Source organism: Hemiscyllium ocellatum, unplaced genomic scaffold, assembly GCF_020745735.1.
Source record: "Hemiscyllium ocellatum isolate sHemOce1 unplaced genomic scaffold, sHemOce1.pat.X.cur. R, whole genome shotgun sequence".
NCBI lineage: Eukaryota > Metazoa > Chordata > Chondrichthyes > Orectolobiformes > Hemiscylliidae > Hemiscyllium > Hemiscyllium ocellatum.
Window position 1 is genome coordinate 726,349 of NW_026867602.1, and position 140,665 is coordinate 867,013.

General features: G+C 54.9%; 7 protein-coding genes across 13 annotated transcripts in view; 4 read left to right on the top strand and 3 right to left on the bottom strand.

Moving 5' to 3' along the window:
- The window catches only part of LOC132809032 (class II histocompatibility antigen, B-L beta chain-like), a 13,368-nt gene extending 12,263 nt beyond the window's left edge, over positions 1–1,105 (bottom strand). The window contains exon 1 of the mRNA XM_060822408.1: positions 1,081–1,105. Coding sequence (XP_060678391.1) covers positions 1,081–1,105 — 25 coding nt within the window. The remainder of the gene's footprint in view (positions 1–1,080) is intronic.
- Positions 1,106–1,157: 52 nt separating this feature from the next.
- On the top strand, positions 1,158–5,420 carry LOC132809069 (RLA class II histocompatibility antigen, DP alpha-1 chain-like). The gene is made up of 3 exons (XM_060822464.1): positions 1,158–1,409; positions 2,815–3,096; positions 5,172–5,420. The coding sequence occupies exons 1-3, from the start codon at positions 1,178–1,180 to the stop codon at positions 5,342–5,344; spliced, it is 687 nt and encodes a 228-aa protein (XP_060678447.1). The 5' UTR covers positions 1,158–1,177; the 3' UTR covers positions 5,345–5,420.
- Positions 5,421–9,038: 3,618 nt separating this feature from the next.
- Positions 9,039–25,801, bottom strand: LOC132809064 (class II histocompatibility antigen, B-L beta chain-like). 3 transcript variants are annotated; one of them, XM_060822455.1, is made up of 8 exons: positions 25,602–25,801; positions 23,685–23,960; positions 18,812–19,099; positions 17,954–18,064; positions 17,384–17,413; positions 16,229–16,309; positions 15,781–15,810; positions 9,039–9,491 (listed from the first exon to the last, which is right to left on the bottom strand). In XM_060822455.1, the coding sequence occupies exons 1-7, from the start codon at positions 25,690–25,692 to the stop codon at positions 15,782–15,784; spliced, it is 906 nt and encodes a 301-aa protein (XP_060678438.1). In that variant the 5' UTR covers positions 25,693–25,801; the 3' UTR covers positions 9,039–9,491; position 15,781. The 3 variants fall into 3 exon arrangements, with proteins under 3 accessions (XP_060678438.1, XP_060678437.1, XP_060678439.1); XM_060822454.1 differs by having other exon boundaries at positions 16,229–16,357; XM_060822456.1 differs by lacking the exons at positions 9,039–9,491; positions 15,781–15,810; positions 16,229–16,309 and adding an exon at positions 16,329–16,357 and having other exon boundaries at positions 17,334–17,413.
- Positions 25,802–28,863: 3,062 nt separating this feature from the next.
- LOC132809066 (H-2 class II histocompatibility antigen, E-U alpha chain-like) lies at positions 28,864–39,998 on the top strand. Its single transcript, XM_060822460.1, has 5 exons — positions 28,864–29,011; positions 31,620–31,877; positions 35,161–35,439; positions 37,999–38,120; positions 39,147–39,998. The coding sequence occupies exons 1-5, from the start codon at positions 28,930–28,932 to the stop codon at positions 39,240–39,242; spliced, it is 837 nt and encodes a 278-aa protein (XP_060678443.1). The 5' UTR covers positions 28,864–28,929; the 3' UTR covers positions 39,243–39,998.
- A 2,878-nt stretch (positions 39,999–42,876) lies between these two features.
- LOC132809070 (uncharacterized) lies at positions 42,877–99,404 on the top strand. 2 transcript variants are annotated; one of them, XM_060822466.1, is made up of 7 exons: positions 42,877–42,923; positions 44,255–44,432; positions 69,570–69,695; positions 92,624–92,660; positions 93,412–93,479; positions 95,427–95,473; positions 99,082–99,404. In XM_060822466.1, the coding sequence occupies exons 2-7, from the start codon at positions 44,399–44,401 to the stop codon at positions 99,394–99,396; spliced, it is 627 nt and encodes a 208-aa protein (XP_060678449.1). In that variant the 5' UTR covers positions 42,877–42,923; positions 44,255–44,398; the 3' UTR covers positions 99,397–99,404. The 2 variants fall into 2 exon arrangements, with proteins under 2 accessions (XP_060678449.1, XP_060678448.1); XM_060822465.1 differs by lacking the exon at positions 42,877–42,923 and having other exon boundaries at positions 44,187–44,432.
- A 7,033-nt stretch (positions 99,405–106,437) lies between these two features.
- On the bottom strand, positions 106,438–113,873 carry tsr2 (TSR2 ribosome maturation factor). Its single transcript, XM_060822472.1, has 5 exons — positions 113,758–113,873; positions 111,392–111,482; positions 109,619–109,710; positions 108,375–108,569; positions 106,438–108,086 (listed from the first exon to the last, which is right to left on the bottom strand). The coding sequence occupies exons 1-5, from the start codon at positions 113,866–113,868 to the stop codon at positions 107,967–107,969; spliced, it is 609 nt and encodes a 202-aa protein (XP_060678455.1). The 5' UTR covers positions 113,869–113,873; the 3' UTR covers positions 106,438–107,966.
- A 19,725-nt stretch (positions 113,874–133,598) lies between these two features.
- The window catches only part of LOC132809054 (serine/threonine-protein kinase WNK3-like), an 81,862-nt gene continuing 74,795 nt past the window's right edge, over positions 133,599–140,665 (top strand). Inside the window, exon 1 of one of the 4 annotated variants that reach the window (XM_060822438.1) lies at positions 133,599–135,173. The gene's annotated coding sequence lies outside the window, so the exon portion shown is untranslated. Of the gene's footprint in view, positions 135,174–135,387; positions 135,456–136,396; positions 136,475–136,741; positions 136,821–140,665 lie in introns of those variants that run through there. The other 3 variants (XM_060822440.1, XM_060822441.1, XM_060822439.1) reach the window with 3 other exon arrangements.

The following is a 140,665-nucleotide window of genomic DNA, read 5'->3' on the forward strand; positions in this document are numbered from 1 at the left end:
CAGGCTGGGGCTGTTTTCCCTGGAGCGTCGGAGGCTGAGGGGTGACCTTATAGAGGTTTATAAAATTATGAGGGGGGCATGGATAGGGTAAATAGGCAAGGTCTTTTCCCCTGGGGTGGGGGAGTCCAGAACTAGAGGGAATAGGTTTAGGGTGAGAGGGGAAAGATATAAAAGAGACCTAAGGGGTAACTTTTTCCCCCAGAGGGTGGTACGTGTTTGGAATGAGCTGCCAGAGGAAGTGGTGGAGGCTGGTACAATTGCAACATTTAAGAGGCATTTAGATGGGTATATGAATAGGAAGGGTTTGGAGGGAGATGGGCCGGGTGCTGGCAGCTGGGACTAGATTGGGTTGGGATATCTGGGTCAGCATGGACGGGTTGGGCCGAAGGGTCTGTTTCCGTGCTGTACATCTCTATGACTGAAATGATATACTTGACAAACCTAGACTCCCCACCAGGGGGCAGTGCTGCTCCCCCCTTCACTGATACAGACTCCCCACCAGGGGGCAGTGCTGCTCCCCCCCCCCCCCCGCACTGACACAGACTCCCCACCAGGGGGCAGTGCTCCCCCCTCACTGACACAGACTCCCCACCAGGGGGCAGTGCTGCTCCCCCCCTCACTGACACAGACTCACCATCAGGGGGCAGTGCTGCTCCCCCCCTCACTGACACAGACTCCCCACCAGGGGGCAGTGCTGAGGCTGTTCCCTCCTGTCTCACACCGGGGGGTTGGGGTCACAATGCAACACCCCTGGGTGGGGGTTGGGGGCACATGAGGGCGTTCTTTACCCCCTCCTACCCCCCCCAGGTTGTGTGGGTTAATCTAGACCAATGGGGGTATCAGAATTGGGGGGAGTGGTCGTCTCCCATTGAGGACGTGGATGGGGGGTCTTCTTTTGGAAGCTGAGGGTCTGTATAGGATTCCTCCCTCCCCACATAGATCGAGGATCAAGAGGAGGTTGGGGGGGGGTGTGGGAGTGGAATTTGGAGGTATGGTGGGAGGGGCCGAGGTGAAGAACGGGGCCCGATCAGCGTGGGGCCGAATGCCTCCTGGTGCTCTCCCCCACCCCACCACTCGCACATGCATTCTTGCGTGGCCGGATCATGACGGGAATGAAAGTGAAGTCTCCGACGCTGGGTCCCTCTCAGACAGGTGGAGGCTGTGGCTGGGTTGCTACATGATGGATGGCGCCGGGGCGCAGGAGACGGCCTGCGAGGTCCAGGCCGAGGGGAGGCCCCTCATCTACTACGACAGCGTCCCCCCGGGCGTCCACCTCCTGGTGCCCGGCTTCGAGGCCTACCGCGCGATCCTGACCGAACTGGCGCAGGAACGGGACAGGGCGACCGCCTCGCTCAGGAGGGCGTTGGCGATGGGGGCGGCCGTGACCAACCATTCCAGCGGCCCGATCGGTGAGTGTTGGCTGTGTGTGTGTGAGAGGGCGGAGCGAGCCCTGGAAACCGCACCTCGTGACTCCCCCACCCCGTTCCCTTCCCTGTCAGTGGTGGGCTTGGGGTGGGTGTCCCTTTAAGAGTCAGCTGTCGGAGTTTAAGATGGAGGCTCTTGTTTGGTGGGAGACTGAGGAGGGATCGTCTCGATGTGTATAAGAGACGTGGTCATGGTGAACACACTCCATCTTGTTCCCAAGGGGGTAAAGACCTTGTCTATTTACCCTATCCATGTCCCCCCCTCATGATTTTATGCCCCTCTAGTTCTGGACCCCCCCACCCCAGGGGACATGGATAGGGTAAATAGACAAGGTCTTTTCCCCCTGGGGTGGGGGAGCCCAGAACTAGAGGGGGGTAGGTTTAAGGTGAGAGGGGGGGAAAGGGACCTGAGGGGTAATGTTTCCCCCCAGAGGGTGGTGCGTGTGTGGAACGAGCTGCCAGAGGAAGTGGTGGGGGCTGGTACAATGACAACATTTAAAAGGATGGGGGGGACATGGATAGGAAGGGTTTAGGGGGGAGATGGGCCAAGTGCTGGATTAGGTGAGGATATCTGGGTCAGCACAGAGGGGATGGGCCGAAAGGTCTGTTTCCGTGCTGGACTCCTCTAAGGGCCACGTTATCGGTGATGAGGGAGGGGGGAGGAGGAGATGATGTTGGAGCTGTACTGGGGGGGGGGGCTTTCGTGAGGTCTCAGTGGGAGAGCGATGTGCCTCCGTACCGCGGGAAGGCGGGGGCGTGTTGGAGGTGAGGGCCCGAGGAAGGTTCCGGGACGGAGCCAGTAAGAGAGGCTGGAAAAACGCGGATAGCTTTCCGTGGAGCGGGGGAGGGGGCGAGGGGTGTGTCAGAAAATGGGGGGGGGGGTTGCAGTGGGGGGGAGAGAAGCAAGCATGGACTGGGGTGGGGTAGAAAGACCTGTCCCCCTTTGAGGTCGAAACGATAGATTGAGGGGGGCATTTGAGGCGAAAGAGAGAGATCGTGTGGTGGGATTCCGGAATATTCTGCCTGCTGAGAAGGGCACCCTCACAGCTTTTAAGGAGTATTTGGACCAGCCCTTGACGTGTCGTAAAGGCTTCGGGCCTAGTGTGGGAGAGTGGGTTCCTGTGTGGACTTTCACTCGTCGCTGGCCAGAAAGGGTCAACGGTTGCCACGGGAACGTCGCAAACGCTGATTTGACCGACCGAATTTATTGGCACGGACCGGTATGAGCCCCCTTCCCCTCCCTCCTGACCAGGCCTGAGGCCTCTGTGGATCGTTTGGCCCTGGGGAAAGGAGAGTGGAGGTTAGAGGTCGCCGTTCTGGGATTCGAACCGTCGCTCAGGGGACCGTCCCCGTCTCCTCTCACTTTCTCTCTCTCTCTCTCTCTCGGCAGAGGTGGGGGAGGTTTTCCTGTACCCGCAGAGCAGGGTGGAGTGGGACGTGCCGAACGTTCTGGTCTGCCTGGTGACCGGCCTGTTCCCTCCCTCCGTCAGCGTCAGCCTGCATCTGGACGGCGCCCTCCTCGGCTCCCACCTCAACTCCTCAAAGGCCTTCTTCGGCGAAGACTGGCGGTTCTGGGCCCTCTGGTACGCCCGCATCCTGCCGCGCCCCGGGCACCTCTACTCGTGTGCCGTGAGGCACCACCTGAGCCGAGAGGACTTGGTGGTCTACTGGGGTAAGAGCAAGCCCAAATCCTAGGCCGCGGTCCCCTGTTGCCCCTCAAGGAGGCTGTAGCGAGCTGCCCTCTTCGCCCACGGAGCCATATCGCACAGACCGGGCCCAACCAGTCCGTGCCGAACATAATCCCAAACCAAACTAGTCCCACTTACCTACTCCTGGCCTATTCATGGACTTATCCAAAGACCTTATGAATGTCCTATTGTACCCACATCCTCTGGAAGCTCATTCCGCACACGGACCACGTACAAAAGTTGCCCCTCACCGGTTTTTAAATAATTCTTTCCCCCTCTCACCCTAAACCTGCGGCCTTCTAGTTCTGGATTCCCATACCTCAGGGGGAAAAGCCCCTCACCCTAACCTCATGATTTTCTAAACCTCTATTAGGTCACCCCCTCACTCCAGGGAAAACCAGCCCTTGACGCGTCGTAAAGGCTTCGGGCCTAGTGTGGGAGAGTGGGTTCCTGTGTGGACTTTCTCCAGTCGTCGGCCGGATAGGGTCAACGGTTGCCAAGGGAACGTCGCAAACGCTGATTTAACCGACCGAATTTATTGGCACGAATCGCTTTGAGCCCCCTTCCCCTCCCTCCAGACCGGGCCTGAGGCCTCTGCGGATCGTTTGGCCCTTGGTCCAGCCTCTCCTCGGAACACAAACCCCTCCATTCCCGGCAGCATCCTGGTAAATCTGTTCTGAACCCTCCCCGGCGTCAATAATATCCCTGGGCGACAGGAACTGGACGCAGTAGCCCAAACGAGGCCTCACCAACGTCCTGTACAACCCCAACATGGCGTCCTGACGGCTTCACTCAAAGCTCTGAGCGATGGAGGCGAGCGTGCTGAACTCCTTACCCGCCCTGTCTCCCTGTGACACACACCTCAATGTCCCCAAATCCCCTGGGTCTCTCTGTTCCCATTTTTTTTGTCGTCGAAGTCCTGCCCTGGTCTATTTTTCCAAAAGGCATTGAGTGTTCTTGTCTTCAGTGCGTGTGGAATGAACTTCCCTGAGGGAATAGGAGAGGGATAGGGGCTAGGAGCAGGCAAGTGGGGCTAGCTCAGTCTGGAGACGTGGTCAGGGCGGACTAGATGGGCCGAAGGGTTTGTTTCCGTGCCGCATGACCCTACGACTCTTTCTGGACAGTATCCAGGCTCAGGCTGACAAGGGGCAGCCAGACAGGGGCCAGGCAATACCTATCGCCAACGAGGGAGAGTCTAACCATCGCCCTCATGGTGTTCAATGGCGTTACCATCACTGAGTCCCCCTCCCCCCCCACTATCAATATCCTGGGGGTTACCGTCTCCAACAAGAGAGAGTCCAACCATCGCTCCCCTTGACGTTCAATGGTGTCACCGTCATTAATCCCTCTCCCCCCAATATCAACATCCTGGGGGTTACTGTTGAGCAGAAACTGAACCATCCCCAGCCCCATATCAATCCAGCGGCTACAGGAGCAGGTCAGAGGCTGGGAGTCCTGCAGCGAGTAACTCCCCTCCTGACTCTCCCCCCAAAGCCCTGTCCCACCATCGGGTCAGAGGCTGGGAATCCTGCAGCGAGTAACTCCCCTCCTGACTCTCCCCCCAAAGCCCTGTCCCACCATCGGGTCAGAGGCTGGGAATCCTGCAGCGAGTAACTCCCCTCCTGACTCTCCCCCCAAAGCCCTGTCCCACCATCGGGTCAGAGGCTGGGAATCCTGCAGCGAGTAACTCCCCTCCTGACTCTCCCCCAAAGCCCTGTCCCACCATCGGGTCAGAGGCTGGGAATCCTGCAGCGAGTAACTCCCCTCCTGACTCTCCCCCAAAGCCCTGTCCCACCATCGACAAGGCACGAGGCAGGAGGGTGAGGGAATACTCCCCACTTGCCCTGGACGGGGGCAGCTCCAACAACACTCGAGAAGCTCAACACAGTCCAGGGACAGAGCAACCCCCACCCCCTCCCACTTGGTGTGATGCTGCGTTAATGCTTTAGGACCGTTGTCCCTTTAAGAAGCCAAAGTGCTGACCATAATTGGCTTTTCGCAAAGGTCCTTCCAAATTCCCACTGGGACAAATAATCCTCTGTGTTTTTAATTCCAATAGAACCAGAAACCACGAATGTCTGGGAAGGATCTGTCCAGGATTCAGCTCAACTGGCGGTGTTAGCCTGTGGGCTATTGGTCGGGATCCTGGGAGTGATAGCTGGGATCATCCTGTGCGTCTGGACGCCGGCTGGGGTTAGCTGGAGGGGGTTAACCTGCAGCTCTGCCTGGTGACAGCGCTCAGATTCTGTCTGAAGAGACTTCGCCAGAGGGTATGCCTCCCAGCCTGCCCTGCCCCCCCCCCCCCCCCCACCCCCCCCCTCACCCCCACTCCCCCTCCCCCCCTCACCCCCACTCCCCCTCGCTCCCCCTCCCCTACCCTGCAGCCCCCTCTCCCAGGGTCATGAACGCTAGGTCTGATGGAGTGTCACTCTCTGTCCTCAGTTAGGGTTGTGGATATGGACAGGGTTAGAGTAGGGGTCAGGGTTAGGGTCAGGGTCAGGGTTAGGGTCAAGGGTCAGAGTCAGGGTTAGGTTCAGGGTTAGCGTTCGGGTCAGGGTGAGGATGAAGGTTAGCGTTACGGTCATGGTCAGGGTTAGGGTTAGGGTTAAAGTCAGGGTCAGGGTTAGGGTTAGGGTCAGGGTCAGGGTTAGGGTTAAAGTCGGGGTCAGGGTTAGGGTCAGGGTCAGGGCCAGGGTTAGGGGTTAAAGTCGGGGTTAGGGTTAGGGGTCAGGGTCAGGGTTAAAGTAGGGGTTAGGGTCAGGGTTAGGATTAGGGGTTAGGGTCAGGGTCAGGGTCAGGGTTAGGGTTAAAGTAGGGGTTAGGGTTAGGATTAGGATTAGGGGTTAGGGTTAGGGTCGGGGTTAGGGTCAGGGTTAGGGTCAGAATTAAAGTAGGGGTCAGGGTTAGGATTAGGGTCAGGGTGAGGTTAAGGTTTAGGGTTAGTGTGATGTTTAGGTTCAGGGTTAGGGTTGGGTTAGGGATAGGGTTCAGGTAGAGGTTAGGGTTTGGGTTAGGGTTAGGGTTTGGGTTAGGGTTAGAGTTTGGGTAGAGGTCAGGTTCTGGGTTAGGGTTAGGGTTAGGGTTAGGGTTAAGGATAAGGTTAGAGTTAGGGTTAGGGTCAGGTTCTGGGTTAGGGTTAGAATCAGGGTCAGCGTTTGGATTAGGGTTTGGGTAAAAGTCAGGGTTAGGGTTTGGATTAAGGTTAGGTTCAGGGTTCGGATGAGGGTTAGGTTTCAGGTCACGGACAGGGTGAGGGTGAGGGTTAGGATCAGAATGTGGAATATACTGGGATTTGTCTGAACCTCAGACAGGACGGAGGATCTGCCCAAGACCCTGAATGGTTAATCCTGCCCTGTCTCCCCTCACCCAGCCAGCCCCATCCTAACTGTATCCCATCAGTCACCATCCAATCTCTGGGCTGGTCTCCCCTAACACACACCAGTGTGTGAGATGGATGAGGCCGGGCGTTGACTCTGAGCCGAGCTGAACGATGAAGCAGAGACATTTTGTGATGGTGGAGGTTACTGTGGGCACTTTAAATAAAAATACCTTGTTGCACACTTTGGAACGGGAGTGAGGTTTGTCTTACTCGGAGAATCTGAGATTTAGCAAACACCTGAACCCAAAACTCGGGGAACTATAGACCAGTGAGCCAGTCAGCAGGGGTGGGACAGGATTCACATTTACAGATTATCCAAATGGGACGGACGGGGAGTATTTAGTTTGAATAACAGATCTGATCTTAAACGAAGGGAGCTATAATGAATATAATAACGTAAATACCATGTTTACAGAGTTCATTTTTCATTCAATTGGTTAAAAAGTAGACAAACACCAGATATTGCTTCCAAGTTCATGATATTTTACAAATTAAATCACTTTCTGGCTAGAGTTTGACTGAGGTCTGTGAAGCGTTTCGCTCACATCTTACTCGGTTTTATCCAAGTCCTAGAACAACACCAGCCACCTTTCTGTTCGCGTCATACCCCCGTCCAGACTAACCTGGTGCTGACCCTCTCGCCTCAGCGACCGTCAAGCCCTGAGAGAGAGAGAGAGAGAGAGAGAGAGAGAGAGAGAGAGGGGGGGGGGGGGAAATCAGCCAGGGTTCCTGCTCCTGATCACTGCCCAGTGCTCCCTGGGTTAGAGAGAGAGAGAGAGGGAGAGAGGGAGAGAGGAGGCGCAAAATACAGGGTAGACATGAGAGAGAGAGAAGATGGTCTCGCTGAGTTCAGTTTCCGTCCCCTCATCAATTCTGTCTGAGTTTGGAGGGGAGGAACGTTTTCCTCCTGTCAAAAAGTGACATGAAATTGTCTTGTCGGCTGCAAGAGATTTCGGCTCGGAAAAAGACCCGATTTGCGATGGGATAACAGGAGATTAAAGCAAGGGACACTGAAATGCAAGCACATTTTCTGACTGGACTCTCCTGAGAATGAGCTGAGGCAAACCGTTGTTGGGTTTGCACATCAGAACAAAGTCGCTGTTGAGAGGGAATCTTGCTCGTATGTTGTTCTTGTGTGTTCATAGTCACAGTGTTTTGTACTCAGTGTCAGAGAGCTCTTTATATAAAAAGGATAAGACTTCACTCTAACGTCACGTCTCGAGTACATATTTGAAGGTAGTTATTTATTAAACAGCACTTGCATCTATATTCCTGTTCACGATTACAGAACGAAGCATGGAGAATAGAATTTTCCTGTTTCCGTTGAAATGCATGCACTTTGCGATCTCCTTTTCGGATAATCCGAAATCTGGATAATTGATGTTCGGATAACTGAGGTTGTTCGTATTTAGAAAGGCAAGGACTGATTCGGGAGAGTCAACATGGCTTTGTGCGTGGGAAATCATGTCTCACAAACTTGATTGAGTTTTTTGAGGAAGTAACAAAGAGGATTGATGAGGACAGAACGGTAGATGTGATCTATATAGACTTCAGTAAGGTGTTTGACAAGGTTCCCCATGGGAGACTGGTGAGCAAGGTTAGATCTCATGGAATACAGGGAGAACTAGCCATTTGGATACAGAACTGGCTCAAAGGTAGAAGACAGAGGGTGGTGGTGAAGGGTTGATTTTCAGACTGGAGGCCTGTGACCAGTGGAGTGCCACAAGGATCGGTGCTGGGTCCTCTACTTTTTGTCATTTATATAAATGATTTGGATGTGAGCATAAGAGGTACAGTTAGTAAGTCTGCAGATGACACCAAAATTGTCGGTGTAGTGGACAGCGAAGAGGGTTACCTCAGATTACAACAGGATCTGGACCAGATGGGCCAATGGGCTGAGAAGGGGCAGATGGAGTTTAATTCAGATAAATGCGAGGTGCTGCATTTTGGGAAAGCAAATCCTAGCAGGACTTATCCACTTAATGGTAAGGTCCTGGGGAGTGTGGCTGAACAAAGAGACCTTGGAGTGCAGGTTCATAGCTCTTTGATGGGACATGGATAGGGTAAATAGACAAGGTCTTTTCCCCCTGGGGTGGGGGAGTCCAGAACTAGAGGTTTATAAAATCATGAGGGGGACATGGATAGGGTAAATAGACAAGGTCTTTACCCCCCTGGGGTGGGGGGAGTCCAGAACTAGAGGGGAACAGGTTTAAGGTGAGAGGGGGGGAAAGGGACCTGAGGGGCAACTTTTCCCCCTAGAGGGTAGTGCGTGTGTGGAACGAGCTGCCAGAGGGGGGCTGGTACAATGACAACATTTAAAAGGATGGGGGGGGGAAATGGATAGGAAGGGTTTAGAGGGAGATGGGCCAAGGGCTGGGGAACGGGGACTGGATTAATTTCGGATCTCTGGGTCAGCACGGACGGGTTGGGCCAAAGGGTCTGTTTCCCTGCTGTACGTCTGAGATCCTGATGGGGTCTGGGGGGAGATGTTGGCAGAGATTCGAAATGGAAGGAGGGGTGGGTGCAGGGGGGGGGGGGGGGGGGGGGGGTCACTGATTACAAGAGAAATCGATTCTCTCAAATTCATGAAATGAGGGTTGGGGGTGGGGTCCCACACTTTGAGTGTTTGTGGGGGAGAAGGGGTGAGCCGGGATGGGTCGGTCTTCGAGCCTCTAGAACCTTCTCTGTGCTGAGTATCAGCCACCCCATCCCCCTCACCCCCCCGCCCCCACCCCTTCACAGGAGGGAAGGGTTTTCTGGGTCAGGAGGGAGATGAAGAGGGTGCTTCCCATTGGTGGAAGGATGGAGAATCGAGGGGGCGGGAGATTGGGGTGCGGGGACTCAGACTGTTATTCGAGGGGCGAAGGTGGGGTTGGGTGGGGTGCGTGGAGGGTGGGGCTGCGTGAGCTAGTACAGAGACACCGGGCAGAGCGGCCTCCATCGTTGTGACAATGATCACCTTCCAGCCAAAGCCACCTGCGCTCTCCCTCCAGCCGGGTCCTGAGGGCAAGACAGGTAAAAGGGGGGGTCAAAGGGGATGGGATTGTCCAGGAGGGGGCCAGCTCAATGTGCCCCCTTTCCCCCCCACCCCAACGTTTCCCAGCTCATCCCTCAGTGAGGGGCAGTGGGGCCAATAGAGACGGCAGTGAGGATAGAGAGGGTCAGGGGGGTATATAGAGAGGGACGGTGGGGTATATAGAGAGGGACGGTGGGGTATATAGAGAGGGACGGTGGGGTATATAGAGAGGGAGGGTGGGGTATATAGAGAGGGACGGTGGGGTATATAGAGAGGGAGGGTGGGGTATGTAGAGAGGGAGAGTGGGGTATATAGAGAGGGAGGGTGGGGTATATAGAGAGGGACAGCGGGGTATATAGAGAGGGAGGGTGGGGTATATAGAGAGGGACGGTGGGGTATATAGAGAGGGACGGTGGGGTATATAGAGAGGGAGGGTGGGGTATATAGAGAGGGAGGGTGGGGTATATAGAGAGGGACAGTGGGGTATATAGAGAGGGACGGTGGGGTATATAGAGAGGGACAGTGGGGTATATAGAGAGAGACGGTGGGGTATATAGTGAGGGACGGTGGGGTATATAGAGAGGGACAGTGGGGTATATAGACAGGGACGGTGGGGTATATAGAGAGGGACGGTGGGGTATATAGAGAGGGACAGTGGGGTATATAGAGAGGGACAGTGGGGTATATAGTGAGGGACGGTGGGGTATATAGACAAGGACGGTGGGGTATATAGAGAGGGACAGTGGGGTATATAGAGAGGGACAGCGGGGTATATAGAGAGGGACAGCGGGGTATATAGAGAGAGACGGTGGGGTATATAGAGAGGGACGGTGGGGTATATAGAGAGGGACGGTGGGGTATATAGAGAGGGACAGTGGGGTATATAGAGAGGGACGGTGGGGTATATAGAGAGGGACAGTGGGGTATATAGTGAGGGACGGTGGGGTATATAGACAAGGACGGTGGGGTATATAGAGAGGGACAGTGGGGTATATAGAGAGGGTCGGTGGGTTATATAGAGAGGGACGGTGGGGTATATAGAGAGGGACAGTGGGGTATATAGAGAGAGACGGTGGGGTATATAGAGAGGGACGGTGGGGTATATAGAGAGGGACAGTGGGGTATATAGAGAGGGACGGTGGGGTATATAGAGAGGGACAGTGGGGTATATAGAGAGGGACAGCGGGGTATATAGAGAGGGACAGCGGGGTATATAGAGAGAGACGGTGGGGTATATAGAGAGGGACGGTGGGGTATATAGAGAGGGACAGTGGGGTATATAGAGAGGGACGGTGGGGTATATAGAGAGGGACGGTGGGGTATATAGAGAGGGACAGCGGGGTATATAGAGAGGGACAGCGGGGTATATAGAGAGAGACGGTGGGGTATATAGAGAGGGACGGTGGGGTATATAGAGAGGGACAGTGGGGTATATAGAGAGGGACGGTGGGGTATATAGAGAGGGACAGTGGGGTATATAGAGAGGGACGGTGGGGTATATAGAGAGGGACAGTGGGGTATATAGAGAGGGACAGTGGGGTATATAGTGAGGGACGGTGGGGTATATAGACAAGGACGGTGGGGTATATAGAGAGGGACAGTGGGGTATATAGAGAGGGTCGGTGGGTTATATAGAGAGGGACGGTGGGGTATATAGAGAGGGACAGTGGGGTATATAGACAGGGACGGTGGGGTATATAGAGAGGGACGGTGGGGTATATAGAGAGGGACGGTGGGGTATATAGAGAGGGACTGTGGGGTATATAGAGAGGGACGGTGGGGTATATAGAGAGGGACAGTGGGGTATATAGAGAGGGACAGTGGGGTAAATAGAGAGGGACGGTGGGGTATATAGAGAGGGACAGTGGGGTATATAGAGAGGGACGGTGGGGTATATAGTGAGGGACGGTGGGGTATATAGACAAGGACGGTGGGGTATATAGAGAGGGACAGTGGGGTATATAGAGAGGGTCGGTGGGTTATATAGAGAGGGACGGTGGGGTATATAGAGAGGGACAGTGGGGTATATAGAGAGAGACGGTGGGGTATATAGAGAGGGACGGTGGGGTATATAGAGAGGGACAGTGGGGTATATAGAGAGGGACAGTGGGGTATATAGAGAGGGAGGGTTTGGTATATAGAGAGGGACGGTGGGGTATATAGAGAGGGACGGTGGGGTATATAGTGAGGGACAGTGGGATATATAGAGAGGGACAGTGGGGTATATAGAGAGGGACAGCGGGGTATATAGAGAGGGACAGCGGGGTATATAGAGAGAGACGGCGAGGTATATAGAGAGGGAGGGTGGGGTATATAGAGAGGGACGGTGGGGTATATAGAGAGGGACGGTGGGGTATATAGAGAGGGACGGTGGGGTATATAGAGAGGGACAGTGGGGTATATAGAGAGGGACGGTGGGGTATATAGAGAGGGACAGTGGGGTATATAGAGAGGGACAGTGGGGTATATATAGAGGGACAGTGGGGTATATAGAGAGGGACGGTGGGGTATATAGAGAGGGACGGTGGGGTATATAGAGAGGGACGGTGGGGTATATAGTGAGGGACGGTGGGGTATATAGACAAGGACGGTGGGGTATATAGAGAGGGACAGTGGGGTATATAGAGAGGGTCGGTGGGTTATATAGAGAGGGACGGTGGGGTATATAGAGAGGGACAGTGGGGTATATAGAGAGAGACGGTGGGGTATATAGAGAGGGACGGTGGGGTATATAGAGAGGGACAGTGGGGTATATAGAGAGGGACGGTGGGGTATATAGAGAGGGACAGTGGGGTATATAGAGAGGGACAGTGGGGTATATATAGAGGGACAGTGGGGTATATAGAGAGGGACGGTGGGGTATATAGAGAGGGACGGTGGGGTATATAGAGAGGGACGGTGGGGTATATAGTGAGGGACGGTGGGGTATATAGACAAGGACGGTGGGGTATATAGAGAGGGACAGTGGGGTATATAGAGAGGGTCGGTGGGTTATATAGAGAGGGACGGTGGGGTATATAGAGAGGGACGGTGGGGTATATAGAGAGGGACAGTGGGGTATATAGACAGGGACGGTGGGGTATATAGAGAGGGACGGTGGGGTATATAGAGAGGGACGGTGGGGTATATAGAGAGGGACTGTGGGGTATATAGAGAGGGACGGTGGGGTATATAGAGAGGGACAGTGGAGTATATAGAGAGGGACAGTGGGGTATATAGAGAGGGACGGTGGGGTATATAGAGAGGGACAGTGGGGTATATAGAGAGGGACGGTGGGGTATATAGTGAGGGACGGTGGGGTATATAGACAAGGACGGTGGGGTATATAGAGAGGGACAGTGGGGTATATAGAGAGGGTCGGTGGGTTATATAGAGAGGGACGGTGGGGTATATAGAGAGGGACAGTGGGGTATATAGAGAGAGACGGTGGGGTATATAGAGAGGGACGGTGGGGTATATAGAGAGGGACAGTGGGGTATATAGAGAGGGACGGTGGGGTATATAGAGAGGGACAGTGGGGTATATAGAGAGGGACGGTGGGGTATATAGAGAGGGACGGTGGGGTATATAGAGAGGGACGGTGGGGTATATAGTGAGGGACAGTGGGATATATAGAGAGGGACAGTGGGGTATATAGAGAGGGACAGCGGGGTATATAGAGAGGGACAGCGGGGTATATAGAGAGAGACGGCGGGGTATATAGAGAGGGAGGGTGGGGTATATAGAGAGGGACGGTGGGGTATATAGAGAGGGACAGTGGGGTATATAGAGAGGGACGGTGGGGTATATAGAGAGGGACAGTGGGGTATATAGAGAGGGACGGTGGGGTATATAGAGAGGGACAGTGGGGTATATAGAGAGGGACGGTGGGGTATATAGAGAGGGACAGTGGGGTATATAGAGAGGGACGGTGGGGTATATAGTGAGGGACAGTGAGGTATATAGAGAGGGACAGTGGGGTATATAGAGAGGGACAGTGGGGTATATAGAGAGGGACGGTGGGGTATATAGAGAGGGACAGTCGGGTATATAGAGAGGGACAGTGGGGTCTATAGAGAGGGACGGTGGGGTATATAGAGAGGGACAGTGGGGTATATAGACAGGGACAGTGGGATATATAGAGAGGGACAGTGGGGTATATAGAGAGGGACAGTGGGGTATATAGAGAGGGACGGTGGGGTATATAGAGAGGGACAGTGGGGTATATAGACAGGGACAGTGGGGTATATAGAGAGGGACGGTGGGGTATATAGAGAGGGACGGTGGGGTATATAGAGAGGGACAGCGGGGTATATAGAGAGGGACGGTGGGGTATATAGAGAGGGACGGTGGGGTATATAGAGAGGGACGGTGGGGTATATAGAGAGGGACGGTGGGATATATAGAGAGGGACGGTGGGGTATATAGAGAGGGACGGTGGGGTATATAGAGAGGGAGGGTGGGGTATATAGAGAGGGACGGTGGGGTATATAGAGAGGGAGGGTGGGGTATATAGAGAGGGAGGGTGGGGTATATAGAGAGGGAGGGTGGGGTATATAGACAGGGACGGTGGGGTATATAGAGAGGGAGGGTGGGGTATATAGAGAGGGACGGTGGGGTATATAGAGAGTGACGGTGGGGTATATAGAGAGGGACGGTGGGGTATATAGACAGGGACGGTGGGGTATATAGAGAGGGACGGTGGGGTATATAGACAGGGACAGTGGGGTATATAGACAGGGACAGTGGGGTATGTAGACAGGGACAGTGGGGTATATAGACAGGGACGGTGGGGTATATAGAGAGGGACGGTGGGGTATATAGAGAGGGACGGTGGGGTATATAGACAGGGACAGTGGGGTATATAGAGAGGGACAGTGGGGTATATAGAGAGGGACAGTGGGGTATATAGAGGGGGACGGTGGGGTATATAGAGGGGGACGGTGGGGTATATAGAGGGGGACAGTGGGGTATATAGAGAGGGACAGTGGGGTATATAGAGGGGGACAGTGGGGTATATAGACAGGGACGGTGGGGTATATAGACAGGGACAGTGGGGTATGTAGAGAGGGACGGTGGGGTATATAGAGAGGGACAGTGGGGTATATAGAGAGGGACAGTGGGGTATGTAGAGAGGGACGGTGGGGTATATAGAGAGGGACGGTGGGGTATATAGAGAGGGACAGTGGGGTATATAGAGAGGGACAGTGGGGTATATAGACAGGACAGTGGGGCATATAGACAGGGACAGTGGGGTATATAGACAGGGATGGTGGGGTATATAGAGGGATGGTGAGGTATATAGAGGGACAGTGGGGCATATAGAGGGGGTGATGGGGTACATAGAGAGGGACAGTGGGGTATATAGAGGGCAGTGTGGTATATGGAGGGTGACAGTGGGGTATATAAAGGGACCGTGGGGTATATAGACAGGGATGGTGGGGTATATAGAGATGGATGGTGAGGTATATAGAGGGACAGTGGGGCATATAGAGGGGGTGATGGGGTATATAGAGAGGGACAGTGTGGTATGTAGAGGGTGACAGTGGGGTATATAGAGGGACAGTGGGTATATAGTCAGGGTAGTGGGGTACATAGACAGGGCTGTGGCGTATGTAGAGGGGGCAGTGGGGTATATAGGGGGACAGTGGGTATATAGTCAGGGTAGTGGGGTACATAGACAGGGCTGTGGCGTATGTAGAGGGGGCAGTGGGGTATATAGACAGGGCAGTGGGATATATAGACAGGGCAATGGGGTATATAGATAGGGCAGTGCGGTATATAGAGAGCAGTGGGGTATATAGAGGGCAATGGGGTATATAGAGTGACGGTGGGGTATATAGAGAGCAGTGGGGTATATAGAGAGGGCAGTGGGTTACATAGAGGGCAATGGGGTATATAGAGTGATGGTGGGGTATATAGAGAGGGCAGTGTGTTATATAGACAGGGCAATGGGGTATATAGACAGGGCAGTGGGGCATATAGACAAGGCAATGGGATATATGGAGAGGGCAGTGGGGTATATAGAGGGCAGTGGGGCATATAGACAGGGCGGTGGGGTATATAGAGGGTAGGCCAAGGTGGGTCAGGGAGGGGTATTTGCCCCAGGCCTTGATTGGGCCGAAGAGCCTCATTCTCCTTCTAGCCCTGAAACCAGGCGCTTCCAGACCAGATGGAGCCTGGTCTGTGTGGGTATGGTGGATATCCTGAACACACGCGGGCCGAAGGGCTCCTCACTCCCATGCCACGGGAGGAGGGCAGATCCAGCCTTGGGTGGGTGGAGGAGGAGCTCACCTCACGCTGGGTGCTGGGTCAATCCATCTCCTGGAAAGACAGGGAAACGATGACTGTCAGGGTGTGCACGGGGTCCATTCTGCCCCTCTAGAACCTGATGCCCCTGTGTAACCGAAGCATTAACTCCCTCCTCTCTGCCTTCGCTTCCCCTCACAGTGGACCCTTCACACTTCCTGGCTCTCCATCCTTGTCCATAAGCTGTTATCTGTCATTCATCACTTACACAGTCATCCCGACTAAGGACAGACCTCCCGACATTTGTATCCAACTCCCTCCCGGATAAATCCCCCCCCGACAAGTTGCCATGCGCTTGCCCGCACCCCACCTGCCCTCCGCAACGCCGACCCTCCCCTGCTTTGTCTGTTCGAACTCACAAATAGCCAGCGGCCACGAGCGCTCGCACAGCCCGTGGGCGTGCCGCGAGCTGGCCCACGCGCATGGTCTTCACCTGACGTCGCGCTGGCGTTGGATCGCACGCTGGTCTCGGGCTGGTTTGATCGGCCCTGCCGTCGATTTTTCAGGAAAAGCACTGCGGGGAATCGGGAAACGTCAGGAATGTGTGTGGCGATCTCGCTTTCTGTGCGAGGAAAAACATTCTGGTGAACTGGGTGGCTGAGGACCCCCCCCCGGGACTCGCAAACTGGCCCAGATTAATGATGGAATGTATCACTAATCCTCACAAACACGGTGCAACTGAATTATTTTATAAAATAGGCCAGCCCTTTTTGAATTATATAAATGCAGATATTTCGCCATCCCAACAAGGGCCTAACAGACAACCAGGAACGTGAATTCGACTGGGAAAACACTACCATCATAGGACAAGCCAGACAGAGAACAGCCAGGGAATTCCTAGAGGCATGGCACTCGTCCACAAACTCCATCAACAGACACATAGACCTGGACCCCACATACAAACCACTGCAGCTGAAACTGACACCCGGAAACGACAAGAACATCCATCAACAGACACATCGACCTGGACCCCACATACCAACCACTACAGCTGAAACTGACACCCGGAAACGGCAAGAACAAACCACTATAAATACCGGAAGAAACATCAAAGCAGCGCTTCACAGGAGGCTCCAACAGCACTGATGATGTTCCCTAGCCAGGGGACGAAACGTTTGCAGCAAAAACTTCCAGCTCGGCGAGCAGAACCACGACAAGGGCTTTTATTTAGTGAGGATTACAGAGCTGGCTGCTCCGGGGCCCCTTGGGAGAGGAATCCCGCGCGAATATGGGTTTTATTATATTTGATGTTAACACATTCTGAGCATGTAGGAGACTTAGGGACACACTCTGGTTAGTTAGAGGTTAGATTAGTAGAAAGTTGAGTTTAGTTTTTTTTTGGTTCTCGTTTTTTTTTCCTTTACTCTTCTCTTGGTTAAATTTTGACTATTGTATCTACGATTTAATTGTACGTCAATGTTTGTATTTGAGAGTTCTGTTCATTTTTTGTAAATTTGCAAACGTTATATTTCCAATAAAAATATCTATATATATAAAAAAAGAGAGTACGCGGCAAATTTGTGCCCAAGTTTGCTCACCCCACACGCGGGTGCGACTGATTAGCGGGCGCTCTTGCGTTGAAAGTTACCTGTGGGTTCAAAGATCCCAGCGTGGCGACCTGTGAAAGGGAGATAAACGAGGAGTCTAAAACGCAGCAGCAAGCAATTCGTGGGTTCGAACAGACACAGCAGGGGGACGGGGCGGGAGCCGCGGGGCAGGAGTTTGAAGGAGGGGACGGGCAGGCGTTTTAATCAGCAATAGGTCAACGGGAAAAGCAAAGTGTAGAGAGAGAGAGAGAGGCCGAGATGGGGGTGGGTCCCGTGATTGGACCCAACGATGGCACGCGCTCGAGGGGCCGAATCGCCTGCTCCTGAGCTCGTCTCGAGGTTTCGAGCACGGGGCTCAGGAGTGCTCCGTGACCCTTCCCTGAAGCCAAACACCATCCCCTTCCCACCCCAACCCCCACCCCACCCAGGGAGGGGGGAGGGAACGCTAGACGTGACCGTCTCTGGCCATGATGTTTCGACCAATGGAGAGTGAGGGGCAAGGACGTCAATTCAGATCCAGACATGCGTGAGGGGGGGGCAAGCTCTCATCCCCACCCTCCAGCCACCACCCCCCCCTCCCTCTCCCCCGCTACCCCCACCCCAATCATTACCTTGAGACTTCAGGTGAAGGTAGACAGCGACCATGACGAAGATGGCTCCCACAATTCCAAACAATATTCCCAAAATGGCAGCCGGCGACAGAGAGAAATGGTGACCGCCGACTGGGGGAGGGGCAAAGGGGGGGGGCAAGCAGAGGGGCAAATAACACAGCAAGAGGTCAACAGGGAATCCACCAGCCCCCCGACACCCACCCACCCACCCCCCCACCAAACCCTCCCAGCGACAGCACGGGGCTAGATACAGAGTAAAGCTCCCTCTACACTGTCCCCCATCAAACACTCCCAGGGACAAGGGGTTAGATACAGAGTAAAGCTTCCTCTACACTGTCCCCCCATCAAACACTCCCAGGGACAGGGACAGCACGGGGTTAGATACAGAGTAAAGCTCCCTCTACACTGTTCCCCCATCAAACACTCCCAGGGACAGGGGGTTAGGTACAGAGTAAAGCTCCCTCTACACTGTCCCCCATCAAACACTCCCAGGGACAGCACGGGATTAGATACAGAGTAAAGCTCCCTCTACACTGATCCCCCATCAAACACTCCCAGGGACAGCACGGGATTAGATACAGGGTAAAGCTCCCTCTACACTGTCCCCCTTCAAACACTCCCAGGGACAGGGACAGCACGGGATTAGATACAGAGTAAAGCTCCCTCTACATTGTCCCCATCAAACACTCCCAGGGACAGGGGATTAGATACAGAGTAAAGCTCCCTCTACATTGTCCCCATCAAACCCTCCCAGGGACAGGGGGTTAGCTACAGAGTAAAGCTCCCTCTACACTGTTCCTAGCAGGGAAGCCTGACTGTCGGACACAGGGCCAGGGGTTGTGGTGTTAGCGGACATACCCCAGTCCAGGCGATACCCCTCTGGGTAGGGGTAGGAGGCGTGCTGAACCAGGCAGGTGTAGGTAGCGGGAGGCTCAGGCTCCACGGTGATGTAGGCCGCAGTCTGGAAGGTCCCTTGGCTGTTGGGGAGGATGGGAAGGTGCAGCACCACGGGGCCCATGTCCTCTCCGTCCCTCAGCCAGCTCACATTCACCGCTCGGGGGGAGAAGCCCGTCACTGAGCATCGCAGCTGCTGGGCCAGGCCATTCCATGACTGACCCTCCGACTGGATTCGTACCGAGGGAGGCACTGAGGAAAGGCAGGGGTTAGTCCCACTCTGACCGCACTCCCATTCAGCTCCCCCTACCCACCCTGCCAGCCTGTTACACAGCAACACGAGGCCATTCAGCCCTTCCTCTACCTGTTACACAGCAACACGAGGCCATTCAGCCCTTCCTCTACCTGTTACACAGGAATACGAGGCCATTCAGCCCCTCCTCCTCCAGCCTGTTACACAGGAATACGAGGCCATTCAGCCCTTCCTCTACCTGTTACACAGGAACAGGAGGCCATTCAGCCCCTCCTCTACCTGTTACACAGGAACAGGAGGCCATTCAGCCCCTCCTCATCCAGCCTGTTACACAGGGACAGGAGGCCATTCAGCCCCTCCCCCTCCAGCCTGTTACACAGGAACACGAGGCCATTCAGCCCCTCCTCCTCCGGCCTGTTACACAGGGACAGGAGGCCATTCAGCCCCTCCCCCTCCAGCCTGTTACACAGGAACAGGAGGCCATTCAGCCCCTCCTCCTCCAGCCTGTTACACAGGAACAGGAGGCCATTCAGCCCCTCCTCCTCCAGCCTGTTACACAGGAACAGGAGGCCACTCAGCCCCTCCTCCTCCAGCCTGTTACACAGGAACACGAGGCCATTCAGCCCCTCCCCCTCCAGCCTGTTACACAGGAACACGAGGCCATTCAGCCCCTCCTCCAGCCTGTTACACAGGAACACGAGGCCATTCAGCCCCTCCTCTACCTGTTACACAGGAACAGGAGGCCACTCAGCCCGTCCCTTGCCCAATCCCTGTGAGACACGATGTACAGCGAGTTCCATTTTGCAAAAATGCAGCAACCCTTGGCTTTATTTTCAAAGCACCACCCACCCAGCCCCCCCCACCCCTCCCATTTCTAGTGCCCAGTCACTAACCCAGAGACGTGAACACAAATACAAAATGTTCTTTTTATAAGCGATGAAAATAACAATCCGAAAATAGGACCATGAGACAACGTCGAAAACAGGAACTATGCTTGCCCTGTGAAAACAGGAACAATGACACATGGTTCGGGCTGGGACGGACGAGCCCCCAGCAACGCGAAGGTGTTTACCACAACAGGATCGCGACCAGGTGGGCCGATGTGTGGCAGATGGAGTTTAATTCGGATAAACGCGAGGGGCTGCATTTTGGGAAAGCAAACCTTAGCAGGACTTAATGGTCAGGTCCTGGGGGAGTGTTGCTGAACAGAGAGACCTTGGAGTGCAGGTTCATAGCTCCTTGAAAGTGGAGTCGCAGGTAGATAGGATAGTGAAGGCAGCGTTTGGGATGCTTTCCTTTACTGGTCAGAGTATTGAGTACAGGAGTTGGGAAGTCATGTTGCGGCTGTACAGGACATTGGTTAGGCCACTGTTGGAATATTGTGTGCAATTCTGGTCTCCTTCCTATCGGAAAGATGTTGTGAAACTTGAAAGGGTTCAGAAAAGATTTATGAAGATGTTGCCAGGGTTGGAGGGTCTGAGCTACAGGGAGAGGCTGAACAGGCTGGGGCTGTTTTCCCTGGAGCGTCGGAGGCTGAGGGGTGACCTTATAGAGGTTTACAAAATTATGACGGGGACATGGATAGGGTAAATAGACAAGGTCTTTTCCCCCTGGGGTGGGGTAGCCCAGAACTAGAGGCTTATAAAATCACGAGGGGGACATGGATAGGGTAAATAGACAAGGTCTTTTCCCCCTGGGGTGGGGGAGCCCAGAACGAGAGGTTTATAAAATCATGAGGGGGGACATGGATAGGGTAAATAGACAAGGTATTTTCCCCCTGGGGTGGGGGAGCCCAGAACTAGAGGGGGATAGGTTTAAGGTGAGAGGTGGGAAAGGGACCTGAGGGGTAACTATTTCCCCCAGAGGGTGGTGCGTGTGTGGAACGAGTTGCCAGAGGAAGTGGTGGGGGCTGGTACAATGACACCATTTAAATGGACCGGGGGGGGGGTCATGGATAGGAAGGGTTTAGGGGGAGATGGGGCCAAGGGCTGGGGAACGGGGACTGGATTAGTTTAGGATCTCTGGGTCAGCACGGACGAGTTGGGCCGAAGGGTCTGTTTCCGAGCTGACTCCGAGAAAGGCAGGGGATTACAAACTGGTCAGTTTAATCTCGAGAGAGAATCATTCGGGGATCGAAGTAGGAAGTACATAGGGAGACCGGGGGGGGGGGGGGGGGGGGGGGGTGCGGAGGGGGGTGGATTCAGAAGGGACAGGATCGATTTCAGAAAAGGTTGATCTACCTTGCGGTGACGACACAGAGAGGGAGAGGATTGACGAGGGTAGCACAGTGGATGCTGTGTGTATGGACATACTGAAGTTACAGTGCCACACAACAAGAGCAGCTACAGATTGGTGGCTAAATGTGTCATTCTCAATGTGGAAATATATTTAGCTGAAGGGTGGGGACACAAGACCCACGTTCAGTCGATAGTTTCCAGGCTGGGGGCTGGAGCAGGTCCCCAGAGGCTGGCTAGAGGAACCTCGGTATTCCCTGAGATGAATCAAGGACCTGGGTGTGGGCAGGTACAGGTTCAGAGTCAGCAGATGGTGTTCACACATGGTAGAGCAGCTCCGACCCTCCCACAGCACCCGCTCCCTCAGCACTGACCCTCCACAGCCCCCGCTCCCTCAGCGCTGACCCTCCCACAGCCCCCGCTCCCTCAGCGCTGACCCTCCCACAGCACCCACTCCCTCAGCGCTGACCCTCCCACAGCCCCCGCTCCCTCAGCACTGACCCTCCCACAGCACCCGCTCCCTCAGCACTGACCCTCCCACAGCGCCCGCTCCCTCAGCACTGACCCTCCCACAGCACCCGCTCCCTCAGCACTGACCCTCCCACAGCGCCCACTCCCTCAGCACTGACCCTCCCACAGCACCCACTCCCTCAGCGCTGACCCTCCCACAGCGCCCGCTCCCTCAACACTGACCCTCCCACAGCGCCCACTCCCTCAGCACTGACCCTCCCACAGCACCCGCTCCCTCAGCACTGACCCTCCCACAGCCCCCGCTCCCTCAGCACTGACCCTCCCACAACAATCAATCCAGACTGCCTTCAACTGTCAGTCCTGCTACCCCAAACACCCGCTCCCCCCCACCCCACCCCACCCCACCCCCCCAGGACCCCCACCCCTACCCTTGCTGCTCCCGGTGTTAACCTGTAACCAAAAAACCGTGAGATGGATTTTGGGGATCCTGCAGTATGGAAACAAGCCCTTTGACCCAACCATCCACACCAGCCCTGTGTACTGTAACCCACCCAGACCCATTCTCCCTGCTCTTTATTTAGCACGGTCAATCCCCCCTAACCTGCACATCCCTGGGCACTACGGGGACAATTTAGCTCGGCCAATCCACCCTAACCTGCACATCCCTGGGCACTACGGGACAATTTAGCACGGCCAATCCACCCTAACCTGCACATCCCTGGGCACTACGGGGACAATTTAGCACGGCCAATCCCATCCTAACCTGCACATCCCTGGGCACTACGGGACAATTTAGCACGGCCAATCCACCCTAACCTGTACATCCCTGGGCACTACGGGGACAATTTAGCACGGCCAATCCCACCCTAACCTGCACATCCCTGGGCACTACGGGACAATTTAGCACGGCCAATCCCACCCTAACCTGTACATCCCTGGGCACTACGGGGACAATTTAGCACGGTCAATCCCCCCCTAACCTGCACATCCCTGGGCACTACGGGGACAATTTAGCACGGCCAATCCCACCCTAACCTGCACATCCCTGGGCACTACGGGGACAATTTAGCACGGCCAATCCCACCCTAACCTGCACATCCCTGGGCACTACGGGGACAATTTAGCACGGCCAATCCCACCCTAACCTGCACATCCCTGGGCACTACGGGGACAATTTAGCACGGCCAATCCCACCCTAACCTGTACATCCCTGGGCACTACGGGGGACAATTTAGCACGGCCGATCCCACCCTAACCTGCACATCCCTGGGCACTACGGGGACAATTTAGCACGGCCGATCCCACCCTAACCTGCACATCCCTGGGCACTACGGGGACAATTTAGCACGGCCGATCCCACCCTAACCTGCACATCCCTGGGCACTACGGGGACAATTTAGCACGGCCGATCCCACCCTAACCTGCACATCCCTGGGCACTACGGGGACAATTTAGCACGGCCAATCCCACCCTAACCTGCACATCCCTGAGCACTACGGGGACAATTTAGCACGGCCAATCCACCCTAACCTGCACATCCCTGGGCACTACGGGGACAATTTAGCACGGCCAATCCCACCCTAACCTGCACATCCTGGGCACTACGGGGACAATTTAGCACGGCCAATCCCACCCTAACCTGCACATCCCTGGGCACTACGGGGACAATTTAGCACGGCCAATCCCACCCTAACCTGCACATCCCTGGGCACTACGGGGACAATTTAGCACGGCCAATCCCACCCTAACCTGCACATGTGTTGGCCTGTGAGGGAACCCACACAGACACGGGGGGAATGTGCAGACCCCCACACAGACAGACAGCGAGCCACTGAGTCACCGTGCTACAGGAGTCAGGGATTGAGAGTGAACTCCCTACCTGTCTGATCCAGGATTGGCTTTGCAGCTTCCAGGAGCTGCTGGGTTAAAGTGATGCCCTGCTGTATCGCAGAATCCACTTTGTCCAGGATGCCCGGGTCCTTGTTCAGGGCATCCACCTCGGCTTTCAGTGCTGTGCCCTCCACAGTGAAGTGGTGCGTCTGGGTGTTGTAGCGGGTAAGTGTCCTCCTGTTGTAGGCCAGCGCCCAGCTACATCCGGTCGTGTCTCCTGCAGCGACCGCCGCGCGATCGCACTCCAGTAGTTGTTGTACCACGTCTGGAGAGCCAGAGCAGAGTGACACCGAGGGGGATGGTGAGGGCGGCTGTGGAGCTGGGCGCCAATGCAGTGCAGACCTGGCAGATTCGTGGTGTGTGGACGGCACCGGCAGTGACCCTTCAGCCCGTCGCGGCTGGGCTAGCCACCAATCAGATCCATCCAGAACCGTCACTGACCCAGAACCTCAGCTCTCTCTCTCTCTCGCTCTCTGTCCCACTCTGTCTCTCTCCCTCCCTGTCTCCCCTCTCTCTCTCTCTCCCTCTGTCCCACTCTCTCTCTCCCCCTCCCTCTCTCCAGCTCCCTCCCCCCCCCCCTCTCTCTCTAACAGACTGAGTTTCCTCAGTAATTTCGGGGGTGGTTTCAGATTCCGGAAGGCTGCCTTTTGATGTTTCCCAGGATGTTGTCTGGACTGGAACACCTCGGAAGGGTTTATAGGATTTAACAGGGGGATCCCGAGGAGAGGGAGTGTGTTAGTATTTAGACAGGGTAGGTCCCCAGATATGTCAGTATTGACACACACACACACACACTCTCACATACACACACACACACTCTCTCTCTCACACACACAGAGACACACACGCTCTCTCTCACACACACAGACACACTCTCTCTCATACACACACACAGACACCGACACATAGACGCACACTCTCTCTCACACACACAGATACACACACTCTCTCACACACAGAGACACACACTCTCTCACACACACAGAGACACACACTCTCTCACATATACACAGACGTACTCTCTCTCACACACACACTCTCTCTCTCATACACACACACAGACACACACACTCTCTCTCACACACACTCACACATACACATCTCACACACACACTCACTCTCACACACACACACAGACACATTCTGTCACACACACTCACTCTCACACACACACTCACTCTCATACACACACTCACTCTCATACACACACACAGACACATTCTGTCACACACTCTCTCACACACACACTCTCACATACACGCAGACACTCTTTCTGACACACAGATACATTCTCTCTCACACACACACTCACACACACAAATACATTCTATCTCACACAGACACTCTCTCACACAGACACACCCTCTCTCACACACACACACATACACACACACTCTCACACAGACACACCCTCTCTCACACACACACACATACACACACACTCTCACACAGACACACCCTCTCTCTCACACACACTCACACACACTCTCACACAGACACACCCTCTCTCTCACACACACACTCACACACAGACACACTCTCTCTCACACACACACACTCACACACAGACACACTCTCTCTCACATTCTCTCTCACACAGAGACACACTCTCTCTCTCACACACAGACACACTCACACAGACACACTCACACACACACACAGACACACTCACACACACACACACTCTCTCTCACACAGATACATTCTCTGTCTCACACACACTCACATGCACACAGACACACTCTTTCACACACATTCTCTCTCTCACACAAAGTCTCTCTCTCTCCCCCCTCCACCCCCACACACCCCCCCACCCCCCACACACACCCTCCCACCCCTTCCCCCCCCCCCCCCCCCCCCCCACACACACCCTCCCACACCCCCTCCCACACCCCAGGAACCTTACCCAATGCTGGAACGACCCTGAGAAAGCCGCAGACGTACAGCGCAGCGGGGAGCAGCACCGCTCTGTCAGCGGAGTTACGCCGACACACCATGGCCCGCGTCCGTCCGCCAAACCTCGCTGCGGAGTGAGCCCTGGACTCGGAGTCCCTTCCCGGGAAGTGTGGCAGGATAACGGCGGTGTGTGGTTCAGGGCTGTGTGACAGTGAGGATATCCAGCCAGCTGCCTGGGCCTGGTTGAGGGGGTGGGAGGTTGGAGGGGGGTGTGTGTGTGTGTCAGTGTGTGTGTGTGCGCGCGTGGCTGGGTTGAAGCCAGGACGCGGTCGGTGTGTGGTTACGCTTGTTTGAGGCTGGCATGACCGCACACAGAGTCTGTCTGACCTCATTCCAGGCGCGTCCGGCCCATGCCAAGCGCTTCCAAGGAATAAGGAACCTCGGACAGCATTCCTGGAATCGACCCTGGGGGGGGGGGAGGGGGTGCCAGGAGAAAGGGGGTTGGGATGAGGTGGGGGGGGGGGAGGTAGGCCACTCAGCCCTGCTTTCCCTTACTATCCCACACCCTCCTTTCCTCCCCCCACACATAACACTGCTCCCTCTCCCTCCAGCTCCTCATCTCCCCTTCCCCAAAATCCGTCGATTCCAATGTCGTCTCGATAGCCCCCCTCCCCCCTGCAGCTGGGGGGAGGGGAAGTAGGGGCAATGCGGATATTTTCTGAGGAGGAAGAGGCCACTCGGCCCCTCTTGGGCCTGCAGCCTCATTCTCTTGTCTCCTCTCTCTCCATTCCCACTCCTTCCTGAGCCACGTCCAATGCCTCAGCTCCCCCCACCCCATTGCCTTCTGTGGTAGAGGGTCTACCCACACCCTCTCTGAGTGAAGACGTCCCACACCATCTCAGTCCCACCGTGAGGGGGTTCCACACTCACCCCTTCCCCAGCCATCGGGGGTCACTGAGCAGCAGCATGCTGGGAGAGTAAAGCCATTATATCCGTACACCCAGTGGACGGGGAGCTGCACTCGGTCTCTCCCCCTGTCCCATATACCCAGGGTATTCCTCTGTGTGTCTGTGTCTCTGTGTGTGTGTGTCCCCTTGTGTGTCCTTGTGTGTGTGTGTGTGTGTGTGCGTGTGTGTCTGTGTGTGTGTGTGTGAGAGAGAGAGCGTGTGTGTGTGTGAGCGTGTGTGTCTGTGTGTCTGTGTGAGTGTGTGAGCGTGTGTGTGTGTGTCTGCGTGAGTGTGTGAGCGTGTGTGTGTGTGAGCGTGTGTGTGTCTGTGCCTGTGTGTCTGCGTGAGTGTGTGAGCGTGTGTGTCTGTGTCTGCGAGTGTGTGTGTGTGTCTGTGTGTCTGCATGAGTGTGAGCGTGTGTGTGTGTGTGTGTGTGTGTCTGTGTCTGCGAGTGTGTGTCTGTGTGTGGGTGTGAGTGTGTGTCTGTGTGTGAGTGTGTGTGAGTATCTGTGTGAGTGTGTGTCTGTGTGTGAGAGTGTGTGTGTATCTGTGTGTGTGTGTGTGTGTGAGAGGGTGTGAGTGTGCGTCTGTGATTGAGTGTGTGAGTGTGTGTGTGAGTGTGTGAGTGTGTGAGTGTGTGTGTGTGTGTGTGAATGTGTGTGAGTGTGTGTGAGTGTGTGTGTGAGTGTGTGTGTGTCTGTGATTGAGTGTGTGGGTGTGTGTGTGTGTGTGAGTGTGAGTCTCTGTGTGAATGTGTGTGAGTGTGAGTGTGTGCGTGTGTCAGGGGCTGGGGTTTATAAAGGGTCGAGACCCTCAATGCTTTAAGTGACACTTTGATGAGAGATCGCCTCTCTCTGAGAGAGAATTCACTAAATGAAATCAGAAACAGGAATCACTACAGCATCTCGGCAGGTCATAGAGCAATACAGCACGGAAACAGACCCTTCGGCCCAACCAGTCCGTGCTGACCCAGAGATCCGAAATTAATCCAGTCCCCATCCCCCAGCACTTGGCCTATCTCCCTCTAAACCCTTCCTCTCCATGTCCCTCCCCCCATCCTTTTAAATGTTGTCATTGTACCAGCCCCCACCACTTCCTCTGGCAGCTCGTTCCATACACGTACCACCCTCTGGGGGGAAACGTTGCCCCTTAGGTCTCTTTTATATCTTTCCCCTCTCACCCTAAACCTATGCCCCTCTAGTTCTGGGCTCCCCGACCCCAGGGAAAAGACTTTGCCTATTTATCCTATCCATGTCCCTCATAATTTTATAAACCTCTATAAGGTCACCCCTCAGCCTCCGACGCTCCAGGGAAAACAGCCCCAGCCTGTTCAGCCTCTCCCTGTAGCTCAGACCCTCCAACCCTGGCAACATCCTTGTAAATCTTTTCTGAACCCTTTCAAGTTTCACAACATCTTTCCGATAGGAAGGAGACCAGAATTGCACACAATATTCCAACAGTGGCCTAACCAATGTCCTGTACAGCTGCAACATGACCTCCCAACTCCTGTACTCAATACTCTGACCAATAAAGGAAAGCATACCAAACGCTGCCTTCACTATCCTATCTACCTGCGACTCCACTTTCAAGGAGCTATGAACCTGCACTCCAAGGTCTCTTTGTTCAGCAACACTCCCCAGGACCTTACCATTAAGTGTATAAGTCCTGCTAAGATTTGCTTTCCCAAAATGCAGCACCTCGCATTTATCTGAACTAAACTCCATCTGCCACTTCTCAGCCCATTGGCCCATCTGGTCCAGATCCTGTTGTAATCTGAGGGAACCCTCTTCGCTGTCCACTCCACCGACAATTTTGGGGTCATCTGCAAACTTATTAACTGTACCTCTTATGCTCACATCCAAATCATTTATACAAATGACGAAAACCCCAACAGGTCGACGAGGTGGAGCAAGCAAAGTTGGGTACGGTAAGATTGCTGACCGGGAAAGGTTGACCCAGTGTGTGTGAGGGGAGAGGTGGACGTGTCCCGTTCCAGTTCGGGCACCAGACAGACTGAGAGGTCGAATGTCAGACCCAGAGCGCTGTTCCAAGAGGAAACACAGAAAGACAAAAACTACAAAGCCGTGGGGGGAATTCCTGTCACCTGCAGCGGGGGGGGGGGGGGGGGGGGGGGTAAGATGTTGTCAAACATTGCAGGCAAAAACCACCTCGATTTCGCAGCGGGAGATTGTCTGCTCCGTGATAGCTTCGGACGCACCGGGCAATAACATGTCAGCGCAAGAGTCCTGTCCGTTCCAGGAACAGAAACCAAACGAGGGCAGCTTGTGAAAGCAGAACGCTGCGTTCAGCTCACACTCGGCGGCCCGTGCGCATTTCCGATCACAGCTGGCGTGGGACGGGAACCGACTCCCAGGGGAGAGGGGAAGCTACATGGAGAGTCGAGGGAGGAGGAGATGGGGAGCCCTCTGCGCGATGCTGCTGGCCTGTCTCTGGCTGACCGCAGGGGAGCGGGGTAAGTCTGTGTCCGTTGCCAGGCCAGGCAGCAGCGCTGTGGGAGGCGAGAGAGGGTGGATCACACGGGGCTGTGGTGAATGTGAGCATCGGTCACAAACTACAACACTCATGGACACCCTCAGTTCGTAACAATTCAACCATTCCTCTTAGCTCACTGCCCACCCTCCCAGGGACAGGGACAGGGGGGTTAGATACAGGGTAAAGCTCCCTCTACACTGTCCCCCCATCACACACTCCCAGGACAGGGACAGCACGGGGTTAGATACAGGGTAAAGCTCCCTCTACACTGTCCCCCCATCAAACACTCCCAGGGACAGGGACAGCACAGGGTTAGATACAGAGTAAAGCTCCCTCTACACTGTCCCCCATCAAACACTCCCAGGGACAGGGACAGCACAGGGTTAGATACAGAGTAAAGCTCCCTCTACACTGTCCCCCTATCAAACACTCCCAGGACAGGGACAGCACGGGGTTAGATACAGAGTAAAGCTCCCTCTACACTGTCCCCCCATCAAACACTCCCAGGGACAGGGACAGCACAGGGTTAAATGCAGAGTAAAGCTCCTTCTACACTGTCCCCCCATCAAACACTCCCAGGGACAGGGGGTTAGATAAAGAGTAAAGCTCCCTCTACACTGTCCCCCCATCAAACACTCCCAGGGACAGGGGGTTAGATACAGGGTAAAGCACCCTCTACACTGCCCACCCCCATCAAACACTCCCAGGGACAGGGACAGCACAGGGTTAGATACAGAGTAAAGCTCCCTCTACACTGTCCCCCATCAAACACTCCCAGGACAGGAACAGCACGGGGTTAGATACAGGGTAAAGCTCCCTCTACACTGTCCCCCCATCAAACACTCTCAGGGACAGGGACAACACAGGGTTAGATACAGAGTAAAGCTCTCTCTACACTGTCCCCCCATCAAACACTCCCAGGGACAGGGACAGCACGGGGTTAGATACAGAGTAAAGCTCCCTCTACACTGTCCCCCCATCACACACTCTCAGGGACAGGGACAGGGGGGTTAGATACAGGGTAAAGCTCCCTCTACACTGTCCCCCCATCAAACACTCCCAGGGACAGGGACAGCACGGGGTTAGATACAGGGTAAAGCTCCCTCTACACTGTCCCCCCATCAAACACTCCAAGGGACTGGGACAGCACGGGGTTAGATACAGAGTAAAGCTCTCTATACACTGTCCCCCCCATCAAACACTCCCAGGGAGAGGGACAGCACAGGGTTAGATACAGAGTAAAGCTCCCTCTACACTGTCCCCCCATCAAACACTCCCAGGACAGGGACAGCACGGGGTTAAATGCAGAGTAAAGCTCCTTCTACACTGTCCCCCCATCAAACACTCCCAGGGACAGGGGGTTAGATAAAGAGTAAAGCTCCCTCTACACTTGCCCCCCATCAAACACTCCCAGGGACAGGGACAGCACGGGGTTAGATACAGAGTAAAGCTCCCTCTACACTGTCCCCCATTAAACACTCCCAGGACAGGGACAGCACGGGGTTAGATACAGAGCAAAGCTCCCTCTACACTGTCCCCCATCAAACACTCCCGGAGACAGGGACAGCACTGGGTTAGATACAGAGTAAAGCTCCCTCTACACTGTCCCCCCATCAAACACTCCCAGGACAGGGACAGCACGGGGTTAGATACAGAGTAAAGCTCCCTCTACACTGTCCCCCATCAAACACTCCCAGAGACAGGGACAGCACGGGGTTAGATACAGAGTAAAGCTCCCTCTACACTGTCCCCCCATCAAACACTCCCAGGGACAGAGACAGCACGGGGTTAGATACAGAGTAAAGCTCCCTCTACACTGTCCCCCCATCAAACACTCCCAGGGACAGGAACAGCACATACCTGGGCACTACGTGGACAATTTCCCACGGCCAATCCCACCCAAACCTGTACATCCCTGTGCACTACGGGGACAATTTAGCACGGCCAATCCACCCTAACCTGCACATCCCTGGGCACTACGGGGACAATTTAGCACGGCCGATCCCACCCTAACCTGCACATCCCTGGGCACTACGGGGACAATTTAGCACGGCCAATCCACCCTAACCTGCACATCCCTGGGCACTATGGGGACAATTTAGCACAGCCAACCTACACAATGTTGGACTGTGGGAGGAGACCGGAGCTCCTGGAGGAAACACACACACACACACACACACACACACACACACGCACACCCCCCATCCCAATGGCAACCGCCTGGATCAGTGCCTCTGTGGTCAGAGTCCTGGAGTTCTCTCCCCATACCAAGGGGGCACTGTCCCCCTACAGCACCTGGAGTGAGGGGGAGTGGAAGGGTCGGGAAGTATACCACAGCGGGACGTGCCCACCTTCTCGGAAGCTGGGGGGGTGGAAGTCGGGGTAATTAGGGACGGCTGATGATAACCAAGCTCCCAGTGACCCCAATTCCCCATCCCCCGAATGGTAAACATGGCGACTGGGAGCATAGAGGCTGCTGTGGGATAGGGACACCTCCCCTTTGCTGATTAGGCCCTGCATTATCAGTTCTGTTCTATGTCTGCTTGGCTACGGGGCCCAGTGGAACCTCATTCTAGGGTATCTTGCAGTTGCAGGCGAGGGCAGAGTGCGGATAATGTTCACCACGGTCTCAGCCAACAAGAAAACTACAGTCATCATTGGCACAGAGGACCAGATCCTTGCTTATAACAACGACACCAGCCTGTTGCCTCTGTTCCCCACTAACGCCTCAGAGAAGACATGGCCCGTCTCAGCAGAGGTCAGGCAAGCCTATGACGAGTTCAACATCAACGTCAACAGCGTCATTCTCGACCTGATGGCCGTCCGTCTCCCAGGCACACGCATCGGTAATACAACCAGAGAGACCCGGCTGGGGGAGGGAGAGGGAGAGGTGGAGGGAGGGAGAGGGAGGGGGAGGGGAGGGGGAGAGGGGGATGGAGGGGAGAGGGAGGGAGAGGGAGAGAGGGATGGAGGGGAGAGGGAGGGAGGGAGACGGAGAGGGGGATGGAAGTAGGCAGAGGGGGGAAGGAGAGAGGGAGGGAGGCAGGGAGGGAGGGAGAGAAAGAGAAAGGGGGAGGGGTGGGGAAGGAGGGAGGGAGGGAGGCAGTGGGTGGGGGAGAGAGAGTGAGTGAGAGAGGAGGGAGACAGAGAGAGATAGACACAAAGAGTGAGAGAAAGAGAGGGATAGACAGAGAGAGAGAGAAGTTGCTGATGCCTGAAATGATCAGGACCACCACAAGAATGCCCCGACTTTATTGGGAACACGGACTGAGATAGCAGGGGGGGAGGGGCTGAAGGGTCTGGAGCCTCGGTGACTGGGATTGGAGCAATGAGGGTGAAGTGTGGGAGGGGAGGTCCCTGTGGAGAAGCCCCTCTGTCACTTCCTGCTGAGAGGAGGGGGGGTGGGCAAAGGGACTGGACTCACCTTCAACACAGACCAGTCACTACCACCCCCCCACACTCACCCCCCCCACACTCACACACACACTCTCACACTCACTCACACTCAAACACAATCTCACACACACACTCTCACACTCACTCACACTCAAACACAATCTCACACACACACACTCACACACACTCTCACACTCAAACACAATCACACTCACTCACACATCAATACACACACTCACACATCGATACACGCACACTCACACTCTCACTCTCACACTCACTCACACACATCGATACACTCACACTCACACTCACTGACGCATCGATATATACACTCTCACACACACACGCTCACACACACTCTCACACTCAAACACAATCACACTCACTCACACATCAATACACACACTCACACATCGATACACGCACACTCACACTCTCACACTCACTCACACACATCGATACACTCACACTCACACTCACTGACGCATCGATATATACACTCTCACACACACACGCTCACACACACACACACACACTCACACCGATACACACACTCACACATCGATACACGCACACTCACACTCTCACACTCACTGACGCATCGATATATACACTCTCACACACACGCTCACACACACACACACGCTCACACACACAATCACACTCTTTCACTCACACTCAAACACACTCACACTCACTCACGCATCATTACATACACACACACACTCTCACACATCGATACACACACTCACACATCGATACACGCACACTCACACTCACACAGATACACACACACTCATGCACACTCACTGATAAACTCACACTCACACTCACACACCCATCAATACACTCTCACTCACCCACACTCTCACACACTCATCAATACACTCACACTCACACACAGATACACACACACTCACACTCACTCACACACACAGATACACACACACTCACACACGCACTCTCACACACACATACTCACACACTCACACACACGCGCTCTCACATGCTCTCACACACACACTCACACACACAGATAAACTCACACTCACACTCTCACACACTTATCAATACACTCACACACAGATACACACACACTCACACACAGATACACACACACAGATACACACTCACTCACACACACACATTCACTCTCACTCTCACACACACATTCACTCTCACTCTCACACACAGATACACACACTCACTCATCACACTCTCACTCACACACACACACTCACACACACACACTCACACACTCACTCATCGATACATACACACACACACTCACACACACACACTCACACTCATCAATACACTCTCACACACTCTTTACTCACTCACACACAGATACACATACACACACTCACACTCTCACTCACACACTGTCACACATCGATACATACACACACACACTCACACTCTCTCACTCACACTCTCTCTCATACACACTCACACACACTCACTCTCTCACACTCACTCTCACACACACACACCCACACACTCAGTCACACATCGATACACACAGTCACACATCGATACACACACACACTCACACACACACACTCATACACACTCACTCTCTCACACTCACACACACTCACACTCACACCCACACACACACCCACAGTCACACATCGATCCACAGTCACACATCGATACACACACTCACTCACACACACTCACTCACACAGATACACTCACACGCACACTCACTCTCTCACTCACACTCACGCACTCTCACACTCACTCTCACTCATCGATACATACACACTCTCTCTTACACTCAGTCACACACCCACACACACACACACTCAGTCACACATCGATACACACACACTCACTCACACAGATACACTCACAGGCACACTCACTCACCCACACACACCCTCACACACTCAGTCACACATCGATACACACACACACACAGTCACACATCGATACACACACACACTCACTCACACACACTCACTCACACAGATACTCTCACACACACTCACTCACTCTCACACTCACTCATACACTCACACACACACACATCACTCTCACACACTCACACACACCCACACACACTCAAACACACTCAGTCACACATCGATACACACACACTCACACATCGATACACTCACACTCTCACACACAGATACACTCTCACATATACTCACTCACATACACATACACTCACACGCACAGATACACTCACACGCACACTCACTCTCACTCACACACACTCACTCTCACTCTGACACACACTCTGACACACATTCTCACACACACACACACACTCACACAGATACACACACTCACTCTCACTCTGACACACACTCTGACACACATTCTCACACACACACACACTCACACAGATACACACACTCACACACACACACATTCACACCGATACACACACACACACACTCACACTCACTGGCGGGTTTTACACTCCGAGGATGGGAATCGCGGGGGGGGGGGGGGCGCGGGGAGTCGCTCGATCCTCTCCGAGTCTCCCCGCGACAAAGCCTCGAGACAATCGCGGCTCGATTTCCCAATGGAAAGCTGCCTGCCATTCCCAGTCCGGGCCTACACGTGACTCCTCACCTATGCCTTTGACCCACCCTCCCGTAAGGGCCAGAGCTTCCCTTTTGGGGATTGGGCGATAGCTACGGGCCTGACGCCAGCGATGCAGAGGGTGACGGGAGCGCAGGCTGACATTCCCAATCCTGCTCTTCCTAGATATCCCGACGGTGCGACTGTACCCAGAGGAATCTGGCGTCTCCGGTCGCAGGGTCATCCTGAACTGCCTGGTGTCTGACCTGTTCCCACCAGCGGCAGAGATTTCCTTCCGGAAGAACGGCCAGCCCCTGGAGATGATGGATAAACCCGCACTGTTCACCTTTGACAGCAGCTGGGGATACACTGTCCTGTACCATATCGAGACAGAGCCCACTGTCACAGACAGATACTCGTGTGTTGTACAACTTGGGAACAAACAGCAGATCCAGGAATACTGGGGTACGGTACACATTAACACTGGGGTACGGTACACATTAACACTGGGGTACGGTACACATTAACACTGGGGGTACGGTACACATTAACACTGGGGTACGGTACACATTAACACTGGGGGTACGGTACACATTAACACTGGGGTACGGTACACATTAACACTGGGGTACGGTACACATTAACACTGGGGGTACGGTACACATTAACACTGGGGGGTACGGTACACATTAACACTGGGGGTACGGTACACATTAACACTGGGGTACGGTACACATTAACACTGGGGGTACAGTACACATTAACACTGGGGGTACAGTACACATGAACACTGGGGTACGGTACACACTAACACTGGGGGTACAGTACACATTAACACTGGGGGTACGATACACATTAACACTGGGGTACGGTACACATTAACACTGGGGGTACAGTACACATTAACACTGGGGGTACGGTACACACGAACACTGGGGTACGGTACACATTAACACTGGGGGTACAGTACACATTAACACTGGGGGTACGATACACATTAACACTGGGGTACAGTACACATTAATACTGGGGGTACAGTACACATTAACACTGGGGTACGGTACACATTAACACTGGGGGTACGGTACACATTAACACTGGGGGTACGGTACACATTAACACTGGGGGTACAGAACACATTAACACTGGGGGTACGGTACACATTAACACTGGGGTACAGTACACATTAACACTGGGGGTACGGTACACATTAACACTGGGGGTACGGTACACATTAACACTGGGGTACGATACACATGAACACTGGGGGTACAGTCCACATTAACACTGGGGTACGATACACATTAACACTGGGGGTACAGTACACATTAACACTGGGGGTACAGTACACATTAACACTGGGGTACGATACACATTAACACTGGGGTACAGTACACATTAACACTGGGGGTACGGTACACATTAACACTGGGGGGTACGGTACACATTAACACTGGGGTACGATAAACATTAACACTGGGGGTACAGTACACATTAACACTGGGTGTACGGTACACATTAACACTGGGGTACAGTACACATTAACACTGGGTGTACAGTACACATTAACACTGGGGGTACGGTACACATTAACACTGGGGGTACAGTACACATTAACACTGGGGTACGGTACACATTAACACTGGGGTACGGTACACATTAACACTGGGGTACAGACACATTAACACTGGGGTACAGTACACATTAACACTGGGGGTACAGTACACATTAACACTGGGGTACTGTACACATTAACACTGGGGGTACAGTACACATTAACACTGGGGTACAGTACACATTAACACTGGGGTACTGTACACATTAACACTGGGGGTACAGTACACATTAACACTGGGGTACAGACACATTAACACTGGGGTACAGACACATTAACACTGGGGTACGGTACACATTAACACTGGGGGTACAGTACACATTAACACTGGGGTACTGTACACATTAACACTGGGGGTACGGTACACATTAACACAGGGGTACGGTACACATTAACACTGGGTGTACAGTACACATTAACACTGGGGTACAGTACACATTAACACTGGGATACGGTACACATTAACACTGGGGGTACGGTACACATTAACACTGGGGTACGGTACACATTAACACTGGGTGTACAGTACACATTAACACTGGGGTACAGTACACATTAACACTGGGATACGGTACACATTAACACTGGGGGTACGGTACACATTAACACAGGGTTACGCCCATGAACACACTGAAAAGCATAACAGACAGACCATATACTCCTACATCCTCACACAGACCATATCCACGCACACATAAACACACACACACACTCACTCACACCACACGCACATATACACACACATACATATAGAAACACACATACACAAACACACATACACACACACAACCACACACACACTCACTCACACGACACACACACCCACAGACACGCACACTGACACACACACATACACACACACATACATACACACACATTCACACACATATACACACACACACTGACAGACACACACACACACTGACAGACACATACACATAGACGCACACACATACACACACAAATACACACACACACTGACAGACACACACACACACACACTGACAGACACTCACACACCCCACGTACACACACCCCACACTCTCACACCCCACACAGACACACACACACACTCACTCTCTCTCTCTCTCATACACACACTTGCACAAATATATATGCACACATACATAGACACAGAGACACATGTACACACAGACACACTTGCACACCCCCACACACAGACACACACTGACATACTCAACTCACTCTCACACACAGACACACACACACACACTCACACATGCGTTCTCTCACATTGACTCACACTCTCACACACTCTCTCACACTCTCTCACACTCACAAACTCACACTCACAAACTCACACTCACAAACTCACACTCACAAACTCACACTCACAAACTCACACTCACAAACTCACACGGAAGTCACCTCCTTGTTTCGATTGGCAGCGCTGGATGAGAGGACCAGCCTGGATTGGGTACAGGTTACCATCTGCGCCCTGGGCTTCACCATTGGACTCCTGGGATTGAGCACCGGCCTCGGGCTGATCGTCTACAAGAGGGTGATCCAGGTAACGCAGAGCCAGGGCTCGCAATCTCGAACCCATCTCCTCAGTGACCCCAGCGTGACCCACCATCAACACTGTCCACCCATCAAATACCCCCAGGGACAGGGACGGGGGGTTAGATACAGAGTAAAGCTCCCTCTACACTGTCCCCCCATCAAACACTCCCAGGGTCAGGGACGGGGGGTTAGATACAGAGTAAAGCTCCCTCTACACTGTCCCCCCAACAAACACTCCCAGGGACAGGGACAGCACGGGGTTAGATACAGAGTAAAGCTTCCTCTACACTGTCCCCCCATCAAACACTCCCAGGGACAGGGACAGCACGGGGTTAGATACAGAGTAAAGCTCCCTCTACACTGTCACCCCATCAAACACTCCCAGGGACAGCATGGGGTTAGATACAGAGTAAAGCTCCCTCTACACTGTTCCCCCCATCAAACACTCCCAGGGACAGCACGGGGTTAGGTAGAGTAAAGCTCCCTCTACACTGTCCCCATCAAACACTCCCAGGGACAGCACGGGGTTAGGTACAGAGTAAAGCTCCCTCTACACGGTCCCCCCATCAAACACTCCCAGGGACAGGGACAGCACGGGGTTAGATACAGAGTAAAGCTCCCTCTACACTGTCCCCCCATCAAACACTCCCAGGGACAGGGACAGCACGGGGTTAGATACAGAGTAAAGCTCCCTCTACACTGTCCCCCCATCAAACACTCCCAGGGACAGGGACAGCACGGGGTTAGATACAGAGTAAAGCTCCCTCTACACTGTCACCCCATCAAACACTCCCAGGGTCAGGGACAGCACGGGGTTAGATACAGAGTAAAGCTCCCTCTACACTGTCACCCCATCAAACACTCCCAGGGTCAGGGACAGCACGGGGTTAGATACAGAGTAAAGTTGATGGTAGGTGGTGTTAATGGGCTGGGCTGGGGTGGGGGGGGGGAGAGGGGAGGTGGGTTCCCGGGCTGGACTCTCTGTCTGTAGATGGAGCGTTAACCCTGCGATGCCTGGCCCTTTGTTCTGAAGGTGGTATTGACGGATCGGAGGACAGTCAGTGGGGATGAGCCCCCAGCAACAGGGACAGCGCTGGACAGGAACGGGGAGAGGACGGAGCAGAGCTGACCAGGCTGGACTCACCTCAGCCCCACTGGGAACGGAGATCACTCTCTGTCTGTGTCTCTCTCACACTCACTCACACACACACACACACACTCACGCAGACACACTCACACACTCTCACACTCACACTGACACTCACACACACTCACTCACACACTCGCAGACACACACTCACACACTCTCTCACACTGACACTCTCTCACACTGACACTCTCTCACACTGACACTCACACAGACACACTCACACAGACACACTCACACAGACACACTCACACACTCACACTGACACTCACACACTCACGCAGACACACTCACACAGACACACACACACTCACGCAGACACACACACACTCACGCAGACACACACACTCACGCAGACACACACACACTCACACTGACACACACACACTCACACTGACACTAACACATACACACACACACTCACGCAGACACACACACACTCACACTGACACTAACACATACACACACACACTCACGCAGACACACTCACACAGACACACTCCACACAGACACTCCACACAGACACTCCACACAGACACTCCACACAGACACTCCACACAGACACTCACGCAGACACACTCACACATACACTCACACACACACACAGACTCTCACTCTGTAAGAGCTAACTTGTGAGAGTACCTCAGAGCTATAAGCCATTCCCTCTCTTCCGTCTCTCCCCCACCTCTCCCCCTCTCCCCCTCTCCCACCCCCCTCCCAGCCATTATGCCCGCGGTTCCCTTGTCAATAAAGACCAACCGTTTGGTCGGAACGAGGTTTCTGGAGTCTCGTTGATTTCAGCTCTCACAATCCTGTCAGTATTTTCCACTCCATGTCGATAGCAGCTCACCCCCAGCTTCTCCAGGGGGTGGGGGGACCGGGGAGAAGGGCTATAAACTCTCCTCCCACTTAGAAATTGGGAACAGGATCGAGAGAGGGTTGATACCTGACACAGAGACAAGATCTGGGCTCCAAAAAGCCCTCAGTTATTGTGTCACAGCCTGATATAAAGCTTTCCTTTATTGGTCAGAGTATTGAGTACAGGAGTTGGGAGGTCATGTTGTGGCTGTACAGGACATTGGTTAGGCCACTGTTGGAATATTGCGTGCAATTCTGGTCTCCTTCCTATCGGAAAGATGTTGTGAAACTTGAAAGGGTTCAGAAAAGATTTACAAGGATGTTGGAGGGTTTGAGCTACAGGGAGAGGCTGAACAGGCTGGGGCTGTTTTCCCTGGAGCGTCGGAGGCTGAGGGGTGACCTTATAGAGGTTTATAAAATCATGAGGGGCATGGATAGGATAAATAGGCAAAGTCTTTTCCCCCTGGGGTGGGGGAGCCCAGAACTAGAGGGGCATAGGTTTAGGGTGAGAGGGGAAAGACATAAAAGAGACCTAAGGGGCAACTTTTTCCCCCAGAGGGTGGTACGTGTATGGAATGAGCTGCCAGAGGAAGTGGTGGAGGCTGGTACAATGACAACATTTAAGAGGCATTTGGATGGGTATATGAATAGGAAGGGTTTGGAGGGACATGGGCCGGGTGCTGGCAGCTGGGACTAGATTGGGTTGGGATATCTGAACGGGTTGGACCGAAGGGTCTGTTTCCGTGCCGTACCCCTCTGTGACTCTGACCCATAACCCCAAGTTCGTGCCCCTTCATTCGCGCCAACAATCACGAAGCCGCGTCGTTTCGTAACTTGGGCCTGATGCCGGGAGTTGGGTTTCTCTTTTGTTTGGCCAGTCTCTCTGGAAACCAAACTCAGAATGTGGTTTCCAACCACACGACTCAAAGGATCGCAGACTGCCCAGTGACAAAGCTAACCGCAACCACAGCGTGTGTGGCCATGGGGTCACGGGGAGACTCCAGACCAGGTAAACAGCGCCAGGTAAAAGAAGGCTCCTGGTTATACTCACTGTGTTTCAATTCCACCCCCCTCCCAGGAGGGGGTGGGGGATGGGATTCGAACCCACAGTCCCCACACAGCCACCGGATCGTCCCCTCCCCGCACATTCGCCACGCCCGGTTTTCGAAGGCGTGCAGGAGGATTTGGAAAGTCCAGGTGGAGGATAGGCCTCACCGTCGGTTCCTCAGCTCCAGGAGGGACACAGAGGCTTCGCCCTGCAGCACGGTGGAAAAGGCGCTCCTGTCTCTCCTAATGCAAGGTGGTTACAACAAAAGCTTGCATTCCTGTGGAACCCTTCATGTTGTCAGCGACACATTGGCTGCGCTGAGGCTTTAGCTGCTCTGTAGGCCCGGGATCAGGACTCCTAGTGATGTCCGTGAGGCCTTAACTGTGCTGTAGGCCTGGGATCGGGACTCCGAGTGATGTCCGTGAGGCTTTAGCTGCTCTGTAGGCCCAGTATCGGGACTTCTAGTGATGTCTGTGAGGCTTTAGCTGCTCTGTAGGCCCGGGATCGGGACTCCGAGTGATGTCCGTGAGGCTTTAGCTGTGCAGTAGGCCCGATATTGGGACTCCTAGTGATGTCCGTGAGGCTTTAGCTGCTCTGTAGGCCCGGGATCGGGACTCCTAGTGATGTCCATGACGCTTTAGCTGTGCTGTAGGCCCAGTATCCGGACTCCTAGCGATGTCTGTGAGGTTTTAGCTGTGCTGTAGGCCCGGGATCGGGACTCCTAGTGATGTCCGTGAGGCTTTAGTTGTGCTGTAGGCCCAGTATTGGGACTCCTAGTGATGTCCGTGAGGCTTTAGCTGTGCTGTAGGCCCAGTATTGGGACTCCTAGTGATGTCCGTGAGGTTTTAGCTGTGCTGTAGGCCCGGTATCCGTACTCCTAGCGATGTCCGTGAGGTTTTAGCTGTGCTGTAGGCCCGGTATCCGTACTCCTAGTGATGTCCGTGAGGCTTTAGCTGCTCTGTAGGCCCGATATCGGGACTCCTAGTGATGTCCGTGAGGCTTTAGCTGCTCTGTAGGCCCGGGATCGGGACTCCTAGTGATGTCCATGAGGCTTTAGCTGCGCTGTAGGCCCGGGATCGGGACTCCTAGCGATGTCCATGAGGCTTTAGCTGTGCAGTAGGCCCAGTATCCGGACTCCTAGCGATGCCTGTGAGACGTTCCCTGAATGGTAGGCCCGGGAGCCTATGTTTGAACGGGACGGATTTAGAGGAGATAGGGTCTGGCTGGCTGGCTGGCTCTTTGGGGGTCCGGTACGGACACGATGGGCCAAAGGGCCTTCTTGGCAACCGTGAAATTCTATCCCTGTCCCGTCCCAGAGAACACCAGGATGGTCAATGACCACGCTGCGCGCTGCGACATGACACTTCGGAAGGAATATGGCCGTCAACGCCAGGCCATCCCTCGAACGGGCAACGGGGTTGGTGGGGTGAGGTGGTGATGGTCAGGTGTGTGTGTGTGTGTGGATGTGGGGGGCAGGAGGAGGGGGAGGGGTTTGCTTGTGACTGGTCCTGAACGAGGGCATGGCTGCTTTGGAACTCTGTAACTAGGCCACAGAACATGGCTGTGGTTTCCTGTCACCTCATCTGCTTCAGATACAGCAGCACCTCGCCACTCTCAGGGTCACACCTCAAACACGTCTCTCTCTCTGTGGCTCTCAGCCCTTCCCCAACACCAACAGGCCCCGTTCACCAACAGCACGCTTTCCCCCCTTCCCAACTGTGTGCACTCCCTGGTCAGATCCAACAGCTGCGGAAATGGTAGGGGCCTTTACAATCTCCCCCTCCCCTCTCCACCCTCCACCAACCCACCCTGCCCCCACCAGCCAGAACCTCTCCCCCAGCCCCCACATCTCTTGCGGTTGACGTGTGATTTTCAAAATGTTGACAGTTCGAGAAAGAGAGAGAGAGAGAGAGAGAGAGAGAGGGGGGGTGGGGTGGGGGAGAGGGGCGTTGCTGGCACGTGGACAAGAAAGAGATTCAAGAGAGGCAGAGACAGAGAGACAGAGAGAGAGAGAGAGAGACAGAGAGAGAGAGACAGAGACAGAGAGAGAAACAGAAAGAGAGAGACAGAGAAAGAGAGACAGACAGTAGAGAGAGAGAGAGAGACAAAGACAGAGAGAGACAGAAACAGAGAGAGAGAGAGAGAGAGAGACAGAGAGAGACAGAGACAGAGAGAGACAGAGAGAGAGAGACAGAGAGACAGAGAGAAAGCGAGAGACAGAGAGAGCGAGAAACAGAGAGAGCGAGAAACAGAGAGAGGAGAGAGAGACAGACAGACAGAGAGAGACACAGAGAGAGAGAGAGAGACAGAGAGAGAGGGGGGGATTTGGAAGGGATTCCGAGAGAGAGAGAGCGAGAGATAGATTTAGCGATCAAATAAATGAGGAAATGAGAGAAAGTGAGACTGAGAGCGCTCAAAGACAGACAGAGTGATAGAAATGTAGATAGAGTCAGAGAGAAGGATTTGGAAAGGATTCACAGAGAGAGGGAGACAGACAGAGACTGATAGATTTGGAGATCAAACAAACAACATAACAGCAGAGGGAGTACAGAGACGGGCAGAGTGAGAGAGGGGAGAGAGAGATCTCGGAAGGGAATTGAATAGACAGAGAGAGAGAGAGGTAAACTCAGCAAACAGTGTCATGACAGAGGAAGAGAGAGCGAGCGAATTTAAGAAGATATAAAGATACAAGAGAGTGAAAGAACACAGACGGAGGAAGGTGTATTGAGAGGAGGGAAAGGAGAGGAGCAGAGACCGGAGGAGGGAGGCAGAGAGAGAGAGGACAGTGGGCACCTTCAGGAAGGGAGCAGGGAGTGACAGGTGTAAAAGGGGGTTTGGAAAGTTACAGGGAAATCCAGGGCTAGAGGAAGGAAGGGGGGTAGTGGACGGAGACGGAGATAGAGAGAGAGGGGCTGAGTGGGTGGTAGAGAGCTGCAACTCTGGACTGGTTGGCGAGATCTCCAGGAGTTGAAAACAGCCGACAATCTACAGAGGGGTGGGGAAAACGGGGTGGGGTGTGTTCTCAATGGAGGGACTCCACCTGAAGTGCTGATCAGGAAATCGCTCCCATCCGATCCCTCCATCTCAGCACTGAGGGCGGGTCCTCATTGGAAAGCCAACAGGAAACGTGTCTCCTTCCCCAGCCTGTCCCCATCTCCCACCGCGTCGACTGACCGGGGAGGGACAGAGACAGAGACTGAGACGCAGCGTGGGACAAGGGGACAATCTGCAAATGAATCCGAACCCAAACACCGGGGATTGTAAAGGTACGTGGTGGAGAATGTGTCAATTCCGGGGCAGGGAGAGAGTCTGGAAGAGGGAACCCGGGCTCTTCCCAGGGAGTGGGGGGAGGGGGAGTGGGGGGAGAGAGGGAGTGGGTTTGGAAGGTGCTGTCGGAGGAGTTTTGGTGAGTCTCTGCAGTCTGTCCCTCTGTGTCGGTGTTGGAGCTCAGCCGAGCATTCCTAATGAGACCAGCTACCTCAGGGGTGGGAGGGAGGGAATATTGGAGCTCAGCCGAGCATTCCTAATGATCCCAGCTCCCTCAGGGCGGGAGGGAGGGAGTGTTGATGATGGCGGTTAACGTGTCGATCAAGGTGGGAAGATTTGCTTTGTCCTGGAGCTGCTCAAGTGTTGTTAGAGCTGAGCCCATCCAATCACGTGGCCAGATTTCCCTCCCCCTCCTGACTTGGGCCTTGTTGATGGTGGGACAGGGCTTTGGGGGAGAGTCAGGAGGGGAGTTACTCGCTGCAGGATTCCCAGCCTCTGACCCGATGGTGGGACAGGGCTTTGGTGGGAGAGTCAGGAGGGGAGTTACTCGCTGCAGGATTCCCAGCCTCTGACCCGATGGTGGGACAGGGCTTTGGTGGGAGAGTCAGGAGGGGGGTTACTCGCTGCAGGATTCCCAGCCTCTGACCCGATGGTGGGATAGGGCTTTGGGGGAGAGTCAGGAGGGGAGTTACTCGCTGCAGGATTCCCAGCCTCTGACCCGATGGTGGGACAGGGCTTTGGTGGGAGAGTCAGGAGGGGAGTTACTCGCTGCAGGATTCCCAGCCTCTGACCCGATGGTGGGACAGGGCTTTGGTGGGAGAGTCAGGAGGGGAGTTACTCGCTGCAGGATTCCCAGCCTCTGACCCGATAGTGGGACAGGGCTTTGTGGGGAGAGTCAGGAGGGGAGTTACTCGCTGCAGGATACCCAGCCTCTGACCTGCTCTTGTCAGTGTAACTTGTTGGTCTGTTTGAGTTTCTGATCAGTGTGGACTATGGCCCCCACTTGCACCTCGGTGATGATAGTATTGCTGAATTGCCTGGGGAGGTGGCATGTTGGAGGGGGTTATTGCCTGGTACCGTGATGGCAAAAATGCCACCGGTAACCAGCAGGGTGGCAGATTCATCAGGAACTCTCATTATCAAATACATCTGAAAGAGACAAGGGGTGAGGAGAGGAACACGCTGAGCAACTGTGAATTCTACCAGGAAGGCAGGATCGTTCATAATTAGAGCGAGATAGAAAGTGACATTAAACATGGGTACCTTGTATCCAACAGGATGGAAACGCAGGAAACCCAAATTCAGGAAGGGAACAGCAATTTATACAGCATCAGGGCTGAGATGTAAGGGACCCAAATTCAGGAAGGGAACAACAATTTATACAGCATCACGACTGAGATGCAAGGAACCCAAATTCAGGAAGGGAACAACAATTTATACAGTATCAGGACTGAGATGTAAGGGACCCAAATTCAGGAAGGGAACAACAATTTATACAGCATCAGGACTGAGATGTAAGGGACCCAAATTCAGGAAGGGAACAACAATTTATACAGCATCAGGACTGAGATGTAAGGAACCCAAATTCAGGAAGGGAACAACAATTTATACAGCATCAGGACTGAGGTGGAAGGGACCCAAATTCAGGAAGGGAACAACAATTTATACAGCGTCTAGACTGAGGTGTAAGGGACCCAAATTCAGGAAGGGAACAACAATTTATACAGCATCAGGACTGAGATGTAAGGAACCCAAATTCAGGAAGGGAACAACAATTTATACAGCATCAGGACTGAGATGTAAGGGACCCAAATTCAGGAAGGGAACAACAATTTATACAGCATCAGGGCTGAGATGTAAGAACCCAAATTCAGGAAGGGAACAACAATTTATACAGCATCAGGACTGAGATGTAAGGGACCCAAATTCAGGAAGGGAACAATAATTTATACAGCATCAGGGCTGAGATGTAAGGAACCCAAATTCAGGAAGGGAACAACAATTTATACAGCATCAGGACTGAGATGTAAGGAACCCAAATTCAGGAAGGGAACAACAATTTATACAGCATCAGGGCTGAGATGTAAGGAACCCAAATTCAGGAAGGGAACAACAACTTATACAGCATCTGGACTGAGGTGTAAGGGACCCAAATTCAGGAAGGGATCAGCAATTTATACAGCATCAGCACTGAGATGTAAGAAACCCAAAGTCATAATGGCAACTGCAATTTATACAGCATCAGGACTGAGATGTAAGGAACTCAAATTCAGGAAGGGAACAACAATATATACAGCATCAGGTCTGAGGTGTAAGGAACCCAAATACAGGAAGGGAACAGCAATTTATACAGCATCAGGACTGAGATGTAAGGAACCCAAATTCAGGAAGGGAACAACAATTTATACAGCATCAGGACCAAGGTGTAAGGGACCCAAATTCAGGAAGGGAACAACAATTTATACAGCATCAGGACTGAGATGTAAGAACCCCAAATTCAGGAAGGGAACAACAATTTATACAGCATCAGGACTGAGATGTAAGGAACCCAAATTCAGGAAGGGAACAACAATTTATACAGCATCAGGACTGAGATGTAAGTAACCCAAATTCAGGAAGGGAACAACAATATATACAGCATCAGGACTGAGGTGTAAGTAACCCAAATTCAGGAAGGGAACAACAATTTATACAGCATCAGGACTGAGATGTAAGTAACCCAAATTCAGGAAGGGAACAACAATATATACAGCATCAGGACTGAGATGTAAGGAACCCAAATTCAGGAAGGGAACAACAATTTATGCAGCATCAGGACTGAGGTGTAAGGAACCCAAATACAGGAAGGGAACAGCAATTTATACAGTATCAGGACTGAGATCTAAAGGACCCAAATTCAGGAAGGGAACAACAATTTATACAGCATCAGGACTGAGATGTAAGTAACCCAAATTCAGGAAGGGAACAACAATTTATACAGCATCAGGACTGAGATCTAAAGGACCCAAATTCAGGAAGGGAACAACAATTTATACAGCATCAGGACTGAGATCTAAAGGACCCAAATTCAGGAAGGGAACAACAATTTATACAGCATCAGGACTGAGATGTAAGGGACCCAAATTCAGGAAGGGAACAACAATTTATACAGCATCAGGACTGAGATGTAAGGAACCCAAATTCAGGAAGGGAACAACAATTTATACAGCATCAGGACTGAGATGTAAGGGACCCAAATTCAGGAAGGGAACAACAATTTATACAGCATCTGGACTGAGGTGTAAGGGACCCAAATTCAGGAAGGTAACAACAATTTATACAGCATCAGGACTGAGATGTAAGGGACCCAAATTCAGGAAGGTAACAACAATTTATACAGCATCAGGGCTGAGATGTAAGGAAACCAAATTCAGGAAGGGAACAACAATTTATACAGCATCAGGACTGAGGTGTAAGAACCACAAATTCAGGAAGGGAACAACAATTTATACAGCATCACGACTGAGATGTAAGGGGCCCAAAGTCATAAAGGGAACCACAATTTATACAGCATCAGGACTGAGATGTCAGTAACCCAAATTCAGGAAGGGAACAACAATTTATACAGCGTCTACACAGAGGTGTAAGGAACCCAAATTCAGGAAGGGAACAACAATTTATACAGCGTCAGGGCTGAGATGTAAGGGACCCAAATTCAGGAAGGGAACAACAATTTATACAGCGTCAGGGCTGAGATGTAAGGAACCCAAATTCAGGAAGGGAACAACAATTTATACAGCATCAGGACTGAGATGTAAGGGACCCAAATTCAGGAAGGGAACAACAATTTATACAGCATCAGGACTGAGATATAAGTAACCCAAATTGAGGAAGGGAACAACAATTTATACAGCATCAGGACTGAGGTGTAAGGAACCCAAATACAGGAAGGGAACAGCAATTCATACAGTATCAGGACTGAGATGTAAGGGACCCAAGGTCAGGAAGGGAACAACAATTTATACAGCATCAGGACTGAGATGTGAGGAACCCAAATTCAGGAAGGGAACAACAATTTATACAGCATCAGGACTAAGGTGTTAGGGACCCAAATTCAGGAAGGGAACAACAATTTATACAGCATCAGGACTGAGGTGTAAGGAACCCAAATTCAGGAAGGGAACAACAATTTATACAGCATCAGGACTGAGATATCAGTAACCCAAATTCAGGAAGGGAACAAAAATGTATACAGCATCAGGGCTGAGATGTAAGGAAACCAAATTCAGGAAGGGAACAACAATTTATACAGCATCAGGACTGAGATGTAAGAATCCCAAATTCAGGAAGGGAACAACAATTTATACAGCATCAGAGCTGAGATGTAAGGGACCCAAATTCAGGAAGGGAACAACAATTTATACAGCATCAGGACTGAGATGTAAGGAACCCAAATTCAGGAAGGGAACAGCAATTTATACAGCATCAGGACTGAGGTGTAAGGGACCCAAATTCAGGAAGGGAACAACAATTTATACAGCATCAGGACTGAGATGTGAGGAACCCAAATTCAGGAAGGGAACAACAATTTATACAGCATCAGGACTAAGGTGTTAGTGACCCAAATTCAGGAAGGGAACAACAATTTATACAGCATCAGGGCTGAGATGTAAGGAACCCAAATTCAGGAAGGGAACAACAATTTATACAGCATCAGGGCTGAGATGTAAGGAAAACAAATTCAGGAAGTGAACAACAATTTATACAGCATCTGGACTGAGATGTAAGGAATCCAAATTCAGGAAGGGAACAACAATTTTTACTGCATCAGGGCTGAGATGTAAGGAACCCAAAATCAGGAACGGAACAGCAATTTATACAGCATCAACACTGAGATGTAAGGGACTCAAATTCAGGAAGGGAACAACAATTTATACAGCATCAGGACTGAGATGTAAGGGACCCAAATTCAGGAAGGGAACAATAATTTATACAGCATCAGGACTGAGTTGTAAGAAACCCAAAGTCATAAAGGGAACTGCAATTTATACAGCATCAGGAGTCAGATGTAAGGAACCCAAATTCAGGAAGGTAACAACAATTTATACAGCATCAGGACTGAGATGTAAGGAACCCAAATTCAGGAAGGGAACAACAATTTATACAGCATCAGGGCTGAGATGTAAGGAACCCAAATTCAGGAAGGGAACAACAATTTATACAGCATCAGGACTGAGATGTAAGGGACCCAAATTCAGGAAGGGAACAACAATATATACAGCATCAGGGCTGAGATGTAAGGAACCCAAATTCAGGAAGGGAACAACAATTTATACAGCATCAGGACTGAGGTGTAAGGAAACCAAATTCAGGAAGGGAACAACAATTTATACAGCATCAGGGCTGAGGTGTAAGGGACCCAAATTCAGGAAGGGAACAACAATTTATACAGCATCAGGACTGAGGTGTAAGGAACCCAAATTCAGGAAGGGAACAACAATTTATACAGCATCAGGACTGAGATATAAGGAACCCAAATTCAGGAAGGGAACAACAATTTATACAGTATCAGGGCAGAGATATAAGTAACCCAAATTCAGGAAGGGAACAACAATTTATACAGCATCAGGACTGAGATGTAAGGAACCCAAATTCAGGAAGGGAACAGCAATTTATACAGCATCAGGACTGAGATGTAAGGAACCCAAATTCAGGAAGGGAACAACAATATATACAGCATCAGGGCTGAGATGTAAGGAACCCAAATTCAGGAAGGGAACAACAATTTATACAGCATCAGGGCTGAGATGTAAGGAACCCAAATTCAGGAAGGGAACCACAATTTATACAGCATCAGGACTGAGATGTAAGGAACCCAAATTCAGGAAGGGAACAACAATTTACACAGCATCAGGACTGAGATGTAAGGAACCCAAATTCAGGAAGGGAACAACAATTTATACAGCATCAGACTGAGGTGGAAGGACCCCAAATTCAGGAAGGGAACAACAATTTATACAGCATCAGGGCTGAGGTGTAAGGGACCCAAATTCAGGAAGGGAACAACAATTTATACAGCATCAGGATTGAGATATAAGGAACCCAAATTCAGGAAGGGCACAACCATTTATACAGCATCAGGGCTGTGATGTAAGGAACCCAAATTCAGGAAGGGAACCACAATTTATACAGCATCAGGACTGAGATGGAAGGAACCCAAATTCAGGAAGGGAACAACAATTTATACAGCATCAGGACTGAAATGTGAGGAACCCAAATTCAGGAAGGGAACAACAATTTATACAGCATCAGGACTGAGATGTAAGGGACCCAAATTCAGGAAGGGAACAACAATTTATACAGCATCAGGACTGAGATGTAAGGAACCCAAATTCAGGAAGGGAACAACAATTTATACAGAATCAGGACTGAGATGTAAGGAACCCAAATTCAGGAAGGGAACAACAATTTATGCAGCGTCTAGACTGAGGTGTAAGGAACCCAAATTCAGGAAGGGAACAACAATTTATACAGCGTCTAGACTGAGGTGTAAGGAACCCAAATTCAGGAAGGGAACAGCAATTTATACAGCATCAGGACTGAGATGTAAGGGACCCAAATTCAGGAAGGGAACAGGAATTTATACAGCATCAGGACTGAGATGTTAGGAACTCAAATTCAGGAAGGGAAGAGGAATTTATACAGGATCAGGACTGAGATGTAAGGGACCCAAATTCAGGAAGGGAACAACAATTTATACAGCATCAGGACTGAGGTGTAAGAACCCAAATTCAGGAAGGGAACAACAATTTATACAGCATCACGACTGAGATGTAAGGGACCCAAATTGAGGAAGGGAACAACAATTTATACAGCATCACGACTGAGATGTAAGAGGCCCAAAGTCATAAAGGGAACCACAATTTATACAGCGTCCAGACAGAGGTGTAAGGAACCCAAATTCAGGAAGGGAACAACAATTTATACAGCATCAGGACTGAGGTGTAAGAACCCCAAATTCAGGAAGGGAACAACAATTTATACAGCATCACGACTGAGATGTAAGGGACCCAAATTCAGGAAGGGAACAACAATTTATACAGCATCAGGGCTGAGATGTAAGGAAACCAAATTCAGGAAGGGAACAATAATTTATACAGCGTCTACACAGAGGTGTAAGGAACCCAAATGCAGGAAGGGAACAACAATTTATACAGCGTCAGGGCTGAGATGTAAGGGACCCAAATTCAGGAAGGGAACAACAATATATACAGCGTCAGGGCTGAGATGTAAGGAACCCAAATTCAGGAAGGGAACAACAATTTATACAGCATCAGGACTGAGATGTAAGGGACCCAAATTCAGGAAGGGAACCGCAATTTATACAGCATCAGGACTGAGATGTAAGGAACCCAAATTCAGGAAGGGAACAACAATTTATACAGCATCAGGACTGAGATGCAAGGAACCCAAATTCAGGAAGGGAACAACAATTTATACAGCATCAGGACTGAGATGTAAGGGACCCAAATTCAGGAAGGGAACAACAATTTATACAGCATCAGGACTGAGATGTAAGGGACCCAAATTCAGGAAGGGAACAGCAATTTATACAGCATCAGGACTGAGGTGTAAGGGACCCAAATTCAGGAAGGGAACAACAATTTATGCAGCGTCTAGACTGAGGTGTAAGGAACCCAAATTCAGGAAGGGAACAACAATTTATACAGCATCAGGACTAAGGTGTTAGGGACCCAAATTCAGGAAGGGAACAACAATTTATACAGCATCAGGGCTGAGATGTAAGGAAACCAAATTCAGGAAGGGAACAACAATTTGTACAGCATCAGGGCTGAGATGTAAGGAAACCAAATTCAGGAAGTGAACAACAATTTATACAGCATCTGGACTGAGATGTAAGGAATCCAAATTCAGGAAGGGAACAAAAATTTTTACTGCATCAGGGCTGAGATGTAAGGAACCCAAAATCAGGAAGGGATCAGCAATTTATACAGCATCAGCACTGAGATGTTAGGGACTCAAATTCAGGAAGGGAACAACAATTTATACAGCATCAGGACTGAGATGTAAGGGACCCAAATTCAGGAAGGGAACAATAATTTATACAGCATCAGGACTGTGTTGTAAGAAACCCAAAGTCATAAAGGGAACTGCAATTTATACAGCATCAGGAGTCAGATGTAAGGAACCCAAATTCAGGAAGGGAACAACAATTTATACAGCATCTAGACTGAGATGTAAGGAACCCAAATTCAGGAAGGGAACAACAATTTATACAGCATCAGGGCTGAGATGTAAGGGACCCAAATTCAGGAAGGGAACCGCAATTTATACAGCATCAGGACTGAGATGTAAGGAACCCAAATTCAGGAAGTGAACAACAATTTATACAGCATCAGGACTGAGATGTAAGGAACCCAAATTCAGGAAGGGAACAACAATTTATACAGCATTAGGGCTGAGATGTAAGTAACCCAAATTCAGGAAGGGAACAACAATTTATACAGCATCAGGGCTGAGATCTAAGGGACACAAATTCAGGAAGGGAACAACAATTTATACAGCATCAGGACTGAGATGTAAGGAACCCAAATTCAGGAAGGGAACAACAATTTATACAGCATCAGGACTGAGATGTAAGGAACCCAAATTCAGGAAGGGAACAACAATTTATACAGCATCAGGACTGAGATGTAAGGAACCCAAATTCAGGAAGGGAACAACAATTTATACAGCATCAGGACTGAGATGTAAGGAACCCAAATTCAGGAAGGGAACAACAATATATACAGCATCAGGACTGAGATGGAAGGAACTCAAATTCAGGAAGGGAACAACAATTTATACAGCATCAGGGCTGAGATGTGAGGAACCCAAATTCAGGAACGGAACAGCAATTTATACAGCATCAGGGCTGAGATGTAAGGGACCCAAATTCAGGAAGGGAACAACAATTTATACAGCATCAGGACTGAGCTGTAAGGGACCCAAATTCAGGAAGGGAACAACAATTTATACAGCATCAGGACTGAGATGTAAGGAACCCAAATTCAGGAAGGGAACAACAATTTATACAGCATCAGGACTGAGATGTAAGGGACCCAAATTCAGGAAGGGAATAACAATTTATACAGCATCAGGACTGAGATGTAAGGGACCCAAATTCAGGAAGGGAACAACAATTTATACAGCATCAGGACTGAGATGTAAGGAACCCAAATTCAGGAAGGGAACAACAATATATACAGCATCAGGGCTGAGATGTAAGGAACCCAAATTCAGGAAGGGAACAACAATTTATACAGCATCAGGACTGAGGTGTAAGGAAACCAAATTCAGGAAGGGAACAACAATTTATACAGCATCAGGGCTGAGGTGTAAGGGACCCAAATTCAGGAAGGGAACAACAATTTATACAGCATCAGGGCTGAGGTGTAAGGGACCCAAATTCAGGAAGGGAACAACAATTTATACAGCATCAGGACTGAGATGTAAGGGACCCAAATTCAGGAAGGGCACAACCATTTATACAGCATCAGGGCTGTGATGTAAGGAACCCAAAATCAGGAAGGGAACAACAATTTATACAGCATCAGGACTGAGATGTAAGGAACTCAAATTCAGGAAGGGAACAACAGTTTATACAGCATCAGGGCTGAGATGTAAGGGACCCAAATTCAGGAAGGGAAAAACAATTTATACAGCATCAGGACTGAGATGTAAGGAACCCAAATTCAGGAAGGGAACAACAATTTATGCAGCGTCTAGACTGAGGTGTAAGGAACCCAAATTCAGGAAGGGAACAACAATTTATACAGCGTCTAGACTGAGGTGTAAGGAACCCAAATTCAGGAAGGGAACAGCAATTTATACAGCATCAGGACTGAGATGTAAGGGACCCAAATTCAGGAAGGGAACAGGAATTTATACAGCATCAGGACTGAGATGTTAGGAACTCAAATTCAGGAAGGGAAGAGGAATTTATACAGGATCAGGACTGAGATGTAAGGGACCCAAATTCAGGAAGGGAACAACAATTTATACAGCACCAGGACTGAGGTGTAAGAACCCAAATTCAGGAAGGGAACAACAATTTATACAGCATCACGACTGAGATGTAAGGGACCCAAATTGAGGAAGGGAACAGCAATTTATACAGCATCAGGACTGAGATGTAAGGAACCCAAATTCAGGAAGGGAACAACAATTTATACAGCATCAGGGCTGAGGTGTAAGGGACCCAAATTCAGGAAGGGAACAACAATTTATACAGCATCAGGATTGAGATATAAGGAACCCAAATTCAGGAAGGGCACAACCATTTATACAGCATCAGGGCTGTGATGTAAGGAACCCAAATTCAGGAAGGGAACCACAATTTATACAGCATCAGGACTGAGATGGAAGGAACCCAAATTCAGGAAGGGAACAACAATTTATACAGCATCAGGACTGAAATGTGAGGAACCCAAATTCAGGAAGGGAACAACAATTTATACAGCATCAGGACTGAGATGTAAGGGACCCAAATTCAGGAAGGGAACAACAATTTATACAGCATCAGGACTGAGATGTAAGGAACTCAAATTCAGGAAGGGAACAACAGTTTATACAGCATCAGGGCTGAGATGTAAGGGACCCAAATTCAGGAAGGGAACAACAATTTATACAGCATCAGGACTGAGATGTAAGGAACCCAAATTCAGGAAGGGAACAACAATTTATGCAGCGTCTAGACTGAGGTGTAAGGAACCCAAATTCAGGAAGGGAACAACAATTTATACAGCGTCTAGACTGAGGTGTAAGGAACCCAAATTCAGGAAGGGAACAGCAATTTATACAGCATCAGGACTGAGATGTAAGGGACCCAAATTCAGGAAGGGAACAGGAATTTATACAGCATCAGGACTGAGATGTTAGGAACTCAAATTCAGGAAGGGAAGAGGAATTTATACAGGATCAGGACTGAGATGTAAGGGACCCAAATTCAGGAAGGGAACAACAATTTATACAGCATCAGGACTGAGGTGTAAGGAACCCAAATACAGGAAGGGAACAACAATTTATACAGCATCAGGACTGAGATGTAAGGAACTCAAATTCAGGAAGGGAACAACAGTTTATACAGCATCAGGGCTGAGATGTAAGGGACCCAAATTCAGGAAGGGAACAACAATTTATACAGCATCAGGACTGAGATGTGAGGAACCCAAATTCAGGAAGGGAACAACAATTTATGCAGCGTCTAGACTGAGGTGTAAGGAACCCAAATTCAGGAAGGGAACAACAATTTATACAGCGTCTAGACTGAGGTGTAATGAACCCAAATTCAGGAAGGGAACAGCAATTTATACAGCATCAGGACTGAGATGTAAGGGACCCAAATTCAGGAAGGGAACAGGAATTTATACAGCATCAGGACTGAGATGTTAGGAACTCAAATTCAGGAAGGGAAGAGGAATTTATACAGGATCAGGACTGAGATGTAAGGGACCCAAATTCAGGAAGGGAACAACAATTTATACAGCATCAGGACTGAGGTGTAAGAACCCCAAATTCAGGAAGGGAACAACAATTTATACAGCATCACGACTGAGATGTAAGGGACCCAAATTGAGGAAGGGAACAGCAATTTATACAGCATCAGGACTGAGATGTAAGGAACCCAAATTCAGGAAGGGAACAACAATTTATACAGCATCAGGGCTGAGGTGTAAGGGACCCAAATTCAGGAAGGGAACAACAATTTATACAGCATCAGGATTGAGATATAAGGAACCCAAATTCAGGAAGGGCACAACCATTTATACAGCATCAGGGCTGTGATGTAAGGAACCCAAATTCAGGAAGGGAACCACAATTTATACAGCATCAGGACTGAGATGGAAGGAACCCAAATTCAGGAAGGGAACAACAATTTATACAGCATCAGGACTGAAATGTGAGGAACCCAAATTCAGGAAGGGAACAACAATTTATACAGCATCAGGACTGAGATGTAACGGACCCAAATTCAGGAAGGGAACAACAATTTATACAGCATCAGGACTGAGATGTAAGGAACTCAAATTCAGGAAGGGAACAACAGTTTATACAGCATCAGGGCTGAGATGTAAGGGACCCAAATTCAGGAAGGGAACAACAATTTATACAGCATCAGGACTGAGATGTAAGGAACCCAAATTCAGGAAGGGAACAACAATTTATGCAGCGTCTAGACTGAGGTGTAAGGAACCCAAATTCAGGAAGGGAACAACAATTTATACAGCGTCTAGACTGAGGTGTAAGGAACCCAAATTCAGAAAGGGAACAGCAATTTATACAGCATCAGGACTGAGATGTAAGGGACCCAAATTCAGGAAGGGAACAGGAATTTATACAGCATCAGGACTGAGATGTTAGGAACTCAAATTCAGGAAGGGAAGAGGAATTTATACAGGATCAGGACTGAGATGTAAGGGACCCAAATTCAGGAAGGGAACAACAATTTATACAGCATCAGGACTGAGGTGTAAGAACCCCAAATTCAGGAAGGGAACAACAATTTATACAGCATCAGGACTGAGATATAAGTAACCCAAATTGAGGAAGGGAACAACAATTTATACAGCATCAGGACTGAGGTGTAAGGAACCCAAATACAGGAAGGGAACAGCAATTTATACAGCATCAGGACTGAGATGTAAGGGACCCAAGCTCAGGAAGGGAACAACAATTTATACAGCATCAGGACTGAGGTGTAAGGGACCCAAATTCAGGAAGGGAACAACAATATATACAGCATCAGGACTGAGATGTAAGGGACCCAAGCTCAGGAAGGGAACAACAATTTATACAGCATCAGGACTGAGGTGTAAGGATCCCAAATTGAGGAAGGGAACAACAATTTATACAGCGACTAGACTGAGGTGTAAGGAACCCAAATTCAGGAAGGGAACAACAATTTATACAGCATCAGGGCTGAGATGTAAGGAAACCAAATTCAGGAAGGGAACAACAATTTATACAGCATCAGGACTAAGATGTAAGAATCCCAAATTCAGGAAGGGAACAGCAATTTATACAGCATCAGCACTGAGATGTAAGGGTCTCAAATTCAGGAAGGGAACAACAATTTATACAGCATCAGGACTGAGATGTAAGGGACCCAAATTCAGGAAGGGAACAATAATTTATACAGCATAAGGACTGTGTTGTAAGAAACCCAAAGTCATAAAGGGAACTGCAATCTATACAGCATCAGGAGTCAGATGTAAGGAACCCAAATTCAGGAAGGGAACAACAATTTATACAGCATCAGGACTGAGATGTAAGGAACCCAAATTCAGGAAGGGAACAACAATTTATACAGCATCAGGGCTGAGATGTAAGGGACCCAAATTCAGGAAGGGAACCGCAATTTATACAGCATCAGGACTGAGATGTAAGGAACCCAAATTCAGGAAGTGAACAACAATTTATACAGCATCAGGACTGAGATGTAAGGAACCCAAATTCAGGAAGGGAACAACAATTTATACAGCATCAGGACTGAGATGTAAGGAACCCAAATTCAGGAAGGGAACAACAATTTATACAGCATCAGGACTGAGATGTAAGGAACCCAAATTCAGGAAGGGAACAACAATTTATACAGCATCAGGGCTGAGATGTAAGGGACCCAAATTCAGGAAGGGAACAACAATATATACAGCATCAGGACTGAGATGTAAGGAACCCAAATTCAGGAAGGGAACAACAATTTATACAGCATCAGGACTGAGATGTAAGGAACCCAAATTCAGGAAGGGAACAACAATATATACAGCATCAGGACTGAGATGTTAGGAACTCAAATTCAGGAAGGGAAGAGGAATTTATACAGGATCAGGACTGAGATGTAAGGGACCCAAATTCAGGAAGGGAACAACAATTTATACAGCATCAGGACTGAGGTGTAAGAACCCCAAATTCAGGAAGGGAACAACAATTTATACAGCATCAGGGCTGAGATGTAAGGGACCCAAATTCAGGAAGGGAACAACAATTTATACAGCATCAGGACTGAGATGTAAGGGACCCAAATTCAGGAAGGGAACAACAATTTATACAGCATCAGGACTGAGATGTAAGGAACCCAAATTCAGGAAGGGAACAACAATATATACAGCATCAGGGCTGAGATGTAAGGAACCCAAATTCAGGAAGGGAACAACAATTTATACAGCATCAGGACTGAGGTGTAAGGAAACCAAATTCAGGAAGGGAACAGCAATTTATACAGCATCAGCACTGAGATGTAAGGGACTCAAATTCAGGAAGGGAACAACAATTTATACAGCATCAGGACTGAGATGTAAGGGACCCAAATTCAGGAAGGGAACAATAATTTATACAGCATCAGGACTGTGTTGTAAGAAACCCAAAGTCATAAAGGGAACTGCAATTTATACAGCATCAGGAGTCAGATGTAAGGAACCCAAATTCAGGAAGGGAACAACAATTTATACAGCATCAGGGCTGAGGTGTAAGAACCCCAAATTCAGGAAGGGAACAACAATTTATACAGCATCACGACTGAGATGTAAGGGACCCAAATTGAGGAAGGGAACAGCAATTTATACAGCATCAGGACTGAGATGTAAGGAACCCAAATTCAGGAAGGGAACAACAATTTATACAGGATCAGGACTGAGATGTAAGGGACCCAAATTCAGGAAGGGAACAACAATTTATACAGCATCAGGACTGAGGTGTAAGAACCCCAAATTCAGGAAGGGAACAACAATTTATACAGCATCACGACTGAGATGTAAGGGACCCAAATTGAGGAAGGGAACAGCAATTTATACAGCATCAGGACTGAGATGTAAGGAACCCAAATTCAGGAAGGGAACAACAATTTATACAGCATCAGGGCTGAGGTGTAAGGGACCCAAATTCAGGAAGGGCACAACCATTTATACAGCATCAGGGCTGTGATGTAAGGAACCCAAATTCAGGAAGGGAACCACAATTTATACAGCATCAGGACTGAGATGGAAGGAACCCAAATTCAGGAAGGGAACAACAATTTATACAGCATCAGGACTGAAATGTGAGGAACCCAAATTCAGGAAGGGAACAACAATTTATACAGCATCAGGACTGAGATGTAAGGGACCCAAATTCAGGAAGGGAACAACAATTTATACAGCATCAGGACTGAGGTGTAAGGAAACCAAATTCAGGAAGGGAACAACAATTTATACAGCATCAGGACTGAGATGTAAGGAACTCAAATTCAGGAAGGGAACAACAGTTTATACAGCATCAGGGCTGAGATGTAAGGGACCCAAATTCAGGAAGGGAACAACAATTTATACAGCATCAGGACTGAGATGTAAGGAACCCAAATTCAGGAAGGGAACAACAATTTATGCAGCGTCTAGACTGAGGTGTAAGGAACCCAAATTCAGGAAGGGAACAACAATTTATACAGCGTCTAGACTGAGGTGTAAGGAACCCAAATTCAGGAAGGGAACAGCAATTTATACAGCATCAGGACTGAGATGTAAGGGACCCAAATTCAGGAAGGGAACAGGAATTTATACAGCATCAGGACTGAGATGTTAGGAACTCAAATTCAGGAAGGGAAGAGGAATTTATACAGGATCAGGACTGAGATGTAAGGGACCCAAATTCAGGAAGGGAACAACAATTTATACAGCATCAGGACTGAGGTGTAAGGAACCCAAATACAGGAAGGGAACAACAATTTATACAGCATCAGGACTGAGATGTAAGGAACTCAAATTCAGGAAGGGAACAACAGTTTATACAGCATCAGGGCTGAGATGTAAGGGACCCAAATTCAGGAAGGGAACAACAATTTATACAGCATCAGGACTGAGATGTGAGGAACCCAAATTCAGGAAGGGAACAACAATTTATGCAGCGTCTAGACTGAGGTGTAAGGAACCCAAATTCAGGAAGGGAACAACAATTTATACAGCGTCTAGACTGAGGTGTAATGAACCCAAATTCAGGAAGGGAACAGCAATTTATACAGCATCAGGACTGAGATGTAAGGGACCCAAATTCAGGAAGGGAACAGGAATTTATACAGCATCAGGACTGAGATGTTAGGAACTCAAATTCAGGAAGGGAAGAGGAATTTATACAGGATCAGGACTGAGATGTAAGGGACCCAAATTCAGGAAGGGAACAACAATTTATACAGCATCAGGACTGAGGTGTAAGAACCCAAATTCAGGAAGGGAACAACAATTTATACAGCATCACGACTGAGATGTAAGGGACCCAAATTGAGGAAGGGAACAGCAATTTATACAGCATCAGGACTGAGATGTAAGGAACCCAAATTCAGGAAGGGAACAACAATTTATACAGCATCAGGGCTGTGATGTAAGGAACCCAAATTCAGGAAGGGAACCACAATTTATACAGCATCAGGACTGAGATGGAAGGAACCCAAATTCAGGAAGGGAACAACAATTTATACAGCATCAGGACTGAAATGTGAGGAACCCAAATTCAGGAAGGGAACAACAATTTATACCGCATCAGGACTGAGATGTAAGGGACCCAAATTCAGGAAGGGAACAACAATTTATACAGCATCAGGACTGAGGTGTAAGGATACCAAATTCAGGAAGGGATCAACAATTTATACAGCATCAGGACTGAGATGTAAGGAACTCAAATTCAGGAAGGGAACAACAGTTTATACAGCATCAGGGCTGAGATGTACGGGACCCAAATTCAGGAAGGGAACAACAATTTATACAGCATCAGGACTGAGATGTAAGGAACCCAAATTCAGGAAGGGAACAACAATTTATGCAGCGTCTAGACTGAGGTGTAAGGAACCCAAATTCAGGAAGGGAACAACAATTTATACAGCGTCTAGACTGAGGTGTAAGGAACCCAAATTCAGAAAGGGAACAGCAATTTATACAGCATCAGGACTGAGATGTAAGGGACCCAAATTCAGGAAGGGAACAGGAATTTATACAGCATCAGGACTGAGATGTTAGGAACTCAAATTCAGGAAGGGAAGAGGAATTTATACAGCATCAGGACTGAGGTGTAAGAACCCCAAATTCAGGAAGGGAACAACAATTTATACAGCATCAGGACTGAGATATAAGTAACCCAAATTGAGGAAGGGAACAACAATTTATACAGCATCAGGACTGAGGTGTAAGGAACCCAAATACAGGAAGGGAACAGCAATTTATACAGCATCAGGACTGAGATGTAAGGGACCCAAGCTCAGGAAGGGAACAACAATTTATACAGCATCAGGACTGAGGTGTAAGGATCCCAAATTGAGGAAGGGAACAACAATTTATACAGCGACTAGACTGAGGTGTAAGGAACCCAAATTCAGGAAGGGAACAACAATTTATACAGCATCAGGGCTGAGATGTAAGGAAACCAAATTCAGGAAGGGAACAACAATTTATACAGCATCAGGACTAAGATGTAAGAATCCCAAATTCAGGAAGGGAACAGCAATTTATACAGCATCAGCACTGAGATGTAAGGGTCTCAAATTCAGGAAGGGAACAACAATTTATACAGCATCAGGACTGAGATGTAAGGGACCCAAATTCAGGAAGGGAACAATAATTTATACAGCATAAGGACTGTGTTGTAAGAAACCCAAAGTCATAAAGGGAACTGCAATTTATACAGCATCAGGAGTCAGATGTAAGGAACCCAAATTCAGGAAGGGAACAACAATTTATACAGCATCAGGACTGAGATGTAAGGAACCCAAATTCAGGAAGGGAACAACAATTTATACAGCATCAGGGCTGAGATGTAAGGGACCCAAATTCAGGAAGGGAACCGCAATTTATACAGCATCAGGACTGAGATGTAAGGAACCCAAATTCAGGAAGTGAACAACAATTTATACAGCATCAGGACTGAGATGTAAGGAACCCAAATTCAGGAAGGGAACAACAATTTATACAGCATCAGGACTGAGATGTAAGGAACCCAAATTCAGGAAGGGAACAACAATTTATACAGCATCAGGACTGAGATGTAAGGAACCCAAATTCAGGAAGGGAACAACAATTTATACAGCATCAGGGCTGAGATGTAAGGGACCCAAATTCAGGAAGGGAACAACAATATATACAGCATCAGGACTGAGATGTAAGGAACCCAAATTCAGGAAGGGAACAACAATTTATACAGCATCAGGACTGAGATGTAAGGAACCCAAATTCAGGAAGGGAACAACAATATATACAGCATCAGGACTGAGATGTTAGGAACTCAAATTCAGGAAGGGAAGAGGAATTTATACAGGATCAGGACTGAGATGTAAGGGACCCAAATTCAGGAAGGGAACAACAATTTATACAGCATCAGGACTGAGGTGTAAGAACCCCAAATTCAGGAAGGGAACAACAATTTATACAGTATCAGGACTGAGATATAAGTAACCCAAATTGAGGAAGGGAACAACAATTTATACAGCATCAGGACTGAGGTGTAAGGAACCCAAATACAGGAAGGGAACAGCAATTTATACAGCATCAGGGCTGAGATGTAAGGGACCCAAATTCAGGAAGGGAACAACAATTTATACAGCATCAGGACTGAGATGTAAGGGACCCAAATTCAGGAAGGGAACAACAATTTATACAGCATCAGGACTGAGATGTAAGGAACCCAAATTCAGGAAGGGAACAACAATATATACAGCATCAGGGCTGAGATGTAAGGAACCCAAATTCAGGAAGGGAACAACAATTTATACAGCATCAGGACTGAGGTGTAAGGAAACCAAATTCAGGAAGGGAACAGCAATTTATACAGCATCAGCACTGAGATGTAAGGGACTCAAATTCAGGAAGGGAACAACAATTTATACAGCATCAGGACTGAGATGTAAGGGACCCAAATTCAGGAAGGGAACAATAATTTATACAGCATCAGGACTGTGTTGTAAGAAACCCAAAGTCATAAAGGGAACTGCAATTTATACAGCATCAGGAGTCAGATGTAAGGAACCCAAATTCAGGAAGGGAACAACAATTTATACAGCATCAGGGCTGAGATGTAAGGAACCCAAAATCAGGAAGGGATCAGCAATTTATACAGCATCAGCACTGAGATGTAAGGGACTCAAATTCAGGAAGGGAACAACAATTTATACAGCATCAGGACTGAGATGTAAGGGACCCAAATTCAGGAAGGGAACAATAATTTATACAGCATCAGGACTGTGTTGTAAGAAACCCAAATTCAGGAAGGGAACAACAATTTATACAGCATCAGGGCTGAGGTGTAAGGGACCCAAATTCAGGAAGGGAACAACAATTTATACAGCATCAGGATTGAGATATAAGGAACCCAAATTCAGGAAGGGCACAACCATTTATACAGCATCAGGACTGAGATGGAAGGAACCCAAATTCAGGAAGGGAACAACAATTTATACAGCATCAGGACTGAAATGTGAGGAACCCAAATTCAGGAAGGGAACAACAATTTATACAGCATCAGGACTGAGATGTAAGGGACCCAAATTCAGGAAGGGAACAACAATTTATACAGCATCAGGACTGAGGTGTAAGGAAACCAAATTCAGGAAGGGAACAACAATTTATACAGCATCAGGACTGAGATGTAAGGAACTTAAATTCAGGAAGGGAACAACAGTTTATACAGCATCAGGGCTGAGATGTAAGGGACCCAAATTCAGGAAGGGAACAACAATTTATACAGCATCAGGACTGAGATGTAAGGAACCCAAATTCAGGAAGGGAACAACAATTTATGCAGCGTCTAGACTGAGGTGTAAGGAACCCAAATTCAGGAAGGGAACAACAATTTATACAGCGTCTAGACTGAGGTGTAAGGAACCCAAATTCAGGAAGGGAACAGCAATTTATACAGCATCAGGACTGAGATGTAAGGGACCCAAATTCAGGAAGGGAACAGGAATTTATACAGCATCAGGACTGAGATGTTAGGAACTCAAATTCAGGAAGGGAAGAGGAATTTATACAGGATCAGGACTGAGATGTAAGGGACCCAAATTCAGGAAGGGAACAACAATTTATACAGCATCAGGACTGAGGTGTAAGAACCCCAAATTCAGGAAGGGAACAACAATTTATACAGCATCACGACTGAGATGTAAGGGACCCAAATTGAGGAAGGGAACAACAATTTATACAGCATCACGACTGAGATGTAAGAGGCCCAAAGTCATAAAGGGAACCACAATTTATACAGCATCAGGACTGAGATGTCAGTAACCCAAATTCAGGAAGGGAACAACAATTTATACAGCGTCTAGACAGAGGTGTAAGGAACCCAAATTCAGGAAGGGAACAACAATTTATACAGCGTCAGGGCTGAGATGTAAGGGACCCAAATTCAGGAAGGGAACAACAATATATACAGCGTCAGGGCTGAGATGTAAGGAACCCAAATTCAGGAAGGGAACAACAATTTATACAGCATCAGGACTGAGATGTAAGGGACCCAAATTCAGGAAGGGAACAACAATTTATACAGCATCAGGACTGAGATATCAGTAACCCAAATTGAGGAAGGGAACAACAATTTATACAGCATCAGGACTGAGGTGTAAGGAACCCAAATACAGGAAGGGAACAGCAATTTATACAGCATCAGGACTGAGATGTAAGGGACCCAAGCTCAGGAAGGGAACAACAATTTATACAGCATCAGGACTGAGGTGTAAGGATCCCAAATTGAGGAAGGGAACAACAATTTATACAGCGACTAGACTGAGGTGTAAGGAACCCAAATTCAGGAAGGGAACAACAATTTATACAGCATCAGGACTGAGATATCAGTAACCCAAATTCAGGAAGGGAACAAAAATTTATACAGCATCAGGGCTGAGATGTAAGGAAACCAAATTCAGGAAGGGAACAACAATTTATACAGCATCAGGACTGAGATGTAAGAATCACAAATTCAGGAAGGGAACAACAATTTATACAGCATCAGAGCTGAGATGTAAGCGACCCAAATTCAGGAAGGGAACAACAATTTATACAGCATCAGGACTGAGATGTAAGGGACCCAAATTCAGGAAGGGAACAACAATTTATACAGCATCAGGACTGAGATGTAAGGAACCCAAATTCAGGAAGGGAACAGCAATTTATACAGCATCAGGACTGAGGTGTAAGGGACCCAAATTCAGGAAGGGAACAACAATTTATACAGTATCAGGACTGAGATGTGAGGAACCCAAATTCAGGAAGGGAACAACAATTTATACAGCATCAGGACTAAGGTGTTAGGGACCCAAATTCAGGAATGGAACAACAATTTATACAGCATCAGCACTGAGATGTAAGGAAAACAAATTCAGGAAGTGAACAACAATTTATACAGCATCTGGACTGAGATGTAAGGAATCCAAATTCAGGAAGGGAACAACAATTTTTACAGCATCAGGGCTGAGATGTAAGGAACCCAAAATCAGGAAGGGAACAGCAATTTATACAGCATCAGCACTGAGATGTAAGGGACTCAAATTCAGGAAGGGAACAACAATTTATACAGCATCAGGACTGAGATGTAAGGGACCCAAATTCAGGAAGGGAACAATAATTTATACAGCATCAGGACTGAGTTGTAAGAAACCCAAAGTTATAAAGGGAACTGCAATTTATACAGCATCAGGAGTCAGATGTAAGGAACCCAAATTCAGGAAGGGAACAACAATTTATACAGCATCAGGACTGAGATGTAAGGAACCCAAATTCAGGAAGGGAACAACAATTTATACAGCATCAGGGCTGAGATGTAAGGGACCCAAATTCAGGAAGGGAACAACAATTTATACAGCATCAGGACTGAGATGTAAGGAACCCAAATTCAGGAAGTGAACAACAATTTATACAGCATCAGGACTGAGATGTAAGGAACCCAAATTCAGGAAGGGAACAACAATTTATACAGCATCAGGACTGAGATGTAAGGGACCCAAATTCAGGAAGGGAACAACAATTTATACAGCATCAGGACTGAGATGTAAGGAACCCAAATTCAGGAAGGGAACAGCAATTTATACAGCATCAGGACTGAGGTGTAAGGGACCCAAATTCAGGAAGGGAACAACAATTTATACAGCATCAGGACTGAGATGTGAGGAACCCAAATTCATGAAGGGAACAACAATTTATACAGCATCAGGACTAAGGTGTTAGGGACCCAAATTCATGAAGGGAACAACAATTTATACAGCATCAGGGCTGAGATGTAAGGAACCCAAATTCAGGAAGGGAACAACAATTTATACAGCATCAGGGCTGAGATGTAAGGAAACCAAATTCAGGAAGGGAACAACAATTTATACAGCATCAGGACTAAGGTGTTAGGGACCCAAAATTCAGGAAGGGAACAACAATTTATACAGCATCAGGGCTGAGATGTAAGGAACCCAAATTCAGGAAGGTAACAACAATTTATACAGCATCAGGGCTGAGATGTAAGGAAACCAAATTCAGGAAGTGAACAACAATTTATACAGCATCTGGACTGAGATGTAAGGAATCCAAATTCAGGAAGGGAACAACAATTTTTACAGCATCAGGGCTGAGATGTAAGGAACCCAAAATCAGGAAGGGAACAGCAATTTATACAGCATCAGCACTGAGATGTAAGGGACTCAAATTCAGGAAGGAACAACAATTTATACAGCATCAGGACTGAGATGTAAGGGACCCAAATTCAGGAAGGGAACAATAATTTATACAGCATCAGGACTGTGTTGTAAGAAACCCAAAGTCATAAAGGGAACTGCAATTTATACAGCATCAGGAGTCAGATGTAAGGAACCCAAATTCAGGAAGGGAACAACAATTTATACAGCATCAGGACTGAGATGTAAGGAACCCAAATTCAGGAAGGGAACAACAATTTATACAGCATCAGGGCTGAGATGTAAGGGACCCAAATTCAGGAAGGGAACCGCAATTTATACAGCATCAGGACTGAGATGTAAGGAACCCAAATTCAGGAAGTGAACAACAATTTATACAGCATCAGGACTGAGATGTAAGGAACCCAAATTCAGGAAGGGAACAACAATATATACAGCATCAGGGCTGAGATCTAAGGGACCCAAATTCAGGAAGGGAACAACAATTTATACAGCATCAGGACTGAGATGTAAGGAACCCAAATTCAGGAAGGGAACAACAATTTATACAGCATCAGGACTGAGATGTAACGAACCCAAATTCAGGAAGGGAACAACAATTTATACAGCATCAGGACTGAGATGTAAGGAACCCAAATTCAGTAAGGGAACAACAATATATACAGCATCAGGACTGAGATGTAAGGAACTCAAATTCAGGAAGGGAACAACAATTTATACAGCATCAGGGCTGAGATGTGAGGAACCCAAATTCAGGAACGGAACAGCAATTTATACAGCATCAGGGCTGAGATGTAAGGGACCCAAATTCAGGAAGGGAACAACAATTTATACAGCATCAGGACTGAGCTGTAAGGGACCCAAATTCAGGAAGGGAACAACAATTTATGCAGCATCAGGGCTGAGATGTATGGAACCCAAATTCAGGAAGTGAACAACAATTTATACAGCATCAGGACTGAGATGTAAGGGACCCAAATTCAGGAAGGGAATAACAATTTATACAGCATCAGGACTGAGATGTAAGGGACCCAAATTCAGGAAGGGAACAACAATTTATACAGCATCAAGACTGAGATGTAAGGAACCCAAATTCAGGAAGGGAACAACAATTTATACAGCATCAAGACTGAGATGTAAGGAACCCAAATTCAGGAAGGGAACAACAATTTATACAGCATCAGGACTGAGGTGTAAGGAAACCAAATTCAGGAAGGGAACAACAATTTATACAGCATCAGGGCTGAGGTGTAAGGGACCCAAATTCAGGAAGGGAACAACAATTTATACAGCATCAGGACTGAGGTGTAAGGAACCCAAATTCAGGAAGGGAACAACAATTTATACAGCATCAGGACTGAGATATAAGTAACCCAAATTCAGGAAGGGAACAACAATTTATACAGCATCAGGACTGAGATGTAAGGAAACCAAATTCAGGAAGGGAACAGCAATTTATACAGCATCAGGACTGAGATGTAAGGAACCCAAATTCAGGAAGGGAACAACAATTTATACAGCATCAGGGCTGAGATGTAAGGAACCCAAATTCAGGAAGGGAACAACAATTTATACAGCATCAGGGCTCAGATGTAAGGAACCCAAATTCAGGAAAGGAACAACAATTTATACAGCATCAGGACTGAGATGTAAGGAACCCAAATTCAGGAAGGGAACAACAATTTATACAGCATCAGGGCTGAGGTGTAAGGGACCCAAATTCAGGAAGGGAACAACAATTTATACAGCATCAGGGCTGAGATGTAAGGAACCCAAATTCAGGAAGGGAACAACAATTTATACAGCATCAGGACTGAGATGTAACGAACCCAAATTCAGGAAGGGAACAGCAATTTATACAGCATCAGGACTGAGATGTAAGGAACCCAAATTCAGGAAGGGAACAACAATTTATACAGCGTCAGGGCTGAGATGAAAGGAACACAAATTCAGGAAGGGAACAACAATTTATACAGCATCAGGACTGAGATGTAAGGAACCCAAATTCAGGAAGGGAACAACAATTTATACAGCATCAGGACTGAGATGTAAGGGACCCAAATTCAGGAAGGGAACAGCAATTTATACAGCATCAGGGCTGAGATGTAAGGAACACAAATTCAGGAAGGGAACAGCAGTCTGTAGTATATGCATCTGACCAGGTAAGGTGACTTTGAGAGGCCCGGGTTGTGACAGGAAGATGGAACAGGGGTAGTTAACTGTCAATCTTTAGTGAGCTGATGACATTCCAACCTGGCGCCCCCTTCCCGATGGCTGGGATTGTTGATGTGGAGAGTGCAGCAGCGATTGGCCGTCTTGGCAAAAGATGCCAGTGGGCGAGATATGTTCCCTTCCTGAATGGGAATGAGGTGGGAGCGGTCCGTCAGGGCACAGACACCCACCAGGGGTAGACGGGAGGTGTTGGACCCTCTGGAGACCTAGCTGGTGGTGACCCCTTCCCTTCTCTCGTATTTAGCCTTGGCAGGGTTCCATGACGTCTGCTGCAGTACGGTAATGTGGGCCGCGTTTGCTGCGACCGGGATTCTCCTCATCCTGTCCATGAGCTGTAACATCCTTTGCTGCACCCGGAACTACAGGAAAGGTAAATGGGGAAGGGGGGGACCTCAGCGAAAAGACTGCTTTCTGAGGGACCGGCCTGCTTTCGGTAACAGGGCACAAAGGGAGGGGGCCTGGCACAGTCCCTCAATAGGGACAGGGGAGCCCTGACTGGGGGATAGGCCTGTCACTCGCGGCAGGGAGCCCTGGCTCGGCATTGAGCTTTCCCATACTGGAATGTGGCTTCAGTGCGGAATCACACAGAGCTGCAGGTCTCAGAGATACCCATCCCACAGGAGAGCACGGAATTCACAGCACTGAGGGAGCGTCAGCGCTGAGGGAGTGGGGGCTGTGGGAGGGTCAGTGCTGAGGGAGCGGGGGCTGTGGGAGGGTCAGCGCTGAGGGAGGGGGGCTGTGGGAGGGTCAGCGCTGAGGGGGTGGGGGCTGTGGGAGGGTCAGTGCTGAGGGAGGGGGGGCTGTGGGAGGGTCAGTGCTGAGGGAGGGGGGGGCTGTGGGAGGGTCAGTGCTGAGGGAGGGGGGGCTGTGGGAGGGTCAGTGCTGAGGGAGTGGGCGCTGTGGGAGGGTCAGTGCTGAGGGAGTGGGGGCTGTGGGAGGGTCAGTGCTGTGGGAGGGTCAGTGCTGAGGGAGTGGGCGCTGTGGGAGGGTCAGTGCTGAGGGAGCGGGAGCTGAGGGAGGGTCAGTGCTGAGGGAGGGGGCGCTGTGGGAGGGTCAGTGCTGAGGGAGTGGGTGCTGTGGGAGGGTCAGCGCTGCGGGAGCGGGTGCTGGGGGAGGGTCAGTGCTGAGGGAGCGGGGGCTGTGGGAGGGTCAGTGCTGTGGGAGGGTCAGTGCTGAGGGAGGGTCAGTGCTGTGGGAGGGTCAGTGCTGACGGAGCGGGGGCTGTGGGAGGGTCAGTGCTGAGGGAGTGGGTGCTGAGGGAGGGTCAGTGCTGTGGGAGGGTCAGTGCTGTGGGAGGGTCAGTGCTGACGGAGCGGGGGCTGTGGGAGGGTCAGTGCTGAGGGAGGGTCAGTGCTGAGGGAGCGGGCGCTGTGGGAGGGTCAGTGCTGAGGGAGGGGGCGCTATGTGAGGGTCAGTGCTGAGGGAGCGGGTGCTGTGGGAGAGTCAGTGCTGTGGGAGGGTCAGTGCTGAGGGAGGGTCAGTGCTGAGGGAGTGGGTGCTGTGGGAGGGTCAGCGCTGCGGGAGCGGGTGCTGTGGGAGGGTCAGTGCTGAGGGAGCGGGTGCTGTGGGAGGGTCAGTGCTGAGGGAGCGGGGGCTGTGGGAGGGTCAGTGCTGAGGGAGCGGGTGCTGTGGAAGGGTCAGTGCTGAGGGAGCGGGTGCTGTGGGAGGGTCAGTGCTGAGGGAGCGGGGGCTGTGGGAGGGTCAGTGCTGAGGGAGCGGGTGCTGTGGGAGGGTCAGTGCTGAGGGAGCGGGGGCTGTGGGAGGGTCAGTGCTGAGGGAGCGGGTGCTGTGGGAGGGTCAGCGCTGAGGGAGCGGGTGCTGTGGGAGGGTCAGTGCTGAGGGAGTGGGTGCTGGGGGAGGGTCAGTGCTGAGGGAGCGGGTGCTGTGGAAGGGTCAGTGCTGAGGGAGCGGGTGCTGGGGGAGGGTCAGTGCTGAGGGAGCGGGGGCTGTGGGAGGGTCAGCGCTGAGGGAGCGGGGGCTGGGGGAGGGTCAGCGCTGAGGGAGCGGGCGCTGTGGAAGGGTCAGTGCTGAGGGAGTGGGCGCTGTGGGAGGGTCAGTGCTGAGGGAGCGGGCGCTGTGGGAGGGTCAGTGCTGAGGGAGTGGGCGCTGTGGGAGGGTCAGCGCTGAGGGAGCAGGTCTGTGGGAGGGTCAGCGCTGAGGGAGCGGGTGCTGTGGGAGGGTCAGTGCTGAGGGAGTGGGTGCTGGGGGAGGGTCAGTGCTGAGGGAGCGGGGGCTGTGGGAGGGTCAGTGCTGTGGGAGCGGGTGCTGTGGGAGGGTCAGTGCTGAGGGTGCGGGTGCTGGGGGAGGGTCAGTGCTGAGGGAGCAGGTGCTGGGGGAGGGTCAGTGCTGAGGGAGCGGGGGCTGTGGGAGGGTCAGCGCTGAGGGAGAGGGTGCTGTGGAAGGGTCAGTGCTGAGGGAGTGGGTGCTGTGGGAGGGTCAGTGCTGAGGGACCGGGCGCTGTGGGAGGGTCAGTGCTGAGGGAGTGGGTGCTGTGGGAGGGTCAGCGCTGAGGGAGTGGGTCTGTGGGAGGGTCAGCGCTGAGGGAGCGGGTGCTGTGGGAGGGTCAGTGCTGAGGGAGTGGGTGCTGGGGGTGGGTCAGTGCTGAGGGAGCGGGGGCTGTGGGAGGGTCAGTGCTGTGGGAGGGTCAGTGCTGTGGGAGCGGGTGCTGTGGGAGGGTCAGTGCTGAGGGAGTGGGTGCTGGGGGAGGGTCAGTGCCGAGGGAGCGGGGGCTGTGGGAGGGTCAGTGCTGTGGGAGGGTCAGTGCTGAGGGAGTGGGTGCTGGGGGAGGGTCAGTGCTGAGGGAGCGGGGGCTGTGGGAGGGTCAGTGCTGTGGGAGGGTCAGTGCTGAGGGAGTGGGTGCTGGGGGAGGGTAAGTGCTGAGGGAGCGGGGGCTGTGGGAGGGTCAGTGCTGTGGGAGGGTCAGTGCTGTGGGAGTGGGTGCTGGGGGAGGGTCAGTGCTGAGGGAGTGGGGGCTGTGGGAGGGTCAGTGCTGAGGGAGCGGGGGCTGTGGGAGGGTCAGTGCTGAGGGAGCGGTTGCTGGGGGAGGGTCAGTGCTGAGGGAGCGGGGGCTGTGAGAGGGTCAGTGCTGAGGGAGCGGGCGCTGTGGGAGGGTCAGTGCTGAAGGAGCGGGGTATGTTCGAGGGTCAGCGCTGCGGGAGCGGGTGCTGTGGGAGGGTCAGTGCTGAGGGAGTGGGGGCTGTGGGAGGGTCAGCGCTGAGGGAGCGGGGTATGTTCGAGGGTCAGCGCTGCGGGAGCGGGTGCTGTGGGAGGGTCAGTGCTGAGGGAGTGGGGGCTGTGGGAGGGTCAGTGCCGAGGGAGCGGGCGCTGTGGGAGGGTCAGTGCTGAGGGAGTGGGGGCTGTGGGAGGGTCAGTGCTGAGGGAGCGGGCGCTGTGGGAGGGTCAGTGCTGAGGGAGCGGGGTCTGTTCGAGGGTCAGCGCTGCGGAAGCGGGTGCTGTGGGAGGGTCAGCGCTGAGGGAGTGGGTGCTGTGGGTGGGTCAGTGCTGAGGGAGTGGGTGCTGTGGGAGGGTCAGCGCTGAGGGAGCGGGTCTGTGGGAGGGTCAGCGCTGAGGGAGCGGGTGCTGTGGGAGGGTCAGTGCTGAGGGAGCGGGTGCTGTGGGAGGGTCAGTGCTGAGGGAGTGGGTGCTGGGGGAGGGTCAGTGCTGAGGGAGCGGGGGCTGTGGGAGGGTCAGTGCTGTGGGAGGGTCAGTGCTGTGGGAGTGGGTGCTGGGGGAGGGTCAGTGCTGAGGGAGTGGGGGCTGTGGGAGGGTCAGTGCTGAGCGAGTGGGGTCTGTGAGAGGGTCAGTGCTGAGGGAGCGGTTGCTGGGGGAGGGTCAGTGCTGAGGGAGCGGGGGCTGTGGGAGGGTCAGTGCTGAGGGAGCGGATGCTGTGGGAGGGTCAGCGCTGAGGGAGCGGGTGCTGTGGGAGGGTCAGTGCTGAGGGAGCGGGCGCTGTGGGAGGGTCAGTGCTGAGGGAGCGGGCGCTGTGGGAGGGTCAGCGCTGAGGGAGTGGGTGCTGTGGGTGGGTCAGTGCTGAGGGAGCGGGTGCTGTGGGAGGGTCAGTGCTGAGGGAGCGGGTGCTGTGGGAGGGTCAGTGCTGAGGGAGCGGGTGCTGGGGGAGGGTCAGTGCTGAGGGAGCGGGTGCTGGGGGAGGGGGTGCTGTGGGAGGGTCAGTGCTGAGGGAGCGGGCGCTGTGGGAGGGTCAGTGCTGAGGGAGCGGGCGCTGTGGGAGGGTCAGTGCTGATGGAGGTTCAGTGCTGAGGGAGTGGATGCTGTGGGAGGGTCAGTGCTGAGGGAACGGGCGCTGTGGGAGGGTCAGTGCTGAGGGAGCGGGTGCTGTGGGAGGGTCAGCGCTGAGGGAGTGGGTGCTGTGGGTGGGTCAGTGCTGAGGGAGCGGGTGCTGGGGGAGGGTCAGTGCTGAGGGAGCGGGTGCTGTGGAAGGGTCAGTGCTGAGGGAGTGGGTGCTGGGGGAGGGTCAGTGCTGAGGGAGCGGGGGCTGTGGGAGGGTCAGTGCTGTGGGAGGGTCAGTGCTGTGGGAGGGTCAGTGCTGTGGGAGTGGGTGCTGGGGGAGTGTCAGTGCTGAGGGAGTGGGGGCTGTGGGAGGGTCAGTGCTGAGGGAGCGGGCGCTGTGGGAGGGTCAGTGCTGAGGGAGCGGTTGCTGGGGGAGGGTCAGTGCTGAGGGAGCGGGGGCTGTGGGAGGGTCAGTGCTGTGGGAGGGTCAGTGCTGTGGGAGGGTCAGTGCTGAGGGAGCGGGTGCTGGGGGAGGGTCAGTGCTGAGGGAGTGGGTGCTGTGGGAGGGTCAGTGCTGAGGGAGCGGGTCTGTGGGAGGGTCAGTGCTGAGGTAGCGGGTGCTGTGGGAGGGTCAGTGCTGAGGGAGTGGGTGCTGGGGGAGGGTCAGTGCTGAGGGAGCGGGGGCTGTGGGAGGGTCAGTGCTGTGGGAGGGTCAGTGCTGAGGGAGCGGGTGCTGGGGGAGGGTCAGTGCTGAGGGAGTGGGGGCTGTGGGAGGGTCAGTGCTGAGGGAGTGGGGGCTGTGGGAGGGTCAGTGCTGAGGGAGTGGGGGCTGTGGGAGGGTCAGTGCTGAGGGAGCGGTTGCTGGGGGAGGGTCAGTGCTGAGGGAGTGGGGGCTGTGGGAGGGTCAGTGCTGAGGGAGTGGGTGCTGTGGGAGGGTCAGCGCTGAGGGAGCGGGTCTGTGGGAGGGTCAGCGCTCAGGGAGCGGGTGCTGGGGGAGGGTCAGTGCTGAGGTAGCGGGGGCTGTGGGAGGGTCAGCGCTGAGGGAGCGGGTCTGTGGGAGGGTCAGCGCTCAGGGAGCGGGTGCTGGGGGAGGGTCAGTGCTGAGGGAGCGGGTGCTGGGGGAGGGTCAGCGCTGAGGGAGCGGGTCTGTGGGAGGGTCAGCGCTCAGGGAGCGGGTGCTGGGGGAGGGTCAGTGCTGAGGTAGCGGTGGCTGTGGGAGGGTCAGTGCTGTGGGAGGGTCAGTGCTGTGGGAGCGGGTGCTGTGGGAGGGTCAGTGCTGAGGGAGTGGGTGCTGGGGGAGCGTCAGTGCTGAGGGAGCGGGGGCTGTGGGAGGGTCAGTGCTGTGGGAGGGTCAGTGCTGAGGGAGTGGGGGCTGTGGGAGGGTCAGTGCTGTGGGAGGGTCAGTGCTGAGGGAGGGGGTGCTGTGGGAGGGTCAGTGCTGCGGGAGCGGGTGCTGGGGGAGGGTCAGTGCTGAGGGAGGGTCAGTGCTGAGGGAGTGGGTGCTGTGGGAGGGTCAGTGCTGAGGGAGTGGGTGCTGTGGGAGGGTCAGCGCTGCGGGAGCGGGTGCTGGGGGAGGGTCAGTGCTGAGGGAGCAGGTGCTGGGGGAGGGTCAGTGCTGAGGGAGCGGGGGCTGTGGGAGGGTCAGCGCTGAGGGAGAGGGTGCTGTGGGAGGGTCAGTGCTGAGGGAGTGGGTGCTGTGGGAGGGTCAGTGCTGAGGGAGCGGGCGCTGTGGGAGGGTCAGTGCTGAGGGAGCGGGTCTGTGGGAGGGTCAGCGCTGAGGGAGCGGGTGCTGGGGGAAGGTCAGTGCTGAGGGAGCGGGTGCTGGGGGAGGGTCAGTGCTGAGGGAGCGGGTGCTGTGGGAGGGTCAGTGCTAAGGGAGTGGGTGCTGGGGGAGGGTCAGTGCTGAGGGAGCGGGGGCTGTGCGAGGGTCAGTGCTGTGGGAGGGTCAGTGCTGAGTGAGTAGGGGCTGTGGGAGGGTCAGTGCTGAGGGAGCGGGGGCTGTGGGAGGGTCAGTGCTGAGGGAGCGGTTGCTGGGGGAGGCTCAGTGCTGAGGGAGCGGGGGCTGTGGGAGGGTCAGTGCTGAGGGAGCGGGTGCTGTGGGAGGGTCAGCGCTGAGGGAGCGGGTGTTGTGGGAGGGTCAGTGCTGAGGGAGCGGGCGCTGTGGGAGGGTCAGTGCTGAGGGAGCGGGGTCTGTTCGAGGGTCAGCGCTGCAGAAGCGGGTGCTGTGGGAGGGTCAGCGCTGAGGGAGTGGGTGCTGTGGGTGGGTCAGTGCTGAGGGAGTGGGTGCTGTGGGAGGGTCAGCGCTGAGGGAGCGGGTCTGTGGGAGGGTCAGCGCTGAGGGAGTGGGTGCTGTGGGAGGGTCAGTGCTGAGGGAGCGGGCGCTGAGGGAGCGGGTGCTGTGGGAGGGTCAGTGCTGAGGGAGTGGGTGCTGTGGGAGGGTCAGTGCTGAGGGAGCGGGTGCTGGGGGAGGGTCAGTGCTGAGGGAGTGGGTGCTGTGGGAGGGTCAGTGCTGAGGGAGCGGGTCTGTGGGAGGGTCAGTGCTGAGGTAGCGGGTGCTGTGGGAGGGTCAGTGCTGAGGGAGTGGGTGCTGGGGGAGGGTCAGTGCTGAGGGAGCGGGGGCTGTGGGAGGGTCAGTGCTGAGGGAGCGGGCGCTGTGGGAGGGTCAGTGCTGAGGGAGCGGGCGCTGTGGGAGGGTCAGTGCTGAGGGAGCGGGTGCTGGGGGAGGGTCAGTGCTGAGGGAGTGGGGGCTGTGGGAGGGTCAGTGCTGAGGGAGTGGGGGCTGTGGGAGGGTCAGTGCTGAGGGAGTGGGGGCTGTGGGAGGGTCAGTGCTGAGGGAGCGGTTGCTGGGGGAGGGTCAGTGCTGAGGGAGTGGGGGCTGTGGGAGGGTCAGTGCTGAGGGAGTGGGTGCTGTGGGAGGGTCAGCGCTGAGGGAGCGGGTCTGTGGGAGGGTCAGCGCTCAGGGAGCGGGTGCTGGGGGAGGGTCAGTGCTCAGGTAGCGGGGGCTGTGGGAGGGTCAGCGCTGAGGGAGCGGGTCTGTGGGAGGGTCAGCGCTCAGGGAGCGGGTGCTGGGGGAGGGTCAGTGCTGAGGGAGCGGGTGCTGGGGGAGGGTCAGCGCTGAGGGAGCGGGTCTGTGGGAGGGTCAGCGCTCAGGGAGCGGGTGCTGGGGGAGGGTCAGTGCTGAGGTAGCGGTGGCTGTGGGAGGGTCAGTGCTGTGGGAGGGTCAGTGCTGTGGGAGCGGGTGCTGTGGGAGGGTCAGTGCTGAGGGAGTGGGTGCTGGGGAGCGTCAGTGCTGAGGGAGCGGGGGCTGTGGGAGGGTCAGTGCTGTGGGAGGGTCAGTGCTGAGGGAGTGGGGGCTGTGGGAGGGTCAGTGCTGTGGGAGGGTCAGTGCTGAGGGAGGGGGTGCTGTGGGAGGGTCAGTGCTGCGGGAGCGGGTGCTGGGGGAGGGTCAGTGCTGAGGGAGGGTCAGTGCTGAGGGAGTGGGTGCTGTGGGAGGGTCAGTGCTGAGGGAGTGGGTGCTGTGGGAGGGTCAGCGCTGCGGGAGCGGGTGCTGGGGGAGGGTCAGTGCTGAGGGAGCAGGTGCTGGGGGAGGGTCAGTGCTGAGGGAGCGGGGGCTGTGGGAGGGTCAGCGCTGAGGGAGAGGGTGCTGTGGGAGGGTCAGTGCTGAGGGAGTGGGTGCTGTGGGAGGGTCAGTGCTGAGGGAGCGGGCGCTGTGGGAGGGTCAGTGCTGAGGGAGCGGGTCTGTGGGAGGGTCAGCGCTGAGGGAGCGGGTGCTGGGGGAAGGTCAGTGCTGAGGGAGCGGGTGCTGGGGGAGGGTCAGTGCTGAGGGAGCGGGTGCTGTGGGAGGGTCAGTGCTAAGGGAGTGGGTGCTGGGGGAGGGTCAGTGCTGAGGGAGCGGGGGCTGTGCGAGGGTCAGTGCTGTGGGAGGGTCAGTGCTGAGTGAGTAGGGGCTGTGGGAGGGTCAGTGCTGAGGGAGCGGGGGCTGTGGGAGGGTCAGTGCTGAGGGAGCGGTTGCTGGGGGAGGCTCAGTGCTGAGGGAGCGGGGGCTGTGGGAGGGTCAGTGCTGAGGGAGCGGGTGCTGTGGGAGGGTCAGCGCTGAGGGAGCGGGTGTTGTGGGAGGGTCAGTGCTGAGGGAGCGGGCGCTGTGGGAGGGTCAGTGCTGAGGGAGCGGGGTCTGTTCGAGGGTCAGCGCTGCAGAAGCGGGTGCTGTGGGAGGGTCAGCGCTGAGGGAGTGGGTGCTGTGGGTGGGTCAGTGCTGAGGGAGTGGGTGCTGTGGGAGGGTCAGCGCTGAGGGAGCGGGTCTGTGGGAGGGTCAGCGCTGAGGGAGCGGGTGCTGGGGGAGGGTCAGTGCTGAGGGAGCGGGTGCTGGGGGAGGGTCAGTGCTGAGGGAGTGGGTGCTGGGGGAGGGTCAGTGCTGAGGGAGCGGGGGCTGTGGGAGGGTCAGTGCTGTGGGAGGGTCAGTGCTGTGGGAGTGGGTGCTGGGGGAGGGTCAGTGCTGAGGGAGTGGGGGCTGTGGGAGGGTCAGTGCTGAGGGAGTGGGGGCTGTGGGAGGGTCAATGCTGAGGGAGTGGGGGCTGTGGGAGGGTCAGTGCTGAGGGAGCGGTTGCTGGGGGAGGGTCAGTGCTGAGGGAGCGGGCGCTGGGGGAGGGTCAGTGCTGAGGGAGCGGGCGCTGTGGGAGGGTCAGTGCTGAGGGAGCGGGTGCTGTGGGAGGGTCAGTGCTGAGGGAGTGGGTGCTGGGGGAGGGTCAGTGCTGTGGGAGGGTCAGTGCTGATGGAGGGTCAGTGCTGAGGGAGTGGGTGCTGTGGGAGGGTCAGTGCTGAGGGAACGGGCGCTGTGGGAGGGTCAGTGCTGAGGGAGCGGGTGCTGTGGGAGGGTCAGTGCTGAGGGAGTGGGTGCTGGGGGAGGGTCAGTGCTGAGGGAGCGGGGGCTGTGGGAGGGTCAGTGCTGTGGGAGGGTCAGTGCTGTGGGAGGGTCAGTGCTGAGGGAGTGGGTGCTGGGGGAGGGTCAGTGCTGAGGGAGTGGGGGCTGTGGGAGGGTCAGTGCTGAGGGAGTGGGTGCTGGGCGAGGGTCAGCGCTGAGGGAGCGGGTGCTGTGGGAGGGTCAGCGCTGAGGGAGCGGGGTCTGTAGGAGGGTCAGCGCTGCGGGAGCGGGTGCTGTGGGAGGGTCAGCGCTGAGGGAGCGGGTGCTGTGGGTGGGTCAGTGCTGAGGGAGCGGGTGCTGTGGGTGGGTCAGTGCTGAGGGAGCGGGTGCTGGGGGAGGGTCAGCGCTGTGGGAGCGGGTGCTGTGGGAGGGTCAGTGCTGAGGGAGTGGGTGCTGGGGGAGGGTCAGTGCTGAGGGAGCGGTGTCTGTAGGAGGGTCAGCGCTGCGGGAGCGGGTGCTGTGGGAGGGTCAGCGCTGAGGGAGTGGGTGCTGTGGGTGGGTCAGTGCTGAGGGAGCGGGTGCTGTGGGAGCGTCAGTGCTGAGGGAGCGGGTGCTGTGGGAGGGTCAGTGCTGTGGGAGTGGGGGCTGTGGGAGGGTCAGTGCTGAGGGAGCGGGTGCTGTGGGAGTGTCAGTGCTGAGGGAGTGGGTGCTGTGGGAGGGTCAGTGCTGAGGGAGCGGGTGCTGGGGGAGGGGGTGCTGTGGGAGGGTCAGTGCTGAGGGAGCGGGCGCTGTGGGAGGGTCAGTGCTGAGGGAGCGGGCGCTGTGGGAGGGTCAGTGCTGAGGGAGTGTGCGCTTTGGGAGGGTCAGTGCTGATGGAGGGTCAGTGCTGAGGAAGTGGATGCTGTGGGAGGGTCAGTGCTGAGGGAGGGTCAGTGCTGAGGGAGCGGGTGCTGTGGGAGGGTCAGTGCTGAGGGAGTGGGCGCTGTGGGAGGGTCAGTGCTGAGGGAGTGGGCGCTGTGGGAGGGTCAGCGCTGAGGGAGTGGGTGCTGGGGGAGGGTCAGTGCTGAGGGAGCGGGTGCTGTGGGAGGGTCAGTGCTGAGGGAGTGGGTGCTGGGGGAGGGTCAGTGCTGAGGGAGCGGGGGCTGTGGGAGGGTCAGTGCTGAGGGGGCGGGGTCTGTAGGAGGGTCAGCGCTGCGGGAGCGGGTGCTGTGGGAGGGTCAGCGCTGAGGGAGTGGGTGCTGTGGGTGGGTCAGTGCTGAGGGAGCGGGTGCTGGGGGAGGGTCAGCGCTGTGGGAGCGGGTGCTGTTGGAGGGTCAGTGCTGAGGGAGTGGGTGCTGGGGAGGGTCAGTGCTGAGTGAGCGGGGTCTGTAGGAGGGTCAGCGCTGCGGGAGCGGGTGCTGTGGGAGGGTCAGCGCTGCGGGAGCGGGTGCTGTGGGAGGGTCAGCGCTGAGGGAGCGGGTGCTGCGGGAGGGTCAGTGCTGAGGGTGCGGGTGCTGTGGGAGGGTCCGTGCTGAGGGAGTGGGTGCTGGGGGAGGGTCAGCGCTGAGGGAGTGGGGGCTGTGGGAGGGTCAGTGCTGAGGGAGCGGGGGCTGAGGGAGTGTCAGCGCTGAGGGAGCGGGCGCTGTGGGAGGGTCAGTGCTGAGGGAGCGGGTGCTGGGGGAGGGTCAGTGCTGAGGGAGTGGGGTCTGTGGGAGGGTCAGTGCTGAGGGAGCGGGTGCTAGGGGAGGGTCAGTGCTGAGGGAGCGGGTGCTGTGGGAGGGTCAGTGCTGAGGGAGCAGGTGCTGGGGGAGGGTCAGTGCTGAGGGAGCCGGCGCTGTGGGAGGGTCGGTGCTGAGGGAGGGTCAGTGCTGAGGGAGCGGGGCTGTGGGAGGGTCAGCGCTGAGGGAGTGGGGTCTGTGGGAGGGTCAGTGCTGAGGGAGCGGGTGCTAGGGGAGGGTCAGTGCTGAGGGAGCGGGTGCTGTGGGAGGGTCAGTGCTGTGGGAATGGGTGCTGGGGGAGGGTCAGTGCTGAGGGAGTGGTGGCTGTGGGAGGGTCAGTGCTGAGGGAGTGGGGGCTGTGGGAGGGTCAGTGCTGAGGGAGCGGTTGCTGGGGGAGGGTCAGTGCTGAGGGAGCGGGGGCTGTGGGAGGGTCAGTGCTGAGGGAGCGGGGGCTGTGGGAGGGTCAGTGCTGAGGGAGCGGGTGCTGGGGGAGGGTCAGCGCTGAGGGAGCGGGTCTGTGGGAGGGTCAGCGCTCAGGGAGCGGGTGCTGGGGGAGGGTCAGTGCTGAGGGAGCGGGTGCTGGGGGAGGGTCAGCGCTGAGGGAGCGGGTCTGTGGGAGGGTCAGCGCTCAGGGAGCGGGTGCTGGGGGAGGGTCAGAGCTGAGGTAGCGGTGGCTGTGGGAGGGTCAGTGCTGTGGGAGGGTCAGTGCTGTGGGAGCGGGTGCTGTGGGAGGGTCAGTGCTGAGGGAGTGGGTGCTGGGGGAGGGTCAGTGCTGAGGGAGCGGGGGCTGTGGGAGGGTCAGTGCTGTGGGAGGGTCAGTGCTGTGGGAGGGTCAGTGCTGAGGGAGTGGGTGCTGTGGGAGGGTCAGTGCTGTGGGAGGGTCAGTGCTGAGGGAGCGGGTGCTGGGGGAGGGTCAGTGCTGAGGGAGGGTCAGTGCTGAGGGAGCGGGTGCTGGGGGAGGGTCAGTGCTGAGGGAGTGGGTGCTGTGGGAGGGTCAGTGCTGAGGGAGTGGGTGCTGTGGGAGGGTCAGCGCTGCGGGAGCGGGTGCTGGGGGAGGGTCAGTGCTGAGGGAGCAGGTGCTGGGGGAGGGTCAGTGCTGAGGGAGCGGGGGCTGTGGGAGGGTCAGCGCTGAGGGAGAGGGTGCTGTGGGAGGGTCAGTGCTGAGGGAGTGGGTGCTGTGGGAGGGTCAGTGCTGAGGGAGCGGGCGCTGTGGGAGGGTCAGTGCTGAGGGAGCGGGTCTGTGGGAGGGTCAGCGCTGAGGGAGCGGGTGCTGGGGGAAGGTCAGTGCTGAGGGAGCGGGTGCTGGGGGAGGGTCAGTGCTGAGGGAGCGGGTGCTGTGGGAGGGTCAGTGCTAAGGGAGTGGGTGCTGGGGGAGGGTCAGTGCTGAGGGAGCGGGGGCTGTGCGAGGGTCAGTGCTGTGGGAGGGTCAGTGCTGAGTGAGTAGGGGCTGTGGGAGGGTCAGTGCTGAGGGAGCGGGGGCTGCGGGAGGGTCAGTGCTGAGGGAGCGGTTGCTGGGGGAGGCTCAGTGCTGAGGGAGCGGGGGCTGTGGGAGGGTCAGTGCTGAGGGAGCGGGTGCTGTGGGAGGGTCAGCGCTGAGGGAGCGGGTGTTGTGGGAGGGTCAGTGCTGAGGGAGCGGGCGCTGTGGGAGGGTCAGTGCTGAGGGAGCGGGTGCTGTGGGAGGGTCAGCGCTGAGGGAGCGGGTGTTGTGGGAGGGTCAGTGCTGAGGGAGCGGGCGCTGTGGGAGGGTCAGTGCTGAGGGAGCGGGGTCTGTTCGAGGGTCAGCGCTGCAGAAGCGGGTGCTGTGGGAGGGTCAGCGCTGAGGGAGTGGGTGCTGTGGGTGGGTCAGTGCTGAGGGAGTGGGTGCTGTGGGAGGGTCAGCGCTGAGGGAGCGGGTCTGTGGGAGGGTCAGCGCTGAGGGAGCGGGTGCTGGGGGAGGGTCAGTGCTGAGGGAGCGGGTGCTGGGGGAGGGTCAGTGCTGAGGGAGTGGGTGCTGGGGGAGGGTCAGTGCTGAGGGAGCGGGGGCTGTGGGAGGGTCAGTGCTGTGGGAGGGTCAGTGCTGTGGGAGTGGGTGCTGGGGGAGGGTCAGTGCTGAGGGAGTGGGGGCTGTGGGAGGGTCAGTGCTGAGGGAGTGGGGGCTGTGGGAGGGTCAATGCTGAGGGAGTGGGGGCTGTGGGAGGGTCAGTGCTGAGGGAGCGGGGGCTGGGGGAGGGTCAGTGCTGAGGGAGCGGGCGCTGGGGGAGGGTCAGTGCTGAGGGAGCGGGCGCTGTGGGAGGGTCAGTGCTGAGGGAGCGGGTGCTGTGGGAGGGTCAGTGCTGAGGGAGGGGGTGCTGGGGGAGGGTCAGTGCTGTGGGAGGGTCAGTGCTGATGGAGGGTCAGTGCTGAGGGAGTGGGTGCTGTGGGAGGGTCAGTGCTGAGGGAACGGGCGCTGTGGGAGGGTCAGTGCTGAGGGAGCGGGTGCTGTGGGAGGGTCAGTGCTGAGGGAGTGGGTGCTGGGGGAGGGTCAGTGCTGAGGGAACGGGCGCTGTGGGAGGGTCAGTGCTGAGGGAGCGGGGGCTGTGGGAGGGTCAGTGCTGTGGGAGGGTCAGTGCTGTGGGAGGGTCAGTGCTGAGGGAGTGGGTGCTGGGGGAGGGTCAGTGCTGAGGGAGTGGGGGCTGTGGGAGGGTCAGTGCTGAGGGAGTGGGTGCTGGGCGAGGGTCAGCGCTGAGGGAGCGGGTGCTGTGGGAGGGTCAGCGCTGAGGGAGCGGGGTCTGTAGGAGGGTCAGCGCTGAGGGAGCGGGTGCTGTGGGAGGGTCAGCGCTGAGGGAGCGGGTGCTGTGGGTGGGTCAGTGCTGAGGGAGCGGGTGCTGTGGGTGGGTCAGTGCTGAGGGAGCGGGTGCTGGGGGAGGGTCAGCGCTGTGGGAGCGGGTGCTGTGGGAGGGTCAGTGCTGAGGGAGTGGGTGCTGGGGAGGGTCAGTGCTGAGGGAGCGGTGTCTGTAGGAGGGTCAGCGCTGCGGGAGCGGGTGCTGTGGGAGGGTCAGCGCTGAGGGAGTGGGTGCTGTGGGTGGGTCAGCGCTGAGGGAGTGGGTGCTGTGGGTGGGTCAGCGCTGAGGGAGCGGGTGCTGTGGGAGGGTCAGCGCTGAGGGAGCGGGTGCTGTGGGAGGGTCAGCGCTGAGGGAGTGGGTGCTGTGGGTGGGTCAGTGCTGAGGGAGCGGGTGCTGTGGGAGGGTCAGTGCTGTGGGAGTGGGGGCTGTGGGAGGGTCAGTGCTGAGGGAGCGGGTGCTGTGGGAGTGTCAGTGCTGAGGGAGTGGGTGCTGTGGGAGGGTCAGTGCTGAGGGAGCGGGTGCTGGGGGAGGGGGTGCTGTGGGAGGGTCAGTGCTGAGGGAGCGGGCGCTGTGGGAGGGTCAGTGCTGAGGGAGCGGGCGCTGTGGGAGGGTCAGTGCTGAGGGAGTGTGCGCTTTGGGAGGGTCAGTGCTGATGGAGGGTCAGTGCTGAGGAAGTGGATGCTGTGGGAGGGTCAGTGCTGAGGGAGGGTCAGTGCTGAGGGAGCGGGTGCTGTGGGAGGGTCAGTGCTGAGGGAGTGGGCGCTGTGGGAGGGTCAGTGCTGAGGGAGTGGGCGCTGTGGGAGGGTCAGCGCTGAGGGAGTGGGTGCTGGGGGAGGGTCAGTGCTGAGGGAGCGGGTGCTGTGGGAGGGTCAGTGCTGAGGGAGTGGGTGCTGGGGGAGGGTCAGTGCTGAGGGAGCGGGGGCTGTGGGAGGGTCAGTGCTGAGGGGGCGGGGTCTGTAGGAGGGTCAGCGCTGCGGGAGCGGGTGCTGTGGGAGGGTCAGCGCTGAGGGAGTGGGTGCTGTGGGTGGGTCAGTGCTGAGGGAGCGGGTGCTGGGGGAGGGTCAGCGCTGTGGGAGCGGGTGCTGTTGGAGGGTCAGTGCTGAGGGAGTGGGTGCTGGGGGAGGGTCAGTGCTGAGTGAGCGGGGTCTGTAGGAGGGTCAGCGCTGCGGGAGCGGGTGCTGTGGGAGGGTCAGCGCTGCGGGAGCGGGTGCTGTGGGAGGGTCAGCGCTGAGGGAGCGGGTGCTGTGGGAGGGTCAGTGCTGAGGGTGCGGGTGCTGTGGGAGGGTCCGTGCTGAGGGAGTGGGTGCTGGGGGAGGGTCAGCGCTGAGGGAGTGGGGGCTGTGGGAGGGTCAGTGCTGAGGGAGCGGGGGCTGAGGGAGTGTCAGCGCTGAGGGAGCGGGCGCTGTGGGAGGGTCAGTGCTGAGGGAGCGGGTGCTGGGGGAGGGTCAGTGCTGAGGGAGTGGGGTCTGTGGGAGGGTCAGTGCTGAGGGAGCGGGTGCTAGGGGAGGGTCAGTGCTGAGGGAGCGGGTGCTGTGGGAGGGTCAGTGCTGAGGGAGCAGGTGCTGGGGGAGGGTCAGTGCTGAGGGAGCGGGGGCTGTGGGAGGGTCAGCGCTGAGGGAGCGGGTGCTGTGGGAGGGTCAGTGCTGAGGGAGTGGGGTCTGTGGGAGGGTCAGTGCTGAGGGAGCGGGTGCTAGGGGAGGGTCAGTGCTGAGGGAGCGGGTGCTGTGGGAGGGTCAGTGCTGAGGGAGCGGGTGCTGTGGGAGGGTCAGTGCTGTGGGAGTGGGTGCTGGGGAGGGTCAGTGCTGAGGGAGTGGGTGCTGTGGGAGGGTCAGTGCTGAGGGTGTGGGGGCTGTGGGAGGGTCAGTGCTGAGGGAGCGGTTGCTGGGGGAGGGTCAGTGCTGAGGGAGCGGGGGCTGTGGGAGGGTCAGTGCTGAGGGAGCGGGGGCTGTGGGAGGGTCAGTGCTGAGGGAGCGGGTGCTGGGGGAGGGTCAGCGCTGAGGGAGCGGGTCTGTGGGAGGGTCAGCGCTCAGGGAGCGGGTGCTGGGGGAGGGTCAGTGCTGAGGGAGCGGGTGCTGGGGGAGGGTCAGCGCTGAGGGAGCGGGTCTGTGGGAGGGTCAGCGCTCAGGGAGCGGGTGCTGGGGGAGGGTCAGTGCTGAGGTAGCGGTGGCTGTGGGAGGGTCAGTGCTGTGGGAGGGTCAGTGCTGTGGGAGCGGGTGCTGTGGGAGGGTCAGTGCTGAGGGAGTGGGTGCTGGGGGAGGGTCAGTGCTGAGGGAGCGGGGGCTGTGGGAGGGTCAGTGCTGTGGGAGGGTCAGTGCTGTGGGAGGGTCAGTGCTGAGGGAGTGGGTGCTGTGGGAGGGTCAGTGCTGTGGGAGGGTCAGTGCTGAGGGAGTGGGGGCTGTGGGAGGGTCAGTGCTGCGGGAGCGGGTGCTGGGGGAGGGTCAGTGCTGAGGGAGGGTCAGTGCTGAGGGAGCGGGTGCTGGGGGAGGGTCAGTGCTGAGGGAGTGGGTGCTGTGGGAGGGTCAGTGCTGAGGGAGTGGGTGCTGTGGGAGGGTCAGCGCTGCGGGAGCGGGTGCTGGGGGAGGGTCAGTGCTGAGGGAGCAGGTGCTGGGGGAGGGTCAGTGCTGAGGGAGCGGGTCTGTGGGAGGGTCAGCGCTGAGGGAGCGGGTGCTGGGGGAAGGTCAGTGCTGAGGGAGCGGGTGCTGGGGGAGGGTCAGTGCTGAGGGAGCGGGTGCTGTGGGAGGGTCAGTGCTAAGGGAGTGGGTGCTGGGGGAGGGTCAGTGCTGAGGGAGCGGGGGCTGTGCGAGGGTCAGTGCTGTGGGAGGGTCAGTGCTGAGTGAGTGGGTGCTGTGGGTGGGTCAGTGCTGAGGGAGTGGGTGCTGTGGGAGGGTCAGCGCTGAGGGAGCGGGTCTGTGGGAGGGTCAGCGCTGAGGGAGCGGGTGCTGGGGGAGGGTCAGTGCTGAGGGAGCGGGTGCTGGGGGAGGGTCAGTGCTGAGGGAGTGGGTGCTGGGGGAGGGTCAGTGCTGAGGGAGCGGGGGCTGTGGGAGGGTCAGTGATGTGGGAGGGTCAGTGCTGTGGGAGTGGGTGCTGGGGGAGGGTCAGTGCTGAGGGAGTGGGGGCTGTGGGAGGGTCAGTGCTGAGGAAGTGGATGCTGTGGGAGGGTCAGTGCTGAGGGAGGGTCAGTGCTGAGGGAGCGGGTGCTGTGGGAGGGTCAGTGCTGAGGGAGTGGGCGCTGTGGGAGGGTCAGTGCTGAGGGAGTGGGCGCTGTGGGAGGGTCAGCGCTGAGGGAGTGGGTGCTGGGGGAGGGTCAGTGCTGAGGGAGCGGGTGCTGTGGGAGGGTCAGTGCTGAGGGAGTGGGTGCTGGGGGAGGGTCAGTGCTGAGGGAGCGGGGGCTGTGGGAGGGTCAGTGCTGAGGGGGCGGGGTCTGTAGGAGGGTCAGCGCTGCGGGAGCGGGTGCTGTGGGAGGGTCAGCGCTGAGGGAGTGGGTGCTGTGGGTGGGTCAGTGCTGAGGGAGCGGGTGCTGGGGGAGGGTCAGCGCTGTGGGAGCGGGTGCTGTTGGAGGGTCAGTGCTGAGGGAGTGGGTGCTGGGGGAGGGTCAGTGCTGAGTGAGCGGGGTCTGTAGGAGGGTCAGCGCTGCGGGAGCGGGTGCTGTGGGAGGGTCAGCGCTGCGGGAGCGGGTGCTGTGGGAGGGTCAGCGCTGAGGGAGCGGGTGCTGTGGGAGGGTCAGTGCTGAGGGTGCGGGTGCTGTGGGAGGGTCCGTGCTGAGGGAGTGGGTGCTGGGGGAGGGTCAGCGCTGAGGGAGTGGGGGCTGTGGGAGGGTCAGTGCTGAGGGAGCGGGGGCTGAGGGAGTGTCAGCGCTGAGGGAGCGGGCGCTGTGGGAGGGTCAGTGCTGAGGGAGCGGGTGCTGGGGGAGGGTCAGTGCTGAGGGAGTGGGGTCTGTGGGAGGGTCAGTGCTGAGGGAGCGGGTGCTAGGGGAGGGTCAGTGCTGAGGGAGCGGGTGCTGTGGGAGGGTCAGTGCTGAGGGAGCAGGTGCTGGGGGAGGGTCAGTGCTGAGGGAGCGGGGGCTGTGGGAGGGTCAGCGCTGAGGGAGCGGGTGCTGTGGGAGGGTCAGTGCTGAGGGAGTGGGGTCTGTGGGAGGGTCAGTGCTGAGGGAGCGGGTGCTAGGGGAGGGTCAGTGCTGAGGGAGCGGGTGCTGTGGGAGGGTCAGTGCTGAGGGAGCGGGTGCTGTGGGAGGGTCAGTGCTGTGGGAGTGGGTGCTGGGGGAGGGTCAGTGCTGAGGGAGTGGGTGCTGTGGGAGGGTCAGTGCTGAGGGAGTGGGGGCTGTGGGAGGGTCAGTGCTGAGGGAGCGGTTGCTGGGGGAGGGTCAGTGCTGAGGGAGCGGGAGCTGTGGGAGGGTCAGTGCTGAGGGAGCGGGGGCTGTGGGAGGGTCAGCGCTGAGGGAGCGGGTGCTGGGGGAGGGTCAGCGCTGAGGGAGCGGGTCTGTGGGAGGGTCAGCGCTCAGGGAGCGGGTGCTGGGGGAGGGTCAGTGCTGAGGGAGCGGGTGCTGGGGGAGGGTCAGCGCTGAGGGAGCGGGTCTGTGGGAGGGTCAGCGCTCAGGGAGCGGGTGCTGGGGGAGGGTCAGTGCTGAGGTAGCGGTGGCTGTGGGAGGGTCAGTGCTGTGGGAGGGTCAGTGCTGTGGGAGCGGGTGCTGTGGGAGGGTCAGTGCTGAGGGAGTGGGTGCTGGGGGTGGGTCAGTGCTGAGGGAGCGGGGGGTGTGGGAGGGTCAGTGCTGTGGGAGGGTCAGTGCTGTGGGAGGGTCAGTGCTGAGGGAGTGGGTGCTGTGGGAGGGTCAGTGCTGTGGGAGGGTCAGTGCTGAGGGAGTGGGGGCTGTGGGAGGGTCAGTGCTGCGGGAGCGGGTGCTGGGGAGGGTCAGTGCTGAGGGAGGGTCAGTGCTGAGGGAGCGGGTGCTGGGGGAGGGTCAGTGCTGAGGGAGTGGGTGCTGTGGGAGGGTCAGTGCTGAGGGAGTGGGTGCTGTGGGAGGGTCAGCGCTGCGGGAGCGGGTGCTGGGGGAGGGTCAGTGCTGAGGGAGCAGGTGCTGGGGGAGGGTCAGTGCTGAGGGAGCGGGTCTGTGGGAGGGTCAGCGCTGAGGGAGCGGGTGCTGGGGGAAGGTCAGTGCTGAGGGAGCGGGTGCTGGGGGAGGGTCAGTGCTGAGGGAGCGGGTGCTGTGGGAGGGTCAGTGCTAAGGGAGTGGGTGCTGGGGGAGGGTCAGTGCTGAGGGAGCGGGGGCTGTGCGAGGGTCAGTGCTGTGGGAGGGTCAGTGCTGAGTGAGTGGGTGCTGTGGGTGGGTCAGTGCTGAGGGAGTGGGTGCTGTGGGAGGGTCAGCGCTGAGGGAGCGGGTCTGTGGGAGGGTCAGCGCTGAGGGAGCGGGTGCTGGGGGAGGGTCAGTGCTGAGGGAGCGGGTGCTGGGGGAGGGTCAGTGCTGAGGGAGTGGGTGCTGGGGGAGGGTCAGTGCTGAGGGAGCGGGGGCTGTGGGAGGGTCAGTGCTGTGGGAGGGTCAGTGCTGTGGGAGTGGGTGCTGGGGGAGGGTCAGTGCTGAGGGAGTGGGGGCTGTGGGAGGGTCAGTGCTGAGGGAGTGGGGGCTGTGGGAGGGTCAATGCTGAGGGAGTGGGGGCTGTGGGAGGGTCAGTGCTGAGGGAGCGGTTGCTGGGGGAGGGTCAGTGCTGAGGGAGCGGGCGCTGGGGGAGGGTCAGTGCTGAGGGAGCGGGCGCTGTGGGAGGGTCAGTGCTGAGGGAGCGGGTGCTGTGGGAGGGTCAGTGCTGAGGGAGTGGGTGCTGGGGGAGGGTCAGTGCTGTGGGAGGGTCAGTGCTGATGGAGGGTCAGTGCTGAGGGAGTGGGTGCTGTGGGAGGGTCAGTGCTGAGGGAACGGGCGCTGTGGGAGGGTCAGTGCTGAGGGAGCGGGTGCTGTGGGAGGGTCAGTGCTGAGGGAGTGGGTGCTGGGGGAGGGTCAGTGCTGAGGGAACGGGCGCTGTGGGAGGGTCAGTGCTGAGGGAGCGGGGGCTGTGGGAGGGTCAGTGCTGTGGGAGGGTCAGTGCTGTGGGAGGGTCAGTGCTGAGGGAGTGGGTGCTGGGGGAGGGTCAGTGCTGAGGGAGTGGGGGCTGTGGGAGGGTCAGTGCTGAGGGAGTGGGTGCTGGGCGAGGGTCAGCGCTGAGGGAGCGGGTGCTGTGGGAGGGTCAGCGCTGAGGGAGCGGGGTCTGTAGGAGGGTCAGCGCTGCGGGAGCGGGTGCTGTGGGAGGGTCAGCGCTGAGGGAGCGGGTGCTGTGGGTGGGTCAGTGCTGAGGGAGCGGGTGCTGTGGGTGGGTCAGTGCTGAGGGAGCGGGTGCTGGGGGAGGGTCAGCGCTGTGGGAGCGGGTGCTGTGGGAGGGTCAGTGCTGTGGGAGTGGGTGCTGGGGGAGGGTCAGTGCTGAGGGAGCGGTGTCTGTAGGAGGGTCAGCGCTGCGGGAGCGGGTGCTGTGGGAGGGTCAGCGCTGAGGGAGTGGGTGCTGTGGGTGGGTCAGTGCTGAGGGAGCGGGTGCTGTGGGAGCGTCAGTGCTGAGGGAGCGGGTGCTGTGGGAGGGTCAGTGCTGTGGGAGTGGGGGCTGTGGGAGGGTCAGTGCTGAGGGAGCGGGTGCTGTGGGAGTGTCAGTGCTGAGGGAGTGGGTGCTGTGGGAGGGTCAGTGCTGAGGGAGCGGGTGCTGGGGGAGGGGGTGCTGTGGGAGGGTCAGTGCTGAGGGAGCGGGCGCTGTGGGAGGGTCAGTGCTGAGGGAGTGGGCGCTGTGGGAGGGTCAGCGCTGAGGGAGCGGGTCTGTGGGAGGGTCAGCGCTGAGGGAGCGGGTGCTGTGGGAGGGTCAGTGCTGAGGGAGCGGGCGCTGTGGGAGGGTCAGTGCTGAGGGAGTGGGCGCTGTGGGAGGGTCAGCGCTGAGGGAGCGGGTCTGTGGGAGGGTCAGTGCTGAGGGTGCGGGTGCTGTGGGAGGGTCAATGCTGTGGGAGGGTCCGTGCTGAGGGAGTGGGTGCTGTGGGAGGGTCAGTGCTGAGGGAGCGGGTGCTGGGGGAGGGTCAGCGCTGAGGGAGTGGGGGCTGTGGGAGGGTCAGTGCTGAGGGAGCGGGGGCTGAGGGAGTGTCAGCGCTGAGGGAGCGGGTGCTGTGGGAGGGTCAGTGCTGAGGGAGTGGGGTCTGTGGGAGGGTCAGTGCTGAGGGAGCGGGTGCTAGGGGAGGGTCAGTGCTGAGGGAGCGGGTGCTGTGGGAGGGTCAGTGCTGAGGGAGCGGTTGCTGGGGGAGGGTCAGTGCTGAGGGAGCGGGGGCTGTGGGAGGGTCAGTGCTGAGGGAGCGGGGGCTGTGGGAGGGTCAGTGCTGAGGGAGCGGGTGCTGTGGGAGGGTCAGCGTTGAGGGAGCGGGCGCTGTGGGAGGGTCAGTGCTGAGGGAGTGGGCGCTGTGGGAGGGTCAGCGCTGAGGGAGTGGGCGCTGTGGGAGGGTCAGTGCTGAGGTAGCGGGGGCTGTGGGAGGGTCAGTGCTGAGGGAGTGGGTGCTGGGGGAGGGTCAGTGCTGAGGGAGCGGTTGCTGTGGGAGTGTCAGTGCTGAGGGAGTGGGGGCTGTGGGAGGGTCAGTGCTGAGGGAGCGGGCGCTGTGGGAGGGTCAGTGCTGAGGGAGTGGGGGCTGTGGGAGGGTCAGTGCTGAGGGAGTGGGTGCTGTGGGAGGGTCAGTGCTGAGGGAGTGGGTGCTGTGGGAGGGTCAGCGCTGCGGGAGCGGGTGCTGGGGGAGGGTCAGTGCTGAGGGAGCGGGTGCTGTGGGAGGGTCAGCGCTGAGGGAGCGGGTGCTGTGGGAGGGTCAGCGCTGAGGGAGCGGGTGCTGGGGTAGGGTCAGCGCTGAGGGAGCGGGTGCTGTGGGAGGGTCAGCGCTGAGGGAGTGGGTGCTGAGGGAGGGTCAGTGCTGACGGAGTGGGTGCTGAGGGAGGGTCAGTGCTGAGGGTGCAGGTGCTGGGGGAGGGTCAGTGCTGAGGGAGCGGGTGCTGTGGAAGGGTCAGTGCTGAGGGAGCGGGTGCTGGGGGAGGGTCAGCGCTGAGGGAGCGGGTCTGTGGGAGGGTCAGTGCTGAGGGAGCGGGGGCTGTGGGAGGGTCAGCGCTGAGGGAGAGGGTGCTGTGGAAGGGTCAGTGCTGAGGGAGTGGGTGCTGTGGGAGGGTCAGTGCTGAGGGAGCGGGCGCTGTGGGAGGGTCAGTGCTGAGGTAGTGGGCGCTGTGGGAGGGTCAGCGCTGAGGGAGCGGGTCTGTGGGAGGGTCAGCGCTGAGGGAGCGGGTCTGTGGGAGGGTCAGCGCTGAGGGAGCGGGTGCTGTGGGAGGGTCAGTGCTGAGGGAGCGGGTGCTGTGGGAGGGTCAGCGCTGAGGGAGCGGGTCTGTGGGAGGGTCAGCGCTGAGGGAGCGGGTGCTGTGGGAGGGTCAGTGCTGAGGGAGCGGGTGCTGTGGGAGGGTCAGTGCTGAGGGAGTGGGTGCTGGGGGAGGGTCAGTGCTGAGGGAGCGGGGGCTGTGGGAGGGTCAGTGCTGTGGGAGGGTCAGTGCTGTGGGAGCGGGTGCTGGGGGAGGGTCAGTGCTGAGGGTGCGGGTGCTGGGGGAGGGTCAGTGCTGAGGGAGCGGGGGCTGTGGGAGGGTCAGCGCTGAGGGAGCAGGTGCTGGGGGAGGGTCAGTGCTGAGGGAGTGGGTGCTGTGGAAGGGTCAGTGCTGAGGGAGTGGGTGCTGTGGGAGGGTCAGTGCTGAGGGACCGGGTGCTGTGGGAGGGTCAGCGCTGAGGGAGTGGGGGCTGTGGGAGGGTCAGTGCTGAGGGAGCGGGGGCTGAGGGAGGGTCAGTGCTGAGGGTGCGGGTGCTGTGGGAGGGTCAATGCTGTGGGAGGGTCCGTGCTGAGGGAGCGGGCGCTGTGGGAGGGTCAGTGCTGAGGGACCGGGTGCTGTGGGAGGGTCAGTGCTGAGGGAGCGGGTGCTGGGGGAGGGTCAGTGCTGAGGGAGTGGGGTCTGTGGGAGGGTCAGTGCTGAGGGAGCGGGGGCTGTGGGAGGGTCAGTGCTGAGGGAGCGGGCGCTGTGGGAGGGTCAGTGCTGAGGGAGCAGGGACTGTCGGAGGGTCAGTGCTGAGGGAGCGGGCGCTGTGGGAGGGTCAGTGCTGAGGGAGCGGGTGCTGTGGGAGGGTCAGTGCTGAGGGAGTGGGGGCTGTGGGTGGGTCAGTGCTGAGGGAGCAGGGACTGTCGGAGGGTCAGTGCTGAGGGAGTGGGTGCTGTGGGAGGGTCAGTGCTGAGGGAGCGGGTGCTGGGGGAGGGTCAGTGCTGAGGGAGTGGGGTCTGTGTGAGGGTCAGTGCTGAGGGAGCGGGGGCTGTGGGAGGGTCAGTGCTGAGGGAGCGGGCGCTGGGGGAGGGTCAGCGCTGAGGGAGCGGGTGCTGGGGGAGGGTCAGTGCTGAGGGAGTGGGTGCTGTGGGAGGGTCAGTGCTGAGGGAGCGGGTGCTGTGGGAGGGTCAGTGCTGAGGGAGTGGGTGCTGTGGGAGGGTCAGTGCTGAGGGAGCGGGTGCTGAGGGAGGGTCAGTGCTGAGGGAGCGGGGCTGTGGGAGGGTCAGTGCTGAGGGAGTGGGTGCTGTGGGAGGGTCAGTGCTGAGGGAGCGGGTACCTGTATGCATTTGACAAGAGGCAGGTTGGGAGTCTGTGATTACTCAGCGATTGGTTTGTCTGTTCCAGACCCCACCTCACGGTTCCTACCCCGCCTACGGAGGAGGTAAGCGTCTGAACCACGTCTCTCTTTCCAGGTGACCTTGTGTTGATGTCCCTCATGCTCAGGGGATTGTATAGTCACCTAGATACATCTTGGCTGCAACTCCATCTCCCTGCACATCACCGGCTATGTGATGTTATCACGCTGTATTCAACCACTGACATAGAGGCGTACAGCAAGGACACAGACCCTTCAGCCCAACCAGTCCATGCTGACCATCATCCCAAACTAACCTGCTCCCGCCTGCCCTGCTCCTGCCTCTAAACCTTTCCTCCTCAGGGATCTATCCACCAACTGCCCCCACATGCCCTGGGCACCTCTGGAAGTTCATTCCAGACCTTCCCTGTGTCACAAGTCGTGTCATTTTTAAATTTTCCCCTCCTCTACACTTTTAAATAAAACATTACCGCGACTCTGGAAGTCTTCATTTGCAAACGTACCAACTCCCTGGCCCAATAAAGCTTTGCGTTCAGAGTGTTTCGTTGACGGGCTGAGTCTGACTTTTACCTCTGCGCTCCCCACCCCTAACATTTTATTCCGGACTCTCTGCCTCACTCCGCTGACCCTGCTAGTTCCCCACAATATTTCGTGGAGCTCCAGGGGGTTTGTGCCTGACTTTTCCTGGGAATCTAACCCCAAGGATTTCGTGGTTCGGAGACTCTGACTCGAGCTCCCCTTGGGGATTCATGTCCCTGGCTGGGAGGGGATAGTACACAGGGCACATTCGACCTGACTCACTCGCGGGTTGGCTCAGTTTCAGCTTCAAGTCGAAAGGAGTCGAAGACAGTCCAGTCTACGGGAACATCAGCTACATTTACAATGGTAAGTAGCTTCGCAAAGTGCCCGACACCGTACCCACTGCAGCCCACCCTCACACACACACCCTCACACACCCCCACACACACAGACACACAGACACACAGACACACACACCCCCACACACACATACCCTCACACACACACACACCCTCACACATACACAGACACACACCCTCACACACTCACGCACACACATATACCCACACTCACACACACCCTCACTCTCACCCTCACACCCACTCTCGCCCTCACACACACACATATACACCCTCACACACTGTCACACACAGATACACCCTCACACACACACAGCCACACACACACACAGCCACACACACACATACCATCTCACACCCACTCACACACAGGCACACACACATACCATCTCACACCCACTCACACACAGGCACACACACATACCATCTCACACCCACTCACACACAGGCACACACACATACTCACACACATATATATACACACACACATCCACTCACACTCTCACACATTCACACACAAACCCTCACACACAGACACTCTCTCACACACATGTATACACACACATACACACATTCACACATACACATACACACTCACACATATGTATACACACACACACATACACTCACACACACATACACATTCACTCTCACACACATACACTCTCACACACACATGTATACACACACATATACTCACACTTACCCACACATACACATACAATCACACACACACACACACTCACACACACATATACATGTATACACACACACACGTATACACACATACACTCACACACGTATACACACATACACTCACACACACACACACATTCACTCTCACCCACACACACATACACTCTCACCCACACACACATACACTCTCACCCACACACGTATACACTCTCACCCACACACGTATACACTCTCACCCACACACACATACACTCTCACCCACACACGTATACACTCTCACCCACACACGTACACACTCTCACCCACACACGTACACACTCTCACCCACACACGTATACACTCTCACCCACACATGTACACACTCTCACCCACACATGTACACACTCTCACACACACATGTACACACACACATATACTCACACACTTACCCACACATACACATACAATCACACACACACACATACATACACACACATACATTCTCACACAAATACATGTATACACACACATACTCATACACACACACATACACACTCACCCATATAAACATGTATACACACAAACTCATACACACCCATACATACAACTCCCCCCCCACACACACACACACACGCACATACACTCTCACACACATATACATACCTACACACACACGTATACGTACCCATGCATATTGTCACTCACACATATACTGTACTCGCATATACACACACACACACGTACACACATGTATATACACCCATACACACACACACACAGGCACACACATACACACACAGCTACATATACTCCACACACACACACACACACACACACGCACATACATAGAAACTCACACACGTGTACATACACACACACTCACACTCCCTCACACACACAGGCACCCTCTCTTTAATGTGGGTAAACTCAAAATAATACATGCACATGCAACAGACATACATACACACACATAGAGAGAGATGCACACACACACACACAGGCACACAGAGACAGGTACACAGGCCCGCACGCACAAACACACACACACACACACACAGAAACAGGTATACAGACACGCGCACACACACACACACACACACACACATCACATCAAATCTCTCACAGTACCCAGCCTTACTGCGATCACATCCAGCACTGATCACTAACCCATGGGCTCACCAGTACACTGCCCAGACTCCATGCCCCTCCACCCTGAGGGGACTGACCTGGGTCACGATCGTGTACCGACTGACACTCACTCACTCCTGTCTCTCTGCAGAAAGGGAATCACAGAGTGACGGGCACGGACCCAGGACGGGCGCTAAGGTAGGTACCTGTCTCTGTGTGTGTGTGTCTGTCTGTCTGTCCCCCTGTGTGCGTGTGTGTGTGCGTGTGTATACCTGTCTCTGTGTGCCTGTGTCTGTACACGCACGCCTGTGTATCTGTCTCTGTGTGCGCGCGTGTGTTTGTGCCCGTGTGTGTGTCTGTCCTTGTGTCTGTGTGTGCGTGCGCGCCTGTGTACCTGTCTCTGTGTGTCTGTGTCTGTGTGTGTGTGCCTGTGTACCTGTCTGTGTGTGTGTCAGTGTGTGTGTGCCTGTGTGTGTGTGTGCGCGCGCGCCTGTGTACCTGTCTGTGTTTGTGTGTGCGCGCGCCTGTGTACCTGCGTGTGTGTGTATGCGCCTGTGTACCTGTCTCTGTGCGTGTGTGTGTGTGCGCGCGCGCCTGTGTACCTGTGTCTGTGTGTGCCGGTGTACCTGTCTGTGTGTGTGTCTGTGTACCTGTGTGTGTATGTGTGTGTGTGTGCCTGTGTACCTGTCTGTGTGTGTGTGTATATGTGTGAGTGTGTGTGTGTGTGTGTGCCTGTGTACCTGTCTCTGTGTGTGTGTGTGTGTGCCGGTGTACCTGTCTCTGTGTGTGTATATGTGTGAGAGTGTGTGTGTGTGTGTGCCTGTGTACCTGTCTCTGCGTCTCTCACGGCGCCAGGGACCCAGGTTCGATCCCACCCATGGGTGACTGACCGTGTGGAGTTTGCACATTCGCCCCCTGTCTGCGAGGGTTTCCTCCCACAGTCCAAAGATGTGCAGGTTAGGGTGGGATTGGCCGTGCTAAATTGTCCCCGTAGTGCCCAGGGATGTGCAGGTTAGGGTGGGATTGGCCATGCTAAATTGTCCCCGTAGTGCCCAGGGATGTGCAGGTTAGGGTGGATTGGCCGTGCTAAATTGTCCCGTAGTGCCCAGGGATGTGCAGGTTAGGGTGGATTGGCCGTGCTAAATTGTCCCCGTAGTGCCCAGGGATGTGCAGGTTAGGGTGGATTGGCCGTGCTAAATTGTCCCCGTAGTGCCCAGGGATGTGCAGGTTAGGGTGGGATTGGCCGTGCTAAATTGTTCCGTAGTGCCCAGGGATGTGCAGGTTAGGGTGGATTGGCCGTGCTAAATTGTCCCGTAGTGCCCAGGGATGTGCAGGTTAGGGTGGATTGGCCGTGCTAAATTGTCCCCATAGTGCCCAGGGATGTGTAGGCTAGGCTACCCTTGTAGTCAGGGGTAATGGGTCTGGGTGGGATACCCTTCGGAGGGTCGGTGTGGACTTGTTGGGCCGAAGGGCCTGTTTCCACGCGCAGGGGAGTCTAATTCCCTTCTGCCCCCGGCTGCCATATACAAACCTGCTTCCCCAGCCAATGGGGGAGTCATTTATGATCGCTCTTCCCTCACACAGGGGGCTGCCTGAGCAATGTGTGAGGGAAGGATGGAGATCATCCCAGAGGGCGTTAGCTGTGACGGCATCGTGGGTGACCGGGCCAGCGATTACTGCCCCAAAACCCCAATTTCCCCGTCGATAAGGTGGGGTTTGCCAGTGCGATACTGGAGGGCAGTTAAGGAAGCAGCAGTCAGGTCCCTGTGGGGGCTGGAGTCACGTGTAGGCCTCAGGCTGTGTAAAGGCAGGGGAGCAACCGAATTGGCGACGATGGCGGTGGCTAACGGAGGCTGAGACTGACCCTTCGAGGTCACGTTCGGTAAATTAGGGTTAATGTAGGCCGGGGGCCCAAGGAATACGGCACCACATGGCTCCTGAGAGAGAGAGATGGGGGAAGGGGGGAGAGGGAGGGAGATGGGGGAGAGAGAGATGGGGAGAGAGAGAGAGATGGGGGAGAGGGAGAGATGGGGAGAGAGAGAGAGAGAGAGATGGGGGAAGGGGGGAGATGGAGGGAGATGGGGGAGAGGGAGAGATGGGGGAAAGAGAGATGGGGGAGGGGGGAGAGGGAGAGAGAAATGGGGGAGGGAGAGAGAGATGGGGGGAGGGAGAGAGAGATGGGGGGGAGGGAGAGAGAGATGGGGGGGAGGGAGAGAGAGATGGGGGGAGGGAGAGAGAGATGGGGGGGAGGGAGAGAGAGATGGGGGGAGGGAGAGAGAGATGGGGGGGAGGGAGAGAGAAATGGGGGGAGGGAGAGAGAGATGGGGGGGAGGGAGAGAGAGATGGGGGGAGGGAGAGAGAGATGGGGGGGAGGGAGAGAGATGGGGGAGGGGGAGAGAAAGAGAGGGAAGGAGTGAGATAGGGCGAGAGAGATGGGGAGAGAGGAGGGAAAGAGAGGTGGAGGGAGGGAGGAGAGGAGAGAGAGGAAGAGAGAGAGAGGGGGAAAGAGAGAGGGAGGGAGGGAGAGGGAGATAGATAGAGAGAGAGAGAGAAACAGAGTCAGAAATGGGGGAAGGGAGAAGAGAGAGGAAGAGAGACAGAGAGAGAGAAATGGTGGGGGAGAGGGAGGGAGAGATGGAGGAAGAGAGAGAGAGAGATGGGGGGGGAGAGAGGGGAGGAGAGAGAGAGAAGAAAGAGAGAGATGGGGGAGAGAGAGAGAGATGGGGAGGGGGAGAGAGAGAAAGAGAGAGATGGGGGGAGAGAGAGATGGGGGCGGAGAGAGAGAGAGAAAGAGAGAGATGAGGGGAGAGAGAGATGGGGGCGGGGAGAGAGAGAGAGGGAAGAGATAGAGATGGGGGGAGAGAGAGAGAGATGGGGGCGGGGGGGGGGGGAGAGAGAGAGAGATGGGGGCGGGGGGGGGAGAGAGAGAGAGAGAGAGAAGCCCTGCTCTGGCTGAGAGGATGTGGTGTGGGTAGGTTTTGTGAATCTGCTGCTGACACCTTGAACAGGAAGCGAGGGTTTGGTCCTGTCCAAAGACAGCAGGTCCCCAAGGCACCCCCAAACGGTGTGTGCTCCCACAGGGAGACGGTATTCCAGAGCAGGGCAGGGGGACTCCTTCCCAATCCGGCTGGGACATGGGGAACGTCCGGATTCAGCCCTGTCCCAGACCAACTCACACACTGCACAGAGCAGCAGGTATCCCAGTCTGCAACGCCGTGGGAACATCTCACCCCTGGGGACAGTGTAGAGGGAGCTTTACTCTGTCTCTAATCCTGTGCTGTCCCTGTCCCTGGGAGTGTTTGATGGGGGGACAGTGTAGAGGGAGCTTTACTCTGTATCTAACCCCATGCTGTCCCTGTCCCGGGGAGTGTTTGATGGGGGACAGTGTAGAGAGAGCTTTACTCTGTATCTAACCCCGTGCTGTCCCTGTCCCTGGGTGTGTTTGATGGGGGGACAGTGTAGAGGGAGCTTCACTCTGTATCTAACCCCGTGCTGTCCCTGTCCCTGGGAGTGTTTGATGGGGGGGACAGTGTAGAGAGAGCTTTACTCTGTATCTAACCCCCTGTCCCTGGGAGTGTTTGATGGGGGACAGTGTAGAGGGAGCTTTACTCTGTGTCGAACCCTGTGGAGGGGAGGGGAGTGTGTCAGTATTTACAGAGAGTGTCCCCAGGGTGGGGAGGTGAGGAGGGAGGAGTGTGTCCGTATTTACGGGGAGGGTGGGTCTCTGACCAGTTTCGGGCCTCCCTCCTGCTGCCCTACCTCACCCCCTCACCCTCCCCCTCACCCTCTCCCTCCTGTTCCCTCAGGGCCTCACTCCGGGACACCTCTGCTATGCCAAACTGGAGCTGCCCTCGTCCCGGGAGCAGGGGGCCCGGAGTCCGGCGCTGACGCCGTACTCCGAGACCCTGCCCATGTTGAAGATCAGCCGGGCCGGGGGAGCAGCCAAACCGCACCGGCACAGGGGGACGCCGGGGGAAGGCTCCCTCTGCCGCACCGTGCCCCAGTTCCCGGACAGCGCGACGCTGGAGAACGCAGACCTGTACAGCTCAGTGCGGGCGGGCTCCCCAGGGGGGCGGACGGACCACCAGCAGTACGCCAACAAAGCAACTCTGTCAATCTAGTAAAACTGCTCACTCACAAGCACCGAGAGCCTCTTCCTTTTACTGGCGCCAAACACATTCCCGAGCCCTGTTCGCCTGGTTTACAGACCAGGACTCCGGGACGGAAACACTTCGGGCTTCGAATCGGGTCAGTGGATAGATTCTGGGGATGTGCAGAGGGATCTTGGAGACCGTGCACATGGAGCCCTGGAAGCTGGTGGACGGTGCTGTTCAGGAGGCGTAGGGGGCGTCAGGTTTCATTGGGAGAGGGGTTGGGTTCTGGAGCCAGGGCGTCATACCGATGTTGCGCGAGACGCTCGTGCGGCCTCTCGCGCCCTCACTGCGCCACAGAACCGGGTCCATTTCCCGCCTCGAGCCGACTGACCGTGTTGGCATTTGCACACTCTTTCCCCCGTATCTGCGTGGGTTCCCTCCCACAGTCCCTCGAGAGGCGCGGGTTAGGGGGAACTGGCCACGCTAAATTGCTCACAGTGTTAGGCAAAGGAGGAAATGGGTGGGTTGCGCTTCGGCGTTGGGCCGAAGGGCCTGTGTCCACACTGCAGGGAATCCAAGCTAACCTGGAGTTCTGGCCCCCGGACTTTGGGAAGGATGTGGAAGCATTGGAAAGGGTGCAGGGGGGGGATTTCCCAGGAGGGTGGCTGGTCTGGAGGGAGGGTCTTATGAGGGAAAGGCTGAGGACCTTGGGTCAGCTCTCGTTCAAGGATGATGCCGTCAGGGTGTACGAGGGGGCGACGCTGCAAATGGAGGGGCCAGAGACGGAAGACAGATATCAGAGGCAGGTCCTTTACTCAGAGAGGGGTAAGGGGGTGGGATGCCCTGCCTGCCCGTGTAGCTAACTCCGCCACATTCGGGGCATTTAAACGCCCCGTGGATAATGATAGGATAGTGTGAGGGGATGGGCTTAGATTAGTTCACAGGACAGTGAATGGGGGGACAGTGTAGAGGGAGCTTTACTCTGTATTTAACCCCGTGCTGTCCCTGTCCTGGGAGGGTTTGATGGGGAGACAGAATGGGTGGGGATACAGAATGGATATGGAACATTTCCCGAGATGGGAGGTGGTTGCTGGGATAATGAGCTGTTCGGGAAGAGGCAACTTTAACCAGCGCGTTGGATGGTCAACGATGGACAACACATAGCCCATGGGAGGGCCGGCAAAGCCAGCACGGTCACGGTGTGTACACAGACAGGAGTGAGAGTGCCCGTCCCTCAGCACCGTCCCGGTGTGTACACAGACAGGAGAGCGCCCGTCCCTCAGCACCGTCCCGGTGTGTACACAGACAGGAGAGTGCCCGTCCCTCAGCACCGTCCCGGTGAGTACACAGACAGGAGTGAGAGGGCCCGTCCCACAGCACCGTCCCGGTGTGTACACAGACAGGAGTGAGAGGGCCCGTCCCTCAGCACCGTCCCGGTGTGTACACAGACAGGAGAGGGCCCGTCCCTCAGCACCGTCCCGGTGTGTACACAGACAGGAGAGGGCCCGTCCCTCAGCACCGTCCCGGTGTGTACACAGACAGGAGTGAGAGGGCCCGTCCCTCAGCACCGTCCCGGTGTGTACACAGACAGGAGAGGGCCCGTCCCTCAGCACCGTCCCGGTGTGTACACAGACAGGAGTGAGAGCGCCCGTCCCACAGCACCGTCCCGGTGTGTACACAGACAGGAGAGGGCCTGTCCCTCAGCACCGTCCCGGTGTGTACACAGACAGGAGAGGGCCCGTCCCTCAGCACCGTCCCGGTGTGTACACAGACAGGAGAGGGCCTGTCCCTCAGCACCGTCCCGGTGTGTACACAGACAGGAGAGGGCCTGTCCCTCAGCACCGTCCCGGTGTGTACACAGACAGGAGAGGGCCTGTCCCTCAGCACCGTCCCGGTGTGTACACAGACAGGAGAGGGCCCGTCCCACAGCACCGTCCCGGTGTGTACACAGACAGGAGTGAGAGCGCCCATCCCTCAGCACCGTCCCGGTGTGTACACAGACAGGAGTGAGAGGGCCCGTCCCACAGCACCGTCCCGGTGTGTACACAGACAGGAGAGGGCCCGTCCCTCAGCACCGTCCCGGTGTGTACACAGACAGGAGAGGGCCTGTCCCTCAGCACCGTCCCGGTGTGTACACAGACAGGAGAGCGCCCGTCCCTCAGCACCGTCCCGGTGAGTACACAGACAGGAGTGAGAGGGCCCGTCCCTCAGCACCGTCCCGGTGTGTACACAGACAGGAGAGGGCCCGTCCCTCAGCACCGTCCCGGTGTGTACACAGACAGGAGTGAGAGTGCCCGTCCCTCAGCACCGTCCCGGTGTGTACACAGACAGGAGTGAGAGGGCCCGTCCCACAGCACCGTCCCGGTGAGTACACAGACAGGAGAGCGCCCGTCCCTCAGCACCGTCCCGGTGTGTACACAGACAGGAGAGGGCCTGTCCCTCAGCACCGTCCCGGTGTGTACACAGACAGGAGCGAGAGGGCCCGTCCCTCAGCACCGTCCCGGTGTGTACACAGACAGGAGTGAGAGCGCCCGTCCCTCAGCACCGTCCCGGTGTGTACACAGACAGGAGAGGGCCCGTCCCTCAGCACCGTCCCGGTGTGTACACAGACAGGAGAGGGCCCGTCCCTCAGCACCGTCCCGGTGAGTACACAGACAGGAGTGAGAGGGCCCGTCCCACAGCATCGTCCCGGTGTGTACACAGACAGGAGTGAGAGGGCCCGTCCCACAGCACCGTCCCGGTGAGTACACAGACAGGAGTGAGAGGGCCCGTCCCTCAGCACCGTCCCGGTGTGTACACAGACAGGAGTGAGAGTGCCCGTCCCTCAGCACCGTCCCGGTGTGTACACAGACAGGAGAGGGCCCGTCCCTCAGCACCGTCCCGGTGTGTACACAGACAGGAGTGAGAGTGCCCGTCCCTCAGCACCGTCCCGGTGTGTACACAGACAGGAGTGAGAGGGCCCGTCCCACAGCACCGTCCCGGTGAGTACACAGACAGGAGAGCGCCCGTCCCTCAGCACCGTCCCGGTGTGTACACAGACAGGAGCGAGAGGGCCCGTCCCTCAGCACCGTCCCGGTGTGTACACAGACAGGAGTGAGAGGGCCTGTCCCTCAGCACCGTCCCGGTGTGTACACAGACAGGAGAGCGCCCGTCCCTCAGCACCGTCCCGGTGTGTACACAGACAGGAGAGGGCCTGTCCCTCAGCACCGTCCCGGTGTGTACACAGACAGGAGTGAGAGCGCCCGTCCCTCAGCACCGTCCCGGTGTGTACACAGACAGGAGAGGGCCCGTCCCACAGCACCGTCCCGGTGTGTACACAGACAGGAGTGAGAGGGCCCGTCCCTCAGCACCGTCCCGGTGTGTACACAGACAGGAGTGAGAGGGCCCGTCCCACAGCACCGTCCCGGTGAGTACACAGACAGGAGTGAGAGGGCCCGTCCCACAGCACCGTCCCGGTGTGTACACAGACAGGAGAGGGCCCGTCCCTCAGCACCGTCCCGGTGTGTACACAGACAGGAGAGGGCCTGTCCCTCAGCACCGTCCCGGTGTGTACACAGACAGGAGAGGGCCCGTCCCACAGCACCGTCCCGGTGTGTACACAGACAGGAGAGGGCCCGTCCCACAGCACCGTCCCGGTGTGTACACAGACAGGAGAGGGCCCGTCCCTCAGCACCGTCCCGGTGTGTACACAGACAGGAGTGAGAGCGCCCGTCCCACAGCACCGTCCCGGTGTGTACACAGACAGGAGTGAGAGCGCCCGTCCCACAGCACCGTCCCGGTGTGTACACAGACAGGAGAGGGCCCGTCCCTCAGCACCGTCCCGGTGTGTACACAGACAGGAGCGAGAGGGCCCGTCCCTCAGCACCGTCCCGGTGTGTACACAGACAGGAGCGAGAGGGCCCGTCCCACAGCACCGTCCCGGTGTGTACACAGACAGGAGTGAGAGGGCCCGTCCCACAGCACCGTCCCGGTGTGTACACAGACAGGAGAGGGCCCGTCCCTCAGCACCGTCCCGGTGAGTACACAGACAGGAGTGAGAGTGCTCAGTGCCGAGTGTCGCGTCACAAGCTGCGACGCTTGTCCTCTCTCACTGATTCGCAGACTATCTAGCTTGTTTTAGAAACGTCAGTGAGTTGAGAAACAGGTAACGCACCCGTACCTGGAAGTTACAGCAGTGGGCGTTGGAGGGGAGGGTGGAGGGTGAGATGGAGGGTGCGATTACTATGTGCCAACGGAGACAGCGGATTCAGAGCGAGGAGGAGACAGTGAGATCTGCAGATGCTGGAGGTCAGAGCTGAGAACGTCTAGCTGGAAAACTCCAACAGACCAGGCAGCATCACAGAAACATTCCCAACGAAGGGCTCCACCCCGAAACACGGAATTTCCCTGCTCCTCGGAGCTGCCTGCTCTTCCAGCGCCACTCTAACCTCCAGTACCTGCACAATAGACTCTTAACTGAAGGGGCAAGATCTTTTCCCCCCTGGGGTGGGGGAGCCCAGAACTAGAGGGGGCGTAGGTTTAGGGTGGGGGGGGGGGGGAAAGGGACCTGAGGGGTAACGTTTTTCCCGCCCTCAGAGGGTGGTGCGTGTGTGGACCGAGCTGCCAGAGGGGGGCTGGTACAATGACAACATTTAAAAGGATGGGGGGGGACATGGAGAGGAAGGGTTTAGAGGGAGATGGGCCAAGGGCTGGGGAACGGGGGGATTGGATGAATCGAGGATCTCTGGGTCAGCACAGACAGGTTGGACTGAAAGGCCTGTTCCTGTGCTCTCGGTGACGTCATACACCAATGGAAACAGGCTCTTCGGCCCAACCTCCCCAAGAATTCTAACCCCACCGGCCTGCAGTCGGCACACAACCCTCGACTCCCTCACCCCCTCGGCTCTGTGCCCAGGCGCGTCACCTTGGCTGGCACACCCACCACCCGTTCTGTGGCTGATGGGGGGTACCGTGGGGTGGGGGGGATTGCCTTCACAATGCCCCCGGGTTGAGTCCGTGAAAGCGCGCGGACAAAGGGGCTTTCGGAGCTCGGAACGGTGTGCCTTTAGAAACCAGATTGGGGCGAGGGTTGGGAGTGGAGCGATAAATGAATCTTCGTCCCTCCGTGACGGTCAAACCTGCCCCTCAGCACTGGGTCACAAACACCTCCCAGGAACCGTAGGCCAGACTGTCCTCAGGGAAGGTCACCAGACGTGAACTAACGCAGTGGCAGCAGACACAGCAGGGACGGTTCCACGGCTCTGGGGTAGGGGCCCATGGGAGATCGTACAATGAGGGGACGAAGGTTAGGCCGATCTTAGAGTAGGGTAAGAGGTTGGCACCACATCGAGGGGCGAAGGGCCTGAACTGTCCTGTGTTCACGGTCTCCCTTTCTCTCGCTGAGTTCCTCCAGCGCCTACAATTCGGTTTTTATTTTATTGAGACACCGAGGCTGCTTTTGGTTCCCGTTTTTAATGTGCGTCTTTATTGTTGGAAAACACAAAGGGAAACATATCCCAGAGGTGGCGCCATCTTCATCGCTCACCACACACTTCAATCACAAGGTCAGCTCATCAGGGAGCAACACACACACACACACACACAGCAGCCAGGGGGGGACGGGGACGGCGACAGCGAATGCAGAACGGTAGGGGGAAACCAGGAGGGAGAAAACACAGGGAGGGAGCAAGGCAGAGAGAGAGAGAGACAGACACAGGGGGGCGAGAGAGAGAGAGAGAGACGGGGGGGGAGGGAAGGGCGAGAGAGAGAGAGACACAGGGGGGCGAGAGAGAGAGAGAGAGAGAGAGAGAGACACACACAGGGGGGCGAGACAGAGAGAGAGAGAGAGAGAGAGAGACACACAGGGGGGCGAGACAGAGAGAGAGAGACGGGGGGGCGAGAGAGAGAGAGACACGGGGGGCGAGACAGAGAGAGAGAGAGAGAGAGAGAGACACACAGGGGGGCGAGACAGAGAGAGAGAGAGAGAGAGAGAGAGAGACACAGGGGGGCGAGACAGAGAGAGAGAGAGAGAGAGAGAGAGACACACAGGGGGGCGAGACAGAGAGAGAGAGAGAGAGAGAGAGAGACACACAGGGGGGCGAGACAGAGAGAGAGAGAGAGAGAGACACAGGGGGGCGAGACAGAGAGAGAGAGAGAGAGAGAGACACACAGGGGGGCGAGACAGAGAGAGAGAGAGAGAGAGAGAGACACAGGGGGGCGAGAGAGAGACGGGGGGAGGGAAGGGCGAGAGAGAGAGACGGGGGGGGCGAGAGAGAGAGAGAGAGACACGGGGGGCGAGACAGAGAGAGAGAGAGAGAGAGAGAGAGACACACAGGGGGGCGAGACAGAGAGAGAGAGACACGGGGCGAGAGAGAGAGACGGGGGGGGGCGAGAGAGAGAGAGAGAGAGAGAGAGAGAGACACACAGGGGGGCGAGACAGAGAGAGAGAGACACGGGGCGAGAGAGAGAGACGGGGGGGGGCGAGAGAGAGAGAGAGAGACACACAGGGGGGCGAGACAGAGAGAGAGAGAGAGAGAGAGAGACACACACAGGGGGGCGAGACAGAGAGAGAGAGAGAGAGAGAGACACAGGGGGGCGAGACAGAGAGAGAGAGAGAGAGAGAGAGACACACAGGGGGGCGAGACAGAGAGAGAGAGACAGAGAGACACAGGGGGGCGAGAGAGAGAGAGAGACGGGGGGAGGGAAGGGCGAGAGAGAGAGACGGGGGGGGCGAGAGAGAGAGAGAGAGAGAGACACGGGGGGCGAGACAGAGAGAGAGAGAGAGAGAGAGACACACACAGGGGGGCGAGACAGAGAGAGAGAGAGAGAGAGAGAGACACACACAGGGGGGCGAGACAGAGAGAGAGAGAGAGAGAGAGACACACACAGGGGGGCGAGACAGAGAGAGAGAGAGACAGAGAGACACAGGGGGGCGAGAGAGAGAGAGAGAGACGGGGGGAGGGAAGGGCGAGAGAGAGAGACGGGGGGGCGAGAGAGAGAGAGAGACAGAGAGAGAGAGAGACACGGGGTGAGAGAGAGACGGGGGGGCGAGAGAGAGAGAGAGACGGGGGGGGGCGAGAGAGAGAGAGAGCCGGGGGGGCGAGAGAGAGGGAGATGGGGGGGGCGAGAGAGAGGGAGATGGGGGGAGAGAGGGAGGGGGAGACAGGGGGAAGAGAGAGACAGACAGAGAAAACAGGGGCAGACAGAGAGAGAGAGACAGAGCGAGAGAGACAGACGGTAGAGGGGGGGGGCGGGTGGTGTTACGTTGGCTTGACCTGGCCAGGCTGCCCGTCATGGAGACCCGGGACATCATGGAGGGAGGGTTTGACCCTGGGGTCAGCCAGGACTGACGGACACAGGCCGCCCTGACACAGTCTCCATTATCTTCCTGCTGTCAATGTTTGTGGGTGATTCCGTTAGTGTAGAGAGAGAGAGAGAGAGAGAGACAGAGACAGAGACAGAGACAGAGACAGAGACAGAGAGACAGAGAGAGAGAGAGAGAGAGAGAGAGAGAGACAGAGAGAGAGACAGAGAGAGAGACAGAGAGAGAGACAAAGAGACAGAGACAGAGAGACAGAGACAAATGGAACCCCCCCCCATCCAGGCTCCTCGATGAGAACAGGGTGGGAGTGCACCCAGACCAGACGGCTCTCTCCTGAGCTGCACCCTGCCGATGGGCTGAACAGCCTCCTCCGCTGATACCAGTGCTCCCTTCCCAAAGCGGAGGCCACTCTCCTGTCACAGATCAACGCTGGTGTGTCTTTGTGGGCTGCTGATACCCAGGCGATGGACCGAACCGCCACAGATCTCTCGAGCTGAATCCAGGGGGTGAGTGGGACGCACTGGCACCAGGGCTGGTGGTGGGCGCTGAGTGGGAACTACCTCCCCGATGACACCAACTCGCACCGGGGCTCTGAATGAAACCAGGCCCCCATGACTACAGCAGGGCCTTTCGGATTTACACCGTTCCCCCACACTCCCACGGCGTAGCACCAGGGTGGGGCCCAACTGCATTCAGTCCATCTTCACCCCCTCCAGAGCGTGGGGTAAGGGGCTCGCTCTATCGTGCTGTGGGTCAGGATAGCGGAGCTCTGAGTGTGCGGGGGTCCCAGCCACGCAGGGAGGGAGGGAGTGTCCCTCGAAATGTCAGGACCTAGGAGGCATGGGGCTCGCTCTATCGCGCTGCAGCAGCTGTGGGTCAGGACAGCGGAGCTCTGACTGTGCGGGGGTCCCAGACACGCAGGGAGGGAGTGAGTGAGTGAGTATCCCTTGAAACGTCAGGACCTAGGAGGCACGGGACAGGGCATGGAGCTCGCTCTATCGCGCTGTGGGTCAGGACGGCGGAGCTCTGAGTGTGCGGGGGTCCCAGCCACGCAGGGGTCCTGCAGTGGGTAGAGTGAGCGAGCGGGTGTCTGTTGAAATGGGGACGGGACAGGGAGCAGGGTCGAGAGAAGCTGAACGATCACCTCCGCAGGAGGCTGCACGGGACGGAGACTTCCTCCTCTCGGATTCCCAGGCACTGCCGGCTTCTTCCTGGTTATCCAGCGGCTGGGGAGGTGGGGTTCCGTGCCGGCAATGGCTGGGAATCGGGGATAAAAGGGGCTGGCCGCCTCCTCCCGCTACCTCCTTTTCCGGCGTACCACTGTCCAGCCGTCAGCCTGCTCCTCCCGGTGGGCTGCTGCCGGTGTGCCGGGGAGGGTGGGATCGCTCGCCGTCTCCCGGCTCTCGCACTCCATGGCCTGGTGTCCCAAGGAGAGAAACAGACAGAGAGAATGACACTGTGGGCACGTCACCGAGGGATGGTACAGTCATCAGGGGTGGGATTGGAGGGGGGGGGGGAGGAGGGGGAGACAGAGACCTGGATAGGATCGGGGAGCAGACCCTCCCCAGGCCAGCGGGATCTGTCCCACCCTGGCTCCAAGTTGGCGAATCCCCTTCCCCTCAGGTCATGTCCCCAGGGTCAACATCGCTCAGCCAGGAAGGGAAAGGTCACAGGTTAAACCAGTTAGGAGATTACCCGCATGTACCTCAGCGCAGCCATCGCCCTCCTCCTCCTCCTCCTCCTCTTCGTCGTCCTCCTCGTCCTGGCCAGGGCTCCCATCACAGACTGCATTCACCCTGACACGGTCCTTCCTCTGGGTCAGCTGCAGGATGTGACCCCTGACCTCCGCTTCCTGACCCCTGCAGCACAGGGTGGACAGGGTGTGGAGCTGCTGCGCTACCTGCACACAGGCAGAGAGAGGCACTCAGAGAGAGGGGCACCGTGGGAGAGAGAGGCACTGCGAGTGAGAGAGAGAGAGAGGCGCACTGGGGACGGGGGGGGGGGGGGGGGGGGGGGAGAGAGAGAGAGAGAGAGGCGCGCACGGGGGGGGGGGGCGGGGAGGGAAGGAGAGGGGGCACTGGGGGGACAGAAAGAGAAAGGCACTGGGGGAGAGAGAGAGAAGAGACACTGGGGGAGAAGGGGGAAAGAGAGAGGGGGGGCACTGAGTGTGTGTGAGAGAGAGAGAGAGGGAGGGGGGGAAGGGGAAGGGGGAAGGGGAAGGGGGGGAAGGGGAAGGGGGGGAAGGGGAAGGGGGGGAAGGGGAAGGGGGGGAAGGGGAAGGGGGGGAAGGGGAAGGGGGGGAAGGGGAAGGGGGGGAGGGGAAGGGGGGGAGGGGAAGGGGGGGAGGGGAAGGGGGGGAGGGGAAGGGGGGGAGGGGAAGGGGGGACGGGTGAGGGGTGAGTGGGGAGGGGAGGGAGGTCAGTCATGGGGCATAACAAGGTTGCGGGGCAGGTTTAAGAGACATCTCAACAGGTCATTGAGGAAGGTGAGGCTTGGGGACCAGCAGGGACCCCCTGTGGGGGCATTTGGACCGGGACATCGATGGGGAGGGGAAATACTGACCGGATTTCAAAAGGTCATCTGCAAGGTGATAAAACACCCCACCTGACCGTGTTAATAACCTGTACATCAGTGTCAGAGTTTGGGCAGTTTCCAAGGAATTCTACTCCTGACAGGAATTAACATCATGGGAAGAGTGTAACTCTCACAGTAACTAGGGTGGAGGGGGCTGGGGTAGGGAGGGGGTGTAGGGGCTGGGGGGGGGGGGGGACGGGGGACAGGCAGGGGACGGGGGGCAGGCAGGGGACGGGGACAGAGACAGGGAGGGGACGGAGACAGGGAGGGGAGCAGTATGGGAGGTGGGGGGTTCGGTATCCAGGCTGGGTGTTGGGCCGGTCCCCCACACCCACAGGTCTGAGATGGGAATGACTGAGTGGTGAGGTCCCTTACCTCAGACAAACTCCCGTCTTCGACAGCAGTATCAAACTCATTGTAGAGCAGGTCGGCCAGGAGATCTTCCACCTCCTCGGGTTCTAGATTTACTGCAGGGCAGGCCAGAGAGCATCAAACATTAGTCCCCAGCACTGAGCTACTGAGGGGCAGAGAATATTCCAAATCACTCATCACCACCTCCCCCCAAGGGTATCTGACAGGGTCAGAAATACTCAACCAGCGAGTGAGACCCATATTCCAGTCAGAGAGACTTTAAAATGTTCACTGCACAAGGGACAGGCAATGACTGTCCCCCCATCAGACAGAATCGAACCATCGCCTTGGTGTTCAATGGTGTTACCATCGCTGAATCCCCCCACTATCAACATCCTGGGGGTTACCGTTGAGCAGAAACTGAACCGGACCCAGCCCCATTTCAATCCCGCGGCTACAGGAGCAGGTCAGAGGCTGGGAATCCTGCAGCGAGTAACCCCTCTCCTGACTCTCCCACCATCGGGTCAGAGGCTGGGAATCCTGCAGTGAGTAACTCCCCTCCTGACTCTCCCCCAAAGCCCTGTCCCACCATCGGGGTCAGAGGCTGGGAATCCTGCAGTGAGTAACTCCCCTCCTGACTCTCCCCCCAAAGCCCTGTCCCACCATCGGGTCAGAGGCTGGGAATCCTGTAGCGAGTAACTCCCCTCCTGACTCTCCCCCAAAGCCCTGTCCCACCATCGGGTCAGAGGCTGGGAATCCTGCAGTGAGTAACTCCCCTCCTGACTCTCCCCCCCCCAAAGCCCTGTCCCACCATCAGGGTCAGAGGCTGGGAATCCTGCAGTGAGTAACTCCCCTCCTGACTCTCCCCCCAAAGCCCTGTCCCACCATCGACAAGGCACGAGGCAGGAGGGTGAGGGGATACTCCCCACTTGCCCTGGACGGGGGCAGCTCCAACAACACTCGAGAAGCTCAACACAGTCCAGGGACAAAGTAGACGCCCGGCCCAGCCCCTCTGAGTGACGTTCTAACTCCCACCTTCAATGCTGACATGGCGCACCAGTGATGCCCAGCAGCAGCTGGGCTCAGTAGGAATGATCTGCTGAACTCCGACTCCCTGTACGGCCAGCAGTGACCACGTGTACCATGGACAGGCCGGAGGGGCCTGGTATCCCAGACTGGACAGTCTATTCCAAGGCCACTCTGATGGGACTGTAAGCCGTGCTCCCAGTGCACCAGCGTGGCTCTCTGTGTTAATGACAGGCAGTGGCCCCCATCTCGCTGAAGGGTGGACAGGAGTGGCCCCCACCTCGCTGAAGGGGGGGACAGGCAGTGGCCCCCACCTCGCTGAAGGGGGGGACAGGCAGTGGCCCCCACCTCGCTGAAGGGGGGACAGGCAGTGGCCCCCACCTCGCTGAAGGGGGGACAGGCAGTGGCCCCCACCTCGCTGAAGGGGGGACAGGCAGTGGCCCCCACCTCGCTGAAGGGGGGACAGGCAGTGGCCCCCAGCTCTCTGAAGGGGGGACAGGCAGTGGCCCCCACCTCGCTGAAGGGGGGACAGGCAGTGGCCCCCACCTCGCTGAAGGGGGGACAGGCAGTGGCCCCCACCTCGCTGAAGGGGGGGACAGGCAGTGACCCCCACCTCTCTGAAGGGGGGACAGGCAGTGGCCCCCACCTCGCTGAAGGGGGGACAGGCAGTGGCCCCCACCTCGCTGAAGGGTGGACAAGACGCCGGTATTGGTGCAGGACTGACTCCACGAGTGAAAATGTGGGAGGGGGGTGGGGGACCCTGGCACTCACCGTTGTCATGGAAATACTCAGCCACAGCAGTGACCATCCAGGCTGCCTTCTGCTGGCTGTCAGCACCACCGAATCCATTCTCAACGGCAACCTGCCGGGCATTCACCGGGCACCGGGTCAGACCACGGGCAGCTCAGCACTGACCCTCCCACAGCACTGACCCTCCCACAGCGCCCACTCCCTCAGCACCGACCCTCCCACAGCGCCCACTCCCTCAGCACTGACCCTCCCTCAGCACTGACCCTCCCACAGCCCCCGCTCCCTCAGCACTGACCCTCCCACAGCACCCGCTCCCTCAGCACTGACCCTCGCACAGCACCCACTCCCTCAGCACCCACCCTCCCTCAGCACTGACCCTCCCACAGCACCCGCTCCCTCAGCTCTGACCATCCCACAGCCCCCGCTCCCTCAGCGCTGACCCTCCCACAGCCCCCGCTCCCTCAGCGCCCGCTCCCTCAGCACTGACCCTCCCACAGCCCCCGCTCCCTCAGCACTGACCCTCCCACAGCACCCGCTCCCTCAGCACTGACCCTCGCACAGCACCCACTCCCTCAGCACCCACCCTCCCTCAGCACTGACCCTCCCACAGCACCCACCCTCCCTCAGCACTGACCCTCGCACAGCACCCACTCCCTCAGCACCCACCCTCCCTCAGCACCCGCTCCCTCAGCACTGACCCTCCCACAGCACCCGCTCCCTCAGCACTGACCCTCCCACAGCCCCCGCTCCCTCAGCACTGACCCTCCCACAGCCCCCGCTCCCTCAGCACTGACCCTCCCACAGCCCCCACTCCCTCAGCACTGACCCTCCCTCAGCACTGACCCTCCCTCAGCACTGACCCTCCCACAGCCCCCGCTCCCTCAGCACTGACCCTCCCTCAGCACTGACCCTCCCACAGCGTCCGCTCCCTCAGCACTGACCCTCCCACAGCCCCCACTCCCTCAGCACTGACCCTCCCACAGCCCCCGCTCCCTCAGCACTGACCCTCCCACAGCGCCCACTCCCTCAGCGCTGACCCTCCCTCAGCACTGACCCTCCCTCAGCCCCCGCTCCCTCAGCACTGACCCTCCCACAGCCCCCACTCCCTCAGCACTGACCCTCCCACAGCCCCCACTCCCTCAGCACTGACCCTCCCTCAGCGCTGACCCTCCCTCAGCACTGACCCTCCCACAGCCCCCGCTCCCTCAGCGCTGACCCTCCCACCGCGCCCGCTCCCTCAGCACTGACCCTCCCACAGCCCCCGCTCCCTCAGCACTGACCCTCCCACAGCACCCACTCCCACAGCACTGACCCTCCCTCAGCACTGACCCTCCCTCAGCACTGACCCTCCCACAGCCCTCGCTCCCACAGCACTGACCCTCCCTCAGCACTGACCCTCCCACAGCACCCGCTCCCTCAGCACGGACCCTCCCACAGCACGGACCCTCCCACAGCACCCACTCCCTCAACACTGACCCTCCCACAGCACCCACCCTCCCTCAGCACCCACCCTCACACAGCCCTTACTCCCTCAGCACTGACCCTCCCACAGCACCCGCTCCCTCAGCACTGACCCTCCCACAGCCTCCGCTCCCTCAGCACTGACCCTCGCACAGCACCCACTCCCTCAGCACTGACCCTCCCACAGCGCCCGCTCCCTCAGCACTGACCCTCGCACAGCACCCACTCCCTCAGCACCCACCCTCCCTCAGCACCCACCCTCCCTCAGCACTGACCCTCCCACAGCGCCCGCTCCCTCAGCACTGACCCTCCCACAGCACCCACTCCCTCAGCACTGACCCTCCCTCAGCACTGACCCTCCCACAGCCCCCGCTCCCTCAGCACTGACCCTCCCTCAGCACTGACCCTCCCACAGCCCCCGCTCCCTCAGCACTGACCCTCCCACAGCACCCACTCCCTCAGCACTGACCCTCCCTCAGCACCCACTCCCTCAGCACTGACCCTCCCTCAGCACTGACCCTCCCTCAGCACCCACTCCCTCAGCACTGACCCTCCCTCAGCACTGACCCTCCCTCAGCACCCACTCCCTCAGCACTGACCCTCCCTCAGCACTGACCCTCCCTCAGCACTGACCCTCGCACAGCACCCACTCCCTCAGCACCCACCCTCCCTCACCACTGACCCTCCCACAGCCCCCGCTCCCTCACCACTGACCCTCCCACAGCCCCCACTCCCTCAGCGCTGACCCTCCCTCAGCGCTGACCCTCCCACATTGGGCTAGTAAGGGACAGAATGTGCTCCATTCAACTTCCGGTAGTGAGTGACGTCATTTCCGCCACCCTCACGTTAGGTCACCCCTTTGGGTCATGCCCCCTCCCTCACTGTCCCCACCCCCTCCCCGGGCGTCAGCGCGCCCCCGTGATCACCTGCAGGGCCGGCCAGGCCCCGAGCGCGCTCCGGACCCCCTCCGTGAACAGCGTGCGCGCCTCCCACCCCTGCACCGCCGCCATGACACCCCGAGACCCGGGCCGGAGCATGCGCGGTAACGGCCACCCCGCACGGTATCGCCCCCCAGAGCCCGGGAGGAGGAACAGCAGCCTCCACCCTCACTCACTCACTCCCCCCAGAGCCCGGGAGGTGGAACAGCAGCCTCCTCCCTCACTCACTCCCCCCAGAGCCCGGGAGGAGGAACAGCAGCCTCCTCCCTCACTCACTCCCCCCAGAGTCTGGGAGGAGGAACAGCAGCCTCCTCCCTCACTCACTCCCCCCAGAGCCCGGGAGGAGGAACAGCAGCCTCCTCCCACACTCACTCCCCCCAGAGCCCGGGAGGAGGAACAGCAGCCTCCTCCCTCACTCGCTCCCCCCAGAGCCCGGGAGGAGGAACAGCAGCCTCCTCCCTCACTCACTCCCCCCAGAGCCCGGGAGGAGGAGCAGCAGCCTCCTCCCTCACTCACTCCCCCCAGAGCCCGGGAGGAGGAACAGCAGCCTCCTCCCTCACACTCCCCCCAGAGTCTGGGAGGAGGAGCAGCAGCCTCCTCCCTCACTCCCCCAAGAGCCCGGGAGGAGGAACAGCACCGTCCTCCCTCACTCTCCCCCCAGAGCCCGGGAGGTGGAACAGCAGCCTCCTCCCTTTCTCCCCCCATAGCCCGGGAGGAGGAACAGCAGCCTCCTCCCTTTCTCCCCCCATAGCCCGGGAGGAGGAACAGCAGCCTCCTCCCTTTCTCCCCCCATAGCCCGGGAGGAGGAGCAGCACCGTCCTCCCTCACTCACTCCCCCCAGAGCCCGGGAGGAGGATCAGCAGCCTCCTCCCTCACTCACTCACTCCCCCCAGAGCCCGGGAGGAGGAACAGCAGCCTCCTCCCTCCCTCACTCCCCCCAGAGCCCGGGAGGAGGAACAGCAGCCTCCTCCCTCACTCACTCCCCCCAGAGCCCGGGAGGAGGAACAGCAGCCTCCTCCCTCACTCACTCCCCCCAGAGCCCGGGAGGAGGAACAGCAGCCTCCTCCCTCCCTCACTCCCCCCAGAGCCCGGGAGGTGGAACAGCAGCCTCCTCCCTCACTCACTCCAGAGTCCGGGAGGAGGAACAGCAGCCTCCTCCCTCACTCACTCCCCCCAGAGTCCGGGAGGAGGAACAGCAGCCTCCTCCCTCACTCACTCCCCCCAGAGTCTGGGAGGTGGAACAGCAGCCTCCTCCCTCCCTCACTCCCCCCAGAGCCCGGGAGGAGGAACAGCAGCCTCCTCCCTCACTCACTCCAGAGTCCGGGAGGAGGAACAGCAGCCTCCTCCCTCACTCACTCCCCCCAGAGCCCGGGAGGAGGAACAGCAGCCTCCTCCCTCACTCACTCCCCCCAGAGTCCGGGAGGAGGAACAGCAGCCTCCTCCCTCACTCACTCCCCCCAGAGCCCGGGAGGAGGAACAGCAGCCTCCTCCCTCACTCACTCCCCCCAGAGTCTGGGAGGTGGAACAGCAGCCTCCTCCCTCACTCACTCCCCCCAGAGCCCGGGAGGAGGAACAGCAGCCTCCTCCCTCACTCACTCCCCCCAGAGTCTGGGAGGAGGAACAGCAGCCTCCTCCCTCACTCACTCCCCCCAGAGTCCGGGAGGAGGAACAGCAGCCTCCTCCCTCACTCACTCCCCCCAGAGCCCGGGAGGTGGAACAGCAGCCTCCTCCCTCACTCGCTCCCCCCAGAGTCCGGGAGGTGGAACAGCAGCCTCCTCCCTCACTCGCTCCCCCCAGAGTCTGGGAGGAGGAACAGCAGCCTCCTCCCTCACTCACTCACTCCCCCCAGAGCCCGGGAGGAGGAACAGCAGCCTCCTCCCTCACTCCCCCCAGAGCCCGGGAGGTGGAACAGCAGCCTCCTCCCTCACTCACTCCCCCCAGAGTCTGGGAGGTGGAACAGCAGCCTCCTCCCTCACTCGCTCCCCCCAGAGCCCGGGAGGAGGAACAGCAGCCTCCTCCCTCACTCGCTCCCCCCAGAGCCCGGGAGGTGGAACAGCAGCCTCCTCCCTCACTCACTCCAGAGTCCGGGAGGAGGAACAGCAGCCTCCTCCCTCACTCACTCCCCCCAGAGTCCGGGAGGAGGAACAGCAGCCTCCTCCCTCACTCGCTCCCCCCAGAGTCTGGGAGGTGGAACAGCAGCCTCCTCCCTCCCTCACTCCCCCCAGAGCCCGGGAGGAGGAACAGCAGCCTCCTCCCTCACTCACTCGCTCCCCCCAGAGCCCGGGAGGAGGAACAGCAGCCTCCTCCCTCACTCGCTCCCCCCAGAGCCCGGGAGGAGGAACAGCACCGTCCTCCCTCACTCACTCCCCCCAGAGCCCGGGAGGAGGAACAGCAGCCTCCTCCCTCCCTCACTCACTCCCCCCAGAGCCCGGGAGGAGGAACAGCAGCCTCCTCCCTCCCTCACTCCCCCCAGAGCCCGGGAGGAGGAACAGCAGCCTCCTCCCTCACTCACTCCCCCCAGAGCCCGGGAGGTGGAACAGCAGCCTCCCCCCTCACTCACTCCCCCCAGAGTCCGGGAGGAGGAACAGCAGCCTCCTCCCTCACTCACTCCCCCCAGAGTCCGGGAGGAGGAACAGCAGCCTCCTCCCTCACTCACTCCCCCAAGAGCCCGGGAGGTGGAACAGCAGCCTCCTCCCTCACTCGCTCCCCCCAGAGTCTGGGAGGTGGAACAGCAGCCTCCTCCCTCACTCGCTCCCCCCAGAGTCCGGGAGGAGGAACAGCAGCCTCCTCACTCACTCCCCCCAGAGTCTGGGAGGAGGAACAGCAGCCTCCTCCCTCACTCACTCACTCCCCCCAGAGCCCGGGAGGTGGAACAGCAGCCTCCTCCCTCACTCGCTCCCCCCAGAGTCCGGGAGGTGGAACAGCAGCCTCCTCCCTCACTCGCTCCCCCCAGAGTCTGGGAGGAGGAACAGCAGCCTCTTCCCTCACTCCCCCCAGAGTCCGGGAGGAGGAACAGCAGCCTCCTCCCTCACTCACTCACTCCCCCCAGAGCCCGGGAGGAGGAACTGCTAAATTGCCCGTCGTGTTCGGTGAGGGGTGTGGGTGGGTCGCGCTTCGGCGGGTCGGTATGGACTGGTTGGGCCGAAGGGCCTGTTTCCAGACTGTCAGTAATCCAATCGGACACGGGGAGGACGTGCAAACTCCACCCAGACGGTCGCCCGAGGCTGGGATCGAACCCGGGACCCTCTCCCACTGCAACCCCTCTGCCCTGAAGCTCTGCGCCCATGTCGTGCCTCGTCTTCCGCCTCATCTTCAACCCCAGGGCATCGGTGTGGCCTTCCACACTTCCCTCATCCCCCCCCCCTCTGTGAGAGTCGGAGTAACGATTCAAGATGTGCCTGAGCATAAGGGGTCAAGGAGGGGGCCAAAAGAAAGTGGCCGACACATGAATTTGACTAACTTCGCACGAACGCCTAGTCGGTAGCAGGAGCGGTCAGCAAGTCGCAGCCGGACCACAAGGGTCAGCCGGAGTCAGGAAACAAGCAGCCAGACCGAGAACGGAATAATGAAGCCCCTTGACCGGCAACGAAACCAGACCACGGGCGGCCGTACTCGTCGCAAAAACACGTCCAGGCAGGAGAAAAACAACCGCAAGGCCGACATGTATCTCAGACACGAACCTCGTGACGGATAAACGAGGGACGGCCGTTGAGAAACAACTTGAGGGGGACGATGGGCGGTCGTCAGCTGCCTGGGCAAAAGTGTAAACGCTTGAGAGGCGGGGGGGGGGGCAGGTGTCCAGCTGCGCTTGCAAAACTGGGGTAAAAACAAGTCATGGAAGAGTACCGGTTACTCAAGATTGAGAATCACCTGACTCAACAGGGGGTGAAGTTTAAGGGTATATCAGAGGATGCTTTGTCACGATCAGGGTCCCTTTCTTTGAGGGGTACCCAACTCTGCAGACTTGCTAATTGCTAATAAACTTTGTTTTCCTGAATTTGTCTTGAGCCGACTTTTTACGTCTCACACCCTCCCCCCACCTCACCCCAGTTCCAAACTTCCAGCTCAGCACTGTCCCCGTGACTTGTCCAGACTTGTCCTACCTGCCTAGCTCCTTTTCCACCTATCCACTCCACCCTCTCCTCCCTGACCTGTCACCTTCATCCCCTCCCCCACTCACCTATTGTACTCTATGCTACTTTCTCCCCACCCCCACCCCCCCTCTAGCTTATCTCTCCACCCTTCAGGCTCTCTGCCTTTATTCCTCATGCAGGGCTTTTGCCCGAAATGTCTATCGGATGCTGCCTGAACTGCCGTGCTCTTCCAGCACCACTAATCCAGAATCTGGTTTCCAGCGTCTGCAGTCATTGTTTTTACCTCGTTGATTTTAACCCTACTGCGAATCCTCTTGCAAGGGATGCCTGCCTTGATGTTTTCCTCCTCTCTCTACACGAATCTCAGGGAGACCCTCTCCCACTGCAACTCAGCCTCTAGCTTCTCTCTCCACCCTTCAGGCTCTCTGCCTTTATTCCTGATGAAGGGCTTTGGCCCGAAACGTCGATCTCGCTGCTCCTCGGATGCTGCCTGAACTGCTGTGCTCTTCCAGCACCACTGATCCAGCATCTGCAGACATTGTTTTAACCCCAGTGCTGATCACTGAGCCACCGTGCCCCCTCTTTGATACGTAGATCCCAGAACTTGTTCCAAGTTACATTCCCAAGATAGTTCAGGTGTTTAACTCATAGGGGCGAGATCGGGCTGTGTCCCAATGCTACGTCAGATTGACGAACCCTCTGTGTAGTTTTACATGGAATCATGCAGTTTTTGAGCAAAATACAATGTCATTCTGCAAAATGAAACAAACCCACCCAAGTCCAACAACGGCATCTCCAAGTCATGACTCAGAGTTAAACGGTCATCACTTTACGGTGAGATTATGCCCTCTGGTCCTAGACATCCCAGTATTTGTCCTGTTCAAACCCCTTAACCATCTGCTATGTTTCCGTGAGATCGTTTTTTTTCTAAAACGTCAGCGAGCAGAGTCCCAACCTGTTCAGTCTTTGCTCATAAGGCAGTCCCTCCATCCCAGGGATCATCCTTGTGAATCTTCTCTCAACTGTCTCCAATTCAACAGCACATTTTCTTCGAAAATCTTATCCGCTTAATGGTAAAGTCCTGGGGAGTGTTGCTGAACAAAGAGACCTTGGAGTGCAGGTTCATAGCTCCTTGAAAGTGGAGTCGCAGGTAGATAGGATAGTGAAGGCAGCGTTTGGTATACTTTCCTTTATTGGTCAGAGTATTGAGTACAGGAGTTGGGAGGTCATGTTGTGGCTGTACAGGACATTGGCTAGGCCACTGTTGGAATATTGCGTGCAATTCTGGTCTCCTTCCTATCGGAAAGATGTTGAAAGGGTTCAGAAAAGATTTACAAGGATGTTGCCAGGGTTGGAGGATCTGAGCTACAGGGAGAGGCTGAACAGGCTGGGGCTGTTTTCCCTGGAGCGTCGGAGGCTGAGGGGTGACCTTACAGAGGTTACAAAATTATGAGGGGCATAGATAGGGTAAATAGGCAAAGTCTTTTCCCTGGGGTGGGGGAGTCCAGAACTAGAGGGGCATAGGTTTAGGGTGAGAGGGGAAAGATATAAAAGAGACCTAAGGGGCAACTTTTTTCATCCCCAGAGGGTGGTATGTGTATGGAATGAGCTGCCAGAGGAAGTGGTGGGGGCTGGTACAATTGCAACATTTAAGAGGCATCTGGATGGGTATATGTATAGGAAGGGTTTGGAGGGATACGGGCCGGGTGCTGGCAGGTGGGACTAGATTGGGTTGGGATATCTGGTCAGTATGGACAGGTTGGACCGAAGGGTTTGTTGTCCATAGCTGTGACTCTCTCGGGTGCCGAAACCTGCTCACAGTACCCCAGTCACGGTCTCACCAGCACCTTGGACAGTTGCAGTCAGATATCCCCCTCCTCTCACACTCCAACTCTTTGGAATTAAGAGCCAACATTGCATTCCATCCCGGCCCCCCCACCTTGTGGGAGAGTCTCTGGCTAGCAGGCATCTCCTCTGAGTAAGGGATCACCGATTTAGAGGGCAAATGGGAGGGGGGGAGGAATTTCTTCCTCAGACGCTGGGTTAGTAAGTGTAGACGAGCCTGAGATAGGTCTTCAGTCACAAGGGGACCAGGGGTTACGGGAAAATCCCAGGAGTTCAGGATTATCAGATCAGTCACGAGCAGGGCTCGATGGACTGAATGGCCGACGGAGTCTTATGGCCTTGTGTTTTCACATCTCACTGTCACCAGGAACAGTCCTCAGCCTCGACCGTCATCAAGCTGAACTCACCCGTGGTGTGGGAGGGCCTGGGTGAGGCACAGATAGAGTCACACAGCACGGAAACAGACCCCTCCTTTGGTCCAACTCGTCCACACCAACCACAGGTTCCCAAATGAAACTGCCTGCATTTGGCCCATATTCCTCCAAACCCTTCCTGCTCATTGGCCTGTCTAAATCTCTTTTAAACGTTGTAATTATACCCATATCTATCACTTCCACTGGCAGTTCATTCCACACACGAACCACCTCCTGTTTGAAAAAGTTGCCCCCTCAGATCCCTTTTAAATCTTTCGGTTCTCACCTTAAAAACACGCCCCTCTAGTTTTGATCTCCCCCAGCCCAGGGGACAGATCTTTGCTTTTCATCCTATCCAGACTCCTCATGATTTTATAAACCTCGATAAGGTCACCCCCTCAACCTCCTGTGCTCCAGTGTGGGGGGAGACAGCCACAGCCTGTCCAGCCTCCCCTCATAACTCAAGCCCTCTGGTCGTAGCAATATCCTTGTAGCTGGTTTCCGAAACTTCTCCATCCTTCCTACCCCAGGGTGATCAGAACTTGTGGGCGGCACGGTGGCACAGTGGTTAGCACTGCTGCCTCACAGCGCAGGTTCAATTCCCGCCTCAGGCGACTGACTGTGTTGAGTTTGCACGTTCTCCCCGTGTCTGCGTGGGTTTCCTCCCACAGTCCAAAGATGTGCGGGTCAGGTGAATTGGCCATGCTAAATTGCCCGTAGTGTTAGCTGAAGGGGTAAATGTAGGGTCCTCTCACAGTCCAAAGATGTGCGGGTCAGATGAATTGGCCATGCTAAATTGCCCGTAGTGTTAGGTAAGGAGTATGGGTGGGTTGCGCATCGGCGGGTCGGTGTGGACTGGTTGGGCCGAAGGGCCTGTTTCCACACTGTAAGTAATCTAATCCTGGACAGTGGCAACATGACCTCCCAGCTCCAATCCTCAAAGCCCTGAGCGATGAAGGTGAGTGGGCGAAACACCTTCTGAAACAGCCTGTCTAACCCGTGAGGCAAATTTCAAAGAACTGGGTTCGAGTCCAACAGGTTTATTTGGAGGCACTAGCTTTCGGAGTGTTGCTCCTTCACCAGGTGGAGACACCGGTGTTGGACTGGGGTGTACAAAGTTAAAAGCCACAAACGTGAGGTGACGCATTTCGGCAAGGTCTAATTCTCGAGTGAATTATACAATGAACGGAAGAGCCTTGGGAAAAGTTGATGGGCAGAGAGATCTGGGAGTGCAGGTCCATTGTACCCTGAAGGTTGCTGCGCAGGTGGATAGAGTGGTCAAGAAGGCATATGGCATGCTTGCCTTCATTGGCAAATAAACCTGTTGGACTCTCACCTGGTGTGAGAATGAAGAAAATTTACAGCCCAGGGACAGGCCCTTCGGCCCTCCAAGCCTGAGCTGATCCAAGTGTACTGTCTAAACCTGTCGGTCAATTCCTAAGCATCTGTATCCCTCTGCTCCCCACCTACTCAAACATCTGTCCTGAGACATTTTAAATGAATCTACCATGTCTGCCTCTACCACCTCTGCTGGCAACGCCTTCCAGGCGCCCACCACCCTCTGTGTGTGAAGTACTTGCCACGTCAAACTTCCCACCTCTCACCCTGAAAGCGTGACCTCTCGTTATGGAATCCTTCACCCTGGGAAAAAGCTGGTCTCTATCCACCCTGTCTATACCCTTCATGACTTTGTAAACCTCAGTCAGGTCCCCCCCCTCAATCTCCTTTTTTCTAGTGAAAACAAACCTAACCTACTCAACCTCTCTTCACAGCTTCCATACCAGGCAACATCCTTGTAAACCTTCTCTGCACCCTCTCCATCCTTTTGGGAATGTGGAGACCAGAACTGTACACCGTATTCGAAATGCGGCCGAACCAACGTCATGTACAATTTTAACACGACCTGCCAGCTCTTATACTCAGTACCCTGTCCAATGAAGGCAAGCATACTATGTGCCTTCTTGACCACTCTATCCACCTGTGCAGCAACCTTCAGGGTACAATGGACCTGCACTCCCAGATCTCTCTGCCCATCAACTTTTCCCAAGGCTCTTCCATTCATTGTATAATTCGCTCAAGAATTAGAACTTGCCGAAAAGCGTCACCTCACGTTTGTGGCTTTTAACTTTGTCCACCCCAGTCCAACACCGGTGCCTCTAATTCAAGGAACTATGTGCCCCCGAGCCCTCGGTGTCCCTGTTTGACAACACGACCCAAGGCATGACCACTAAGCGTGTAAATCCTGTGCTTGTGAATTTGACCAAACCTGGCAGTGTATCTCCCGCCATTTTATTCGATTGGGTCTGGAACCACCGACTCAGCAAATATCTCAAAACCAAGGTGAATAATCCACGAATCTTTTACATTAAAATCACACATTACCAGGTGAGAGTCCAACAGGTGGACTGTGTTTGGAATCACTAGCTTTCAGAGCACTGCCCCTTTACCGGGTGGTTGAACTCTGACCTGGTGTTGTGGGGCACTGACAAATTCTGAATCTTTTCGTTGTTTCTCATGCCAGTCTATTGGCTTTCGGGATTTTCAATGCATGGACATGTTTTTCTCCATCTTTTGCTGTTGAAAGATGAGTCCGTTACCGTTAATAAGGTCGATAGGTTCAGTTACATTGGGTACATTTCGTCAGGTCTCCCCGGGCAACAGTGTCCCCAGCTCTCAGTTAGAGAGCCTGGGTTCGAGGCCCAGCAGTTCCAGGGGTGCCCCCTAATATGGGGAGAACTGGGAGAAAGGGGCAGTTAACGCAGGACAGAGGGGGTGGGCGGCAAATGAGCTTGGAGGATAGACTGTAACAGGCAGACATAGGGAGAGGTGTACGAGGTGGGGGAGGTGACAGGGATAGGGAGGGAGTGTAGGGACTGGAGGAGGGGACAGAAATAGGGAGGGGTGTAGGGGCTGGAGGAGGTGACAGAGATAGGGAGGGGGTGTAGGGGCTGGAGGAGGGGACAGAGATAGGGAGGGGGTGTAGGGGCTGGAGGAGGGGACAGAGATAGGGAGGGGGTGTAGGGGCTGGAGGAAGTGACAGTGACAGGGAGGGATGAGTCTTTGCAAGTGTTTGGATCTCCTGCGCTTTAATGCAGAATGTCCCTATCCAATATTGCTAAATTCTCTCAGCCAATCATCCCAGCTGGGTCTGTCATCCGGGTCTGGGATTTCCAATCCAGCAACCGGCCTGTCCGTGGCAGGGACTGAGAGAAAGCCGTGAGCTCTCATATTCGACAGCAGAATTCTCAAAGGGAACTGATCAGGCAGTGCCACCTTACATCATAAACAGATGAGTGATCGCCCGTGCGACATCACAGGCACACACTCTACACTTTGGAGTCAGTCCAGACAAGAAACTACACAGTCAGCACTCAGATACACACTCACTTCCATTTTCAGGGTTCGAGGTGGGGTTATATCTAGAATAACAGACCCCCGGGAGGGAGTTACAGACTGGAATCTAATCGAGGGGTTCGGGTGGGTTTATATACAGAATAACAGCTCCCCGGGAGGGAGTTACAGACTGGAATCTAATCGAGGGGTTCGGGGTGGGGTTTATATACAGAATAACAGATACCCGGGAGGGAGTTACAGACTGGAATCTAATCGAGGGGTTCGGGGTGGTTTATATACAGAATAACAGATACCCCAGGAGGGAGTTACAGACTGGAATCTAATCGAGGGGTTCGGGGTGGTTTATATACAGAATAACAGACCCCCGGGAGTGAGTTCAGATTGGAATCTAATCGAGGGGTTCGGGATGGTTTATATACAGAATAACAGATACCCCAGGAGGGAGTTACAGACTGGAATCTAATCGAGGGGTTCGGGGTGGTTTATATACAGAATAACAGATACCCCGGGAGGGAATTACAGACTGGAATCTAATTGAAGGGTTCAGGGTGGTTTATATACAGAATAACAGATACCGGGAGTGAGTTACATACTGGAATCTAATCGAGGGGTTTGGGGTGGGTTATATACAGAATAACAGATACCCGGGAGGGAGTTACAGACTGGAATCTAATCGAGGGGTTCGGGGTGGTTTATATACAGAATAACAGATATCTGGGAAGGAGTTACAGACTGGAATCTAATCGAGGGGTTCGGGGTGGTTTATATACAGAATAACAGATACCCCGGGAGGGAGTTACAGACTGGAATCTAATCGAGGGTTCGGAGTGGTTTATATTCAATAACAGATACCCAGGAGGGAGTTACAGACTGGAATCTAATCGAGGGGTTCGGGGTGGTTTATATACAGAATAACAGATACCCGGGGAGGGAGTTACAGACTGGAATCTAATCGAGGGGTACGGGGTGGTTTATATACAGAATAACAGATACCCCGGGAGGGAGTTACAGACTGGAATCTAATCGAGGGGTTCGGGGTGGTTTATATACAGAATAACAGATACCGGGAGTGAGTTACATACTGGAATCTAATCGAGGGGTTTGGGGTGGGTTATATACAGAATAACAGATACCCAGGAGGGAGTTACAGACTGGAATCTAATCGAGGGGTTCGGGGTGGGTTATATACAGAATAACAGATACCCGGGAGGAGGTTACAGACTGGAATCTAATCGAGGGGTTCAGGGTGGTTTATATACAGAATAACAGATACCCAGGAGGGAGTTACAGACTGGAATCTAATCGAGGGGTTCGGGGTGGGTTATATACAGAATAACAGATACCCGGGAGGGAGTTACAGACTGGAATCCAATCGAGGGGTTCGGGGTGGTTTATATACAGAATAACAGATACCCCGGGAGGGAGTTACAAACTGGAATCTAATCGAGGTGTTCGGGGTGGTTTATATACAGAATAACAGATACCCCGGGAGGGAGTTACAGACTGGAATCTAATCGAGGGGTTCGGGGTGGGTTATATACAGAATAACAGATACCCGGGAGGGAGTTACAGACTGGAATCTAATTGAAGGGTTCAGGGTGGTTTATATACAGAATAACAGATACCGGGAGTGAGTTACGGACTGGAATCTAATCGAGGGGTTTGGGGTGGGTTATATACAGAATAACAGATACCCAGGAAGGAGTTACAGACTGGAATCTAATCGAGGGGTTCGGGGTGGTTTATATACAGAATAACAGATATCTGGGAAGGAGTTACAGACTGGAATCTAATCGAGGGGTTCGGGGTGGTTTATATACAGAATAACAGATACCCCGGGAGGGAGTTACAGACTGGAATCTAATCGAGGGTTCGGAGTGGTTTATATTCAATAACAGATACCCAGGAGGGAGTTACAGACTGGAATCTAATCGAGGGGTTCGGGGTGGTTTATATACAGAATAACAGATACCCGGGGAGGGAGTTACAGACTGGAATCTAATCGAGGGGTTCGGGGTGGTTTATATACAGAATAACAGATACCCGGGGAGGGAGTTACAGACTGGAATCTAATCGAGGGGTTCGGGGTGGTTTATATACAGAATAACAGATACCCGGGGAGGGAGTTACAGACTGGAATCTAATCGAGGGGTTCGGGGTGGTTTATATACAGAATAACAGATACCCCGGGAGGGAGTTACAGACTGGAATCTAATCGAGGGTTCGGAGTGGTTTATATTCAATAACAGATACCCAGGAGGGAGTTACAGACTGGAATCTAATCGAGGGGTTCGGGGTGGTTTATATACAGAATAACAGATACCCCGGGAGGGAGTTACAGACTGGAATCTAATCGAGCGGTTCGGGGTGGTTTATATACAGAATAACAGATACCCCGGGAGGGAGTTACAGACTGGAATCTAATCGAGGGGTTTGGCGTGAATTTTGTCATTTATGTAAATTATTTGTTTGCGAATCTCGGAGGTATGGTTTGTAAGTTTGTTGGTGACACCAAAATTGGTCATGTAGTGAAAAGCAAAGAAGGTCATCTCAGAATACAATACGATTTTTTAATCAGATGGACCGATGAATCGCAGATGGAGTTTAATTTCGATAAAGTGAGGTGTTCCATTTTGGAAAGACCTATCAGGGCAGGACTTTTACACTTAATGGGAACGTGCTTGGGAGTGTTGCAAGCAAAGAGACCTTGGGGCACAGGTTCATAGCTCCTTGAAACTGGAGTCGGAGGTGGACAGGATAGTGAAGGCATTTGGGATGCATGCCTTTATTGGTTCGTGCATTGAGTGTAGGAGTTGGGGGTGTATGTTGCGGCTGTACAGGACATTAGCGAGGCTATTTTTGGAATACCGTGTTCAATTCTGGTCTCCCTGCTGCAGGAAGGCAGTTGTGACAAGTTGGGATAGTTTTGTCTTGAACTTTTGGCAATAACTTTTGACTGTGTGGAGTTTGCACGTTCTCCCCGTGTCTGCGTGGGTTTCCTCCCACAGTCCAAAGATGTGCGGGTCAGGTGAATTGGTCATGCTAAATTGCCCGTAGTGTTAGGTAAGGGGTAAATGTAGGGTATGGGTGGGTTGCGCTTCGGCGGGTCGGTGAGGACTTGTTGGGCCGAAGGGCCTGTTTCCACACTGTAAGTAATCTAATCTAATCTAATCTTCCCAGCCGTACATACTGGGACTTCCCTGACTGTGTTCCTGACTGGAACAAGCCACATGTCCGATAGTCAATCTCCCTGCCTGGGGACTTGACGAAAGTAAAATGGCGCAGATCAATCTCTGACTGTTCTCATCTCCTTCCTTGCTGGTTGGACCCTTTCACAAAGGGCACTGGACCCAAAAGCGTTGACTTTGTTTTCTCTCTCTGTCGCTGAAAATGTGTTGCTGGTCAAAGCACAGCAGGCCAGGCAGCATCTCAGGAATAGGGAATTCAACGTTTCGAGCATAAGCCCTTCATCAGGAATGAGACAGAGTAGCCAAGAGGTCTCTCTGTCGACCTACCAAGTTTCTCCAGACTCTGCGTTGGGTCCACTGCTTTTTAGCTTAGATTAGATTCCCTACAGTGTGGAAACAGGCCTTTCGGCCCAACCAGTCCACACTGACTCTCCGAAGAGTAACCCACACAGACCCATTTCTCTCTGACTAACACGACAGGCAATTTAACACGGCCAATTCACCCTAACCCCTGCACATCTGTGGGAGGACTGTGTGAGGAAACCGGAGCACCCAGAGGAAACCCACGCAGACACGGGGAGAATGTGCAAACTCCACACAGACAGTCGCCCGAGGCTGGAATCGAACCCGGGATCGAACCCGGGATCCTGGTGCTGTGAGGCAGTAGTGCTAACCACTGTGCCATTGTGTCACCCTGTTACTTATAAAAACAATTCTGATGTGAGTACAGGAGGAATGGTTAATATGTCTGCAGAACACAGCAAAAACGGCAGTGTCATGGACAGTGGAAGTACTTACTTCAGAGTATTTGGTCAGATGGGCCAAGGAGTGGCAAATGGAGTTTTTTTTCATAGATATCTTTATTGAAAATTTAACATGTTTTTACAAAAGAAAACTAAAACAAAAACCCAAGTATAAACATTGATATACAGTTAAATCTTAAATAACTAACCAAAATCTATCAAACAAACAAAAACTAAGAGAAAAAAAACTCAACTAACTACTCATCTAACCTCCAACTAACCAGAGTGTATGAATAAAACTTTCACATTATTCAAGAGAGGAAAAAACCCAACGGATAACACAGAAATTGAGCAGTGATATACATGCTCGGAATCCGTTAACATCAGATCACAACAAAACCCGTATTCGTGGGGGATTTCTCTCCCAAGGGGCTCCGGACCGGCCAGGTTCACCCTGTCAATGAAATAAAGGCCCTTGCAGGATGACTGAGATATCTGTATTGGTGTAATTCAAGAAGGGCTGCCATATTTATATAATTCGGGTTTTCTCCAGGTGCACCATATTTGTAAGGAAGCCAGGGGGAGTATATTCCCTTATTATTCTGTGCCAACTCGAAAGTCCATGAGGGCCCTCAGCCACCCAGTTTACCAAAATGTTTTTTCCTGTACAGAAAGAGAGAATGGAAAATAATCTCTTCCCTGTTGTAATTTCAGCTGTTCTTTATCCAATAAATGCGTCTCCTGTAGGAGAGCTGTATCGACCCTTTCTTTCTTGAGGTTTGATAATATTCTCCTCCTTTTGATTGGTGAATTACTCCCCTTGATATTCCAGGTGCACCATTTAATCGACCGATCATCCATAATCACCGGGCAAGTCTGAGACCTCCGGGAGAAGAAACCTTATCCAACCCATCCCGAGCATAGAGCATATAAAATTCACAAAAATAAAAGCTCTTTAATACACTCAGATCAATATAATAAAAAAACTATTTCTAAATAAAAAAAACGTATTTAAATGGAGATCTTCCCCCTTATTCCCAGGGGGCATCACTTCCTTTCCAAAAACCCATCATCTCCTCTCCCAACCAGTGCCCCACCCTTGACCCAGGATAAAGAAACTTTAAGTATACTACTGAGCTAGAACTAACAATGAGTATCTGGATTAGTGGTGCTGGAAGGGCACGGCAGTTCAGGCAGCATCCAAAGTGCAGCGAAATCGACGTTTCGGGCAAAAGCCCTTCATCAGGAATGACCTAACAATGAGTCCCCTACCCCCCACCCACACCAACACCTGGATATATTTGGTAATATCAATACCATATATGACTATAAAATTATCGTCTCAGCAAATAATAATTAAATATAGTAATACAGAAGAATAGGGGGAAAAACCCTGCTCCTAAGGACAGTGATAAAATAGGATAAGGTAGCCACCTTCCCCCCGTCGACATGAACTAGACCCCCCGGCCTAAAAGGGGAAATAAAATCACGAAGTAAAGAATAAATAAATGAACCCCTCTTCCCCCTCCCCGGAGATAATATTAAGCAGTAAGGTAATGAAAGGGAAAAAAAGGGGGTAAACCGGGGTGGGGGAGGGGAAAACAACATCAATTCACTCTTTTAATTTATCTAAGAGAGTCCAAAAGTTCCTTGTTCTTCCCCGGTGATCTGAAGTTATACACGGACCCTTCATGGCTGAAGCGTAGCGTAGCTGGGTAGCGCAAGGAGGACTGAACGTGTAAGTCCTTTAAACGTTTCTTCGCTTCGTCAAACGCCTTCCTCTTTCGGACCAAAGCTGAGGGAAAAGTCCTGGAATAACATACTCTTGGATCCTTTATAAATCATGGCTTGGGGATCTTTCCCAAGATTTCTGGAAGCTTCCAGGAGCATCTGCCTCTCCTTATAGCTCAACAGCCGGAACAGGACCGGGTGGGGGTGCTGGTTCGAACCGGGCCCGTTCCACTCTTGCCTGGCCTGATCCAGCCTCCAGATTTAACAGCTGTGGAAGCTATTGGGCGGCACAGTGGTGAGCACTGCTGTCTCTCAGCGCCTGAGACCCGGGTTCAATTCCCGCCTCAGGCGACTGACTGTGTGGAGTTTGCACATTCTCCCCGTGTCTGCGTGGGTTTCCTCCCACAGTCCAAAGATGTGCGGGTCAGGTGAATTGGCCATGCTAAATTGCCTGTAGTGTTGGGGAATGGGTGGGTTGTGGGTCGGTGTGGACTTGTTGGGCCGAAGGGCCTGTTTCCACGCTGTAAGTAATCTAATCTACCACTGCTTGAGAAACGCTGTGTAAGTCGGCCTTCCTCTTCCTGTTCAGGAAGGCCAGCAAACGAATATTTTTTCGATGACCTCGATTCTCGAGGTCGTCAGTGTGGTTCTCTGAGGTCTGGAATCGCTGTCCGAGAGTCTGGACCTGATCCATGGCCGATTCTGCAGCGGGCTCGGAGGTCGCGGCCTTTAGCTCCGTTCGACTTACGCTCCATTTCCTCGATGTCTCTGTCGCGCTTTCGTAGTGCGGCCGAGAGTGAATTCCATCGGCTTCGGGACTCTTCAATGAAAGCATCCATCTTCGCGTCGAGTTTGGAGATTATTTCCGTGAGACTCACCACCGTAGGTAAGTCCCCCGGGGTGGCTGGGGACGCCTCTGCTGCAGCTGGGGAGGGTGGGGAAGGGGGTTCCTGCTTGCTGGGAGCTGCGGGCACCTTTCCCCGTAGTCATTTTTACAGGAGACTAGACTGTTTAAATTTAGTACTGAGCCATTAATTACATGAAGTAAAAACTATTTTAAATGATTTGGTGAGTGTGGTGGGGGCGGGTGACCCACTTTGCCCAGATCTTGGGAGGAGCACTACAGACTCAGACTTGCTGAGTCGCCATCTTGGATTCCCAGCAAATGGAGTTTAACTTCGATAACATTTGGTCAGGCGAATCGGGGCTGATTTCTGAGGAAGGGCCCTGAAATGCCTGAAATGCCGACTCTCCTCCTCCTCAGATGCTGCCAAACCTGCTGTACCTTTCCAGTGCCACACTTTCGGTGTCAGATCTCCAGTCCTCCAAATCACAACAGGACTTCGCCACTCACTGGAGGAGAAAGTGAGGACTGCAGATGCTGGAGATCAGAGCTGAAAATGTGTTGCTGGAAAAGCGCAGCAGGTCAGGCAGCATCCAAGGAACAGGAGATTCGACGTTTCGGGCACAAGCCCTTCATCAGGAATGAGGAAAGTGTGTCCAGCAGGCTAAGATAAAAGGTAGGGAGGAGGGACTTGGGGGAGGGGCGATGGAGATGTGATAGGTGGAAGGAGGTCAAGGTGAGGGTGATAGGCCGGAGTGGGGTGGGGGCGGAGACTGGCAAGGTCCTGGAGAGTGTTGGTGAACAAAGAGAGCTTGGAGTGCACATGCATGGTTCCTTGAAGCTGAAGTCGCGGGGAGACAGGGCGGTGAAGAAAGCATTTGGTATGCTTACCTTTGTTGGTCAGTGCACTGAGTATTGGAGTTGGGAGGCCATATTACAGCTGTACAGGACAGTGATTAGGCTGCTATTGGAATACTGCATTCAATTCTGGTGTCCCGACAAAAGGGAAACTTGAAAGGGTTCAGAAAAGATTTACATGGATGTTGGAGCTATAGGGATAGGCTGAATAAGCTGTTTCACATCAGAACGAGGAAGAGGAGGTGGCCACCGAGCCCTTCCAGCCTGCACTGTCATTCAATAAGATCATGGCCTCAGCTCCACTTACCCACCCTCTCACCATAACCCTTAATTCTTTTAATGTTAAAAAAAAATCCATCTTGGCTTTAAAATCATTTTTTGAATTAACGACTTCACTGGGCAGGGAATTCCATAAAGGCTTATGCCCGAAACGTCGAATCTCCTGTCCCTTGGATGCTGCCTGACCTGCTGCGCTTTTCCAGCGATACATTTTCAGCTCTGATCTCCAGCATCTGCAGACCTCACTTTCTCCTCAGAGATTTTAACCTACTGCGAATCCTCTTGCAACGATGCCTTCCTTGAAGAAGCTCTCTTCCTAAGGGCTTATGCCCGAAACGTCGAATCTCCTGTCCCTTGGATGCTGCCTGACCTGCTGTGCTTTTCCAGCAACACATTTTCAGCAGGGAATTCCATAGATTCGCAACCCTCTGGGTGAAGACATTCCTCCTCAATTCAATCCTAAATCTGCTCCCCCTAATTTTGAGGCTGTGCCCTTTTGTCCTAGTTTCACCCGCCAGTGGAAACATCCTCTCTACGTCTATCATAGTTATTCCCTCCATAATTTTATACAATTCTATAAGATCCCTCCCCCCCATTCTTCTAAATTCCGACCAGCGTAATCCCAGTCTACTCAGTCTCTGCTCATAAGCCAACCCCCTCAACACCGGGATCAACCTCGTGAACCTCCTCTGCATCCCTTCTCGTGCTGGTATATCCTTCTCAAGTCAGGAGACCAAATCTGTCAGCGTTGGGCGTCTGAGAGCTGACCTTACAGAGTTGTGGTTCTGTTCGCTCAGTTGGGAATTCGTGTTGCAGACGTTTTGTCCCCTGTCTAGGTGACATCCTCAGTGCTTGGGAGCCTCCTGTGAAGCGCTTCTGTGATCTTTCCTCCGGCATTTGTAGTGGTTTGAATCTGCGGCTTCCGGTTGTCAGTTCCAGCTCTCCGCTGCAGTGGCCGGTACATTGGGTCCAGATCGATGTGCTTCTTGATTGAATCTGTGGATGAGTGCCACGCCTCTAGGAATTCCCTGGCTGTTCTCTGTTTGGCGTGTCCTATAATAAGTAGTGTTGTCCCAGTCGAATTCATGTTGCTTGTCATCTGCGTGTGTGACTACTAAGGATAGCTGGTCGTGTCGTTTCGTGGCTAGTTGGTGTTCATGGATGCAGATCGTTAGCTGTCTTCCTGTTTGTCCTATGTAGTGTTTTGTACAGTCCTTGCATGGGATTTTGTACACTACGTTGGTTTTGCTCATGCTGGGTATCGGGTCCTTCGTCCTGGTGAGTTGTTGTCTGAGAGTGGCTGTTGGTTTGTGTGCTGTTATGAGTCCTAGTGGTCGCAGCAGTCTGGCTGTCAGTTCGGAAATGCTCTTGATGTATGCCCCTGACAGACAGAGGTTTATAAAATCACGAGGGGCGTGGATAGCGTGAATAGATAAGGGATTTTCCCCATGGTCGGGCAGTGTAGAACTAGAGGGACGCAGGTTTAAGGTGTGAGGGGGAAAGGGACCTGAGGGGCAGCTTTTTTTAACCCAGATGTGTATGGAATGAGCTGCTGGAGGAAGTGGTGGAGGCTGGAACAATTATAACATTTAAAAGGCATCTGCATGGGTGTATGAATAGGAAGGGTTTAGAAGGAGATGGGCCAAATGCTGGCAAATGGAACTAGACTAGTTTATATCTGGGCCAGCAGGGACCAGTTGGGCCCAATGGCCTGTTGCAATGGGGCCCTGAGCCCATCTGCTGACCTCTGCCCTCTCCAGGGCCAGACGCTTCCTGATTGGCCCGGACGTGCGGCTGCGCGCTGGCCGCCCGCCGATTGGCGAGGCTGCGGCGGCGGCGGGGGGGGAGGCCGGAAGCGGTACGCACGGCCCGCCGGGAATTGTAGTCCCCATGGCCTCCGATCCTCACCGAACGCTGGAGGTCACAGCGGATCAGGCGGCATCCACAGAGAGGAGTCAAACAAACGTTTCCAATCTTCATTAGTGTGGAGCGGGCAGCATTGGGGACGAAAGATGTTGGTACTTCAGATTCAGTGATGCATTCAACCGCGCTGCCGATACGGCGCAGGCGCTCTAGACTCCTCGCAGAGCGCGCACAAAAGCCGTTGAAAAGGCAGCGCGCAGACGTACTACGTCATTTGAGCCGGCCGACGGCAGGGCGCAAGCGCCCTCTATCCATTGGGGCCTGCTGTCGGCAACGCGCAGGCGCTCTGAACTCGTCGCCCGCCGCGCTCTCGACCCGTTCAAAAAGCAGCCGGCAGCGCGCAGGCGGGCTTGCGCCCAACCGGCGGTTCCGCCGGCACCGCGCAGGCGGACTTGCTCCCAATCTGCGGTCCCGCCGGCACCGCGCCGGCGCGCCCGCGGCCACGCGCGAGCGCGGGGGCCGGCCTGCGACGGACCGCTGGGTGTGCGCAGCCGCAGCGCCTCCCGGCGGGGGGGGGCTGGACCGCCGTGGCTGCGCAGGCGCACGCGGCTGTTTCGGCTCGAGCGCGCAGACGGCGGGCGGAGGAGGGAAGGAGAAGAGGAGTCCTGTGTCCCCAACCGCTTCAAATAATAAAAGAGAAAGAAAACAAAAAAAAAGAAACAGAAAGTGAGGGGGTGGGGTTGAAATAGTGAAAAAAGCACCTCTTCTGTCGATGCTTCTTGATATTTTCCCCCCCATTGGGGTTGAGTGAGGGTCCCTGTGTCGAAGGCCCTTGGTGTTGTTGTTGTAGTAGCTGCCTCCCTCCCTTTATCTTTTGGAAGGCAACTTCTAACCTTAATTAATCTTTATTTAATCTCCTTTCTCTTTTTTTTTATTTGTTTTATTCAGTTATGAGGGTGTTTGTCTTTACCAGGTAGCAGGGGGATCTCTGAACCTCCCCCCCCCTTCCAATTTTTTTTCCTTCCTCCTTTTGAATTATTCTCAATCTATCTCCATTAATATTTTAATTTATCTCTTTCCTCTCTTTTTACTTCAGTCTCTTCCACCCCCCTCCCACCACCACCCTGCTCTTCAAACCCCAACCCCACCAAAAAGCTCATGAAGCTCGAGATCCCTGATGAAGGGCGACTAAATCTTCCATTTCTTTTTAATCAGTTCTTTTTAAACAGCGTCTTGATCTCCCCTCTATTGTCATTAAACTTTCCAGAAGAAATGAAGGTAAAAGCTCTGAGGAGGAGGGTGTCAGTTGCGTTGAATTCTTTCATTTTATTGTGATTTGCATTCTTATACTCTTTCTCTTTTTAAAAAAAAGAGTAATTTTTTTGCCCTCCCTTTTCCTTTCAAAAGCTTCTAGGAGAACTGGAGGAAAAAGGCTCTGTGGAAGAGATAGACAGAGTAAAGCTTCCACATTTAAATTTTTCTATTTTTGTTTTCATCAGTGTCCTTACTGATCTGTTTTTCCACTTTTTACTGAAAAAGTTATCTTTTATTGAGATTTTCGCCTCTTTCCTGCTTCACTCCTCACCCTCTCCTTTTTTTCAGCCCCTTAGTTAGAAATCTTCTGGGACAAATGAAAGCAAAATCTCCAAGGAGGTAGAAGGAATTAATTTTCTTAAGTTCTTCATTTTCTTGCTTTTTTAAAAAGCCTTTCTTTCCACTGTTTAGATATCTTAAAGAAACTTCTTAAATTTTATTGTGCGTGTGTGACATCTTTCTTTCCCACCCCTGTCTTATTTCTTTTTCCAACCCTTTCTCCCCCCGAGAGAATTTTTCGATAAAAGAATCCTCCCAGAACAAATGAAGGATAAAGCTCCAAAGGGGGAGAGGGAGTAAACAGTCCTTAAGATAATTTTGTTTTGTGATTCCCACCCCCACGTTTTGCAACTGAAGGAAAGCTGCTTATTTTTGTTTTAAGTCCTTGGAGAAAGTTGCAGGACAGCAAAAGCTCTGAGAATAGGCCTTTTGTTAATTTTGTTTTTTTATATAAGGCCCTATAAATTTCTACACCCCCATTCATCATTGTGCCCTTCTGCTTAAAACAAACTCCACGCTTGCCAAGGATGGATTGTGACTGTGGATCCTGGGCTGTTTTGCGACCTCTCCTTCACTGTGCGTGTGCCTTCTCTTATTTAGTAAGTAAAACGAAAGAGGAATAAGAACAAAAAAAATTCCAAATCTGTGATTTTTAAGAAAAATGATACAATCATGATTTTTGCTGGTGTTGGGGATTTTGCCACATGTGTGTTGTTGCACTTGCTGTGAACCTTGCTCTTTTCATGTTTTGCATTTTCTATGTTCTTGGAACCTTGTGGATCATTACGATATGTGTTGCAAATGTGTGACTATAAGTTTGCATTTAACTGAGCGATGTTTTGTACATGGGTACGAATATATTGGAAGGAGTGAAATGCAGTGTGAGTGTACATTTCTCTCAGCTGTTCATTTAGCTAACGTATGTTTGTGGATAATATTGCAAATTTTGAATGCAGAAGCATGTTTTTGGTTTGAGTTCAGTGTCGCTGGGAAAAGAAGATTTGCGTTATAAAAATAGACTGGAACTTTTTTCACTGGTGTGCAGGGGGTTGAGGGGTGACCTTATTGACGTTATAAAATCACGAGGGGAATAGATAAGGGTCTTTAGGGCAGGGAAGTTCAAAACTTGGGGGTGGGGTGGGGGTGTATTTTTAAGTTGAGGTGAAAGTTTTAAAAAGGATAAGGATAACTTTTTAAACAGTGTGGCTCGTGTATGGAATGAACTGCCAGAGAAAGTGGTGGATGCAGGTACATTTGCAACGTTTGAAAGATATTTGGGTAAGTACATGAGTAGGAAAAGTTTGGAGGGATACAGGCAAAGCACAGACAGGTGGCACTCGTTTATTTTGGGAACGTGGTGGGCATAGACTGACCAGTGGGACTAGATTAATTTAGGATATCTGGTCAGCATGGATGAGTTGGACCAAAGGGACTGTTTCTGTGCTGTCCAGCTCTATGACTGGTTGGACTGAAGAGTCGGTTTCCATACGAGATGACTCTATGACTCAATGTCCGATATTTTGTCTGCCTAAGTTTAGTGTTGGAGATTCATATGGATGTTCTGTGGTGTGGAGGTTTACCTTTACGTTGTGTTTGCGTACCTGTTATGTTGGTTGAAAATGACTGGAAAAAATTGACTTGGCGGCTGACCAGTCACCCTTCTCCTCCTTGCTTGGCCGGTTGCCTTTTGTTTTCTTGTCATTTGGAAAGTCGTGTCTTGGCTGTGGAGGTGGAGTTTTGTTTTCGGGCTGATGGTAGTTTGTAAGTACAGTGTGCCTCTGCTTGAGTTTTTGACATTAAAAAGCCCGAACACGGGTGTGGGTTGTGTGTGTGTGTAAAGCTCAGTGACGTGTCAGGATCTGGGATTTTGTTTGCTGAATGGGCTTTACTATCTATCGAGGTAGGTATGCACCTGCAGGCATTGAGTGCATATGGCAATTCAGGTTTTGGGATGGGGCTGCTCATGTCAGGCACCTGGCCTGAGATCTGGTCCTCGAACTTTACTGTTCGGAGCCCCATCTGCCTGTCCCTTCTGAAAGTAGATGACACACACTGTCTCTGCTTTGTCAGTCTTTTAAAATTCCCTTCCCCCCCCCCCCCCCCTCCACTTCCTCCTGTGGCTTTCTAGATCATAAGCAGCTGTCATGTAGTGTTGGGACCTGGTGAAACCTGTGAGCGCGCTGCAGCTTGTACCCCTCGCGATGGGCACTGCTTGGACATGGACTGCCCCTGCAAGGGTAGTTGAGGTGGGTGTTACATGATACAGTAAAGTCTGCATTGCCTCCCCCTTCTTCAACCTCTGTCTATTTTCAGCCTTTTTACTGCTTGGCAGTTCCTGCTTTCCTTGCCAAATTGCATGTGTTTAAATGAATGGGTCATTAAATGTTTGGGTGCCCCGAGTGGCAAAGTTCTGCAAACCGAATGGTGGGCGCAAGGAGCTTTGGATTACAACAGGTGTGATGGTGCTAATCAGAAACTTTGGATTGTGTAGTGTATAACAAAGACTTTTGGTTGGGGGGGGCGTGGAGAAAGAGTGCGGGAAGCGGTACAGAGTCATACAGAGTCATACAGTCATATAGCACGGAAACAGACCCTTCGGTCCAACCAGTCCATGCTGAACAGATTCCCAAACTAAACTAGTCCCACCAGCCTGCCCTTGGCCCATATTCTCCCAAACCTTTCCTATTTGTGCACTTACACAGATATCTTTTATAAGTTGTAATTGTACCTCATCCACCACTTCCTTCTGTCTCCTCTGTTTTCAGTTCTACTTCAGGTACAACATGGTAGCTTGTAGCAGGGCATATCTGGACAGGTCAGGAAGGAATGGAAATAAGATATCCTTCTGTGTGTGTGTGTGTGTGTGTGTGTGTGTGTGTGTGTGTGTGTGTGTGTGTGGGGGGGGGGGGCGGCGGCGTGCGTGGAGTTGGTGATGGATTGTCGAAGCTGGTCATCTGCTGGACACAATCGGTTGTACTTTAGTTTGAGGCAAAGTCACTGTGGATAAGATAGAAGCCCCAGCTCTGAGCCATGCATCCCCCCTATTAACACACAGTCACACCTTTCTAACGCCCGTGTGAAATGGTTTGGGATGTGCAAGTGCTTTGAAGGTCCCATGGCCAGTTCTTGTATTGTGGAAACCTTCTGTTTTTGTGTGAGGGTAGTGTCTTTATGTTTCTGATGGTGTTTGCCGTTCCCTAACCCCAACCTCCTCTCTTTTCCTCCATGCTGCAAAGCCATGGCTCATTTCTCTCAGCCAAGGCTGGGAAGGGGGTGCAGGTGCATTCCCCAAGCGCCCATTATTGTGGCTGTAGCTCGGAGATGCTGGCTAATTGAGACTGGATCGGGCATCATAGTTTTGTCCTGCCCCTGTCTCTCTTTAATCCGCCTCTTGCCATTCCGGATGTCATGGCCACCTCCCAGGGTAGCTGTGGAAACGAGCCTTAGCCCAGCCAGTGGGTGTTCCTTTTGGCACCTCTCCTCCTTCAATCTGCCCCTGCCTTTGGGACTTGTGTGATATGTTGAGTGCAATTGCATAGAATCATAGTGTCTTACAGCACCAGGTGGAGGCTGTTTTGACTTCATATCTTGGTCCTCCTCAGTTTAGATGCATTCCCCAGTCTTTTCCCAAGCACTCTGTACATTCTCTTCATCAGCTCTTCACTGACTCGCCCTGAGACCAGAGTGGGCCATACTGGCCTCTGGACAAGTGCCATTCAGCTGTTTGTATCTCCCCCATTAGATTCTGCAGTACTGACTGCTGGTAATGTCCCTTCAGGGGGGAGCGTATCTAACTGCACAGTTCCAATGCTGTTTTACAGAAGAGACTGTGACTGCTTTCAAGCTCACCAAGGGAGTCTGTGGTGACAGTGATCATTGAATCCTTACAGTGTAGATAGAAGCTGTTCGGCCCATCAAGTCTGCACTGATCCATTGAAGAGCATCCCACCCACCCTGTCCCTGTAACCCTGCATTTCCCATGGCCAAACCACCTTGTCTGCACATCTCTGGACACTACAGAGCAATTTAGCATGACCAGTCCACCCAACCTGCACAGGTTTGGACTGTGGGAGGAAACCAACACAGACACAGGAAAGAATGTGCAATCTTCCCCACAGACAGTCGCCCAAGAATGGAATCGAGCCTGGATCCCTGCTGCTGTGAGGCAGCAGTGCTAACCATTTTCCCCACATTGGAAGACACCGTTGCCCAGCTCCTGGAGCCAGGCTGACTCTCTATTATTTCAGCTTGTGGTGGTTGCTCTAACCTGTTCATCCACCCGTGCCTTGAGAGAGCAGGAGACCCCTCCACCTAGGAGAGTTCCAAGCTTCTACCCCTACTCTGTCTTGCTTCAATGCTCGGATCCCCAGGCACAGTCACGTAGTGCTGCAGGGGGTGTTTGCTTCAGATGCCAGAATGATTTAATTGGCTTTAAAGTGCTGCATAAGTTCGAGACCAAAACAAAAACTGCAAATGCTGGAATCCAAGGTAGACGAGCAGGAAGCTGGAAGAACACAGCAAGTCAGGCAGCATCAGGAGGTGGAGAAGTCAACATTTTGGGTATAACCCTTCAGGTCTGGGGGTGGGGGAAAGGGAGCTGCAAAACCTGCTGGCACACCTCCATCTCACCTCCATCCAGGGTCCCAAACAGTCCTTCCAGGTGAGACAGAGATTTCCCTGCATTTCCTCCAACCTAATTTACTGCATCTGGTGCTCCCAATGTGGTCTTCCCTACATTGGTGAGACCAAATGTAATTTCGGGGCAGGATTCACCGAGTATCTCAGCTGTGCCTGCCCATTTAATTCCCTTTCCCATTCCGTTTCCGACACAACTATCCTCTGTCTCTTCCATTGCCACACGAAACAGACTGCAAATTGGAGGAACAGCACCTCATCATCTGCCTGGGCAGCCTACGGCCTGGAGGACTCAACATTGAGTTCTTCAATTTCAAATAACCTTCACTTCCCATTCCCCCGGCTCCTTTTACAGCTTCCCCCCTTCCATTCTCTGACTGATCCTTCCAGCTACAGACCAGATTAATTCCCCCCATTGACCAACCGGATTATATCCTCCACCTGTGTTCACCTATCACCACCTCACCACTCGCCCTTCTTCCCCACAACGCCCCCTTTATCTGCAGCTCCCCTTACCCTTACCCCTCAGTCCTGAAGAAGGGTTATACCCAAAATGTTGACTTTTCCACCTTCTGATGCTTTCTGCCTTGCTGTGATCTTCCAGCCTCCTGCTTGTCCATCTGAAGTGCTGCGTAGACTGCAAAAGGACTGATTATTTGAGAAGTAAGTACCGTGTCATGACTTCGCTGCTTTGTGCTTCCTTCTTAGTGAAACGCTCGTCATATTTAAAAAAAAAACCCCAAGAACTTGGCTCAACACTTCCTTGGCCATCTGGAGTGTAGAGTGAGTCTGGGAGTCTTGCATTGCCCTGAAGAGAGGCTAGTTGCCTAATGGGATGCAGATGCAGGTGCTTGAGATACTTCTGGTGACAGTGACCGGCTTTATGTCAGAGTAGTTTGCTCACTGATAGCCCAGGGGTTTGTAGTTTAGGGTTTGTGTGCCCCAGTTGGTGAGTGAGGGAATTGAGTTGGTTGTGTCGGTTTTGGAGCAGTGCTCTCTTGTCTCCTCTCTGGTGGGGATGTGACCTGTTTAGTTTCTCTCTCTCCGCTCCTCCTCACTTCAGCATCGTTTGTTCTGTCTGTCCATCAGATTTTGCCTGTTCTTTCCCCTCTTTTGACTCCTCACCCAACCCACCTTTGGCCACTCATTCCCCTCTCCCCACCTCTTTCTTGATTCATCACCACCTCCGACCAGGGTCGTGGCCTCCTGCTGAGGTCAGGTGTCTTTCATCAGCCCATATCTTTGCCCTTGCTGTGATGGACATGGATGGCTATTTCTGTGTGTGATGGCATAGGAGAAGGCCATTCAGCCCCTCAAACCCAATACTCCATTCAATAAGATTGCGTCTGAATGATCTCGACACCTTTTGCTCAGCGTCTTCAATAGAGAAATCTGCCAGTCTCTGCTGGATGAACTCATTACTTCCGCCTCACAATGCACAGCAGCATTCCATTTA

What these genes read in the sequence shown, in the direction of transcription:
- LOC132809069 (XM_060822464.1), top strand. Translation starts at nt 1,178, where the DNA reads ATGATGGATGGCGCCGGGGCGCAGGAGACGGCCTGCGAGGTCCAGGCC. An exon ending in CCATTCCAGCGGCCCGATCG is followed by an intron (nt 1,410 to 2,814) that starts GTGAGTGTTGGC and finishes CTCTCTCGGCAG; the next exon opens with AGGTGGGGGAGGTTTTCCTG. An exon ending in GGACTTGGTGGTCTACTGGG is followed by an intron (nt 3,097 to 5,171) that starts GTAAGAGCAAGC and finishes TAATTCCAATAG; the next exon opens with AACCAGAAACCACGAATGTC.
- LOC132809064 (XM_060822454.1), bottom strand. Translation starts at nt 25,692, where the DNA reads ATGGTGTGTCGGCGTAACTCCGCTGACAGAGCGGTGCTGCTCCCCGCT. An exon ending in CCTTCACCTGAAGTCTCAAG is followed by an intron (nt 17,414 to 17,953) that starts GTAATGATTGGG and finishes TCCCTTTCACAG; the next exon opens with GTCGCCACGCTGGGATCTTT. An exon ending in TGGGATCTTTGAACCCACAG is followed by an intron (nt 16,358 to 17,383) that starts GTAACTTTCAAC and finishes TTCCTCGCACAG; the next exon opens with AAAGCGAGATCGCCACACAC.
- LOC132809066 (XM_060822460.1), top strand. Translation starts at nt 28,930, where the DNA reads ATGGAGAGTCGAGGGAGGAGGAGATGGGGAGCCCTCTGCGCGATGCTG. An exon ending in GCAGATCCAGGAATACTGGG is followed by an intron (nt 35,440 to 37,998) that starts GTACGGTACACA and finishes TTCGATTGGCAG; the next exon opens with CGCTGGATGAGAGGACCAGC. An exon ending in TCTACAAGAGGGTGATCCAG is followed by an intron (nt 38,121 to 39,146) that starts GTAACGCAGAGC and finishes TTTGTTCTGAAG; the next exon opens with GTGGTATTGACGGATCGGAG.
- LOC132809070 (XM_060822466.1), top strand. Translation starts at nt 44,399, where the DNA reads ATGAATCCGAACCCAAACACCGGGGATTGTAAAG. An exon ending in CTACCCCGCCTACGGAGGAG is followed by an intron (nt 92,661 to 93,411) that starts GTAAGCGTCTGA and finishes GGGTTGGCTCAG; the next exon opens with TTTCAGCTTCAAGTCGAAAG. An exon ending in CATCAGCTACATTTACAATG is followed by an intron (nt 93,480 to 95,426) that starts GTAAGTAGCTTC and finishes GTCTCTCTGCAG; the next exon opens with AAAGGGAATCACAGAGTGAC.
- tsr2 (XM_060822472.1), bottom strand. Translation starts at nt 113,868, where the DNA reads ATGCTCCGGCCCGGGTCTCGGGGTGTCATGGCGGCGGTGCAGGGGTGG. An exon ending in GGGCCTGGCCGGCCCTGCAG is followed by an intron (nt 111,483 to 113,757) that starts GTGATCACGGGG and finishes AATGCCCGGCAG; the next exon opens with GTTGCCGTTGAGAATGGATT. An exon ending in TGAGTATTTCCATGACAACG is followed by an intron (nt 109,711 to 111,391) that starts GTGAGTGCCAGG and finishes CCTGCCCTGCAG; the next exon opens with TAAATCTAGAACCCGAGGAG.